The 142236-nt window shown below is 34.4% G+C and overlaps 13 protein-coding genes and 1 pseudogene across 28 annotated transcripts in view; 6 read left to right on the plus strand and 8 right to left on the minus strand.

The window, feature by feature from the left end:
• Positions 1-8270: 8270 nt before the first annotated feature.
• Positions 8271-11209, minus strand: LOC129902064 (double-stranded RNA-binding protein 1-like). Its single transcript, XM_055977091.1, has 3 exons — positions 11113-11209; positions 10184-10443; positions 8271-9315 (listed from the first exon to the last, which is right to left on the minus strand). Exons 1-3 carry the CDS (start codon positions 11135-11137, stop codon positions 8632-8634), a joined length of 969 nt encoding a protein of 322 aa, XP_055833066.1. The 5' UTR covers positions 11138-11209; the 3' UTR covers positions 8271-8631.
• An 86-nt stretch (positions 11210-11295) lies between these two features.
• LOC129902065 (protein SICKLE-like) lies at positions 11296-14725 on the plus strand (annotated as a pseudogene).
• A 783-nt stretch (positions 14726-15508) lies between these two features.
• LOC129902066 (VIN3-like protein 2) lies at positions 15509-20207 on the minus strand. 2 transcript variants are annotated; one of them, XM_055977093.1, is made up of 5 exons: positions 19958-20207; positions 19813-19870; positions 17704-18331; positions 16915-17237; positions 15509-16494 (listed from the first exon to the last, which is right to left on the minus strand). In XM_055977093.1, the coding sequence occupies exons 2-5, from the start codon at positions 19829-19831 to the stop codon at positions 15677-15679; spliced, it is 1788 nt and encodes a 595-aa protein (XP_055833068.1). In that variant the 5' UTR covers positions 19832-19870; positions 19958-20207; the 3' UTR covers positions 15509-15676. The 2 variants fall into 2 exon arrangements, with proteins under 2 accessions (XP_055833068.1, XP_055833067.1); XM_055977092.1 differs by having other exon boundaries at positions 19813-20207.
• A 5933-nt stretch (positions 20208-26140) lies between these two features.
• On the minus strand, positions 26141-38822 carry LOC129902637 (cysteine--tRNA ligase, chloroplastic/mitochondrial). 2 transcript variants are annotated; one of them, XM_055977975.1, is made up of 9 exons: positions 38330-38822; positions 37994-38057; positions 37710-37871; positions 36255-36425; positions 34286-34567; positions 34062-34187; positions 33379-33582; positions 30212-30313; positions 26141-26505 (listed from the first exon to the last, which is right to left on the minus strand). In XM_055977975.1, the coding sequence occupies exons 1-9, from the start codon at positions 38701-38703 to the stop codon at positions 26269-26271; spliced, it is 1722 nt and encodes a 573-aa protein (XP_055833950.1). In that variant the 5' UTR covers positions 38704-38822; the 3' UTR covers positions 26141-26268. The 2 variants fall into 2 exon arrangements, with proteins under 2 accessions (XP_055833950.1, XP_055833951.1); XM_055977976.1 differs by having other exon boundaries at positions 37994-38061; positions 38330-38819.
• Positions 38823-47236: 8414 nt separating this feature from the next.
• Positions 47237-54038, plus strand: LOC129902604 (NADPH--cytochrome P450 reductase). Its single transcript, XM_055977933.1, has 19 exons — positions 47237-47457; positions 47571-47868; positions 49359-49418; positions 49496-49572; positions 49678-49735; positions 49833-49916; positions 49988-50024; positions 50488-50557; positions 50688-50879; positions 50960-51052; positions 51661-51886; positions 51973-52056; positions 52187-52338; positions 52462-52558; positions 52698-52847; positions 52931-53008; positions 53099-53221; positions 53305-53418; positions 53564-54038. Exons 2-19 carry the CDS (start codon positions 47584-47586, stop codon positions 53642-53644), a joined length of 2061 nt encoding a protein of 686 aa, XP_055833908.1. The 5' UTR covers positions 47237-47457; positions 47571-47583; the 3' UTR covers positions 53645-54038.
• Positions 54039-55614: 1576 nt separating this feature from the next.
• LOC129902605 (pentatricopeptide repeat-containing protein At2g27800, mitochondrial-like) lies at positions 55615-63569 on the plus strand. Its single transcript, XM_055977934.1, has 3 exons — positions 55615-57190; positions 58526-58620; positions 63083-63569. The coding sequence occupies exon 1, from the start codon at positions 55834-55836 to the stop codon at positions 57169-57171; it is 1338 nt and encodes a 445-aa protein (XP_055833909.1). The 5' UTR covers positions 55615-55833; the 3' UTR covers positions 57172-57190; positions 58526-58620; positions 63083-63569.
• Positions 63570-66934: 3365 nt separating this feature from the next.
• On the plus strand, positions 66935-72783 carry LOC129904576 (uncharacterized). Its single transcript, XM_055980137.1, has 6 exons — positions 66935-67183; positions 67308-67500; positions 68568-68654; positions 69308-69694; positions 70634-70775; positions 71677-72783. The coding sequence occupies exons 1-6, from the start codon at positions 67113-67115 to the stop codon at positions 72558-72560; spliced, it is 1764 nt and encodes a 587-aa protein (XP_055836112.1). The 5' UTR covers positions 66935-67112; the 3' UTR covers positions 72561-72783.
• Positions 72784-73134: 351 nt separating this feature from the next.
• Positions 73135-79166, minus strand: LOC129904717 (protein NETWORKED 2A-like). Of its 3 annotated transcripts, XM_055980298.1 has the most exons (5): positions 79064-79166; positions 75843-78116; positions 75459-75737; positions 74531-75361; positions 73135-74456 (listed from the first exon to the last, which is right to left on the minus strand). In XM_055980298.1, the coding sequence occupies exons 1-5, from the start codon at positions 79155-79157 to the stop codon at positions 73288-73290; spliced, it is 4647 nt and encodes a 1548-aa protein (XP_055836273.1). In that variant the 5' UTR covers positions 79158-79166; the 3' UTR covers positions 73135-73287. The 3 variants fall into 3 exon arrangements, with proteins under 3 accessions (XP_055836273.1, XP_055836272.1, XP_055836271.1); XM_055980297.1 differs by having other exon boundaries at positions 73135-74447; positions 75459-78116; XM_055980296.1 differs by having other exon boundaries at positions 75459-78116.
• Positions 79167-81133: 1967 nt separating this feature from the next.
• LOC129903014 (uncharacterized) lies at positions 81134-85000 on the minus strand. Of its 4 annotated transcripts, none has more exons than XR_008770183.1 (4): positions 84647-85000; positions 83156-83630; positions 81628-81922; positions 81134-81589 (listed from the first exon to the last, which is right to left on the minus strand). XR_008770183.1 is itself a non-coding variant. In XM_055978491.1 (3 exons), the coding sequence occupies exons 2-3, from the start codon at positions 83616-83618 to the stop codon at positions 81873-81875; spliced, it is 513 nt and encodes a 170-aa protein (XP_055834466.1). In that variant the 5' UTR covers positions 83619-83725; positions 84647-84997; the 3' UTR covers positions 81134-81872. The 4 variants fall into 4 exon arrangements, 1 of the variants encoding a protein (XP_055834466.1); XR_008770182.1 differs by having other exon boundaries at positions 83156-83687; positions 84647-84998; XR_008770181.1 differs by having other exon boundaries at positions 83156-83725; positions 84647-84997.
• A 5075-nt stretch (positions 85001-90075) lies between these two features.
• Positions 90076-95749, minus strand: LOC129903392 (pentatricopeptide repeat-containing protein At2g29760, chloroplastic-like). Of its 7 annotated transcripts, XM_055978937.1 has the most exons (6): positions 93086-95749; positions 92247-92300; positions 91940-92056; positions 91525-91799; positions 91182-91231; positions 90078-91019 (listed from the first exon to the last, which is right to left on the minus strand). In XM_055978937.1, the coding sequence occupies exon 1, from the start codon at positions 95593-95595 to the stop codon at positions 93769-93771; it is 1827 nt and encodes a 608-aa protein (XP_055834912.1). In that variant the 5' UTR covers positions 95596-95749; the 3' UTR covers positions 90078-91019; positions 91182-91231; positions 91525-91799; positions 91940-92056; positions 92247-92300; positions 93086-93768. The 7 variants fall into 7 exon arrangements, with proteins under 7 accessions (XP_055834913.1, XP_055834914.1, XP_055834911.1 ...); XM_055978936.1 differs by having other exon boundaries at positions 90077-91019; positions 91182-91799; XM_055978935.1 differs by having other exon boundaries at positions 90077-90710; positions 90793-91799.
• A 1315-nt stretch (positions 95750-97064) lies between these two features.
• LOC129903984 (argininosuccinate lyase, chloroplastic) lies at positions 97065-101883 on the plus strand. Its single transcript, XM_055979520.1, has 7 exons — positions 97065-97459; positions 97639-97902; positions 98079-98195; positions 99302-99450; positions 100132-100423; positions 100744-100908; positions 101252-101883. Exons 1-7 carry the CDS (start codon positions 97124-97126, stop codon positions 101507-101509), a joined length of 1581 nt encoding a protein of 526 aa, XP_055835495.1. The 5' UTR covers positions 97065-97123; the 3' UTR covers positions 101510-101883.
• Positions 101884-102779: 896 nt separating this feature from the next.
• Positions 102780-116057, minus strand: LOC129903424 (kinesin-like protein KIN-4C). The gene is made up of 28 exons (XM_055978979.1): positions 115881-116057; positions 114838-114984; positions 114419-114565; positions 114104-114256; positions 113758-114008; positions 113467-113642; positions 113156-113280; positions 112720-112756; positions 112515-112606; positions 112326-112442; positions 111545-111658; positions 111372-111452; positions 111096-111282; positions 110820-110920; positions 109758-109856; positions 109559-109672; positions 109306-109422; positions 109141-109221; positions 108605-108676; positions 108414-108536; positions 108136-108221; positions 106944-106994; positions 105155-105382; positions 104899-105064; positions 104254-104349; positions 104032-104127; positions 103512-103946; positions 102780-103347 (listed from the first exon to the last, which is right to left on the minus strand). Exons 2-28 carry the CDS (start codon positions 114964-114966, stop codon positions 103000-103002), a joined length of 3822 nt encoding a protein of 1273 aa, XP_055834954.1. The 5' UTR covers positions 114967-114984; positions 115881-116057; the 3' UTR covers positions 102780-102999.
• Positions 116058-129911: 13854 nt separating this feature from the next.
• On the plus strand, positions 129912-137843 carry LOC129904080 (mechanosensitive ion channel protein 3, chloroplastic-like). 3 transcript variants are annotated; one of them, XM_055979610.1, is made up of 15 exons: positions 129912-130102; positions 130639-130764; positions 130928-131075; positions 131200-131259; positions 132189-132352; positions 132708-132843; positions 132945-133042; positions 133206-133319; positions 133525-133585; positions 134097-134246; positions 134454-134564; positions 134759-134926; positions 135024-135137; positions 136074-136130; positions 136760-137843. In XM_055979610.1, the coding sequence occupies exons 3-15, from the start codon at positions 131007-131009 to the stop codon at positions 137579-137581; spliced, it is 2124 nt and encodes a 707-aa protein (XP_055835585.1). In that variant the 5' UTR covers positions 129912-130102; positions 130639-130764; positions 130928-131006; the 3' UTR covers positions 137582-137843. The 3 variants fall into 3 exon arrangements, with proteins under 3 accessions (XP_055835585.1, XP_055835584.1, XP_055835586.1); XM_055979609.1 differs by lacking the exon at positions 130639-130764; XM_055979611.1 differs by lacking the exon at positions 130639-130764 and having other exon boundaries at positions 129913-130102; positions 132720-132843.
• A 456-nt stretch (positions 137844-138299) lies between these two features.
• The window catches only part of LOC129904082 (O-fucosyltransferase 31), a 4607-nt gene continuing 670 nt past the window's right edge, over positions 138300-142236 (minus strand). Inside the window, exons 2-10 of the mRNA XM_055979612.1 lie at positions 142014-142076; positions 141833-141914; positions 141656-141726; positions 141453-141541; positions 141142-141345; positions 140115-140379; positions 139288-139515; positions 138994-139191; positions 138300-138885 (exon numbers count right to left, since the gene is read on the minus strand). Coding sequence (XP_055835587.1) covers positions 138676-138885; positions 138994-139191; positions 139288-139515; positions 140115-140379; positions 141142-141345; positions 141453-141541; positions 141656-141726; positions 141833-141914; positions 142014-142076 — 1410 coding nt within the window. The 3' untranslated portion in view covers positions 138300-138675. The remainder of the gene's footprint in view (positions 138886-138993; positions 139192-139287; positions 139516-140114; positions 140380-141141; positions 141346-141452; positions 141542-141655; positions 141727-141832; positions 141915-142013; positions 142077-142236) is intronic.

Genomic DNA, 142236 nt, shown 5'->3' on the forward strand with positions numbered 1-142236 from the left:
GTAGGGATCATTATTGTTATACTCAAAAAAGGGAAACTATTTACCATTGGATACCACATTACTTTCATATCCCTTGTTTTTAACTATCTCCCGCATTTGATGCCATGAGAGTATATAATATACTCTGCTGATATCAAACAGTTTCGCTGAAGTGCTATCTCTTCCTTCTTGATACCATTAGAGTATATTATACTCTGATGCTATAAAAAAGAAAATACTTGATAAATTATTTGATAGCTCAAAGTATAATATACTCTGATAGTATCAAAGAGGAACAAGGGAAGGGGCACTGACGTAAATACACGTTTGATACCATGAGAGTATATATATAAGAGACAGTGCTTCATCGAAACTGCTTGATATCATCAAAGTATAATATACTCTGATTAGGGATGTGTATCGGTCTGTTCGGTTCAATTTTAAGTATTATCGGTACGATTTATCGGTACGATTTATCGATTTTCAGTTTTAAAATACGCTAAACCGATAACTAAACCAATAAGATATTTATTATAGATTTTTAGTTTATCGATTTTTGGTCTTTAACGGTTCAATTTTTGGTTTAGCCAATAAGAAAATGCTTTCAAAATATATATACGACTTCTCCAATAATTTTCGAAAATCTTGAACATTACTAAAAAGGAAAAAAGTTTTCTAAGGAAAAAATTCAAATGATCATTAGATCTAACCTCAATTAGGATGAAATAATCTCCTAATTGTTTACCAGAGAAGTCAATTTTTTTTTAAAAAAAATGGGTATGGAGAAGAGGAGAAATCAGAAAAGGGAGAAGAAGAGAAGTAAAAAAAGAAAGAAATCAAACTCACAACACTAACCGTCGCCTAATCGTTGTTGTCGTATTTGCAACTTGCAAACCGTAGCCGTCGTTCTAAGTTATTCAAGTTTTGAGTTTTGACTTTGTGAACCTAAAGTGGCACGCCTAAAAGGTAAATACACTGTGAACTATGAAGTAGTATGAAATGTGAATTGTGTAGGTCACTGATAATATGATATAGTGATTATATATTTCTATTAATATTTTTTGTTTAATATTTGTGTATGAGTAATATTAAAATAGAAAATTATTATAATCTTAATGGGTTATCGGTTTACCCAATAACCCAATATTAAAAATCAATAACAAACCGATAACCCAATAATATTTTTTTATAAAATTATTAAATAATCGTTAACCCAATAAACCAATAGCAATAAATCAATAACACTTTTTCAGTTTGGTTTATCGGTCGGTTCATTTTTTGCACACCTCTATCTCGGATGGTATCAAAGAGAAGCGGTGATGCTGACGTCAGCATGACGTCGTGCATAAAATTAAAAGGGAGAAAGTGGGGTAAGTTGTTAAATACTTTAGGCTATTTTGTGTAGTTTTCCCTTTAATGTATCTTTCCTAGTATTTCTTATTTTTAATTGTCTATATAAATAAAAGAGTTTTGGTCTTAACAAAATATTTTTAGAGTGATAATTAATATTTTACAATATAAAAGTATAATCTTTTAGGAGCTTATTACAAAATATACTACTCTTTCTATTCATTTATCAATATTATTTGTATTGAAATATGCTTATAACGGCATTATTTATGTTACTTGTGTAAATAAATATTAGAGTTTTAATTATTACTCATAAACTTAAATTTTTTATTTTGCTCATTTATTTTATTATAGATCATCATTACATATATACTTAATTACTATTTCTCACTTTTTTTGTTCCAAAAATAATATTTATTTTTTATAGAAATTTTGTTATATAAATTAAAAAATAAAAAATATCATAATTTTAAGAAAATAAAAAAAGAGTGAGATTAGTAATAAAATAGGCATTTAGAAAAGTCAATTAAGATAAAGGGCAAAGATAGTCTATTATTCAAAGTTATGGAAAAATTTTGAACTTTGAAACAAAGTTGGAATATGTAAATGGCTTTTATTGAAATACAATTTTTTCCTTAAATTCTTTAAAATATTGACCAAGCATAAAGTACTGTCCTAATATTTGACAAAAAAAATTAAATTATTATAAAATAAACTAACTTAGCAAATTAAGAAAGAAATAGTAAGAGAAAGAAAGAGAATTGAGAGAATTCTTAGTATCTCTGTGTGCATTCTCTTACTGCAAAATATGGCCATTTTATAGCCAAACAAAGAGAAAAAGTGGTGGGCAACTAGCCCCCTTTTGAGTGGGTCCCACAAAGTGGAGCATCCACTTTCATAACACTCCCCTTTGGATGTCCACGTATATTGTGCCTCATTAAAATTTTTACAAGAAACAATATACATATTTACCTGAACACCCATAGATATTGTGTCTCGTTAAAACCTTACTAGGAAAAAAACCTAGTGAAGGAAAAAGAGTACACACTTCTAGTAATACTCCTTGAGTGCTGCCTCATTAAAATCTTACTAGGAAAACCCAGTGGAACAAAACTTTGGTTAAGAAAAAAAAGAGTATAGCGCGTATTTTACTCTTCTTGATGAAAACTTCATTTGATATTTTGGAGACGACGCCTTCCAATCATATATATTAGTTTCTCAAAAGTTGATGTTGGTAATACCTTTGTGAATAAATCTCCAAGATTATCACTCGAACGAACATATTATACATCAATATCACTATTCTTCTGGAGATCATATGTGAAGAATAATTTTGGTGAAATATGTTTCGTTCTATATCCTTTTATGAAGCCACCTTTTAATTGAGTTATGCAAGCGGCATTATCTTAGAATATAACTGTGCGTACTTTGACATTATTTTTCAGGCCGCATCGTTCTTTGATTAACTGTATCATTGATCTCAACCACACACATTCTCTACTTGCTTCATGAATTGCTATTGTTTCAGCATGATTTGAAGAAGTAGCAACAATAAACTATTTTATAGATCGCCATGATATAGCAGTTCCCTGTTTGTAAATAGATAGCATGTTTGATATCAAGCTTTATGTGGGTCTGATAAATAACTTGCATCTGCATAACCAATAAGGTATGCGCAACCTTTGTTAGTATAAAACAAATTCATATCAATGGTACCATTTAGGTATCGCAAAATCTGATTAATACTATTCCAATGTCTTTGCGTTGGGAATGAACTATACCTTGCCAATAAATTAACAGAAAATATTATATCAGGTCTAGTTGCGTTAGAAAGATACATAAGTGCACCAATAGCACTGAGATATGGTACTTCAAGACTAAGAAGTTCTTCATTCTCTTCTGGAAGTCGAAATGAATCTTTGTCCACTTTAAATGATCGAACATACATTGAAGTACTTAATGGATGTGATTTGTCCATGTAAAATCATTTTATGACTTTCTCAGTGTAGGCAGATTGGTGGACAAAGACCCTGTTTGTTAAATGTTCAATTTGTAGACCCAGACAAAGTTTTGTCTTTCAAGGATCATTCATCTCAAATTCTTTCTTTAGATATTCAATCGCCTTTTGGATCTTTTCAGAGGTTCCAATGAGATTTATGTCATCAACATCGACAGCGAGTATAACAAACTCTAATTCCATTTTCTTAATAAAAACACATGGACAAATGACATCATTTATATAATCTTCATTTATCAAGTACTCACTAAGGCGATTATACCACATACGCCTTGATTGTTTCATAGTATATAATGATCTTTGCAATTTGACTGAGTACATCTTCCGAGACTTAGTACTTGTTTCAGGCAATTTTAATCTTTCTAGAATTTTCATGTAAATTTCATTATCAAGTGAACCATAAAGGTAAGTTATAACTATATCTATTAGATGTATTTCAAGATTTTTATATTCATCTAAACTGATGATATATCGAAAAGTTATTTCATTTATAACAGGTAAATATGTTTCTTCATAGTTGACATCGAGTCTTTGAGAGAATCCTTGTGCAACAAGGCGTGCCTTGTATTTTACAATTTTATTTCTCTTATTTTGTTTTCACACAAAAACCCATTTATAGCCAACTGATTTTACACCTACAAGGGTTTGGACTACTGGTCCAGAAACCTCTCGTTTAGCAAGTGAGTCTAATTCTGATTGAATTGTCTTTTGCCATTTTGACAATCACATCTACGTCGACATTCTTCGACGAATTTAGGCTCAAGACTTTCACTATCTTGCATGAGGTTAAGTGCAACATTATATGCAAAAATATTATCAATCGTAATTTTCAATCGATCTAAATTTATATTATCACCGGTAGAACTTATTGAAAGTTCTTCATCCACTTAAATCTCAGGTTCACTGATTTCTTCAGAAATATCAGGATTACTCAAATCTTGACCTTCTTTAGGATATTTTTTTTGTAGATGGTCCTTTTGGGACATCAATCCGGTTAGGCACATTCACTGCAAGGATATGTGACTTAGTTATCCGTTTTAAATCAGTAAATGCATCTGGCATTTGATTTGCTATTTTTTGTAAGTGGATGATCTTCTGAACCTTCTGCTCACGTGTGCGAATGTGTGGATCAAAATGAGATAGTGATGAAACTTTTTATGCAATTTTTCTTTCGAGTTCCTTTTTCTCTCCCCCCTAATTGCAGAAAAGTTATTTCATCAAACCGACAATCTGCAAATCGAGCAGTAGATAAGTCTTCTGTCAACGGTTTAAGGTAGCGAATTATGAAGGGTGAGTCAAACTCAACATATATGCCCAACCTTTATTGAGGGCCCATCTTTGTACGTTGTGGTGGTGCCAAAGGCACGTATACCGCACAATCAAAAATTTATAGATGGACTATATTTGGCTTACGGCCAAATACTAATTGTGACAAAGAGAATTTATTATAATTTATCGGTCTGAGACATACAAGTGTTGCTGCATGTAAGATAGAATGACCCCAAACAGTAATCGACAATTTTGTTTTCATAAGTAGAGGTCTTTTATCAATTGTAGGTGCTTAATAAATGACTCTGCAAGGCCATTTTGAGTATGAACATGAGCAACATGATATTTAATTTTTATCCAAATTGATAAGCAATAAACATCAAAAGCTTGGAATGTAAATTCTCTAGCATTATCAAGACGAATAACTTTAATTAGATAATCTAAAAATTGCGCCCTTAATCTTATTATTTGTGTGAGCAACTTCACAAACGCCAGGTTGCGAGAGAATAACAGGTACACATGAGACCATTTTGATGATGCATCTATTAGGATCATAAAATATCTAAATAATTCAATAGGTGGATGAATAGGTCCATATATTTTTCCATGTATACGCTCTAAAAGGTCAGGGGATTCGATGCTAGCCTTCAGGGTTGATGGTCTAATAATTAATTTTCCTTGATAACAAGTAACACATGAAAATTCATCATTCGTCAGAATTTTCAAGTTCATTAACGGATGTCCAGTTGAATTTTCAAGAATTCTTCTCATCATTATTGATCCAGGATGACCTATTCAATCATGCCACAATAAAAATATATTTAAATCAGTAAACTTATGGTTTGCGATTAAATGTGCTTCAATGCGCTAATTTTTGCATAATATAAGACAGATGACAAAGTTGGTAATTTTTCAAAATATATTTCTGGCAAGAAACACTCTTGGTTATACCAAGGTATTCAGTATTCATTTCATTTAGTGTCTCAACATGATATCCATTTATGCGGATATCTTTAAAACTTAACAAGTTTCTTTGGGATTTAGAAGAGAACAATGCATCTTCTATAACAATCTTTGTCCCCTAAGGCAGAAATATAGTAGCTCTTCCGGAGCATTCAATCATTTTCAAATTACTAGAAATTGTAGTAACATTTGCTTTTCTTCTAAGCAGGTAGGAAAAATATTTCTCGTCTTTAAAAATTGCATGAGTTGTTCTACTATCAATTACACAAATATCCTCGTAATTGATCATTGATCCAAACAAAATTTGAGGCATATCCATATTTTTTTTCAAAAGAAATAAAGTAAATATTATAATTAAAACATGGCTCATTATACAAATTTTATTTATTTGCATGAATTAGAAAAATATAAACATATGATTTAGTACAAACAAATAAAAAAAAATTATTTAAATATTATCAGGGTTATCAATATTCATATTTCCTTCTAGAAAATTGAAGAAATCAGCTACATCCAGATGTATAGGCTCAATATTATCTTCAGAGAGAAAGTTTATCTCTAGATTATTTTTTGTTCTCTTCAAGGATGCCTGATATAACTGACATTTTGATAACCGACATGTCCGTGACTAGTGCCCATACCTCCACATCTATGAAATACACTTTCTGAATTTTTCTTTGGTATAGCTTCTTGCTTTTCACTCTCTTTTTTATATTGCTGATCATTTCTCGGTGTCAGTCAGGGATCATGATTATAATTTCTTCTTTGACCACGATCAAGACTGGGGCCATAACCTCTTTTTCGTTAGCTATAGTTTGCCTGATTCACTTCAGGGAGTGGCAAAGAACCAATGGGCCGACTATCATGATTTTTCATTAACAGTTCGTTGTGGCATTTAGCAATAAGAAGGTGAAAAAATAATTCAGAATATTTTTTAAAACCATTTTCGCGATATTGCTGCTGCAGGAGCATATTCGCGAGTGGAAATGTGGAGTATGTTTTTTCAAGTTCGTCTTGCTGAGTGATTTCTTCTCCGCATAAATTTAATTGTGCAATAATTCTAAACAAGGTAGAATTATATTCAGTTATATTTTTAAAATCTATTAATCTCAAATTGAGCCAATCATGACGTGCCTGTGGAAGGATGACCAACTTTAGGTGGTCATATATTTCTTTTTGATTCTTCCACAGTTTAAGAGGTTCTTTTAATGTGAGGTACTATAATTTTAACTCCTCGTCAAGATGGTGGAGGAGAAATATCATGGCTTTGACACGATCCTGACTAGATGTCATATTGTCATCTTTGATGGTGTCTGTCAGACCCATCGATTCTATGTGTATTTCGGCATCTAGTGTCCATGATGAGTAGCTTTTTCCAGATATATCAAGAGCAATAAATTCAAATTTAGAGATATTAGACATTTTAAGAAAATAAAATTCAAACCCTTTTGTTACCTTTTAAAAATAGCTCGAAGTGATGGAAGCTCGTGCTGATAATGTGATATAAAACAAACAAACTTAGCAAATTAAGGAAGAAATAGTAAGAGAAAGAGAGAGAATTAAGAGAATTCTTAGTATCTGTGTGTGCATTCTTTCACTGCAAAATATGGCCATTTTATAGCCAAATAAAGAAAAAAAGTGATGGACAACTTGCCCCATTTTGAGTGGGTCCCACAAAGCGAATATCCACTTTCATGACACAAATGATATTTTAAGAGGTAATAGTATTGAGCTTTTTCTCTCAATTTGATGTCTCATGTAAAAAGAAATATTTTTTAATTAAAAATAACCCTTTTCTATCTCTAGAAAATAAGGATAAGATTATGTACACACTTTTCTTTTCAAATTCTACTTATAGGGTTACACTAAATTTGGGGTTACACTAAATTTGTTATTTTTGTTATTGTACAGTTGTATATTAATGTAACAAAAACATATCATTTACTATTTTTTGAAGTACCATTTTTAATATATATATTATATAGAAATTCGAAATTGACTGTTTTCATGGCCAAAACTCTTAGATAGATTTTGAAGTCTCTGACTTTTACAAAAGAAATCTTGTTACAATAATAAAAACATGCCTATATCCAGTGAAACATATCCAATTATTAAAAAAAATACAATAGGGAAGAAACCATATAGAGAATAATGAAGATTAGAGCAATAACCACAATAAATAGAACGATAACCGAAGCAAAGAAAACAATAAGTTAAAAAATAAAATCAAAGATTAAAATTAGTAAACGATGGTGAAGGATGTAGCTTGCCGTACTACAATGTGAAGTATAAATTTATTTTAAAAATTCACTAAAATTGTGATAAAGAGTACATATGAGCCCATAACTTTAAAAACATAATAGGTTCTAAGTTAAGAACCTTAAAAGTTGAACCCATAAAGTTTAAATCCTCAATCCTTCTCTCGCAGAAGGATACTACTAACAAAATCTTGTTAGTTATCACTGTTAATAGTGATGAAACAGTAACTTATGAGTACACAAGGTTTTTGTCCCGGGGACCATGAACTTACTTGGAATGTGGGGTTCAAACAAATGACAACAACAACAACATACCCAGAGAAATCTCACAAGTGGGGTCTGGGGAGAGTAAATATTCGCAGACCTTACCACTACCTCGTTGAGATAGAGAGGCTATTTCCGAGAGACCCTCGACAGCAAATCCAAATCAAATATTGTCATAAAACAGGTTACCTCATCAAATAGCATATCAAATGTTCAAGCAAATGAAGTAAACCAAACAATGTGTAGACTGATTCATGCACCTGTGACTGTGCCAACTACATCACACATTTGGCATGTACTAGTAACTATAAAAGCTATAACACTATGGCGAAAGCACGCCATCAACAATCCTTTCAATCTGGATGTTCAAATGAAAAGATTAACCAACTCGCGAATTTTTTTGAGCGACCTATGTATTCTCTATAATCTAACTGTTCTTGTACCCACCATCTGATATAATAGCTAATCCTGCAAAACAAACATGTTAACATATTTATGCCTCCATGTTTGTACTTCGGTCTTGATCTGCATCTATAGCACGTGAAGGTTGTCGCTCCAAGCAACCGGTGTTACCTCAGAAGTTACCTTCCCAACTCCAATAATGGCATTCCCCTCGGCCGTAACTCCTCCACCACACTGAGAGTTGATTCCAAGATTTGAAGTTCCATAATCAGAATTCCAATTGTTGGATGAAACTAGATCACCCATAGTGCCTGCAAAAAGTGCAGGTCCAGATCCTGTACCTTGAGTCATAACAGCAGCATTTTCATGCATCTCTGGTTTTGCTTGATTTACCATCTGAACTTCCGAGTCACCAATGTTCTTCGTGCATACCTTATTACTAGCATCTGAAACATTCTTCTTCTGCTTTTTCTTGAATTTGGATTTCTTTGGTTTCAGAGCTGCTGCACTCTCCTGGTTGCTGATTGCCAACTCTGTGACCTTCTTCATTGGAACGACAGTGTATGAAGAATAGTTAGGCGCCAAACCATTAGACTGAACAGCCAACAATGCAGTTCGAGCAGCTTTGATCTCTGCTTCCTTCTTTGTTCTAGCTGCCGCTCCAATATATTTCATTCCCCCTACGTCAACAGTACATGAAAATGTTATCATTTTGCTTTCTGAGTCATACCTCTGGCATTCATACTGTGGAATTGCAAAATTCATCTTCTGAGCATACTCTTGCAACAAATTTTTGCACAAGCCTGTTTCATGCTGAAAAATACACCAAACAAAGCAAAATAGAAGGGTTTTATTACTTCCAGAACACGAAAAATTGGAAGTTAATAGCACAACAACCAAGCACAAGTACTAAACTAGTTAAAAATAAAAAAAAAATCAAAGTTTCTTCATAGACCTAACATTACTCTATTATACAAACTTGTAAAAGGAAGCAATTTAACACACTTCAAACTAACATATAAACCCCTAAAGGTAGTTAGAGTGGTTATGCTACAGCATATCTTCATTGCATTGTGGACCTAATTAACACAAACAGGGAAGTCAAACATTAGCTATTTTTAATGGCTGCCCAAACCACAACAACAACAACCTAATTTCAAATCCAGGGGCATGAATGAAAATAAAAAACATTTTGCCATATTTATGCTCTGTGCGATGTCCCTCATCAGCTTCTGCTGCTGCAGGTTATTAGAGGACTTCAAAGACTCAACTGTCATATCTTGCTGGGAGAAGGGGAAAGGAGCTCGGATGACTAAAACGAAGAATAAGGCGTTCCACCACAAAATGGAAGTTTATACATTCACCAAAACACAAAGATCATTAAGAACTGGCCTAGGTAAGTTATTGGCATGAAATGCTGGCCATCATTGTGAAGCCCTCCGCCACCGCAGATTGAAATTCAAACGGGACAAGTTACCCGGAAGATGCAAATTTTTGAGGAAACAGTCGCATAAGAGATTACAATGGCCAAATTTTTCTGAAAAGTAACATATGTATTTGCACAAGCTAGATCTGACACTGTGGCTACCGGTTAGAATACAGGAACAGTTAAGATCATAGTGCATACGAGCGCAGAAGCACAATTATTTTCTCTCGAGTGATGAAGGATAAAGAAAATTACCACTGGCTGAGAAAGGTTTTCCATTGACCCAGAGTTTCCAAGGTTCATGAGTGCAACTTCAGCAGCTGATTGCTCCGCTGCCTTGCGATTGTAAAATCCAGGTAGAGAATCATATCTATCATTGTTTACAATCACCGTTGACGTAAATGTAGGCTCATGAGAAGGGCCTTCCTTGATAGTCTCATAAACAGGGGTAGGAAGTCCAACTTTCTGGGCATACTCTTGCAATCGGCTTTTGAAAACATAACAACTTGACACACCTGTAATATGTTTAATAATAAGTTGCCATCGCCGTTAATAAAACAAGCAATAAGCAATAAAGACGGCTTTAAAGCAGAAAGGTAACAAGTAAAGATAAGAGAATCATTATAAAATTGTTGAAAATCTTTTATAATAATACAGAAGGCATACACATATATGTCTATAAAGCTGAGATTTCAGCGATTGAGACCATCAAATCCCGTAGATCAGACTATGTAAATATTTTGAATTGGAAACTGTCCTTATTTTCTTTTCCTCTCTCTTTTAAAACCCTAACATCTCTGTCTAAAAGCAAATACTTCAGATCTATATAAAAGCATTGTTATATCTCTAAGGAGCAAAAGGGGCGAAAAAGAATGCCCATTACCAGAAGAAAATGCTACTCAATATCCAATAGTGCAAAGCTAGATACCTAGATTCCCAATAGGCTAAAACCTCTATATAAAAAGCAAACAAATACCAAATCACCATATAAATCAATTACTCCTTAGACCTAAATGTATTAGCCAAGATTAACTTCATCTAAAGTTAACAACTCAAGATTTTTTTCCCATAACAGAGGCTTTTCCTTCTTGAATTGCATATCAAACACTGAATTCACTTTATCCTAGTCAAAAGTAAAAAAATTACAGGAAAATACAAGAGATATAAAGGAGAAAAAAACTTACTTTTGATGCTCTGGTTGTTCGCCATTTTGGTATTGTCGCTTATAACAAAGACCAAAGAATAGAGTATAGAAACCCAAGTTTTTATATAAGGAAAAAACCGAACATGGTATTTATTCTATGGGAAAATTTCATAAATATCCATCAGACTTTTGAGCCAAGTGGAAAAAACAAGGTGACAGAAATGTTATTCTCATTATATTTAAGGGTAAAAAAGGAAATTGAATGACAGCTAATATAAAATCCATTTGGATTCTAGGAATTTGAAACTTGTTCTCCTCTTTCCGCTTTCACCTTCAAAATTTCCAACAAGGATCCAACCAAACCCTAAAACCCAAATATACTTCTAGGTATGTATATACATACACTTACTTTCCTTATTCCGTTAAAAATTGAATCTTTGTATGCATATTTACACACCCACCATTCCTATTTGGCTAAAAGTTTGATTTTTTTCTTTTGGAATTTTTTTTGGTTAAGAATAGTCATATTGAATCTTTTTATCTGTTTATACATATATATGTTCATATTTACACACCCACTAGCCCTATTTGGTTAAAATTTGGAGCTTTTGGGATTTGTTTTTGTAATTTTGGTTAAGGAATAGTTCAGATTGAAATTATTTTATCTGTGTATACATGTTCATATTCACACACCACTATCCCTATTTGGCTAATAATTGGATTTTTTTTTTGGATTTTTTGTATTTTTTGGTCATGTAATAGTTCATAATGAGTCTTTTTATCGGTGTATACATATAGATGTGCATATTCACACACCCAGTAGTCCTATTTGGCTAAAAGTTTAAGCTTTTGGGAATTTTTTGTTAAGTGATAGTTTGGATTGGATTCTTGATAAGAACTCAGATATAAAGAATGGAGGAATCAGAAAAGAGTAAGGAGAGGCTGAAAGCAATTCGAGAGGAAGCTGCAGAGGCTGGAGATAACAATGAAGAACAAAATCTTATTGGAGGACCCTTGATCATGGCCTTACCAATCCATTGATTGAATCTCCTTCAGCTTCCTCTGGGAAGGATGAGCCAAGGCCTAGATTTGACTACTACACTGACCCCATGGCAGCTTTCTCTGCCAATAACAAAAAAAACTCTCAGCCCTCAGGTTTCACAACCGTGTAACACGCCTCCATGTTCTTTCTTGAAGTTTATGTTTCTTTTTTCCTTTATATGGCTGCACTTCTGCAAAAGTTATTCATAGATGTTTGGTGTTATATGTTTTACTTTGTGGATTCTTGTGTTTCCTTTGTAAGTACAGGGTGCTTTAGGGGCTATTTATCTTGCTGAACTTAAACTAGATTTTAGGTTAATGAGAGCCATTGAGAGAATATTGGAATGAAACGGCGCGGATGGAGCGGAATGGATGTTAAGGTTTCATATGTCGACCCCAACTAGTTTGGAGTTGATGCATAGTTGTTTTTGTTGTTATTCTAAAGCCATGGAGAGAATCTACATCTTTGAGTTAACTTTTTACCAGTTTGTAACTGTAAAATGTAATGCCTTTTCAAGATCCCAAAGACTCAATTAGGTTCATTTTGGCAAGGTCGATTCTTCATCTAATGCGGGAAGTGAGGCTGAGATGGTTTAGACATGTATAGAGGAGGGGTGCAGATGCCCCGGTTAGGAGGTGAGAGAGGTTGCCATTGTGGGCCTGAGGAGGGGTAGGCCTAAGAAGTACTAGGGTGAGGTGATTAGGTAGGATATGACAAGGTAGGGTAAGGTCTGTGTACTCTCTACCCTCCCCAGACCCACCTATGGGATTACACTGGGTTTGTTGTTGTTAAGTCTTCATCTGATTTTTGGTTCTTTGTTCAGTTGGACCTAATGTGAATGTAAGATTGCCATGAAGATTAAAAGGGACAAAATGGTATGGTGTAGCTTGAACCTAGTGCTCAGGAGGTTGTGCTTGACTGAAAGCATAAGGGAAAGAATACTTGGATGGACATAGTTCAGGATTAGTGTAATTTTGAGGCATATAAGTAGCGGATGGGAAGGTGTGAGACCTTTGCTTCAACAACTCCACCTGCACCCCCGACTTCATTTAGAACTTCAAGAAAATGAGGAGAAAGTTGCTTCACTTTGCAACTTAATCATTTACTAAAAAACAAAAATAACAAAAAGGAAATGGTTAACCAGTTTATTTAGCAACAGTTTCTTGTCAACATAGGGAAAGGGGATCAATGTATATAGTTGTTTTGTGATTATTGATCAGGAGAGTATGTGGCAAAACAAAGCTGATTGCTACGGATGCTACCAAAGGTCTTGACCATGTTCTCATAAGTCATAGCTTTGCTCTCCTTTTTGTATGATATATGGCTTTGTTTGTATAAAATTGAGGGTAGAGTATTTAAAAGAAAAGGAAATTAATTAGATGAGATCAATGTCAGCAATGCTGCTCATTTCAAGTTTGTCCTATCGGTTAAATTTTGAGCTTTTGCCAGGATAGATGAATTTAGTGCAGAAGTTTGTGCAAAAACAAACGGTAGCATGTTAGTATGAAATGTATTCTCTTTTCTAGAATTTGGAGTGGGTTCCTTTAGCTCCTCTCTTGGAGAGAGGCCGGTTTGTCCGAATTGATTCCTGATGCATATTTTAGAGTAAATTATTCTGCAATCTGCATAACTTTTGTAAATGACGAGCATCCAATTAGCATGAAAAATGAGGGATATGAATCTGGAAAATGATGATTTTGAGGCAGCGTCTTAGACAGAAGGTTATATAGTAGGTCTCTGTTTTGGAATGTTTTTGATGTACTAGCTTTGGTTCAACAAATACCATGATGTGGAACAATCACTTCGCTATTTTTTTTGCGTTTATGTAGTATAAATCTAGACCCTTGTATAATCATTTTTTTCAGGACCTGTGAACGCTGGTTCTCCAGCTTATCATGCTCAAGGAAACTATTACTCACCTCAAAGAACATACCGGCCACGAGGAGTCAACGCCATTCCTCTTGGAATCCGTAGGAAAACTAGTCCTTTTGCACACCACCAGGGAACTCCTCCAACACTTTGGATAGCTCTCTTGGCACACCTAACAACTCCGCCTAATTCACTGCTAATTGGTGACATTTCCAGCCATGGTTCTCCTCAAGTTAGCGAAGCTGGTAGCCAATATGGACAAGGTAGCCCCTACCAAGGTTCAGGATTCAGAAGCAAGGCTTACCAAGGTTCAAGAGGAAGCGGGGGTAGATTCAAATTTTACTATCACAAGTCAATGGTGGAAGACCCATGGAAAGCATTGAAGCCGGTTATTTGGAAGCCACGTGGCGATACACAGGACTCTCAGAAATCCTGGCTTCCAAACTCCATTAGTGCAAAAAAGGCTAAACTTGGAGAGACTCCAACTAGATCCACTCCCCAGAAAAGCCTCGCTGAATATCTGGCTGCCGCATTCAATGAAGCAGCTGGCGAAGGCACTGTGAATAATAATGAATCCAACACATGAAGCTTTAGATGCTTGGAGTTTTTAGTTATTTTTATGTCATATACTCCTGTAATTTCTGCAAATAGTAAGTTGAGTTGTAGTCTAATACCAAATTTGTATAGTTTCCTGCTCATTTTAAGTTATCATTGATGTCTAATAAGTTCCAATCCAAGTCAATATTGACTAGCTCTTGATATCCTTGGAGTGAAACAGATTTTATGCACTCAGGTTTGATTTCTTTTTTAGACTGTACAGATATTGGTTCTTGTTGCATTTACCAAAGAAATTATATTGATATTGAAAGAGGATTATGTCTTCAATCAATGTATTTTTAAGTGTTTTTACTTTTTCCTCATTCTCAGAGCGTAGAGCTCTTGTCAATTGACTTAATTTGTGTTTGGTATGGAGGAAAGTTACTTTTTATGGAGAATATTTTTCTAAAATATGTTTCGTGTTTGGTTAGTGAGTGAAATATTTTTTGAAAAAGTATATATATTAACGAGTAGCAACAATACTAGCAAAACTGATAGTGTTTTGAAGAATTTTTCAGTACTAGAGGTTAATAATAATGTCTATATATTAGTTTGAGCAAGTAATAAAGTTCAAAGTAAGAGATAGTTGTAAGGAAAACGACTTGTGGGAGAACCTTTTCAGTAACCAAACACCCAGACAATGATTATTTTTTTTTATATAGAAATCATATTCATGAAAAATAACTTCTGCAACACAGATTTTTTAATTCTTCTTTATCATGTCATATTTGGATCAAAACTCTTATTTTATCTAAATATTTCTCCCCTAGTTATTTTTCTTTTTCTTCTGATAAAGTGATAACATTTCTCCCCTAGTTACTTGTATCCACAAACATTTGGATCATGAAGAAGGTTTACATCTTCTGGAAATGTTATCCTTCAACAACATCAAGGCGTGTTCAGACAAGAAGTTTACTTCAAGATTGAGTTTCATGCACAAAAGAGATTCGCCCCTCTTTTATCTCTAGCGGTTACGGCTACGGATATGATTCACAAGAATAATTTTCAGAGCATAAGATGTCAAAGATTGGTTAGTAGCATCAAATCAACTGTGCAAATTGCATTCCCTAGCTAATTTCAGAAAGTAGATGCTTGTTTAATGCCATAATCTACTGTAGAGTGCATGTAGGTCAACTTTCTGCTCCCTGCATATCTCATCCATGAATGTATCCATGAGTTGCCCTGCCAAACTTGAATGGTCATCGACGAAGGTGTCTATGAAGACTCGAACTACCTTTCTCTCTTGTGTTGTGGCTTTCAAGCTGAACCAAGTCAAGAACTTCACTCTGAAATCTGTTTCTATGAGCCCTTCATGTTCCAACTTTTTGATGATCCCTACAGAGTACTCATAATCACTTTCCTTCACTTGTCCTATGCCATTCAATTGCACTTCCTTTGATCCATTAGTTTGGCAAGGTGTGGCAGGTGCGCTTGAAAGTGGACTAGCTAAAGGAATGTTCCTCTTGGGAAGAGGGGATATAGGAAATGCATTAGCTTGGCTTTCAATGTCATTCAGGGAGCATGGTTTTGGATCATAAGTTGTTAGTTTGTAGTCAGTAGAACTCATTGACTCAGCATGCATCAGTGTACTATCTATAGTTGCATTATCTGAACCTGACTTGTAGCTTGTCTGTACAGCAGGTGTTATCCAATTCACTTCCTGACCCCCCAAAGTCGCTGCCTTGCTGAAGAAAGAAACCTTGCAGAAGTACTGTGTCGAAGGATCAAGACCATCCAGCCTAAATCTCTTCACAGGGCTTAGTGCAATAAAAGTTGCCTCATCTGGATATCTGTTGACTGTGGACTTTCGATACCACAATTTGAAGCCCATAAGTTCGTTCAACATATGATCATTATATTCGAACACAATCGTTACTTTAGATGGAGATTGCTCCTCAAAATGTATCCTGCAAGCTGTCAAGAGTGTTCAATAAAAGCAAAAGATGAAATCAGTACTGCACAGATCTAGTCCAATGCAAAATAAGTAATGCACGCAGAACAAAAAGGTGAAGAAGACCATGATAATATATCAGTTAGGCTTGCATGCCTCCACATTCTAGTGAACATTAAATCTATCTTAAGTTGTGTAGCTGGAATTTCTTGCAAAAACTTCGGTATTATTTGATAAAACTCCACGAAAATATCCCGCAAAATGATAGTCAAAGTTTAAACTTGAACAGAGAAGAAACTATTGCAATGATAAATACAAGACTTGTTTGTCAAACATTACACTATCGTAAACTTGTTTCCTTCCAGGTCTGTGTTTTTCCAGAACGAAACAGTAGTATAGCTATTGACATGCAGATAGTCAATAATAAATTTAAGAATACTCACACATCCGAGTCTCTTCATTTTTCATATGATTAGAGTATTGATTCTGAAACATGGAATCAAAAGTGTCCACTGCAGAGCCACACAGCTTCTGAACTGCAGTGCCGCAAGAAAGCCTATTCACTATCCTGCGATCCATTTTCTCTGATGCCTGAGCAAGAGGCCCTACTTCATTCTTCAACATCTCAGCAGCCGATTCAACAACTTTCAGCAGTCCTTTGTATTTCTCAGTTTTCTCCAGGATTTTATGGCTTAGAGAGATTCTTAAACACAGCACATCAACTCTTCTTGCCTCCTTTGCTGTCATCAATTGTTTTCTCAAGGTTCTAAAGCAACTCGGATCAGGTTAGTTATCTTTAGTGTGTGTGATAATTACCATCGAGTTAAAAAAAACTACCATTAAATTTCTCTGGATTACTAAAAAGATACTCACTGAAAGCAAAAAAAATGACATTTTTCTCTGCTGATGTACACACACAGAAACATCCCCTATCAAACATTTTTTTGGGCAAAAATCATAGCCACTAGCAGATATTACAGACCATAGTTTTTTTAATATATCTCCTCTGTGTTAACAAGGATGTCGTATAAGGTCCATTACTTCCTAAATCAGACTTAGGCACATATATCAAAAAGGAAAGAGCATGCAGATGAGGGGTCAGTAATTGCAAGAATATCATCGTTAGAACTAGACATGGTTAAGTAAAATGAATAACCATGTACAGTCCATTTCTTGGATCTACCTTTCTGTTAAACACACATATGTTACGGGTTAAAGAAAGAGTTAAATACCTCATTAGCCCGTTAACTTTTCCACAAGAAACACAATAAAAATCTCCATCCAATTTTGGATTGATGCAATTCTTCAATATGCCTGATTGTTCATGCTCAAGTGCACATTTTAGATGACATGACAATCCACATGGCTTAGTTTCATCTTGAGAATCGGAATCACAGGTTAACCACAAACTAGGGTCTTTATTATCATCGTACTGATGACAAATGCAGCAAGAACATCTTTTGCAGAAAACGTCATCTCTTTCAAGAGTAGCTCTACATACCAGATTATGGCAGAGTAGGACCTGGGTTTTGCTTTCCATCTCCCAAATAACTTCATCATTCTGAACGGAAGGTTGACATTGATATTCTTGCTTCCGCAGCCGTTTGAAGGCAGGACCAGTATCTGTGTTAGACTTACAGGAAACCAGCTTTAGAAGGTGATCTATCATTTTGAATTTTGTGTAGCCAGAGTATTTTCTCTCTTCGCCCATCTCAGCACATATAATCTCTAGAAGTTCTTTTCTGCTCAACGAACTCAAGATCTTCGGCGAATCTTCAGGGCATTGAGAAATTTCATGTACTAATTGCCTTTTATCTTCCATACTCAATTGGCTAAATTTACAGGGATCGATAACAAGACCTGAAAAGGGATCTCGGTGTCAAATAAATCAAATTTAAGCATCACAATTCAACTTCAAATACCTGTATCTACTGATTTGTTACTAGAACTATCATGTGTTTTAGCACACTGAGATATCCCAATTATTGTGAAAGCAAAACTATACAGATCTAGAATATAAAGGGGCGACTACTAAAAAGAATTTGGTAGTCAAAGCAACTCGAGATTATCAGGTCAAATTAACAGATGTCATGGTGAAAATTGTACCGGCACAACGTTAATCACAAGAACTTATGAAGATGTGTATTTATGAGTTAGCTATTGCGTATTTGTACAAGTGTATATATCAATCAACTACACCTCAACGTCAAACTATTGATTGGAGTGAGAGGTCAAACCCGTGAATTCAAAATCACTCGGAAGCTGTGATACCTATGTGCTAGCAAACTGCACCACAACCCCTCTGCCCATGCATTAACATTATACAAGTATGATATCAACAATTTAAAGGAAGAAACTACCAAACTCCACAGTTACAAAATTCCAAGTCAGAAGTTATTGAAAAAAAAGGAAAGCTCTTTAGACAAAAGTTAGCTATGTGATATCCTATGTCCACAAATCCAATAGCTAATGCATTCTAGCTGTCACTATTCAAGAGAAATTTTCCCTATTTGATAATCTTTATCGTTCATAGGTGATCAAGATAATTGAGTTCTCTCTAGTTCTTTACCAATTACCCTCCTTTCGCCAAGGATGAAACGTTGTTAATGTGATCAATCAACACCTAATTAGATTCATTCTTTCTTTTTCTAATTTGATTTTTTGTATAACCTGCTAATTGAACCAAAAAAAACCATTCACTTATCGACATAATATTGCATCCTTCTATCTGTGGTTGCTGCCAATTCTCCATCACAACGGAACTGCCACATCCTTATATCACTTGCATAGTACTATAGTCTATAGTCAGCCTAAGGATGCTCAAGCTTCTCTTGCATCAGAAATAAGAAAAATGACAGCACATTAAGCATAAAAGGCAGTTCTTTTTTTCTTTAATTACTTAAAACACAGAGAGAAAATTCGTGTACACTTTATCCTCCCCAGACCCAGACCTCACTTGTGTAACTACACCGGATATGTTGATGTTGTTGTTACTTAAAACACAGATAGGACCTTTCGTAGCTGGTTATAAAATATGTAGCGGAGAAATTTGTCTATGAAGAAACAAGTATAGAAATCAAGCTGATCTAAATGTAGTCTAAACCCAACTTACATTGTCAAGAACAAAACTTTAAGGAACTAAATCATATAATAAACAAAACTAACAAGAGTATACCAAGTCCAACTAAAAAAAAATAGGTAAGAGACAAAACCCACAACCAATATAACATTGAAAGAGACAAAACCCACAACCAATATAACATTAGACATGCCCATCACCCATCAGCAGCTCTACACAGTAAATACAATAACCCCATAAAAATAAAAGAAACCCTTAATACCTGATAAGGCAGACTCCATAGCAGAAAAATTTCTACTGCCCTATTGCTTTCTCATTCTCTCAAATCAAACAAAAGAAACAAACCCCATTTAGTATAAAATCATAAACTAACCCAAAATACAACAATGCAGGTAAAAAGACAGCACCTTTATGAGATCAAGAAAATCTCAAAACAAGAACAACATTGTTTACTACTTTTTCTCTGTGTGTGCGTGAAAGAGGCACGTTGTGGGTAGGGAGTTGTTGGGAGGGAGGGGTTGAAGAGTGAAGGGTAAGCATTAAAAAGTTGGATAGGAAAAAGAGGAATAAGAAAAAATAATTATTATAGTATATGTTGTGTAGCCATGGATGTCAGATTATGGAGGTGATTTTCAGAATGTGAAAGCGAATGAGATTAATAAGGGACCCGCCTGTTATTTATTTACCCTATTAACAAACAAAAAGGAAACGGCCACTGCATGGTTTGGCTTCACACGCGCTTCTCACTTCGCTCCTTTGTCGGGATTGAATATCTGAACACGTGATAAATTAATTTTATTAGATATGAATATTTTTTTTATCTCAATTTATTTATTATATTTAGATTTGGTACGAAGTGTAAAAGAATAAAGAAGATTTTTAAATTTTAAATTAAAAATATATAGAATGCATCAAAATATTAACATATTAAACATGTCATGTGAAATATTGAAATCAAAGAGAATCAAAGAGTTGTAAAAAAATAATTAGATTTTTTTTAAATGAATTAAAAAAGAAAATAAAACAAATAAATTAAAACAGAGAATCACTTTCAATTCAACTTCTAAAAAGAAAAAAAGTGCACTTTCGAGTACTTGTGATAAAATTACACTTAAAATATGTCACATTCTTTATTTATAAACATTAACCTCAATTGTAAAACATCAAGCTTGTTCCAATTGATATTGATGTGTATAATTAAATGATATGTGCTATATATGATAGATGCTTAAGAGCAAGTGAAAAAAAATAATCAAAAGTTTAACTAAAAGTATATAATATGGACATTTTATCATGTGTTCAAGTATTATAATTCAAGTGCTTAAATAAATTTACTAAGAAGTTTATGGGTTCGTTGATATTTTAAGCTTCTTTTTTTTTTGTGTAATTGTACATCAAAATAATTGAAGGTAATCAAGGTACAACAACAAATTAAGTGTAATCTCACATATGAAATATGCACAGAAATTTATTCTTATCTTAAAAAGATAATGAGGTTGTTTTCAATAAATCTTTGGCTTAGAGATCAATAAAAAAGAGATAGTAGCAACAAACAGAAATAATATTGTAATTATTTTTGAAAATATATATACAACACCCATTATATACATTTTTTATACCATATATATTAGGGAAAATAACACGCATACCTTAAAAGGGGAAGTATCTACTTTTAAATGTCCAATTACTTTCATACCCTTTTTTATTTTAAAATAACATAAATTTATTTTAAAATCCGCGCACCCTACTTGATACCGATAGGATATCAATATACCGATGCAGTATCACAGAGGATTAAGTTCAATCCTATATGATACCTATCACAAAGAATATATTTACTAATTTAGAGTTTAATAAATAAGATTGTGATTTTAATAATTTTCTCTTAATTATTTTATTTTTATTTCTTAAAAAAAGAGTTCAATCTTGTATGATACAGATAGGGTATCAATATACCAACGGAGTATCACAGAGAATTAAGCTCAATCTTAAATGATACCGATATGGTATCAATATACAGGAGACCCACACGTACGATTTTTAGGGGAATCTGGTCAAAAAACCTACTGGCGCCGATGGAGCATCACAGAGGATTATTTCATAGCACTGATACTGACGTCAGCATCGTCATGCGCAAAATTAAAAGAAAAAAATGGGGTAAGAGGGTAAATAGTTTGGACCATGAGACTATTAACACCTTGTTTGGATGGTTGTTACCTCTTGTATTATGTTGTATTGTTAATCTAAATTCAATGTTTGTTTTGATTGTTACTTAAATTCTATTTTATCGTATCGTTTAAATTCATCGTTAGGTAACGACAAAGACTCATTTTGTGTAACGACTGATTTGGTATGATCGTGTCGTTACCTTAATATTTTTTTATCATTTTATCTTTACTTATTATTTAATAATTATATTTTATCATTTACCTACCTTTTCATAGAAGCTCTACCCCATGCCCTACAATTTCTTTTAGGTTTATCATTCAAATTATATATCAACTTCTTCATATGACCCTTCAACTTCCGACTCCCTTTTCCTTTTGTAACACCATACTCTCTCAAAATCCAATTTTTGAAGGTCATCATTTGACTGCTCATTCAGATATGAATGGTAGATTTATCTCATCATCGATAAAATTTATTGAAAGTTCTTCATTCACTTGAGTCTCGGGTTCACTAATTTCTTCAGAAATACCAACATTACTCAAATCTTGACCTTCTTTAGGAGGTTCTTTTGTAGTATCATCTTTATTATTTCTCATGCATCTGTTTCTAGGATTTTTATCCTTTGAACTCAATGGCCTACCACGCTTTAGACGTGTTTGGGATTCAGAAGCTATAATACTAGTGGATGGTCCTTTTGTGACATCAATCCAGATAGGCACATTTACTGCAGGGATATGTGACTTAGTTATCCGTTTCTAATCAGTAAATGCATCTGGCATTTGATTTGGTATTTTCTGTAAGTGGATGATCTTCTAGACCTCCTGCTCACATATGCAGGTACGTGGATCAAAATGAGATAGTGATGAAACTTTCCACGCAATTTCTCTTTCGGGTTTCTTTTTCTCTCCCCTAGTTGTGGAAAAGTTGTTTCATCAAATCGATAATCTGCAAATCGAGCAGTAAATAAGTCTCATGTCAACGGGTTAAGGTAGCGAATTATGAAGGGTGAGTCAAACCCAACATTTATGCTCAACCTTCGTTGAGGGCCCATCTTTGTACGTTTTGGTAGTGCCAAAGGCACGTATACCGCACAACAAAAAATTCATAGATAGATTATATTTGGCTCATGACCAAATACTAATTATCACGGAGAGTATTTATTATTATTTATCGGTCTGAGACGTACAAGTGTTGCTGCATGTAAGATAGCATGACCCCAAACAGTAATCGACAATTTTGTTTTCATAAGTAGAGGTCTTTTTATCAATTGTAGGTGCTTAATAAATGACTCTTCAAGGCCATTTTGAGTATGAACATGAGCAATAGTATTTTCAATTTTTATCCTAATTGATAAGCAATAATCATCAAAAATTTGAAATATAAATTCTCCAGCATTATCAAGGCGAATAGCTTTAATTAGATAATCTGGGAATTGCGTCTTTAATTTTATTATTTGTGCTAATAACTTCGCAAACGTCAGGTTACGAGAGGACAACAGACACACATGAGACCATCTTGATGATGCATCTATTAAGACCATAAAATATCTAAACAATCCACTAGGTGGATGAATAGGTCCACATATATCCCCATATATACGCTCTAAAAAATCAGGAGATCGATGCCAACCTTCAGGGTTGAAGGTCTGGCAATTAATTTGCCGTGATAACAAGTAGCACATGAAAATTCATCATTCATAAGAATTTTCAGATTCTTTAACGGATGTCCAGTTAAATTTTCAAGAATTCTTCTCATCATTATTGATCCAGGATGACCTATTCGATCATGCCATAGCACAAATGTATTTAGATCCGTGAACTTCTGGTTTACGATCAAATGTGCTTCAATCGCACTAATTTCTGCTGATATCTTCAAAACTTAACAAATTTTTTGGGGATTTAGAAGAGTATAGTGTATCTTTTATAACAAACTTTGTCCCTTTAGGCAGAAATATAGTAGTTCTTTCAGAGCCTTCAATAATTTTTGAATTATCAAAAATTATACTAATATTTGTTTTTCTTCTAAGCAAGTAGGAAAATATTTCTCGTCTTTAAAAATGACATGAGTTGTTCCACTATCAATTACACAAATATCCTCGTGATTGATCATTGATCCAACCAAAATTTGAGGCATATCCATATTTTTTTCAAAAAGAAATAAAGTAAATATTATAATTAATACATAACTCATTATACAAATTTTATTTATTTACATGAATTAAAAAAATACAAACACATGATTTAGTACAAACAAATAAAAAGGAAATTATTTAAATATTATCACGGTTATCAATATTCATATTTCCTTCTAGAAAATTGAAGAAATCAGCTACATCCAGATGCATAGGCTCAATATTATCTTCAAAGATAAAGTTTGTCTCTGGATTATTTTCTGCTCTCTTCAAGAATACCTGATATAACTGAACTAGACGTTTTGATGACCGGCAGGTCCGTGACCAATGCCCCATACCTCCACATCTATGACATACACTTTCAGAATTTTTCTTTGGTATAGCTTCTTGCTTTTCACTCTTCTTTTTATATTGCTGATAATTTTTCGGTGCCAGCCGAGCATCATGATTATAATTTTTTCTTCGACCACGACCATGACCTCTTTCTCGTTGGTTATAGTTTGTCTGATTCACTTCAGGGAGTGACAAAGAACCAATGGGCCGACTATCATGATATTTCATTAATAGTTCGTTGTGGCATTCAGCAATAAGAAGGTGAGAAAGTAATTCAGAATATTTTTTAAAATCATTTTCGTGATATTGTTGCTGCAGGAGCATATTAGCGGGTGAAAATGTAGAGTATATTTTTTTAAGTTTGTCTTGCTCAGTGATTTCTTCTCCGCATAAATTTAACTGTGCTATAATTCTAAACAAGGGAGAATTATATTCAATTATATTTTTAAAATTTATTAATCTCAAATTGAGCCAATCATGACGTGCTTGTGGAAGGATGACCAACTTTAGATGGTCATATCTTTTTTTTTAGATTCTTCCACAGTTTAAAAGGGTCTTTTAATGTGAGGTACTGTAATTTTAACCCCTCGTCAAGATGGTGGCGAAGAAATATCATGGCTTTGATACGGTCTTGACTAGATGCCTTATTGTCATCTTTGATGGTGTCTGTCAGACCCATCGATTTTAGGTGTATTTCGGTATCTAATGCCTATGATGAGTAGCCTTTTTTCCGATATATCAAGAGCAACAAATTCAAGTTTAGAGATATTAGATATTTTAAGAAAATAAAATTCTAACCCTTTTGTTACCTTCTTAAAATAGCTCAAAGTGTTGGAGTCTCATGTTGATAACGTGTTATAAAACAAACTAACTTAGCAAATTAATAAAAGAAAGACAATTGAGAGAATTTTTTATATCTATAACTACATATCAGCAGATATATCTGTAACTACATATCAGCAGTGGCTATATAGCCACTGCAAATGAAGAAAGGTAACAAGTTAGGAAGGATAAAGTTGGGGGACAAATTTTTGTCAAGAGAAAAAATGGAAATGGACATCCACTTGTACAACAATAGTATTATTATTATATATAATTTTAAGCATCAATTCAAGTTGATAAGACAGGAGTATTATTTATGTGTCACCAATGCATTACTTTGGATTTTGTTGGAAAAAGAACTTCATTTATGAATATGGAAATTGTAGTTATTTAATCTAATACTCTAAAATATTTCTATGGTAGAACAATAGGTAGTCTTTCTTTTTTATTTTCTTTTTCCTAAATTTTTTTTGTTTACTTATTTTTCGATTCTACAATCATCAATATTTTCTAACTACGGTTAAGTTAAAATTATGGATGCTCAGACACATGTCATGCATCGATTAATTTAGTGTAAATATACTATGAAGATAAATTCTTACAGTGATAATACTAACATGTTTGGAGTACCAAATGCATGCTTCATTTGGATCTTAAGTATGAAATGGTAGAATTTTTTTTTTAACAAAATATAAATTTGTGGATCAATCTTTGTATTTGAAAAAATGTGAAATCATAATATGAAATTCCCTAATCAGGATTTTTGGAGAATTTAGGATTTCATTTCATAATTTCAACCGCTGATTTCAAATCACGAAACGAAATTACAAATAATACTGGGGAAATCCCCGCCTTAGAAGCCAAAAGGGTAAACATCTCACAGATAATAACTCTAACTCCGTACTCTTAAGTGTATTTTCTGAGATACCAACCATTCATGTAGCTGCTTGCAGGTTAAATTGTACCTAAAACATGAATGAAAAGCCCTAAATTTTCTTCAGGCTTGAAACGACAAAGCAATAGTTTCTCGATGTTTCCAAGACTTGAAGCTTTGCAGCTCGTTCACATATATGAATGATGCTAAAACGAGAAAATTTGAATCAAATAGAGGCCTTCCCATTTTGCACTGCAACTCTAGAAAATTTACTTTGCTTCTCTAAGATGTTACAACCAAACCTTTTCTCAGTTTAGAGTGGAACTAAACATCATTTCCCAAAATTAATATGCACAACATGGCAGGTTATTGCAAATATGTGAGAAATTTCAAGGGGCTGCAACTTGCTCTTCTTCCAACCCAAGAGGAAAAGCTGGTCTCCACGTAGTGCCTTCAGGGCTATCCATCAAAGCAATACCTACAGCAGCCAAATCTTTTCGAATTACATCCGATCTATCATATTCTTTATTTTTTCTTGCTGTATCCCTCTCTGCGATTTTCTGGTGAACTTGATCGTCGGTCAACTTTGCACGCTTCAAAGCTTTTTCCCTTAATTCATGCAAAGCCTACATAGAACAAAAGCATGGCTAAGCTGTGAGATTCCGTACTATGATTATCATCCAGATGCTACAAAAGGTGGAAACACTTGATTGGCAGGAGGCACAAGTACCAGGATAGGATGCAGGAAATGTTTTTTTTTCCTAATTGCTATGACGCAGGGAATGTTGATGCAATCTAGACAATAACACTTTGTGAATGGACTAAATGCATAAATTCTAGCCGCAGAGCTGGAAGCCACCAGATATTGAACAAGTTTGCAACAATCCTCAAGGTGAAAAAAGTGTTGCTTGAAACATGAAATTAAGGACCTGTTACAGACACTTCAGTGTAAACAACAACAACATACCCAGTGTAATCCCACAAGATAGAGTCTGGGGAGGGCAAAGTATACATAGACCTTACCTCTACCTCAGGTAGAGAGGCTGCTTCCGATAGACCCCCCAGTTCCAGAAAAAAAGTCCAAAACAATCCAAAAAACGAAGTAACAAAAGTAAAGAAATAATAGATAGTAACTGAACAATCAACACAATATGAAAGTCAAAGGACAAGACAACAGATAATAACAGAAATAGAAGGACCACAAACTACAGGAACAATACTACAACTACTAGTATGGACGGATAACAAACACACATTACAACCTACAAGCCCTCTACCCTAATTTGTATCCTCCCCAACCTTCTATTTAAGGTCGTGTCCTTGATAAGCTGAAATTGTATCATGTGCTGTCTAATCACTTCTTCCCAATACTTCTTCGTTTACCTCTACCTCTCTTGAATCCTTCCACAGCCAGCGTCTCACACCGCCGCACTGGGGCATCCAAACATTGGCTCTTCAAATGCTCGAACCATCATAGTCTCGTTTCCCGCATTTTGTCTTCTGCCAAAGTCACTCCCACCTTGACCCAGATATCCTCATTTCTAATCTTATCTCTCATAGTATGTCCACACAGTCATCGCAACATTCTCACTGCAACTTTCAACTTCTAAATGTGAGAGTTATAACCACCACTCTATAGAACTTACCTCTAAGCTTCGACGATACATTTTTTATCACATAAGACCACGGAGACAAGCCTCCATCTTGCCCATCCTACACCAATACGGTGTGTGACATCATCATCATCATCATCATCATCACTCTATCCATTACCTTGAATTGGAGTGGCAAAATGTATAAAATCTATGGTTATCCACTCGACTCGGCCCATTTTAAATGGGTTGGGTATCCAATCATTTAAAAGTGGATCAAATATGGATCAACTCATATTATCTATTATAAAATATAAATAACCTATTTATGTCTACCAATTGCATTCCCTAAAGTATGTAAAGATATAGGAACCTCTAAAAAGTCCACTTATTAAGAGTTTATTTGGTATAAAAAAAACTATTTTCAATACTCATGCTTGGTTGGTTTAAATGTTTTGAAAAATATTTTTCAAATGAACTTGTTTTCCTCTAATTTAAGGAAAATGATTTCCCTACATAAAAAGTAAGGAAAATATTTTTCAAAACTTTATTTAAACCTCACTATCTTGAAACGAGACCCAACTTCCAGCCCCACCCAAGATTCAACTACAACCCCGACTCTCGACTACGACCCTAACTTTGCCTCGAACAGGATCCGACTTTTGACCTCAACTACGACCCAACCCAAGATCCAACTCTCGATGCTAATTCGAGAACCAACCCGACTACTTACCCTAACCCGAGATCTAACTCCAGATCCCGACCCTGACCCAATTCTCGAATTTCAACCCCGATCCGATACTACTAAAAAGACAATTAAAATCGACCTCGAAAACCGACCTAAAATCATAGGTTAGAAAAAAAATCAACCATTCTTAGATCATCTTTTAGAGAAATTTATTGACCTTGAGAGGTCGATTTTTTTAAACATAAAAAAATACCGACTTCCGAAGGATGTTTTTTGAAAAAAAGAAAAATATATATTATAAACCGACTTTTGCAATTACCTATTTCTTACAAAATAACAACATTAGGAGGTTTGTTTGCATTTTCCTTATTTTTGGTGCTAAAAAACAACCTTCGCAGGTTGATATTGTTAAAAAGTATTTTTTTAAAAAAAACAAACGATACTGGTCTTTTCGGATCTCTTTTGAGGTTGGTTTTTTAGGTCTGTTTTAAGCAGATTTTTAGTAGTGCGACTCAGGACCACTTATTTTTTCATACGAAAACACACCCTAAAAAAGAGAAATAAAAGAAGAAAAAATACTTGTAATTTGAGAGTACTTATTTGTTTACATAATAAGAAGCAATGGATATCCATATTATCCATTGAGTTACCCATTTTTTATCCATATCAAATATGGGTGGGTCAGATATTTATCTTTTTTCACCTGACTCATTTTCGACCAACCCGTTTGCCATCCTTACCTTAAATTAAAGATCCCAAGTACTTGAAACATCCTCTCTTAGGGATGACTTGGGAATCAAGCCTCGCTTTCACGTCAACCTCAGGTCCAACATCACTGAACTTACACTCCATGTATTCAGTCTTGGTCTTACTCAACCTGAACCCTTTAGACTCTAATGTTTGTCTCCAAACCTGCAACCTGGTGTAAACTTTGCTCCTATGTCTCATCAACCAAAATAATGCCACCAGCGAATAATATACATCATTGCACCTCACCTTTGATATGACGTGACGGTTCATCCATAACCGCCTAACCGGTGCAAAAAGAAACGGACTAAGAGTCAATCCCTAGTGCAACCCTATCATGACTGAGAAGTCCTCTGATTCTCCTCCCACTATCTGCACCCTAATCTTGGCTCCATCGTACATGTCTTCAATCTCCCTAGTGTAAGCCACAAGTAGACCTCTAGCCTTCAAGCATTTCCATAGAACCTCCCTAGGGTCTTTGTCGTATGCCTTCTCTAGATCAATGAACATAAATAACATTAAACAATTCAGTCAACTACTCCAAGTCTGTCATGTTAATGTTCTTTCAGAACTCCACCGAAATCTTGTTTGGCACCTTAGTTCTTTCCCTGCTCATTCTTCAGTATATATCGTGGGTTTAATAAATTCAAAAAAATATGAAGGGAAATAGAGACAATGGCTACAAGAAACAAGAGGTGGGGAAGGATCATCCTCTTCTAGCAAAACTTAGCAATGTGGTTTGAGTACACATTTTCCCTTCAATTCATATACCGCACCATCCCTACCCCCTCGCCCACCCACCCACCTCGACCTCCCATATAATATTGTTGATCTTACAGTCATTCTATAGAAATTGCCTTCACCTTGCTCTGTATCTCCTCCATCAGACCATGTCACATAGCCCTGTTATAGAGCTCCTCTACTTCAGTCATCCTATATTAGATTTGTGCTAGATATTCATTTTAAATACAATTCTCATGTGCAGCTTGGCCTAGAATCCTAGATATCTAGATTGTGTACATTTAGAAACCACAATCCGAACCAATCTTACTTGATCTTCAATTCTTCTGTGGGGTGTAACCTCACTATTCATATTGCCTTCTTACTTTTACTCATCCTATACCCTTATTCTCTAGTTTTCACAATTTCAACTTCTAGTTGACTCTTTTGTTAATTTCATTACTTAGCACAACATCATCTGAAAATAGTATGCACTATAGGCACCACTGGGACCATTAATTTCTAAGGACAAAGTAACATACAAAATGCAATGCTTGAAATCAGACAGCAAATAAAATTTTGCACCTCTGCATAACTGGCTGGCACAAGCCCCAGAACTGCTAGAACATTCCTTATAGTTTTTTCTAAAGCCGCAAGTGACTCTATCCGCAATGCTTGCTTTTTACCCTGCAGGAAAGCCAAACACAGCTGTCAAGGGAACCTTTTCCCAAAGTTTTATGTAACTAGGAGTTAAGAAGAGAAGTAAAGTTATATTCCATATAGTTAATAGAGAATTGGTAGTAAAAGAAACAACGGAGCAAAATGGAAAAATGATTCCTTCCGTTGTCTGGAAATAGTAACATAATCTGAATGATACCTACCATGAGTTACTGGAGTGGAAGATTTCCCCACTTTTACTTTGATTCAGTTATACAATATGTGTAAGGAATCAGAACCTTAAAACTCAGTCAGTATTATCAAAAGCAAAAGAGCGCAATAAAACTCTAGTGTTCGTTGGGGCTTTAAGCGCAAATAAAGTATGCGTTTTATTGAAAAAAGGTGCAACGGGAGAAAAAAAATACAAATATATAGGTTTAGTCCAAGACTAATAATTATAAGCATGCATGGCAAATATCTGAACAAAGAAATTGGAAAAAAACTATGATAAAGTGAAATATCAATTGTTTAGTGCCGCCTCTTCTGAAGAGGCTCATTGGCAAGGAAAAGTATACCTTAGAACCTTGATGACGACACCGAAGCACATATTAAGTGAGACGAAGTGCTCAACACGTTTTGAGCCTCGCTTTAGGGCTTAAGCGTGCCTTTGACAACACTGAAATTCACTATAGTTTTTTCCAAAAATTTCAACACCAGAATCAGTAACAATCTGAAAGAGACAAATATCGGTTCGGTTTATCATTTATCAGTTTGACGATTCTGCTAACTGAAACTGAAGCGTAGTAATTTTGGTTTGGTTCGTTTTATCCAAGATCAGTTCGATTTTTCGGTTTTGAGCTTGTCAGATTAGGCTTCATTTTCAGACCCAAAAACTGGGTACCAGAATATCATTTTGATATCATTGCTTATTCATGCAGGTTTTTTTCTCACTCGTGTTTCATCTTTTTTCGACAGCATTCTCAATTACAGAATGATAAGAAAATCGATGATTCATGTAGTAATTTCTTAAGAAAAACAATGTCAAATATTTTAAGACTTCGTAATTTCTGCAGTTGCTCTGTTCAGCTCAGTATCTTATTCCCTATTCCCTGATTGAATACTTATGTTAGTTTGATTTGTAGTGGTAGAGCATGGTCTTGGTACATGTAAAATAGAATAACAAGATAAACCAAAGCTACCTACCTAGAAATAGACATATTATCTAAATTGACTAATAACTCATCTAATGAACAAGTCCTACGACTGCTACGACACTTGTGAAATCAACCACAGTGCAAGACATCAAAATCAATAATTCTTCCATGGGCAACAATGAAATGAATACATCACAAAATGAATAAACAAGATAACCTTTAAGATACCCAAGCCTTTTAGTATCTTAGTCATTTTATGTATAATCTCTGGACCACCTTAAGGGGCCGTTTGGTTACGTGATAAACACAAAGCTAATACATGAATAACTTTGGTTATTCATGTATTAATTTTATACCATGTTTGGTTTGCAAATAGGGTAAAAGTTATTCACGTATTACTTTTATACAATGTTTGGTTGCATTTTTTGTAATCCTACATAATTAATACTTACATAACTTATGAGGGAATCTATCTATAAGTTATGCAGGATAGAAGGGAGATTTAAGTTATGTGGGTATTAGTTATAAATGTATTAAAATAAATAAATTACACATTTACCCCTTTTTTGTCTTGATTGCTTAATCCTATTCAATACAAATTACATAATTGCTTTTAGTTATTTGTTATTTACTTTATTGTTTTAGCTATTGGTATTTATTTAAATTTTAATGTGTTATTTAGATAGTTATTTATTTTAATGAGTATAATAAATATTAGCTCACTAAACATTTTGAAATTAAGAAATAAGAATTAGCTCACTAATTTTTTTAAACTCTACATAACACCTGCATAACTAAACCCTACATAATTAAAATCTACATAACTCTAACCAGTAACCAAACAGCCCTAAGAACATAAAAAACGACTAACAAAACATTGCACTAAATGGTGAAAGCTAAATGGGTCTTACGGATATCAGTAGGCAAAAGAAAAGATTCCTAAGGTCTAAGGGGCACCAAAGTTTGTTTTCCAGTTAACCAAAAAATTGAATCACGGACTTCAGGGTCCTCAACTTGTAATGCTTCCTCTCATCAACAAATCTTCTTCGTTTGAAAGTAAAAAAGAAGTTGGGCTTATGAATATACTTCATCCATAATAACAAAGAATATTTAGGTAACCTCATATCAGCAATAAGTGTGTATCTACACAATGTCACTACGATGTAAAGCTATTAACCAAATTAAGCCTGACTACAACTTATTATTTTGACTGCAACGTACTGTCTCAAAGAATAAGGTTCTTTGACTAATTATGCAAGAAGATGAAGTTCAGAATAAGTAAATCAACACAAGTATTTTCATGTGGAAAAATCATTGCTCAGGGCAAACAAAACCACGACCTACCTCTCTTAGGATTTCCCCAAAAATCTTCCCTAAACTCGAGCAATTTAAGGTTACAACCGCCCTTGCACACCTAAGGAACTGTTACCACCAGCCCCTACCTCTACCCTCAATAATTCACCCAATTGTTGGCTCTTTCTCCAAACTTCTTCAACGACTCTACCTAGTCAATGAAGTCCTTTACAGCAAAAAACTACACCTACTACAATCAACTAAGAAAGTAATCAAGATCTTGCTTTGGAACCACAAGAATATAATTAATTATACTAGGCCGTTATGCTAATATGCCCGATCTCCCAAAAATTTTTGTTCACTTCCCAAAATAATTTATGTGAGTGAAGTGACTGTATATATGAATAGTCACTTCTTTGATTGAGATTACCTTTAAAAAAAGAAACTGATAAAATTGTTAAACTAATACTTTTCCCACAATAAAGCATGACAGTGAAAACAAAGCATTCGTTACACTACCTGTTGACCGTTTAAAATTTTCAGCAAGGGAGAGTGTTGATTGGCATTTCAGTTGAAGTAAAAATAGCTTTGAGTGTGTATAGACAGGGAAGAGGGTGCTGCTTTGTACTTCAGTTGAAGCAAAAGTACCTTTCGTGTATGCAAGAGATCATTGATCAACTTCAGTGGGTCCGACATTGCTGCCAGTGCAACAGGAGTGTGAAGATCATCTGATATTGAAGATAAAACTTCATCTTGGAATTTATCTATACAATTAGCAGTTTCTGCAGGAATAGAATCCTTCCAGCTTGCCTCATCATGCTGGCTGAAAAGAATTTGACAATCATCTAATGCCTATTACCAAAGACAACACTCAGGTTAATATCTGTTTTATCTGATATAAAGGACAAACTCATTAGCAAACGTTAGAGGAATAACTGCTCTTGGATCATTTAAAATATGAATTTTTGTTTGGTACAGGCAAAATAGGAATTTGAATAAAAATTAAAGACTAATTTAGACAGAAGAGTGTTGTTTCTTAAGAGGGAGTTCTTGAGCTATGACTCCTAATCTCCTTATGACTTCTTCAACATACCAGACAACAATTGACATAAGCAAATTGAAATAGAAGAAGGAAGAAGCATTATTTTTTAGAATAAGGTAATTAATTTTACTAATAATGGAGAAATCTCCTGTACACAAGCAATATATCAAGAAGTAGAGAATCCACAACACAATATGATTCTCCACGAACAACACTCTTCTATACACACTAGAACATCATGGATAATTGTTTATTTACCATACATATTAGAGATTGTGAATCAAAGTACCTGATATATGTAAAAAAGGCGGTCAGATGCACTCTCAATCTGTACAATCGTATAATTGATTGGAGATCTATAATGTGTCCCAATTAAGAAAAGCCTAAGTGCCAATGGGTGATAAAGATCAATCACCTGAAGAAAAACAACACATAGAAACATTAAAAGCTACCGAAAAGAATGGAACAAATATCAATTCTGTAAGTGAAGCACAACTTTCCTCCCCAGTATACCTGCCGAATTGTGAAAAAGTTTCCTAGTGACTTTGACATTTTCTGAGAGTCAATGTTGACAAATCCATTGTGTATCCAATAAGTTATGTTGCTCTTCCTACAAGCAGCACAGCTCTGGGCAATTTCATTTTCATGGTGAGGAAACACGAGATCCATCCCCCCACCATGAATGTCGAAAGAATATCCTAAGTATGCGGCACTCATGGCACTGCACTCAATATGCCATCCAGGTCTTCCTGGACCCCAGGGACTCTCCCAGAAAGGTTCTCCCTCCTTAGCAGTCTGCGTGAGAAAATAGACATCAATAGTAGCAGCGGTCAAGAAAACATCAGCTCAAATCTCCCTGTCAACGGTAACTAAACAACAATTAACTCAGTTGCACATCTTTTCAAAGCTTGATGCATGAAGCCAAACGAAAGCAGTTCATAACAAAATATGCCAGACATTCTACTATTTCATGTTCAGTAGAACTGCCAAACAGCACCTATTTCATATTGAAGTTCTGATATGATTTCTTTCTTTTACTGAGGAGAATTATGGAAGGAGATAAAAGGAAAAGAAGTGACATACAAATTCTATATACAAGGTATTTCATTTTCTTCAATTTCCCCTTAGCTCTTTTGTATTAATTACAGAAATCCTTGAATCTGTCCAGAATTTCTACATCAATTTTGGTCAAAGTACCCAAAATCTGTTGACCAGACCGGGTATGGAGCTCACACTCATGTCATGTCGACACGGTTGCAGCACCAAAAGTGAAGAGTCCGAGCAACTTGGGTGAAGATTTTCATTTAACGGGTTAAATGGGGAATACATCCATTGTGATGGATCTATGACTTTTTATTTATTTATTATTGATAATAATAGAAAGACTAAAGTGAAGAGAAAGAAGCATTTGGTATTTTCACATAATGGATAAATGTTACAACACTTCAAAATCATCAAAACAATGACTATTTTTGCCAAAAAGAAATCGCAGTAGGTAAAAGATGCCCCAACAATGTCTTAGAGTTTCTTTCCATGATTGCACTTGAACTATCCATCTCAAACCTTTTTCATGAAATTTAGTGACCAAACCAAATAGTCCATTCAAATTATCTCAGAGTTGCTCAAGTGTTATCAAAAGCAAAAAGCGCAAAAAAGCTCTAAGGTATGTTGAGGCTTTAAGCACAAATAAAGCGTGGGCTTTAATGAAAAAAGGCGCAAAGGGATAAAAAACCAAATATATATGTATAGTTCAAGACTAATAATTTATAAGCATGAATGAAAAAATATATGAACAAAGAAATTGAAAAATAATTACAATAAAATGAAATATCAATTGTTTAGTGTCGTCTCTTCAGAAGTGGTTTGTTGGCAAGGAATAGTATGTCTTAGAACCTTGATGACGACATTGAAGCGCACATTAAGCAAGGTGAAGCGCTCAACACGTTTTGAGCCTCGCTTCAGGGCTTAAGAGCGCTTTACGCGCACCCTTGATAACACTAAATGGTGCAAGCTGAAGACTTCTCATTTAAGGGGTAAAGAAGGGAATACATCCATTCCGTGATGCTAGTGCCTGAAACACAAGACGAATGAATAGCTGACTTCTTCAAAAGTTTTTTATAACGTAAACATGCTTGTTTGATAATTTTCACTGCAGCAACTTGGAACAAACAAATCCATCTCTAGGATACGCTTCAAAAACCAAGTAATAACAAGAAAAATAAATATCAATCACAAACGAATGTAGTTCAGATGAACTGCATGCCACACGTGAAAAGAAATAATATTTAAACAGTAGAAACACGGTGAATACCCTTCTTTTTTTCGTACTTCTATCGTGGTGTCCTATTTTTTCTGTTATTTGCTTTTTGTTCTTTTGACATGAGGATAAAGTGAATGTGAAAGATATGAATATGTGCTTAAAATCCAACACATGACACAGTCAGTAGTAAGAAACTTTACAAGCATAACTACAAATACTCACTTTCCACAAGGCAAAATCAGCTGGATGCTTCTTCCTCGTGTCTACTGCTACACGTTCTCCTGCCCTATTATCTTCCAATTTTCGGCCAGATAATGTTCCATATTCTGGGAATTTTTCTACAGAAAAGTAGACATCGCCATTGATTCTGTAAGCACAACCATTATCGAGAATCTGTCGCAGAAGACCGCAAAAAAGGTTAAAGCTCGGTAATAGGGAAACAAGAAATAACACTGCGCGGAATCAAACCATGAATATATCAACAGCAGGGGATTGAAGGTAAGTCTAGGGAAGAAACTGATGCATTCACACCCAACCTAGCAAAGGAGTTCAAGAGCTTTTCATCAAGTCGCTACTTCGGAGGCTTGGAGGGAGCTTGTAATGAAGGCTTGAGACTCAAGAACCTACTAAAATAGAAGTACAAGATTCCACTTGGAGGAAGGACTCACTTGCGATGTGAGATGCTAAGCTGGATGCGACCGCAAGTCAGAGATTGCAACTGCAATTCAAGTCGCATTCAGCCTAAAATTTCAGAGCTCACTGTTTTGAGTTGCGGAGATGGATGCAACCACAAGTGGGAGATGCGATGCCGCAAGCGACGTCGCATACTACACGGACAGTCTGTTTTTGCAATTTATTTGAGTACTACTTTAGGCATTTTTGTAATTGTTAGCCTAGACTATAAATTGGTGAGAATATCTCATTCAGAGTAGGATTATTTTTGAGATTGAAGATGAGTGATACTCTTGAGAGAATTGTTGCTAAGGCCTTTGTTGCTAGACAAATGTTAATGGAATTGCTTGCTGGAGGGATCATCCCTCTTGAGGGTTGTCTAAGATAGATTGCTCGTTTGAGTATTTATCCTCTTGAATGTTATCTTATGAATTTTGTGATTGTCATTGGATTCTTAATTGAAGGTTTTGGCTTTAATATAGTCATTGTTGTCTATTAGTTTCTTGCTTTGCTTGTGTCCATCTTCTATCCTTTATTTATTGTTCTTAGTTTTAGGATTTCCTTCCTAGTTTAGATTACATCAGAAACCCAGCTCACAGAATGATAAAACTGAAATTGGCTTTGCGTCTTATGCATCAGTCTTCCACATTAAGATCTAAAGGGAAACACATAATTATGCAGTGCATCCAGTAGATCTAAAGGGGAACAGGAAGAAGATAAAGGTTTGTTAATACAGAATTATGCAGTGCACGATAACTAAGTTTATGTCCAATGTTCACAACATCAAGAAAGAAAAGAACGCATAGAGATAGGGGGGTACATCAAAAGCGCTATTCTATAATTTGTACAGCTGAAATCAGGAAAAAAACTCTACCAAAACAAAATTAAGATTTAACCCCACATAAATAGGGCTTGCCCAACTCCATAAGAGATAAAAACTTTTCCTGACTACCAACCAAGAAAAATCATTGCGGAAAGAAAAGCACAAATAATGAAAGTCAAAACCTGCTGAATCATATCGATTATATGAGGCATGTGATCAGACACGCGAGGTTCCACTGAAGGAGGAAGACAGTGAAGATAAGTCATGTCTTGGTGAAACTCTTCGCAGAAACGTCTGCTTAATTTGATTGGATCCTCGCCCAGCTCATTTGCTCTAGCAATAATCTACGGAATTTGAAAATAGCAGCTTCAGCTGAATAATATAAGCTGTAGCAATGATCTACTGAATTTTCCAGATATAAAATAGCTGAATAATATTAGCTCTTGAAAGAAAAACAGTAACTTGCCTTGTCATCAACATCAGTGAAGTTGCGAACATAATTGACTTCATATCCCAAATAATTTAGGTATCTGCCTAACATTTCATAAAGAAACAAAAGCAAGAGTATCTGATTAGTCACACAAACCAAATTTCCAAATACCCCGAATACATTTAAGAAAATTGATCAATCCTAATCATCTCCCAATTTCATGCAACTTAATTCACAGCAGCACGCACACGTTTGAAATTGTTATTAACAACGTTGAAATTTGACAAGGAGTGGAACTTTGATTTAGATGTTCACTTTATAAATCAAAAATATCAGAAATATGAATGAATATAGAACAAGGAAAGGGGTAACCTGTATAGAACATCAAAGCAAACATAAACGCGAGCATGGCCGATATGGCTGAGATCATATGCCGTTACACCACACACGTACATTCCAACTTTTCCCGGCACTTTTGGTATAAATAGTTCCTTTTGTTTGCTCATTGTATTGTGTAACCATAGTTGTTGCTTCTTCAATTCAGTCTCAGTTCCGTCACCGTCAACGGCGGAGGCGTTACCCACTTTTATATCCACCTTTGACTTTGAATTTCCGATTGTACTCACGCACCTAGCCCTAAGTCGGCTTCTCGAATAGTACCTGAAACTATCGACGGCGGCGACAATGGGCATTTTACGGCTTTGGAAGGGAAGCAACGGTTTGTAGCATTTTAAAAGCGTCGCCATTCAGAGTGGCGGAGGAGGAGGAGCAGGTGGCCGGCGACTTCGACAAAAGCTTTATCTTGTTAATGAGTGTTGCTGCTCTATTCCTATCTGGAGAAAGAGGTTTACACCTTGTTTGGATGGTACCATTTTGTATAACACCGATTTGGCGCGATTATCCTGTTACTTTAATATTTTCTTTCTTATTTTACTTTTATTTTATATTTAATTATTTTATTTTATTTTTATCCTGTAGTTTTATGATAATTTTATTGTGTACCTTACTTTCTTATAAATTTATCATTTAAATTATTAGTGTGTATTTATTCAAATATTATATTCGTCAAAATAATATAGTACAATATGATACAATATAATACGATACATCATGAAGTAATATGTAACAAGGACAAACCCATTGGTTGTCACGCCTCGAGAGGGTACCTTAGACGTGACCGGCACTCGAAGACCATTGTTGATTCCCAAGCGAACCACTTGGTCCAATCACACATCCATTCACTATCAATCAATCAGCAGAAAGTTTAAAATAACGAAATAATTTGGTGGGCAATCTAAATCAACGATCTAACTCAAGAAAGAAAGGCCATGGGCCAACAAATCAAACTTCAATTTTTGTCATTAGAATTAGTTTGACAAGAATAATTCAAAGAAAGAAAATACCCAATCGACCCATCACTATAGTCTATGAAGCCTCTATCACTACTATCTAATTGGTGCCAATGACATGTTCATGGCTACCTCAAATCAGAATGAAAAGGACTAAACTCAACGCAAGAATAACACAAGTGGTGTCCTCGGAATGTAGGGGAAGACTCACCAATAAGCTGAGTGTAAATGGATCCTCAATGGTGCGCCTATTGACGATCTCTTAAACCTGTCTCTGCATCATGAAACGATGCAGGTCCGGATGGACGTCAGTACATGAAATGTACGAGTATGTAATATGGCAGAATGAAACATACCTCAAGAAAGAATAACGTTGGTTCAAATAGCTCGAATCAGAAAGATAAGAGAGATTCAATCAGAGTGTCATAAGTCTAAAGTAAGAATACATTTTTAGAAAAAAAGACAAATCATATATCATACAATCCAATCCAATCATGTACAACACAGTTCGATCAAATCATTTACAATTCGATTCCATCAAATCATGTACAATACAATTCAATCAAATCATATATCATCCGATTCAATCCAATCATATACAATCTGATCCAATCCAATCGCATACCATTCTATTCAACCCAACCACATATCATCTAATCCAATCCGATCCAATCGTACACTATCCAATCACATATCATTTAATTTAATCCATCACATATCACCTAATCCGATCCAATCATACACAATTCATTCGCATATCATCCAGTTCAATCCAATCATATACAATCAACTCAACAATCAAGTCAATGGACTCAACTCAATAAATATGCAAATTAGAACTTAGTAATGTGATATAATCCAACTCAATTATCAACAAGCTCAATCAAACCAATCAAATTATGCACAATCCACTCAATTTGGGAGTTTCTCTAACCGACAACAATTCCACCACCTATAAATAGGTGATGCACAACGAGCCACGTCGTTTCCACGTCCGTCCATACCTTGCCAGGGCATGAACGAATCAACCAATCATGGGTTCCATCGATCAGTCAAGTCCTATCATTTCAGGACAATAAAATGGGAAACATCCGACTTTAACGGTTCAATCCCTTCCTACATTGCGCGGCGTAGTTTATGGGATTCGAGTATGGACTATACTCTTACCCAATTCGGTGCTCGATACTCCTCTCAAGACTTAATATGCACATATCTATCAAGTGAGTAAAATATTCAAAATACTCATTTAGTCTCTTAGGACTTAGTTTCAAATCAACTCATTTAGTCTCATTGGACTATTTTCAAAACTCAATCCATCTGGTCTTATTGGACCTTCTTTCACAATCAACTCATTTCAATCATCAAACTCTTCTCTTTAAATTTAATACTATCTCAATTCAATAAATGTAGAAAATATTATATGCATTTGAAATACAATTTTAACTCCTCATCTCTACCTCAAAATAGACATTTTTATGTGAAAATATCCATCTCGTTTATACTCAAAATACTCATATTTTAAAATAATTAAAAGGCTTCTCAAACTTAACTCATGCTTAAACTCTTTTTAAATCATAGATGAAAATAATCACTCTTTAAACTCAAAATAGTGTATAAATAGTTTATGCAAAAATGTTCACAAATCATTTATTTAAATCTCCTTCTCAAAAGATCATTTATTCTCAAATGTTCATAAGACTCCAATCAAATCAAATTATGCAAATCACATATCACATAATCACATTAGACTTCAATACACTTCATCACTCAACATCCTCATCAACATAACCTCTCCATTCACATCATCATCAAATATCATCATTCACGTCATCATCAAACATCATCATCATCAAACATCTATTCCAAAATCCTTATTTAATTCTATGTTCAATTTACAGATACAAAAGGGCATTCTAACTCTACCAAGATTTCATTTTTTTTATGCCATTCACATTCATAACTATCCCAATTCTCATATAACTCAAAATCGATTTCATCAAACTCATGTAAAAGAATACCTCATTTCACTATGAAAATAGTATTGTTTTTATTATACATAAAAATCATCAATCTCATCCTCAAGATAAATTATGACCAAAAAGAAATCTCATCTTGGGTTCATGTGAATGAATACATGAATCCATACTCTCAACAAAGTCAACTCAAGAACACCATCAATACATATAAATTCATATACAAAGATTCATTTGTAGTCAATAATATGAAAGATAACTATTTAAGAATTTAAGTCATGAAAATCGCCAATCAATTTCTAGTACATAAAAATATTCTAGAGTTTAGAAAAATTTCAAGAAAAATCTTCATAAAAGGTTCAAATCTTTCACCACTTCTACCTAACACATCTATGGGCATATGGAAGAACTCAATCCATATTTTAGGTTAGTCTTACATACCTTAGAGTAGATTTTTGAAGAAACCTTGTTGTTGGGTCTTCAATGGGAAGCTTGAATCCTTGAGCTTTTGAGGGCAAATCTTGTTGGAGATGTTTGGGAAAGAAAACGGGATGAAGATTAGAATTTTTGGGAGGTGAGGAGACTGAAAAAAATAATCCCAAAACGTTCCAAGGTAGGGTATATATGTTTAGGGAAAATGTCCAAGTTGTCCCTCTTCAAAATCTGGAAAACTGGGCAAAAATCTTGCTGGCGCTATAGTGGCGCATCGCGCCACTGCAGCGCCAAGCCAAAATGGGCTTAAAACCCTGAACACCTAATAGTGGCGCGTCGCGCCAAGGACCAAACTACTGAGGCTGTTTTCTGGCGCTATAGTGGCGTCGGACGCCACTGGAGCGCCAAGCCTAAATTTTTCTGCAGTTAGAGTCCAGGCCTGCAGTGCTAGTCTGTAGTAAAAGGGTCATAACTTTTGACTTCGAACTCCAAAAATTGGAATCTTGGTGGAGTTGGAAAGAATACTCAAAGACCTTTAATTTGGTAGGTCGTGGGCCACACAGTTCATTAGACTCTAGGAGATATGCTCGTTTGAAGTTGACCCTTATACTAACTCATCCGAAAACTTAATCGATTGGAATTCTTTGGACTCGGTTTGGTGTAGAGATCCTTCATGACCCCTAAACACATCTAACACACTTCAAATACTTAGGAATTAATCCTAACTCATATATAAAATTACAAGTCCTTCGGTTCGAGTCTACACACACGTGAAGAAATGTTCGAGTCTTTGCGAAAAAAATTCCGGGATGTTACATTGGTAGCCCCTTAAAGTTGGCATCAAGTTTCACTTAAATACCTTAAGTGGACGATGTTCACTTTAGACACCTCATGTAGGGTTTCGCTGTGTCATATTGACAATTTTTGTTGACATAAAAAAGTGAGTATGATACACTCAACAATAGCACGTGAAAGACTTTATCTAGTCATTTTTTATTTTATTTTCTCTTCTTCTTCTCCATTTCTCAACCCACCATATCCCACCATTTTTTCAAGCTTAAACTCCTTCAATGGAGGTCAAATTTTTTATTCTAATCCGTTTTTAAGCTATTTTTTTCTTCTTCATTGTATTACTTTTCTAAATCTACCATCACTTTCCTCCACTTTTTCCGCTGGAAAAATGAATACCAACACCCCTAATGAAAATCCTAAAATGAAAAAAAAAACAGAGAATAAATAGGGGGTTTGGGAGGCGCCGAAAAAGTTTAGGAAGAAAGGAGGAAGGAGGGAGGGGTGGGGTAGTTGTGGTGAGGTTTAGAAATAGGTATTTTTAAAAATTATTTGCGGTTGACTTTTTTTTTTCTCCCTATAATGTATTTTTTAAATATTATTTTGCCCTCAAATGTCATGTGTTCCTTTTTAATTAGTCTTAGTGCCAAAATGACACAACGAGACCCTACATAAGGTGTCTAAAGTAAACATCGCCCAGTTAAGATATCTAAGTAACAACCATCCAAATAGAGCATTAAGGAGGAGGAAGGAGGAGAATAATCGAGATTTTAGGGGTGATTTGAGGGTTTATCGAAGCATTAGGAGGAGAAGAAAAAGGAATGGAGGTTTTACACGGGTTTAGGCTTTAATGAGTTATTTGATGTGAGATATAAGGTGTAATAATTCTTGAATTATTTATTCGTCATTTTTGTCATAGTAATAAAATAAATTATCTCGTATACATAATAAAATATATAACATATTTCGAGATAAGTTATTTCGAAATAACTTGTTTCCAACAAACGATCCCCAAAAAATCATTGGTTCATATCATTCTTCCATTTTTAATCCGAAGGAAAAGAAAACGTCAACAATTGGCCACCTTGAATTTAATAAAACAATGAGAGCCACAATTCTAACATTTTCGAACGACATTAAATAGCTGTAGACACTTACCGGCCTATTTTTATATACTATTTTAGCCTAATAATAGCAGAAATATTGCTACGTTTATAAAACTTAAAATTCATTATTTTTGTTCTCTTTCGATTTATTCATTTAAATTTAAATAAAAATATCAATAACACATTTGGTATAATCTCATAATAAAATTAAAAAAATTATTTAATTAGAAAAAAAAACCTCAAATAATTGATCGGTTCAATTTATTAAGCAAATAACCAAAAAATCTAGATGTGATCAGTGGTGAATCCTCCCGATAAACTAACCGTATCCCAAACATACAAAAATGAATTAAGTAGAATATACTAGAATGCTTAAAAGAATCCAAAAAATATTGAATTCTCTTTCAAATATACAACAAATACTCCAAGAGGGTGGATAAGTTTAAGCTGACAAAAAGAAAAAGACAAGAAACTTTCAACATGCATAGTACGAGAGGGAAGAGAGAAATTAAATTTTGGGATTTGAAAAACCGTTAAAAAAATCACTCCAAATCAATTACATAAATTCAAAAATAATTTCAATTTTTAAATATTTATTTTTACCTTAAAATAAGAATAACTATTTACAAATTCACAATTTTCCAGAATCATTCGGTGCTTTCACTATAATTTCCCTGTGACTTTTTCTTCCCCGCATCAATCAAATTAATTTGTGATGTAAGTTCGCACATGCGTGCATAACTAAATATTTAAAATGAGCATGAATTGTAATGGGATGAATAATTTTTTAAAATTTTTAATTAAAATATTAAATTTAAACTTTTAATATAAAAAAATCTATTATAAACTCTTTTTTTTTATATAAATTTTATACGACATAAATTTAAATTAATTATAATTTTAATATGAATATCGAATACTACGTGAGGGAATTGAGTGACTATACTTTTGACACGTCCAAAATTATTGAATAGCGTAAAGGCACCACACACATACCCTTTTCAACAACACTACATTTTAAGTACGACACGCTTTTATGAAGTCCATATACTTTTTTCTTTTATACAACTTTTAACCAACTAATTATTGCAGCACTTTAAAGTCTAAAATAGAAGAGTTGAATTTTTAATTCATATATAACTTATATTTATATGAATTTAAAATGTAATCAATATTCACATCACTTGTTCCCTTTTTTTAAAACATAATCCTACCAGCATTGTCATGAATATTTATGATATTAATCTCTAATTGTATTTTGATATACCAAATTACCAACTTATTATATGTAATTAGGAATGATAAATGATGGAGTAATGTTTTATTTGAACAGATCAAAATAATTGTGTTGGTAAATTAGTAGGTTGTTCACTCGTTGAAAGGATAATTGGACTGAAATGAATTAAACAATGAGTCATAATTTAATACAATTTAGCTTTTTTTTTTTATAGTTTATTTAATTATGTAACTAATACTTTTTTTTCTTTTACTAAAGCTATGTGTAATACATTAAAAAAATATCTGATATTTTTTTTTCATTTATCAACTTGAACTAAATATCACTTTTATCTTTTAGATGATTGATCTAAACAAATTAAAATAAACCGAATTAATTATTTATCCAAATCTATAATATATTAAAAGCACGAAAGATTTTAGAAATGTTGATTGGAATTTTTGTCATTCATTAAAAGACTTTTCTTTAGACAATATCGTTTTTTAACTATTTTCTCAAATTATTATTTAAATCATCTTTATAATATTTGAAATTGAGGAGTCTCAAATATATGGTAAAAGAAAAATATTTTTAAAAGTTAAAAAGTCCTAAAATATTTGGTATGAATAATATATATGGAAAATCTGTTGTGATTTTCCGCTATCATATTTTTGCTAAAGTGAGAATTCTGTCCTCTGCCGTGTTTGTATACTCAACAAAAAAATTCTGTCCTTTCCCATGTTTGTCAACTTCATCCAAAAAGAATTGAAAATGATATACTCCTAAAATCATTGCAAATTTAGAGCTACAACAATTGATGCGTGTAATAAGATACTTACTAGAAATTTGCTAAATTTCCAAATATACGTAAAAAAAACTTAACTAGTTAACTGGGGCAATTATTAGATGCAATCAAACATACTAATATAACTCAATGGGAAAATTTCATAAATAATATTATTTGCGTAAAATAATGAAATTTTGCTTGATTACAAAAATACGATAATAGTTTAGTTTCAAAATGTAATGAAATACACTATATTTATGCACCCAAATAATAATAAAAATACACTATATTCGTGCACATATTAATAGCAAAATTATCAACATAACTATATTTATGCGGATAATAAATTATCAAATTATCGCTATATTAGATAGATTTTGAAAAACTATAGCTATAAAAAGGAACTAGAGAATTGAATTAAGCTAGCCACATAATTTTCCCTAAATAAAATTTATCTTAAATTTTAATTATAACACGATAGAAAGTAAAGATCCTAACTACTCTGTTTTTATTGTTGAAATCTTTTCCAAAAGTTATTCTTAGAATATTCGTGAAGTCTTTATTAGTGAAAAATCCAATACTAATTACTTTTACTTTGAAAAAAACAACAACTATAATTAATTAGAATGTCATTTGTAACCCCCAACTGCCAACCTCAATTCCAATTTCCACGTATAAAAATAGTATTCTCTATTTAGCGATATTCACGATTTGGATAAAAATCAAAAAATTAAACCAAATTGAATTAATTTTATTTAGATTTGATTTGGCTTGATTTAAAATTTTTAAAAACTGATAGTATTTGGTTTGGTTTTGATTTTGTTCAAAAAAATAAAGAAATAATTGAACAGAACCAACAAATTATATACATATATTTTATATTATACATACATAATATATTATTTTTATAAACAATTTTAAAGATCTTATATATGTTTTCATCAAAATTTATTTTTAATCTATTTTATGAAAGCAAAAATGTCCTAGACGAGAACATTTATTTTATGGTTTTGTGTATATGAGTGTCTATGACAATTTTTTGTGGGACTAGAAATGCCATTGCCTCTTCCTTCTAAGTCAAAATGGTGAATTTTGACGCTTTATTCACAATGAATTTAGTGATCGATTCTGTAATGTCAGTCGTTTTAATTATTTTTTTATTTTGAATGAATTGTTGCCCCTTTTTTCCCCTTTTTGATTGAATCATTCTTTTTTTGGTGTGTATGGTTGATAATCGAATAACCGAAGCAAATTAAATCAAAATTTGATAACAACTAAACCGATAAATGTATATTATATTTGATTTGGTTTGGTCTCGAAAATTTAAAAATTGATTAAGTTGGTTTGATTTTTGTTTTGATCAATAACCAGTCCAAATCGAGCCCTGAATATCTCTATCTCTATTTATCAATTTATGAGACACAATTTTTTTTTATATTTTTAAATTTTGGCAGTAAAATTAATAATTCAAAAGATATATTGAAATTTTTTAATGAAATAACAATTTAGTTGTAGATTGAAATTTTAATTATGACTCATAAATTAGGACGGCTGTAGTATTACTATTTTCACTTTTCCTCTCTCATATATGTATATATATATATATATATAAAGATCTCTTCCTTTTTCCTCGTTCTTTTTCGTTTTTCTCTATTTCGATTTAAGATCATCCAAACGGAGCTTTAACTGGGCCCAAGATAAACTTCTGGTCAAATCTCACACACATTAAACCACCACCATAGCAGCAGCAGCAGCAGCAGACCGGAACCTCATCCTTCCTCCTCCGTCTGGTCCACCGCCTGTATCCGATCAGCCACCGTCCTCCTCCCCCTCCTCCAAAACCGTTCGGTTAACACCGTGTTTGTCTGTTTGGTTGTTTGTGTTTCAAAATCTCAACTACCAGACTGCCAACAACTACTTATCTACTTATATACAACTACTTTTTTTTGTGTGTGTCATAGAGGGGAAGGATTAATGGAGTCGAGTTCGGAGTTGCTGAGATCGATTGAATCGGCATTGGGAGTGACGATGGGAAGCGACACGGTGTTGGTGCTACTTACGACGTCGTTCGCGGTCATTGTTGGGTTAGTAGTGTTCTTCTTGAAGAGATCAAGTGATCGGAGTAAAGAAGTCAAGCCTGTAGTGTTCCCCAAGTCCTTACATGTGGAGCCAGAGGAGGAGACTGAGCTAGAACCTGGAAAAGTTAAGGTCACCGTGTTTTTCGGTACTCAAACTGGCACTGCTGAGGGTTTTGCCAAGGTATATGCCTTTATTCTGGTTTCTCCTTGACCTCTGTTAGATATAATTAGAAAATTTCAGAAGATATATAGTTATGCTTAATTCAATCCACTATCACATATGAGAAATGGGCTAGATCCACTTTAAGCTACGGTATGCAGAGTTACCTGCTCTGTACTGGTGTGCTGGTAGCAGGTGAAGCATTGGAGAGAGCCGAAGTTGGTCCGGACAACATTGTTATTTAAAAAAATACTCACAAAAGAACTGTCATTTAGTATCAAATCCTAGATCCACCTGCTGATTAGGCCATTATATTGATTCTTTGATGTTTCTATGTATAATAGTTCTTGTTTTTTTAACTTGAGAATGAACGGAGTGGATCATGTATAAAATCATTCACATTCAGAATTTTCTTATTGGATTTCAATAGTACAGGAGGTCTAGACTGAGGTTCAATCCGTTCATGCAGAGTAGTCCTGAGTTCTTCTCTAGGGTTGACTTATCCATAGATCTATTTTGTCCTTATTTACATGAGCATCCAGGGAATGATAACCCCGTGTTTTATGTAATCTCAGCTTTTTTGTTGCATTTTGTCTTTTACTGCCATTTTCCAATCATGGTAGAATAACTATGGAGATTCTGGTGGATACTGAGCCTACAGATCGAATTTTCTGTTCTTCCCCCTTTTTTGTTATTGAACTCTTTGGATGGAAATCTCGAGTATATGTAGGGAAATATATAATGGTGGGATCAAGTGGGTGCTCTGAAATATATATTTCAGCTGAACTTCTTGCTAGTGGCGGTTCATATTGCATTTTAGCTTGCTTTTAGGTTTGTTATTCAGTACATATTGGTGGTTTCATGAACATGCATGTAGTTGCATTCAAATTCAGTTATGATTTTATTAATGAGCAAACTTCTACTGCTTAAGTTTGAATTCCTTAATGCATTATGCATAAGCATAACCAGCACAAAGTTACGTAATTAATTCTGACTGACAGTGTCTACCTTAACGTGGTCTCCCTAAAATCTCTGGCTTTTCTGCATGATGAATAAAGCTGGCTATTCAGCTAGGCTTTCCAAAAATCTCCTATTTTCTGCATGCTCACATCAGTCTAAAGACTGGTGGTTTGCGTGTTCTTGATTGATTCATATTGCTTTGCAAATTTGAATTCTCATCCAACTTAAAAGTCAATTTTCAGTCTTCCTGTTTCCGCGGAAGAGTGTAGACGTATGCTTTATTGCTGCCGTGATGACATGGTTGAGTGTTCATTCTATCCAGCACTCGGACGATCAAACCTATCCTCAGATTCCATCAGAAAGTGATTTCATCTCCAAAACTATGACAGAGCATAAGCAGCATAACATTGTGTAACTGACGTGTGGCACTGTCACGTGTCCACTTCAGCTAGGCTTTCCAAAAATCTCATCTTTCCTGCATGCTCAAATTAGTCTAAAGCCAGTGGTCTGCATGTTCTTGATTGATAATTTAGTATCGTATTTCTTGCCAGGCTTTATCAGAGGAGATAAAAGCAAGATATGAGAAGGCAGTTGTGAAAGTTGTGGACATGGTAAGTTGCATATACTGATTTATCCTGAATTTCTTGCTTTGAGTCTTCTTCTCTGATAACACAACTTTCAACCCTAGGATGATTATGCTGCTGATGATGATCTTTACGAGGAGAAACTGAAGAAAGAAACAGTTGCATTTTTCATGGTGGCAACGTAAGAGAGATGTTCATTTGGAGTCTGTCAAGTTTGGTTTTTTATTTGCTTTAACTTAAGCATATAGTTTTTGCGTAGCTTATATTTTTACACCTAATACTTTAGCTATGGGGACGGCGAGCCAACTGATAATGCTGCAAGGTTTTACAAGTGGTTCACTGAGGTAGAATAGTTATGAGCATCATTGTTCTTTACGCATGGTTCTTTCGGAGAAACTTCTTTTCTTTGTGTGGAACATTATATCTGTGTTCTGTATTTAGGAACAAGAACGGGGTGCGTGGCTGCAGAACCTCACCTATGGTGTTTTTGCCCTGGGTAATCGCCAATATGAACACTTTAACAAGGTATTTGCTGGATAGCATTATTGTATTTTCCACATCCTGTTTTGTTATCTGACAAAGATCTTTTGGAACAGATTGGGAAGGTGATAGATGAACAATTGTGTGAACAAGGTGTGTATATGTTGTTTTTTCACTATGGTATATGATCCTACTGTTCTTGTTTCGACGTCCAATACTAAATATTGAGCTACTTGAAAGTTATTGGATGATACTGTCAAGTAAATTATGCCTCCACATTTGGCCCAACTAAACTGCATTGTATAATAATCATTTTCCAACTACCAAGAATTAGTAGTTAAAAATGATTTTGTTTTGCTGGTGTTTCTTGGAGCATCTACCATTTATTTTTTGCTTTTGGGGTTATGTATTCCTGATATGTTTCAATCTTATGCTTCAAGTGAAGGACGAGGTGAGCAGAGACACCTTCAGTTATAGCCAAGACAATTTGTTCTCAGAGGCCCCTGTTAAAAAATTATAATCAGCCTATGCACAATTCACTTTCATACTATTTGTTATCGTGTGATAATCATTGACAAGTTTATACCATAGTTGGACTCACTCTTCAGCATCACAGGTGCAAAACGTCTTGTGCCTGTTGGTCTTGGTGATGATGATCAGTGCATTGAAGATGATTTTGCTGCCTGGTAATTTGTTCATTCCTTTGTTCTATTTGTGTATGTTCTTGGAATCATTCTTTATGCATCTCTGAGATGATATAAAGGGACAAATGGACAATTGTTTATTTTGGTTATTTATCGTGGTTTGTTTACTTAGGCGAGAGCAACTGTGGCCAGAATTGGATCATATACTTAGAGACGAGGATGACGCAAATTCTGCAGCCACTCCATATACAGCTGCAATTTCTGAATATCGTTTGGTTATCCATGATGCCGCTATGAGTCTTGAGGATAAGCATGCAGGCATGGCTAATGGTAATACCACATATGACATCCACCATCCATGCAAGTAAGTGTGTGAACGAGCGTCTATTTTCTATTTCAACTCTTTGGCTGGTTACAGATAGTTCTCCCTTTTTGAACCTGCAGAGTAAATGTTGCTGTTCAGAGAGAGCTTCACACACCTGAGTCTGATCGCTCATGTATACACTTGGAGTTCGATATATCTGGCACTGGGATTTCGTAAGTTTTTTCATTTCTTCTATCTGATTGATGATACTGTGTAACCAAAAATTATAGAAGGTCGAAAGTAGGTGGAGCAGTTGATGATCTTTCTGTCACGTGTTCCATTCTATTTGTAGTGTTCTATCTTATTATCATAACATAGATTCTGAAGATGTTACAATAGGGAAAATTCGTACTTTGATATTCTTTTCATTGTGTGGGAGATGCAATTAAAACTTTCTCGCTGCATGTTGGGACATGCTTTAATCGTAATGGAGAAAGGTCTAAGGGGGAAGTCTGGTGGCTCCCTCTCCTTTAATGGCATGCCATAACAATTAGATCTATCTCTATATATTATTATATTATGCATCATTTTGTAATATAATTCTGTCTTCTGTTAGTGAAGACAAGTTTTTGCATGGTTAGAGTTCAACTGTTTTGTTGTGTGCTATAAGTCTTCTTATCCAGGGATGGTTGTGCTAATCTGTCTCTTTATATATCATTTGTCCTGAACTGTGTGAGCTATTGTATCTGTGCTTCTTTCATCGCATACCTGTGTTCATGATGCCATGATGATTGTGTACTAAGCTTTGTTGTGTAATGCATCAATTTCTTCCAATCCTCAGCTATGAAACAGGAGATCATGTGGGCGTTTATGTTGAAAATTCTGAAGATACTGTTGAGGAAGCTGCGAGATTGCTGGGGCAGTCATTAGACTTGATATTCTCCATTCATACCGACAAGGAGGACGGTACAGCTGGAGGAGGCTCGCTACCCCCACCTTTTCCTGGTCCCTGCACTCTGCGTGCTGCACTTGCTCGTTATGCAGATCTTCTGAATCCTCCGCGGAAGGTTTGTCTTCATTGGAGATTATATTTTACTTCTTTTAACAGTTAATGTTGGCATTGCTTTACTGGAGATTCTGGTGATGTTTTCAGGCTACTTTGGTTGCATTGGCTGCCCATGCAGCTGATCCTAGTGAAGCAGAAAAGCTCAAGTTCTTGGCATCTCCGCAGGGCAAGGTGAAATAGTGTTGATTATGGTGTTCATCTTCTTTCAATTGTTGTCTAGTGACTCACCATTGACAGAAAGTAGAAACCCAAGAGGTTAAATCAGTATCCTAATATGCCCTTGATTTTTGGTTTCATTCAGGATGAGTATTCTCAATGGATTGTTGCTAGTCAAAGAAGTCTCGTTGAAGTAATGGCTGAGTTCCCATCGGCGAAGCCTCCCCTTGGTGTATATTTTGCAGCAGTTGCCCCTCGTTTACAGCCTCGTTACTATTCAATCTCCTCATCTCCTCGGTGTGTAATCTCATCTCAATACTGTGGCAGATAGAGTTTAACAAATCCCCCTAAGACAAGTGCAGTATGCTTAGCCTCAACTTTGGTGAATTAAATTGATGGAACCCTTTTTGTCATCTGTAGATTTGCACCTGCTAGAGTCCATGTAACCTGTGCACTAGTCTATGGTCCAACTCCCACTGGCCGAATTCATAAAGGAGTGTGTTCGACTTGGATGAAGGTAATCAAAGAAGCTTACACATGCATCGTCAATATTCAAGTTCTTATTGAGTTTCCTTACACTTCTAATTAGTTTTGCTCGTTATACAAAAGCTAATAGATTTTGTACTAAGATCTTGATCTCATTCAATCATAAACAGAATGCAGTTCCTTCGGAGAAAAGTCACAATTGCAGCTCTGCTCCCATTTTCATTAGGCCATCCAATTTCAAATTACCAGCCGACCCTTCAATTCCAATTGTCATGGTGGGGCCTGGGACTGGTTTGGCACCATTTAGGGGATTCCTGCAGGTGCAATAGTTGCTTTTTGTTTTTTCAAAAAATTAATATTGCTTGTTCTGGTGCAAGTGCTATAAGACAGGTGTATTTTTCAGGAAAGAGCAGCATTGAAGGAAGATGGTGCTCAACTTGGTCCTGCTTTATTGTTTTTTGGTTGTAGGAATCGTAGAATGGTAGGTTATGACCGATCCATTACGAATTTGTATTTTGAGATGTCTGATAAGTTATACTATCTGGTAGATAATCCTTGATATTTGGTTTAGGACTTTATTTATGAGGAGGAGCTTCAGAGTTTTGTGGATCAAGGTGTAATATCAGAGCTGATTATTGCATTTTCAAGGGAAGGGCCACAGAAAGAGTATGTTCAACATAAAATGACGGAAAAGGTAAGTGTGCTCTGATGAAATAAGACTAAGCCCAATTGTTGTAAAGCTAAGTGATTCTAATGCAACTTATGATGTATGTGCAGGCCTCCCTTGTTTGGAGTTTAATCTCCCAGGAGGGATATCTATATGTATGTGGGGATGCTAAAGGGATGGCCAGAGACGTACATCGTACACTCCATACCATAGTCCAGGAGCAGGTATGTGCTACTTATCCCAAAAGAAAAAATGATAGTGGATGATTTGGTATCTGATTGTACTATATTTAAATTATTGACCTGATAGGCAGAACTTGTATTATTTTTGTTGTATCTGATTTGGTTATTGTGTTTAAATTAAATCCAGGAGAATGCCGACTCATCCAAAGCAGAGGCTATTGTAAAGAAACTCCAAATGGATGGAAGATATCTCAGGGATGTGTGGTGATCATCAAGGCCTTGGTCTATTTATTTGACTTGTAGCAAGCTTGGCAAGGTCCTCTAAGTTGCTTTGAGTTCCAACCGGAAAAGAATCCGGTCAATAGCGAAGGTCTGGATTCACTGCAGCATATAAGTTTTGTTCACTAGGTTGTGCATTGCTCTTCCATTGGAGCAAATATGCATTACCTGATTAAATTTTTACAAGTGATTCAGTATTGATACGAAAACTTCTATATTTAGTTGGCCAAACACTAATCCCAAATCATGTTGAAAGCCGTACCAAAAGGCTTTGTAAGAATAGCTGTACAAATGGAGGGTAGAATAAGTGTGTTGATACACATTTATGTTGCTGTATTTTTTAAATAACACATTCAGATATAATATTCTTGTGTTCTTCATCACTAGTGTTCAGGTATTCCCAGTTTGTGTTTAAACGCATGAAATCCTGCTTTCACACTGGAAATCCGAGTAGACTTATTTCAAGTGACCTTTACACAGACAAGAATCTACGTCTACTTATTTTGGGTTGAAGACATGTCACACACATCAGAATTCATGTTTTTTTCCCCACAAAGCATCGATAGGTGATAGGACATGATTTGAATTGCAGCACTATGAATCTGAATTGAAAATAGTCCATTTATGATCCAATTGGGACTTCTGAAATGGTTTACTAACATCCAAGATCTTTTGGAATAAAAGAAATTCGCAGAGCTGCTATTACATGTTTTGAGACTTCGAGGTTGTCTAAGACGTAGAGACTCCAAAAATCATGTTTTTTGAGGGTGATTTGATTTACAAAAATGGTGTCTTGGAAATGAGCAAGCTTGAATTTTAAAACCCGTTTGTCTTATGAACAAGAGAAAACTTAAAGTTTAGAAGTTTTGCTTCATGGGCAACACTTGTAACTTTTGATCTTGAAAGCTTAGTTTAAAATCTCAAGGCTATCCATTGGTATTATTATAAATAATTTCTTAGCAGTGTAAAATGCGTCAGTGAAAGCATACAAAGGCCACAATTTTAGAAAAAAACGCTTTTATAGTTTGCTTAGGTCATTTGCTAAGAATTATCTACTACCTATACTATTGGCAATAAATACCCATATAAAGGTCGATATAAGAACATGTCATTTGAACACTTGGTTAAAAAAGAATTTAGAAAAAAGTCAGGTGCACCGATCCAAACAATATGTTAGATAAAAAAAAGAACTCCAAATTGACATCTTCTATGTAAAAAAAAGAAGAAACTTCAATCATTAGAGAACAACTTATGATTCTGTATCTTCTTCTAATTATTATTACAAATACACAAATACAAAATATAGTACTTAGATATTCCTACGGAAAAAAAATGTTTTTGGCTACTTAAGAATGTCCAGACCAAAATATTTTTGAAAACAAAGATCGGTTAATTTGCATCAATTTGATTTTTCTTCAAAATTTTATTATCCTTGAAAATATATTTTTTTGATTAAAAACCAAACCAATTTTTTTTAAAGGGTGCTTATTAAAGAGGAAAAAAAATATTAATGTACCTTTATAGCAAGAATGTAATTTTGAATTAGACCGATAAAATTATAAAATCTTTTTTTTTAACTCATTTCGATTCAAATAACTCTTTAACAAATTGATTTGTAATTTATCCATTTAATTAAAAAAAGGGATTTTTACACAAAATAGACCAAAGGAGTAACCTATTTAAGTAAAGTAGACCTAGCCAACTCATTTATCCTAATTGGACCAAAAACTCAAACTATTTATCCTCTTATCCACTTTCTCTATTTTAATTTCGCACGTGACGTTATGCTGACGTCAATCTTTTTGATACCATCAAAGTATATTATATACTCTCATAGTATCAAATGCGAGATAGTTAAAAATAAGGGGTGTGAAAGTAATGGGGTATAACTATAATTATCGATTAAAAAACTACTGCCCAATTTTTATTTTTTAATTCGTCACTCTTCTTCTTGACAATCTTGGGCCACTCACTCTTTCTTTCAGACGACCTGATTTTTGAACCTTAAAAAGAACAAAACTTGAAACCCAGATTGATTTGGGTCATTTAGAAAAGTTACCAAGAATCCGAGAGAATTGAAGCTACATCTATAGACCCAAAATCCCTCTTAACTGGAATTCCAAATAGTAAGCATTTTCTTGATCTATTTTCCTGCTATTCTTTAGTATAATTTTCAGTATGCTGTTTGTTTTTAGGCACCATTTTGCCCATTCCTGGTCAAAATTAACTCTTTTGTGTATTAAAGATCCTAACTTTAGTAAAATTACTTGCTTGAACACTTCATATGTATACCCTTCTAGGTATAGTTCTAGAAATTTGTGTTCTTGGTCTCATATGTACTGCCCATCAAATTCTAGACTACTTTTCTCTCACACCCAATTTGGCATATTAGCTAGAAAACCATCCCTATATGTGTTTCTGCATCAATTGTTGCCTGTCAGTTTCTATTCTTCAAGTGCACCTGGATGGCTAAGAGGACCCCCATCAAGATCTTTAAGGAAAAGGATGAATAGAAGAGCAAGAATTGCAGCAATGCCTGTCCTTGATGAATCCCAATTTGAAAATGCTGTATCTCAGCTTCCACCTAGATTTACCCCTGAAGAACTGAGGGATGTCATGGCTTCACAAAGAGATCCTTTAGTGTGTTTGGAGTTGTTCAATTGGGCGTCGAAACAGCACAGGTTCAGGCATAATGTTTCGACCTACCATGTTGCAGTACAAAGGCTTGGTAAAGCGAATATGTATGAAGAAATGGATGATATTGTTAATCAAGTGCTTGCCATTCCTTCTATTGGGTCTGAAGAACTTTTCAATTCAATGATTTATTATTTCACAGAAGCTAGGAAGTTAACTAGAGCAGTGATGATATATAAGCATATGTTAAACAGTAGGAAATTTGATTGTAGGCCGTCGATTAAAACTTATAATATTCTTTTCGCAGCACTTCTTAGTAGGAGGAATAATTCATATATAAATCACATGTACATGGACGCTATAAGGTCTCTGTTCAAGCAAATGGTTGATAATGGAATTGAACCAGATATCATTTCCTTGAATACTTTGATAAAAGGATATGTGCTTTCGCTTCATGTAAATGATGCCCTTAGGATATTTCACCAAATGGGTGTGGTTTACCAGTGCCAGCCTAACTCATTTTCATATGATTATCTGATCCACGGCTTATGTGCACAAGGACGAACAAAGAACGCTAAGGAAATTTATAATAAGATGAAATGCAAAGGATTGATACCTAGTAGTAAATCATACAACTCGCTAGTGAACTCTTTGTCTCTTGGCGGAGAGGTTGATGAGGCTGTGAAATTCTTGTGGGAGATGAATGGAAACCGAAGAACAATTGACTTCATCACCTTCAGAACAGTAATTGATGAAGTCTGCCGACAAAAGAGTATGCAAGACGCTATTGGCTTGCTGAAGGAGTTTCAAGATAAGGACCTTGTTGATGGTCTTACCCGTAGCAATCTTCTGTGTGAACTTGAAGATGACATTGATAATTAAATGTCAGAAAACATTAAAGGTATTGCTTTACATTCCTTGATTACTTACTTTTGGTGGATCTCTTTGTTGCTTTTCGGGGTGGGTTCACATGTAGGGCTTTACTTTCCATGTCTGATCCTTTTGCTACTAGAATTACAGATGATACTCATTTCTCCTTAGTAAATTCAGAAATGATGGATTCCTCCTTTGAATCGGCGATAATATGCTGCCTGTTACTGTATCTAAAAGCTCTATAACTGTCAGAGTGTAGGCCTGCTTAACTTGGTTTACAGGTAGTCAGATAGCTGGCTGTAACTTCACAAGAAGATAAATTTGGAAGAACTTGGCAAGTACTTTAATGTCCACCTGGTCTAGGATACTCAGATTCCCATTGAATAAACAAATGATTCTAAAACCATTTTGTTTCTCTACATTTGGCTGACTGCTATGGACAAGAGAAGTAATGGATATTATGGGAGTGTACTCTCTTGTTCTCCATGCAAAGTAATAGCATGTCATACTTGCACATTGTTCAAGGGGCATTATCAATTGAATAAGGTTTGTTTAAATTGTGTCCCAGCTGATCAACATTAGTTCACATAGACATTTTTTTTCCTGATCAAGCAAAGATTTTATTCATATGTTCCAGCACCAAGACAGCGCTGAATGTGCAACTGTCAAAATGTTAGAATGAAGCTCAATTTTGTGGCGAGTCTATAAAATCTACCAATTTCCCTTCATCATACATCTCAACAAAATTACACCAAGTAGCCAAGTTACTTAAACATTTAAATTTCAACATCTTGATGGAAATAGCTTTGCCTTTAAAACACCTCAAATTCCTTTCGTTCCAGATAGTCCAAAATACACAACCAGGGATGGTCCTCCATATACGTTTCAGTTTCTTGTTTCCTTTGAAGAACTCCAGCATTACATCAGTTTCAGTAGAGAAATCACAAAACTGGTAGTATCTTTCTATTAGATTGTATACTGTTGCTGCATTGCATGAGAAAAATTGACTTGGTGAAAAGAACACTACTAAAACTACAAACTTCAATTAAGGTAAGTTTCTGTAAGTTGAAACATGAAGGTCTGGCCCTGCAATTATCAAGCACCTCAATGGTCTAAATGACAACTGTTCTAGAATTTATTGAGTTAAAAAAATTCTGTCATGTCATTGATTGGAAAGGAAATAAAATCTCGTGGACATGCTAGAATTTCAAATTGTTGTGAAATATGTGTGTGGATTTGAGCATTCTTTTCTTCTTTTAGTCGTAGGCCTGGGAAGTAGGAGGGAGGGAGTAAACTCACATACCTATATTCTGTTCTAACCAAGCACAGAAAATATGACATTGAGAAATTTCTGATGCTGCAGCTAAGCTAAGAAAATAATCCGACATGGTGGCTTTGGGGAAAAACAGTTTCAGTTGACAAGAGCTGAACCTATGGAGTGCTTGGCTTGAAACATTGGTAGGTACCTTGTCTAATATTGCTCGGCACTACTGTTGCTTCCAAATTTTTTCCTTTTCATCTTCTTGGTAACATGCCGTAGATGAACTATTAAAATATTTTGAAATTTCCTTTTCATGTTGTAGAAAAAGCAGTGAGCTGGTATTCTCAGTCTCTCTCTGGTATTCTCTGTCTTGTTTTATGTATAGTGTTGAAGCTCAATGACATCTACTTATAGAGGAGGCAAATGTTCCTGAAGAAGTGTCATGACCCGAGTGTACACCCCGGCCGAGACACGGTACCTGGAACCACAAGTGATCCCAAGCTAATCCTTGGCATAACATATCAAAGCAGAACCATAAAGGAACTAAGCGGAAGCTGATAAAACATAACTACGTAAGTCTTACAAGAGGACATCAATAGATCCATGAGACAACATTACTAATGTCTGAATAAAGCCTCTACTATTTAGAATGAAAATATAAGTTTGTTGGGACATGGCCCCTAGCTACCTTCAAAAAAAATCTAAAGACTACATAAAAGAAATCTAACTGTTAAACCCATGGAGTCCACAAATGAGGAGGATTCACTAACTGCTGACGGGAAAAGCTGCAACTTTACTAGCCACGAGTCTGAGAACGGTACTAAAATCTACATCATAATAGGACGCAGCGCAGAGAAAAGAATGCGTCAATACGTGGAATATACTGAGTATGTAAGGGAACACTGACATAATCATATTAATTAGCATATGTAGGAACAGTGAAATAGGATTTCCAAAATCGTAAGACATAATAAATGAACCAGAAGGAAAACAGTCGTAGTTCCTGCATAAGTATCAATTAAACCTATGTTTAAAAGCATATGTAAGGATGAGTCTAATTTAATAGCCTTGCATAATCATAGTCATAAAATAGTATACTTAAATGAACCATATAAAGTTAAGAACATATCGTAAAAAGATGCATAAACTGTGGAGTTTCTTATAACCGATATACACCATGTGAGCTCATGACATCCAACAACAAACTCAGTTGGGCGGGCAGGCCTACACCTTGCCATGGTATAGGACCATATCATATCTATGTGGATCCACTAGTGTGTGCCTCTCAGGGCCATATGGAGTTGCCCGACAAAGCGATACACTTAAGTCCTACGTTGGCGCGTAGTTATGAGACTTGGTTTTTTCTAAAACTTGCGTCCTCTTGTACTAAATAGTCCTCCCAAAACAACATATACATATAGTGCTCATAGGTATTAAAATCACGTATCGTTTGAATCATATATGAGGCTAAGCTCGTAAGTCATATCATAAAAACATACATAAAGCTGTAATTTGTGTCATGCTTATTCTCATACTTAATATGCCATAAAGGGTTTGAATGAGCATAAATGAAATCATGCTAAATCAGTATTATGAGGTTTAAAATCAAAGTGAACAATGACAACTTATCTTAGTGGAGAAACTCATAATTATTTCATAAAGAACCCTAGCTTTGATTCTAGCAATATATCGATGTTCTCTGAAGATTTAACACATTTTTAGGCATGAGAGTGGAAGGAATACTCTCATTGAAGCCTTACATACCTTAAATGCTCTAATTGAAACTCTAATGTTGAAGAGGAATCCCAAAAGTTCCTTCTTGAACCTTGAGATGAGTTTTTGTCTTCACTAGATATGGGATGAGGATTTGATGTTAGAATCTAGTTAAGAATTCACGATTAGAGATTTAGAATGTTTAGAAATACTTGAGATACATGGAAGGGACATACCTTGGTGTTGGAGATGGAGGAGAGGAGAGAATTTGAGAGAAAATAAGCCCTCGATCGTCCAAGATGAAGTTTATAGTGACCCACCGACTTAATTAATAGAGCAATTTAAAAATCTAGATCCTCGAAATTGGCTTGGTGCGATGCGGCCACGCTATCAGTTGTGTGGAGCGCACAACCACTTAAAAATATAACGAGGCTACTGGAAAAATGGTCTGGCGCGGTGTGTCCACGCTACCAGGCGCGCGGAGCACCCGGCCAATCTGAAAGTCCTTTAGTAAAACATACATAACTTTTTACTCCAAACTCCAAATAAGGCAAACTTGGTGGCGTTGGAAAGACGACTTACAGACCTTTAATTTGATAGGTCATGGCCACCTAACTCTTTATTTGCTGAGAGATATGGTTATTTGAAGTTGACCCTTATATGAACTCATGCGAAGACTTAGCCGATAGAAATGCTTTGAACTTGGGTTGGTGTTTGAGGTACCTTACGACCCTAAAACACATCTGATACGCTTACTACACTTAGTAAAAGACTTTAACATATATGTACAACTTAGAAATCAATGGGTTCAGGCCTATACACCTACAGAGGATGGTTCAAATTTTGCTTAGAAGTTGCGGGGCGTTACAAGAAGTTTTCCTGAATGTGGACTTTAATGAAACTGTTCTTCATAGGGAAACACCTGAACTTGAAACGTTCATGCTAAGCATTTTATTTAAGTTGGTGAACTCCATGTCCAGTTATATCTACATTCCCAACTTGATCACACCCATTTACTCTGTCACTCCCTCTCGAGACAAAGTTCAATGGTTAGACAATATCGGATGAGAGAATTACTGACTCATGATTTGGTGAATGGTTAACTGGATAATTTAGAGTCGAATATTGATATAAAGTGAAGAACAGTGGAAAGCTGCAAGTTGAACCATTAATGTCTTAAAGGTATGTTTAACTTTCCTGGCTGGCATGGTCGAAAGGATGAAAGGTTTTATCTGCATTTTAATATGAGGTCAATTGAGGCAACAATCCTAAAGTGTGGAAAAGAAGTTGCAAGTTTTACCTAACATTAGGGGTGTAATAATTTACTTTTAAGCATGGTGTATAGTTCACGTTAGCTTGTCATTTTTTTCTCTTTTGCACCTCTACTTGAAGGGTAATATTCTCTTGTAGTAAATTCATCAACTAGCCATCTATCAACAATAACAACATGCCCAGTGTAATCCCACAAGTGACTAGTCACCTATCAAAAAACAAAAAAGTCACTGGAAAGCCTGGTGAGTTGTCTTCTAATTTTCATATGAAATTTCAATCAGGTGATTGCTTATCTGCCATATGAATACTTCTAGTGAATCAGGAGCATTAAAAAAATTTCCTAGTGCAAGTGCAAAGGGGTATGAGAGAAGCTTCAGTATAAAACTTAGGGGATGCACTTCTTGTCCTTGATGATGCCTTTGCTTGTCCTCTCCTTAAAAACAATAATATCAAGTCAGAATCTGAACTGTTATACCTGCCCCCAGGCAAAGGTAGTACTACACGGTATGTGTGGTAAGCGTACTCACAGGTTCCAATCATGCTAAGGAACCAGGTTTGATATTTAAGTGGAAAAGCGAAAGGTGGTGGTGGTGGTGGGGGGAGGCTGGCATTTATCCACCGGTTTTGAAGCTGTAAAACAGCAGATTTCTGTGTTTATAAAGAATCTGAACTCTTATATCTTTTTTACTTGTAACCGAGAAATCTTCGAGGCCTGTAGCGCACAGTTTGAAACCTTGTGGATGATGAAGCCACCCCTTTACCCTGTTATATCTTAAAATGCATCTAAAAGAAGTGCACAATCGATAAGGCAACTGGTGCGAATTCACAATCGGTACATAAGTAAATTGGCACAGAACCTTGAATTAATGTCAGACAGGATTATTAGATACAAGCACTTTACATCAATATTCCGCATTTCTCATCTTTTTTGTTTATTCTGTTTCTGTTCTTTTCTCTGAAACGGAACTTCACTCTTATATGGAAATCATAGAATGAGAAAAAACACCTTTAAATATGTTGGAGCTATTTTGAAATCCTTTTCTTTTAATTATTGAAAAGCGAGAAGAAATTGGTGAATGTTTTTGTAAGGATGATTTAGGTATTGTCATGCTCTGTATAGTTGTGATATGTGTTTATGGCGTAATACATAGATAGACACCTGATCTTAGCCTCAACTGGCAACGAAACACCCCAACTTTGAAAATGCACATCTAGACACCATAACTTGGTTTAAGTTTGCCTCGTAAACATCCCAACCTTGAGAATGCACATCTAGAATGCACTCTCTTAAAGGTGTCTAGATGTGCATTTTTAAAGTTAAGGTGTTTGCGAGACGCACCTATATCAAGTAAAAGTGGCTAGATGGTCACAGTGAAATTTGGGGTTGTTCAACTGCCAGTGGAAGCCAAGTTAAATTGTCTATGTGTTATGCCTTCGTTTATTGATGTTAAATCCTTTGTGATGATGCCTTCCCTGCCTATTCCTTTTTCCATCAATAAACAAATATCACCAGGTACATGCTATGCCCCACCAACCGGATAACTTTGCCCACCGAGGCATAGGCAGATGGTCGAACCTTATTCCTCTTCTTGATGTAAATGATAAAGAAGTAGTGATAGTATTGTTAAATTGTGATCTCTATATATCTCATATGCTCTCTTTGTACTTTTGTAGGCTGCATGAAGTCTAGTTTGTGGCAAAAAAAGAATTCATTTTTCATGGAGAAATGAAACAGCTGCAGGAAAACAACAATTTTTTTCTCATGGAAGATGTATTTGCATCTAATATGGAATGAGGAGCAAGAGTCAAGAGGCAAGATAGAATCCCTTCAAAATCTTTCTCCTCATATGAGATAAATGAGGGCAGCCCAGTGCATTAAACTATCGTCATGCGTGGGAAAACCAATGAAGATGCCTAGCTTTGAACTTGCGACATCTAGTTCAAGAGATGAGGCCCCTGACCAAATGAGCTCTGTAGCTGAAGTATGAGCTAGATTTGTTTAAATACATCAATTGTATACTAGTTTTCCTTCTACTAAAGCTTATAGCTAGTAGCTAACTTATTAGCTTTGCTTGGAAAGTGCACCTTCTTTTATATGGTATGTGTACTCACTTATGGGCAGAAGTCATTTTTATTTTAATTCTTATATCTTAATTTTTAACTTTATATATTGCTTGCTTCAACTAACACTGGCAACATTACTATTAATTACTAAAACTCAAAAGTTTAATCAAAACACACTCCAATTTATTGAGATATTATTAAATTTTAATGTATTTTTTTTTTCTAGAAAATATTTTCCAAGAAAAGTTTCTTTTGTGGAAAATGACTTTCGTCGTACCAAATACATCCTTAAAGTTTAAAACTTTTCTTCTCTTTTATTTATTAAAAGATTTTTGAAATTTGTGATTTAAAATAGATCATAGATATTTATGTGATTATAAGTTATTTAATTAAGAATAAACGGAAAAAAATTAAGGTTGAATTGTTTTTAATTATAGAAAGATAATTTTCTTTTTATGACATACTAAAAAAATACCAAGTAAATTGAGACGAAGGAGTTAACGAATTTGAATTTTGACAATTTCGTTAGATTCAAAAGGTGATTTATTTAGTCGGATTTACTACTAACATTAATGTCAGATTATACGATTTTGCCTTTTCTCAAATTATTACAATCTTTCTCAATAAAGACATTACCCTCCTTCCATTTTTAGCATTTACTTTTTGAATTTTTTTCAATATAATATACTTAAGCATTTGGTAATACAGCACGTGTGTTGTTTCTTGAATTTCTTAATTTGATTTTATTTTTAATCAAGTATAATTTGATTATGGATTATACTTGATTTATAATACAATTTAGAATGGAAAAAGTTTTGTGTTTACGTCAACTCAATGAATACATAGCATTTTATACATGCACCACTATTATTTAATTATAATTAATTAATCAATATTTATTTAGATTCAGTGACGAAGTTACATATACTTGAGAGGTGTCAATTTGACACGACTTTGTCAGAAATTTATATTACATATTAATATTAGTTGACTTCTTCATAAATTTAATTTTTTAATATATTTTGACATCCTTAAAAAAAAATTGACTCTGTTATTACTTAGACCCAATCCCTATTGCTTAAAATTTGAATTATGTCAAATGCATTCACAATTTTGATATTCTTGTATGAATCTTGGTCCATTCCAAGATAAATAACTGCTTATTATATTTAACAAGCTTCAAAGCTCAAAAATGATACTTGATCATAACTCCTAAGTTTTTTTTTAATTTTAAAAAAACACCTTGATTTAAATAAAATGAGAAAAATGGAAATAAATAGTAGTATGGAGCATTCAAATCTAATTTCTAAAGATTGAGAGAATGATCATTTTCATTGTATAATATACATGATAAACGATTATCTGAGATCAAACTCGAGTTTATAAAATATTAACAATTAGTGATACAAAAAAGAATTTGATAACTAATTAAATTAAAAGAAATTATATCATCTTTTTTTTTAATTCTTTCTTCTAAGTCTGTTATCAAGTATATTGAAATATGTTACAAAAGATTCACAAAATAAGACATTGGAACGTACTTGAAATGTCATTGACAGAAAAAGATACGAAAATAGTGAGCATTTATAGAATTAATTAAATAGTTTTGTCAATATTAGCATTTAACAATTAATGAGAAGCATTTTTTTTTTCGGAATCACAAAAAATCTTAGTTAGAATGGGATTTCAACTCAGCATTTTTTGAGTGAGATTTTAAAAAAAGAATTGTTTTTTTGGGAGCACAACACAATTAGAAGTTGTAAACTATAGGCGGGGGATTATTGTTTATCATTGGCCTCTATGATGGAATCAATCAGGAAACCCGAGAGATGGTGATTTATCTTGTCGTTGATATCACGAGTTCAAGACCGCTTATCTTCAACGGTTAACTTTACTATTAAAAGATATTGTTTAAAAATAAAATTACATTCTAAAATTTAGTTTTTTTATGTAAAAAACTTTGCAAACGAAATTAAAAGGCTCAAAAGAGTTCTTGTTGTTGAGGTCAATATTATTCTGACTCAGATAAAATTAAAAGAACGAAAAAATATGTTCATGCTGTTGTAGCCTCAAGTACAATTCTCGCTAGGGCTGTTCACAGTTTTGGTTAAAACCAAAACCAAACCGAATAAAAAAACCGACATTCAGTTTGGTTTGGTTTGGTTTGGTTTTAAATTTGAATAACCGATAATATTTGGTTTGGTTATGGTTATAGAAAAAAATAACCGAATAAATAACCGAACCAAACCGATAATTATATACTTAAAATTTATAATTATTTATATGTATAATATTAGTTTTTCATAAATAATTAAAGATATTTTATACGTTTTAATTATTAATTTAATATTAATATACTTATTTTTAAAGCTCAGCAATCCAAACTCAACTCTCAAACCCAATTATAAATTCTAATAAACACTAAACAGCGGTCTGAGTCCAACAATCCAAGCCCATTAGCCCAATTCTCAAGCCCAATTCTAAATCCTAAATTCTAAATCCTAAATTTCTAATAAGCACTAAGCACTTGAGCAGCATGCAGCAACATAAAGTAAAAGTTAAAACTTTAAAACCCTAGTATCTGTTTTCCTTTTACATTTTTGTTCCTCTCACGTTGGTTTCTCACAAAGTCACAGACTCACAGTCATAGACTAACAGTGAAGGCTCAAGAGCAAACTCAACTCCTCAACCCCAAGTATAAGATTGTCAAATTTTGAGAAGGTTTGTAAGGGGTTTTTCAAATTTTAAATTGATTTTAAGTTGTTGTTTTTTTTTCCGAATGTTTAAGTTGTTTCATTTTCTGTTTTGAACCTCTGTGGGTCGTGAGGAAAAAAGAGCTTCAGAAGAATTTGAAGAATGTAGAGAGAGAATATTTGAATTATCTCGGCTAGTCATAAACCGAATAACCGAATCAAACCGAACCAAACCGACAATAACCAAACCCGTGGTTATTATTTTACTTGGTTTGGTTATGGTTTTAGACATTTAATAACCGATTAAATTGGTTTGGTTATGGTTTTAATCAATAACCGACCCAAACCGAACCATGAACACCCCTAATTCTCGCTATCCTCTCTCTTCTTTTGCATACAACTCGTGATTTTTACTTTATTTTTTTCTTTATCATTTTTTTGAACGTCTTTCAAATTTTATTATCAATAATGTTCTTTAACGTGGGAGAATATTTTAGAACTTTAAACAATTTTAGTAGTTAGTATGAATTAAATGTGTGGACTTTTTATTTATAATATCGTATCGTATCGAATTCTAACACACAACCATAGATATATTTGAAGAATTCAAACTAACATAGATTATAAAAGTACCCAACATGGAATCGTATTAAAATAGGCGATTTCATTATTAACCTTCTTTTTATGGTTTCAAGAAAATCGTATTACCCAAAAATATATGTTCATTTGGTTGAACAAATTCACAATTTCACTTTGACTGGTGCTCTGCTCTCTCTCTCTCTCTATATATATTTTCGTCTCTCTCCGTTATTGCAGCCACCTTGTCCGTTCACTCAAAATACTTCATGGGGTTTTCCTTTTTCTCTCTCTCCTAAAACCCTTTAAAAATCTGTGGAGAAAACTGAAGTGAGGGGTTTTGAGAAGAGAATTTCAAGAATTCAAAGAAAATGGTGGAAAAAAGGAAGTTAAACAAAAGGGTCTTTGTTAGTGAAGATGATATGTCTACTCTCTTACAAAGGTGTCATCTTTTTTCTGTTTCAAGTTGGTTCTTTGTTGTTTTTTCTTCTTTGAGTTTTGTTCTACATTGTATTGTATTGTATTGTTTGTTGAATGTATGCATATTTGTGAAATGGGGTTTGAAGGTATACAACAACGACGATATTGACACTGTTGCAAGAGGTGGCACAAGTTGAAGAATCGAAAATTGATTGGAATGAATTGGTGAAAAAGACCACTACTGGGATTACAAATGCTAGAGAGTATCAGATGGTGTGGCGCCATTTGGCTTATCGTAAAGTATTGCTTGATAAATTGGATGATGATGCTCAGCTTCTGGTTAGCCCCAACTGCTAAAAAATGTTCTTTAATTCTTGTATGATTATGTGTTTGTGATGTTTATGGGGTGGGGGTGGGGTTGCTCTATGATGATTATTCAAACTTGGAAATACTGATATGCTTTTGATGAACTACAGACAGGGCGTTTGATCGGATTATTGCAGTTCGTTTTTTCTTTTTTCATTCAACAAACCCCTAAACAGGCCCATATAGATAAAAATAGATAGTTAGGATTCATATGGTAATACCAATGAGCTTGGGAGTGAGGCGAAGTTGTTGTTGTTGATTTGGTGAACTCCACCTTCCTAACCCCCACCCTGGTGGCCAGAAATGGATTTTCAATATGATTATGCTGGTTTCTCTATAAAAGTAGTCAAGTTTGGAAAATTTCATACATGTTACAGTGAACCGTGAAATATATCTAACAGAGTAGGTTTCTTTTTGCTCCTTTAAGTTTATGATGTGAAGGTGCCCTTTGAGCTTGTGTGTTGTTCAATTTTGAGAGAAGATGGTGAGAGGGGTTGAGATTTGAGAAGAGAATTTTTGCGCTGCTTAGTATTTCTCCCTTTTCTTTAGTGTTGGTTTCCAAATTCTGCATACTGTTAAATGCTTGTTCTTCTTGTGTACTTGTTATTATAGCATGGAAGGCATGCTCTGTTTCCCTTTCTCAAAATTGGGAATGAAATTCCGGGAATCATTAGGTTGATAAATTGGAGGCAACTTTGTGCGAATATTCCTAAGCTTGGGATAATAAATCTGTGAGGCTGTGAGCAGCTTCATTTATCTGATCCTGAAAGGATCTATTTTTACTAATTCAGTATTGTCTACTCCATAAGTGACAGCACAAAATAATTAGCATCTAATCTAGTGTTTACTGTGATCTGTGTTAAAAGGCATTGAATTGACATATATTCTCAAGTACTACACCTTGCTAAGTTGGTAACTGATGTGGTGGTTGATATCCATTATCTGTTGGTCACTGTGATGAATAATCCACCTTAAATTTTCTGAACTGCATTGGGAGTTTTGTTTATTTTGTGATTTTATGTTTCTTTTTTGGATGGCAGGAGGATGATAGTGATCTAGAATATGAATTGGAAGCTTTTCCTCCTGTAAGCAGTGAGGCTTCAGCAGAGGCTGCATCCTTTGTGAAGGTAAGCACAAGAGCTGCCCAGAATGGTGATCTCCTTGACCATTTTTCCTAAATTGTTTTTAAAGTGGCTTCATCGTAAGGTTTTTAGTCAACCTAAGAGCTGGATAGCTTCAATATAACTTGTAATAAATTAGACATTTAATTTCTGCAGCATATTATATGCTTCTAGGTGAAGGTCTAACAGATTTCTGGAATGATGACAGCTAAAATTCTCAAGTCAATGAACTTTGATGGCTTTACATTCACATATCAAGGGTCTCAAATTTAGTCCTTTATATATATGATGAAATACATAAATGGGTTAAGAACCTTAGATATAATTCCCCAGGTTTGGGAAATGCACCTCTTAGATGATAAATACTTTTTGATAAGTTCTTTTTGCATGGTTGAGAAATGGAATTTGTACATGCCTTTCAGGATATTTATGTACTTTCGACATTAGCTACCTCTATTGAGATATTTCCTTCCATTGAACTGTAGTACTTCTGAAAAGAAACATTGCACTTGCTTTTATTTGACTATGCTATGATGCCTTCCTCTACCTTTAAGTGCATACTCCTATTATGACTAGAATTAGTCGCTGGTTTTCAAGGTGACATGTATGCTTCTCTCATTTTTCACCCAGTTAATTTGTGTTGCTTTGGGCTTGCACAGGTATTTATTGCTTCTGGGGCTCTATGTGATTCAAATATGTCAAATGGAGATACAGTTGAGGGTTCATTGACTATACACATACCCAATGGCCAAACATCTGGAACTGTTGCAGCAAACTCACTCCATGGTATTTCAGCTTATGGGACAAAACTTACGGTCCCGGTTACAGTGCAAACGCAGCCACTTCCTTCTGTCACGGTTGCTGAGGGTTTGGACACCAGTGGACCAGCTAGTGCCAACTATCCTCCTCGGCGAAGACGAAAACCTTGGTCTGCAGCAGAGGATATGGAACTCATTGCTGCAGTACAAAAGTTTGGTGAAGGAAACTGGGCAAATATATTGAAAGCGGATTTTAAGGGAGACAGAACCGCTTCACAACTCTCTCAGGTTTATTTTGTATATATTTAATAGTTTATATAGCTGTATAGATGACTCTAGCACAGACTTTGTTCTACATATATAACATGTTACCATTCTCAATTCTTTTAATATATATTCTTCAGTCATATTTACACTGGTTAAGCAACCTCTTTTGATCTTGTCCTCAACGGTAGTCAGTACAAGTATGCACTCTTCTGTATTGCTTGGAAACTTTTCCTTTCTCATTTGCTTTGTTTGATGAAAGTAATTTTGATAGAGTACACATTCAGTCTCTTATTATATTGATAAATCCTCAGCTTGGAGTTAAACGAACTTTAGTTTTTGGGTTATTTGCAGTTGCAATTTACTAAATGAATCTCATCCAAATAATTATGCCTTCTAAGTGCATCAAATTGTAACGACCAGAAAAGATATTTTCCAGTTAAGCTACTAACTAGTCTGTGGTTGAACACTCACTGTTATTCATTATTGCCTATTCCTCTTCGGTAGTAATGAATTTCCTCAAGTGTGTGGAGAAGAGATAGTCGGGAATGATTTTATTGACTATTTTGGTTTAAATGTAAACGTAATGGAGCTAAGTAATTATTGTGAAGTAACGTAGAGACATTTCTCCATGTCATACCCTCATCATTTTAATTAAACTGAATACTGCTTGTTGTATCATGTCCCAAGTCCCCCCTTCCCCCTGGAAAAGATAAGTAGTTACAGGTATACCTTGGAAGTCCACCATTATTTAGTATGATTTGAATGCATGGGGTCTCTCACATTGGGTTCAATTGCTGGTAAAGGAATGAGATCCCGAAGTTTATTTGTGGAACTAGCATGAACTAGATTTTAACTAAGCAGTTAACAGAACTTGTAAACATATTTCTGTCTGAAGTAAGATCTTCTACCATTATCTACCATGTAAATCTAATAAAAGTTAATGAATATATCTTTGTGCAGAGGTGGGCAACTATTAGAAAGCGACATTGGAACATGGTCGGAAATAGCTCACAGCTGTCGGAGGCTCAGCTTGCTGCTCGTCATGCAATGTCCATGGCTTTTGGGGATAATTTAAGAGCAGCGTGTCCAATCAGCCCTTATGGTAATTATTTTAACTGTGTGTCATCCATGTTGTCTATATGTCTGCTCCCACACTATGTGAGGAAAAAGAATCAATCAGGCAATACTGCCTAGATTGAGGCTTTTAGAGGCGTAAGTGTGTCATATGATAAGTTGAATCTTGAATGGCTGGTGTCTTTGACCTTATCTGCTGGTTGTGTGTACATAGTTTAAAATTTCACAGTGATGTTAGCTAAAATATAAGATCCTTTGATATGTTGGTAGGTCGTTCTATTGAAAACCAACGGCTAGGTCTTTCCAGAATGGGGGATATGATCCTAATGGTGTCCACTGTACTTAGTCTATCGAGTTTGTTTACTTCCCCTTCCAATAAATATTGGACAATCAATGTTAGCATTCTCAAAAAAAGGAAAAGGATTGGACAATCCAAATTCCAATTAGTAGTGTCTGCATGCCAAATACCTTTAGAAACAACAGTTATGTGCTCAGTGGAGATTTAGAGCCTGTTTGGATTGGCTTTTGGCTTATGACTTCTAAGCTAAAAGCCATAAGTTAGGATTTCTAACTTACGACGTTTGGCTCCAAAGAGCAATTCTTCTCAAAAGGTGCTGACCATTCTTTCCCACCGGTTTCAGAGCCCTCTTTTCATCTAACTAAAAATATCTTATTTTTGTTATTTTGGTTTTAAAATAAGTTCTTATAAGCACTTTTTAACTTTACCCAAACACTTCAAAATTGCTTAAAAGCTATTTTGTTTAAAAGCACCTAAAATAAGCCAATCCAAACGGGCACTTAGGAATTCAAAATTTTAGTAGCAAATTCTATTTTCCAGCATTATGCCAAGATTCTAATTATGTGTTTGCTAGTTGTTTCATCCATTCATGGAAGCTTTAATTTTAATCTAGGTTGTGGTGTTGTTTCAGCTGGGCCAAATTCAGGCGGTGAACCTAGTAACTCTTCGCATTTTGCTGCTGCTGCTGATATTGCATCAGTTGGTCCACAATCTAAGCATCAGCAAGATTTAGTACCTTCAAAACCTATAACCCCAAAAAATCCATTACCAAAGCCTGCTATTAACCCAAATCCAATGGTCAAAGCTGCTGCTATGGCTGCAAGCGCACGCATTGCTACCCATTCAAGTGCTGCTGCCTCGCTGCAAAAGGCTGCACAGTCTAAAAAAGGCGTCCATATCATGCCTGGAGGAACTCCTGAAGTCAAATCATCTGTGCCAGGTAGCTTTAATGGTTTGCCCAGTAATGTGCATTTCATTCGAACTGGCCTGGTGTCTCGTCCCGCTGGCCCCTCAAATGCCTCACAGTCTGGAATTCAGCAATTGCAGGCTCTAAGATCTGCATCACCTGCAGTTCAACCTAAACCAACGACTGTGCCATCCAGAACAAATACTTCATCTGGGGTTGGCAGTGCCCTTTCATCTTCTCCAACGGCCGTGCTCGAAGTAAAATCAAAAGCAGCCGTTATCCAAGAAAATAAAACTGCTGTTCTGTCTAAGGCAAAGAGTGAGAAAACTGAAGTTATTCGAGCTGCTTCATTGGCGAAGACACCAGAACAGCAGGTCCAAAAAGTTCGAACTTTTGGTTCAGGCAACCTGTTGACAGCGAAAGTTGAAGGTCAAGAACTTGGGGGAGAGAGTAAAACTTCAAGAATTCGAATTCAGGAAAAGCTAATCCCAAGTCAAGTGAGTCCCAGCAATAAGAATGAGAACACTAAAATAGAATTAGCAGTCAAAAACACTGGTGTTCAAGGTCCTGCACCTGTGACATGTAAGAAGATGTTCAAAAAAAGTTGAGGAAGGCGTTTTAGGCGAGACACATTTGGGAACTGAGGATGTGGGAGAGTATAAAATAGCTTCACTGGCTGGACCTGCTCTGTATGTAATTTCTAATTCGTACCAGCTATTTTGTGCTGACTTTTACCCTCAACTTTGTAAATGTATTCTCCTAAAGTCTCTTGTCTATACTTGGGTGACAATTCAAAATTCTTTCATGTGTTCCCTTGTTGAGGGTTGAATATCTCCAGGTGTTGTTATTAGTAAGTAGTTTTGGCATATCTGTTATATGTTACTAAGACACTTGGTTATGGTTAGACTTTGTTTTTGGTGTTTCCAAAACGTTGTGCTAAAAATTCAATGAACCGAGATTGGATCAGGAAAACTGATGTGTGATATTTCTCCGCAATTTAATGAAGATAAGTTTGTACGTTGTCTAAATCTATATATTCAGATTAATTGAAGCACGGTTATTCAATATGTGAAACCAGGTCTTAAAGAAAGAGCTGTGTTGTTTGCAGAAATTGGTGAATCTAAAAAAAAAAGAAGTTGAAAGGAGGAACATGCAATGCTTTAAAGCACGAGAAAATCTGGTATTCTACTCAATAAAAGGCAACACACCTTTTTTCCTTCAATAAATTTTCAACTATTAAGAATTTACTACAAGAGAACTAAAAGGGAAGCAAAAGAGGGAAAAAGAGACATCTATCTGGCTACTGCTGTTAAAAAGGCATCTATCTTGGTGCTGTTATAAATCACTGTACTGTTTCTGCAATGCTGGATTCACACAGGAAAATATGGACGGCCTCTGCCTCTTCAACTTTACTCCAAACAAGAAGGACCTCAGGGGAATTTTGGATCGAGGCCTTGCTGGCTGTTTTTTCAGCCCAAGTTCTTCGTCAAGGTTTGACAGTGTGCTCTGGATCTCATTTTGAAGTTTCCGGATACATTCAATCCCTAATTCGAGTTCACCTGCTAGTTTATTGTTCTCCTGCCTCATGTTTAAAATCTCACCTTGAAACTTTGCTGCTTGATAGGCATTCAGCACTGGTTCATTCTCTTTAGACCTTGACAATCGTGTTATCACATCGAGAATATTAGATAGAGATGATAACCTGTTCTGTAAGTCATCTTTCAGCACTGCATTATGGTCCAACCACAATGTCAACTCAGTATGTATCTCTCTTAGATGCCTATAGATTGGGCGGATGCCTGATAGTAGCGACCGTGGTTGACCTGTATCTTGCTTGCGCTCTTCCCTCACTTTATTCAATTCATCTTGTAAATCCTGAACTGAAGTTTGAAACTTATGTAGTTGATGAAATGAGGTGCTAAATCTGAGCCACAACTCTATGTTTTCCTCCAGCAAATCATCAATGTCCATCCGTACTTTCTCTTCAACAGTGGTGAAGGACTGTGCTTCATCGACATCAGTAACTTTGATATCTCCGCCATCCTCCCCAATATCTGAGATCCTTCTGTCTTCTGGTGCAGTTGATTCCAGTTTCATGTCAGCAGCTTGCAAGGTTGCTTCCTTTGGCATTTCATTGAAATTTATTGTTTCAATGTCTTTTGACTGAAGCGAGTTCAATCTATGCTGTAAGGATAGAATCTGTGCATCCTTCAAGGCATTAGCATTCTTTAGAACTTTCATCTGCACAACATATTGAAAGTGGCTCGCTCTCCTTTTCTTCTCCGCATCATTGAGCTTCATCTTCACACCCTTGAAATTTCTAAGAACTGATGTATACTCCTCAAGTAGTATCTTCTCTCTGTCATCATCCAGGCTGTTTAGAAACAGCTCTCTCCAGTTTGGTTGGTCATCCTCTATTCCAGATTCATGTTGCTCGGTGTAGAGCTCATTGTGAATTGTCCTGAACACTCGCCTCCTTGAATCTTCGCCATTCCCTACAACGACTGCCCATTAGCTGAATTAATTTACAAGTTGACAAAGAGAGATAGTATCCTCTTAAAGCTTAAGAGTGGAGTACCTTGATCTGGGAGCTCATCCTTTTGTAGGTCATCTCTCTTATAATCACTCAAGACAGATGGAAGATTATCTAAAATACTTTCCCATTCTTCTAGCTCATCATCTGGGACAGGTTTTGGAATATCTTTCACTTGGACCCTTGCTGAATGCGTTTCAAGTTGGTTATGCCAATTGGATTGTTGAAAGTTGCCATCTTGTTTTGCTTGAATGAAATTGTGAGAGAATTCATTGTTTTGCTCCCCTGACTCGATTTTATTCTTGAAATCCATCTTTGCTGGAAGATCATCTGATTGCTTGCTGCCATTCATTTCGGAGAAGTTTCCTGTTGCAGATCCAACTGCTATATTGAGATGATGATCATCACCTACCTTCTTTCTACCTTTGTCGTTCATAGTAATTGAGATTCCTGAGCTGCTACTGGATGCTCTTATATCTTCACTTTGGTCTAATTTTTCTGGAGTGGACTTCTGAGGAGTGCTTCCTTGATCTTTTACCTCGATATTTTTCAGGTAATTCTGTGAATTGGAAGGATCATAATCCAGTTTCTCAAGTTGTATCTTTGTGTCTTCAAGGAAAATTGAATCATGATGAGGAGGATTCATTGTGTGAACATCTTCGTTGGATCCCCTTTCTAAAGTGCCATCTAGAGTTGCTCCAGATGGAATTACCTGCAATAGATCATTGGAAAAACTTCTTCCCTCTTTGCTTGTGAAAGCAGCAAACTTGTCTGCAAAGTTTATTCTTCTTACTTGCTGTCCATCTCTGACATCTTTTGAGATAGATGAGTCGCAGGATGAACTCATAGACCGACTTTCATGTGGAGCAACCTTCACTGTATAGTTTGTAAAGTCAGAAATGTAAAAAAAGCACCTTTAAATTTGACAGAAATTAGATAATCACCAGTAATACATGAAATATCTATGATTTACCAGCTAGCTCCTCCGTTCTCTCTTCTTTGATAGCTGAGGAATCATCTGAAATATGTGTGTGTTCACTTTCATGAAATGCCTTCTCCATCTTGGCGTTAGAAGCATCCCTTATAGGAACATTTGTAGGGAGATCATATTGGTAATCCGGTTGGTTGGATTTCTGAAAATTTTCTTCTTTACCTTCTGCGGGAATGTGCAAACGACCACTCTTCTCTGCAATATCTTTTGTGTCTGCTTGCTCTTCCATTCTCATATCTCTTCTGATGTCAGATTCATTGTCTGAAACATGTAGATAACTTTCATCAGACCTCATTTTCATCGAATTTTGGGAACAATACATTATATGAGTCTGGTAGTGGGTTTTGTAAAACTTTTCTTCTTTACCTTCAACAATGTGTAAATAATCGCTCTTGTCTGCAGCATCTTTTGTCCTGGCTTGCTCTTCCTTCCTCACGTATGTTTTTGTGGCCAAGTCATCATTTGAAGTATGAAAGCTTTCACTTTCATCAGATCCTCTCTCCATATTTACATCTGGAGAATCCCTTGGTAGAGCTTCTTGTAAAAATTCATTCAGATGATTCTGATGGTTGGTTTTGTAGAGCTTTTCTTCTTTATCTTCGACAGAACTAGGGAAAATGTCCCTTCTGTCTGCAAGATCATTTGCGCCCTTTTGCTCGACAGTTTTTTTGGTAGGTGATCCATGATCTGTAACATGCACTTGTTGACTTTTGTCAAACCCTTTCTCTAACTTAACATCTTCCACATCCTTCACAAGACCAATTTTGGTTGAGTCGTCATGGTCATTCTGAAGGTCAGATATGGGAAGCTTTTCAGCTTCAACTTTGAAGGGAATGAGGTTATCCCACATATATTGTTTCTTTGCTTCCTCTCCCATTCTGATATCCGTTGAGATCATTGCATCATAACCAGGAGATCTGATGCATTCATTTACTTCGGTATCCACTTTCTGATTGACAGCTGCAGAACCGGGAAAATCACTTCTGTTTGCACTATCATTTGCTCCTCTTAGCTCGACATTTCCATCATTTTTTGTGGATCGACCTTTGGAGATACCTGGAACGTTTGATCCAGGTATGATTGCTTCATGAACCTGAAACTGCCTGGCCTTATCAACACCTGAAACACCCTGGCAAGCTTCTAAAGAACCATCCATCTTTCCATCTCTAGTATCATTGTTCGACCGGTCAACTTCAAGACAATCCTCCTGTCCTTGCAAGCCTTCTTTCTTCAAACATTCCTTACTGGTAACATCGTTGGAGCTACCTAGAACATTTTCTCCAGGCATGATTGCTCCATGGGCTTGAAACTGATTTGCCTTATCGACTCCTGAAACATTGATTACTTTATTGGATAGGAAAGTATCTTTGACGTCTTTATCTTGCCTATTGTTGTGCAATTTATCAGAGAGATCATCAAAACTAAAACTTTCATTGACATTCTGAACCCTGAGAAGTTCTTCCTCCAGTTGTCTTATCCTCTTGCTCATGCTCTCTGAATACTCAACCAAAGTCCCCTTCTCCTCTTCCGCTTTGGTCAGATGTGAATGAAGTTCATTTGTCTCTGCTCTTAATCTATTTACGTAAGCATTCTGGGAAGAGAAAGCAGTTTCCAAGTTTATGACTTTATCTACAAGTTCATCAACCTTCTCTGCCAGATCAGACATGGAACTGGTAGAACTAGCTTCCAGCTCCTTATGCACTTTCTCTTCATTATGCTTCTCTCTTTCAGAAGTTTCCACTTGTCGGTTCAGCAACTTCAATTCCGAGTCTGGATTGGAAGACTTATTTACTTCAGAGAGGACTTGTGGATGTGGCAGGCGACTGACAAACTTTCCCTTTAGAGTCTCAAATTTTCCAAGGACCTCTAAAATCTTTCGATGCTCAACTATGACATCTTCCACTGAATGCTTCTGTTTTTCCTGCAACCGAGCCAAGGTCTCTTGGCATGAGTTCAGAGCTGTGGCTGTCATCAATGACCGAGCTTCATCATCCTCTATCATTGTGCCAATGCCAAACTCATCTTGCAAGCTGCTAACTTTTGATTGCAACTCAGTGACCCGTTCTTCAATTTCCCAGTACTTTGCTAGCCCATTATCATATGAGCTCTTGATGAACTCTTTCTCAGTCTGAAGTGCCAGAATATCCTTCTGAAGCTTATCGATTTCCTGGAGTGCCTCGGATTTTTTCAAACCTGATCTTGGACGAGCTGCAGCAATTGCATCATCAACATTGAACTTTATTAGTCCTTTCTTTGACATTAACCTTGATGGTTTGGCATTTCGTTTGGCAAAGGAAGGAACTTTTGGGAAACTTAACTTTGGGGCTGCTGGTGAGCTTTTGGAAGGCTCATTTGATTCCTTAGGAGGTCCTAATTCTGCAAGAAATTGTTCTCCATCTTCATCTTCCATCGCGAGTTGAACTCTCTCAGGGTAGACAGTTGCAATGGTTCGATTAGCAGTCTGAAGATCTTTGGATAAATGATCAAATCTCTCTGCCAAAGCTCTGTAACTCCGGAAAAAATCTTCCACGAAGTTCAAGAGCTCAGGCCTCCTCCTGTAATACATCTCTGCCCGCTTTGCAAAGGATTCCCCATCCTCGTCTATGATTTTGAGTACGTATTCAACCTTCTCCTCCATATCTGCAATTAACAGGCATAATCTTTTCACTTTGTTTATTTCTCTTCTGTTTAAGTAAAGCATCATACATGTATGAGAACACTTTATTTTTAGTTAGATAAAAAGAGGGCTCTGAAACCGGTGGGAAAGAATGGTCAGCACCTTTTGAGAAGAATTAGCATTCTCTTTTTGATAATCAAGAAATCCTCAAGGGCTAATGATGCACGGTTTGAAACTCAGTCGATAATGGTCCGCCCCTCTACTTAAGAATTTACAAGATAACAAAAGAAACAAATAAATGTCATCTGTGTTTTATACTGATATAGTGATCCAAGAAAAATCCTTTGACATCATTCTTTTTTCTACTTCCAATGCCTTTTAAGACAAATACTCTCTCCGTTTTAATTTGTTTGTCTTACTTTCCTTTTTAATCTATTTCAAAAAGAATGTTTTTTTCAATTTTGCATGACATGTTTAAGACCATAAGATTAAAGGACAATTTGGCACATTCTACTTCTTTACTTTCTTAAACTACGCACCAAGTCAAAATCAGACGAACAAATTGAAACAGAGGGAGTAGTATAATAATCTAAATGATGACTTAGCTGAGAAATCAAACTCAAGGCCTTGTCCATCTCTATATTTGTTAATGAGTTTAAGTTGTGCACACTAAACTACATATATTATGTGCTATCCGGAAAATAACCTACTATAACGAGTTAAATTCATTCTTTACATTGTTGGTGTATATCACATAAACCCTTTGTTAATATTAACCTCAATTAGGAAGCTGCTATAACAATTCTATATAACTACAAACATTTGCATTATGCCTATACAGTAAAAAAAAAAACTAGTACTAGTTCAACATTCTGTTATTTTCTTGATAAAAGAAATGTTTGTTATTCTCTCTTAAAAGATTGCATCATAAACATGATATAAATAGATATTATACTAATAAAGAACTGACCTTGGAGATTTTCATCCAGCCATTTTGACTGTTTTGTTCTAATATGGCTAGCCCACCACCAAGAATATGCATTTCTTGCTGCTCTATGCAACATTTCTCTTCTTTTTTTTCCCCCTTAGTATGAAACTACTTGTTTTTCTTCATTGAACATAAGTTGTTGATAATAACACACTGATTGTGATGAGATCCACCATAGAAAAGGGGGAAAAGACTATATGATTATTAAGAAACAAAAAAGAATTCAGGAGAATGTGCATGATGTTGAGCAAAAATGTATGGGGAACATACTAGGTCAATGAAAGGTGTTGGATCTATTTTTAGAAATAAGCATAAGTGTAGGAACCCCATTAACTAACTAACCAATTGCAACTCCAAAAAATGAAAATAAAAAAATTAAAAATTTCTGGATCTGCCAGATTGGTTTAACATTATGGCTTGCATGTCCTTCCCTCTTTCTTTTTTCTTTAGTATTCTTTTTAAGGTGAGGGATGTATATATGGTTTGACTTTCTCCTTATTATTATTCTCTTTTGTCACCATTACTATATACCTTTGATTTTCTTTTAATTGAGGATCAAACCTTTTAATTTACTATATTAATTTGGATATAGGTTTCTTAATTTTTGAAAATATAATTTACATAAAAAGTGTAATATAAGTTATAATTTTTAATTATGAAAGTAGTTTAAAAGATGTGATAAAAAGAAGTGGTTGACTCTCAAATAGTAATAATGTGATATATTAGAATAGAATGGAAAGAATATTACATTTGTTTCTTCTGTTTTTTTTCGTTTGTCCTTGTCAAGTTTTGTCATTTTCTACCTATTACTTGATTGAAAAAAATCATCTAGCATTTTATTTTTATGGCAATTTTGAACGTTGATCTTTATTGTTTTCACTCACTTCATTAACTATTAGGCTATTTCCTTTTGAAGAACTCTGGCGCTATCAAGGGTTACTATAGCTCAAAAGGTATGACTTTTTTTTATGAGTATTACTATTTGTTGCCCCATTTGCTTTGTAGCTTGCTTTTTAGCTATCACTTTTTTCTTGCAATTTTGCTTTAAAAAAAATTGAGTCGATGGTCTACCAAAAACAACCTCTCTACCCACACAAAGGTAGGAATAAGGTTTACATATATCCTACACTTTCTAGATCATATTTGTGAGATTGCAATGAGTATGTTGTTGAATTGGGAGTTTCCTCCATTCTTTCTCTTCAGAAATATGAAAAATGGAAGTATCCTTTCCCTACCTATTTTTGTATTCATTTTTCCTCCCTTCCCTTTTTGAGTACTAGTTTCAAGTAGCTGCTCCATTTTCTGTCATGTTCCTTCATTTCTTTTTTAAAAAGAAGGGGCAGTCCGGTGCAGTTAAGCTCCCGCTATGCGCAGGGTCCAGGGAAGAGCCTGACCACAAGGATCAATTGTACGCAGCCTTACCTTGCATTTCTGCCAGAGGCTGTTTCCAAGGCTTGAACCCGTGACCTCCTGGTCACATGACAACAACTTTATCAATTACTCCAAGGCTCTCCTTCTTCCTTCATTTCTCTTATTTACCTAATAATAGCAAGAAGAAGAGGGGATTAAGATCCACGATATCAAATTTATCATTCAAAAAAATCAAGTCTTAATGGACAAAATTACCCGATACTTGTGATGTGATGGTGGAAAGCAATAGGTATCATGTGCAATTAGTCGAGATGCGAATAAACTAACTCGGACACCACAATTATATAAAAAAAATGAACATGACATACTTGAGCTTCAAAATAATCAAATACTATCCAAAGCTTTTTAACAAAGAAGAAGACGTAAGTTAGTTCTGCCAACTCTTAGCTAAACTTCTCAAAAAAATGTTCATTTTTAGAGAATATATAGTTACTTAAACAAATTTTGGTCATGTCCATGTTCTTTTAGCTTCTAAACATATTGTCTTGAAAATAAAGTTTCTTTTCATTTCCTTTCAACCATTTCCATCTTATACCTTCAAACCAATCAATGCATATAAGGTTCACAGTATCAGCATAGCCTTCAGCAACAGAAGTATTGGACAACAGAGAGATATGAAGGGAGCAGGGAAGAAAAATATCACCATTAAACAGCAGAGGCATATTATTGCAACAAATGCTATCAGAGGTTTACAACTATTTACAGTACTTATAAAGGTTATCAAACTTCACACGACGTATTTATAACTAGATGAACATATTTACATATTCACAGATATTTACATCAAGGAATGATAAAAGCATAACACACACCCATGCCCTTTTTTTACTCTCTTCTTAAGAATTTGTGTCCTCCATCATCCTTTTTTTCCCATCTCCTTCTAGTCACTTTGCATTGAAATCTTATACCAATGTTCAAGAAGAAGCATGCAAGCAGAGGTCACATCTTCGGAGCCAACTCTGGAGATCAGATACCAGAATATCATTGAAATACCAAAAGGGAGGTTCCTCTTTCTTCGTGTTTTTGTATTTTTTAATTTTTTGAGATGCATCAGGTGGATTGGAAGAAGCAGCATACCTCTATCTTCTGCTGTTTCTTCTCCTAGAATATCATACCTCTATCTTCTGCTGTTTCTTCTCCTAGAATATTAATATCCTTCAAACCCACTCCTCTTTCTACAAATAAATTATTTCCAGACTTTTTTTTTTCCGTCTTAGGATCATATCTTTATATTTCTACAGAGTTCATATCTAAGCTTGTAATGAGTAACAAAACAGCTCAAGTTTGATCCACTGCAACAAAGAATCAGGAGAAGCAGCAGAAAACAAATTTTGAACAGCACCATAAGCGCTGCTGGATTTCAGTGATTCCTCAGAGATGAGACCCAATGCTCCATATACTTCTTATTCTCTGCAAGTAAAATCCAAAATCAAGAAGCCCAAGAAGTACAAAACTAAAAACTGTGACGAAAAGGGAAAGCTGAAAATAATTTACTCTTCATAGATCTTTTTTTTTGGTCCCTTTATCGAATTCAATGCATTATTGATAACTTTATGTTCAATCAGATACAATAAGCAACAACAGCATACCCATTGTGATCCCACAACTGGGGTCTGGGAAGGGTGCAATGTACACAGACTTTTCCCCTACCTTGTGAGAGGTAGAGAGGTAGAGAGGTTGTTTCCGATATTTATGTTCCATAGAAACTAAAAAGTTAAAAGGAAAAGTTTTTAAAATTAGAGTACATGTAATAGCTAAAGAAGAATGTTGTAGAAAATATTAGGTCTCTCTGATAACAGCAAAGTTAAAAAGCAGGAAGACTTAAATTGAACTGATTATATGTTTGAAGCAAGATTACAACTTTTTGATCAAATGAAACTAGCAAAAGTGAAACCATTTCAATTTTCAAAAGCCTTTCCAGCTAAACCGAATACTCATTTGTAAACACAGTAAGGCAACTGAAATGTTCATTAACTTAGTTGCTTTAGAAGCATTGCCAAATTCCTCTCTCGGTGTCAAGAAGCAATTGTATCATCATTCATACTCTATCAATTCAGGTTTGGAATTTATAAAGGCTTTGATCAATGAGGTCCCTAAGGTATCAACCTAGTGGCAAAGTGTCATGTTTTGGAATTCTAGCCTTGTGACGTCTACTACTCACTTGGGCCATCCATACTCTGTTATTAACTGCTACAACTAATACTAGTACCTTGCCTCAGCCCTAATGGCCTAACCTCATGTTACGTATGTTAAAGCTAAATCAGGAACCAGTAAGGCCTTGATTCATATAGAGAAGACTAATGGTTATATCCTCATCATCCACTTAGTTATAATGAGTGTAACTGGGAAAGGACCTTTTCAATGACTAGAGCCTATTGTGAGTCGGGTATTTTGCAAAAGCAGCAAATCTGTATGAACATCAACACTTACGTTTCCCTTAGAATACCTTAATGGCCTAATTTGCCAGCAATATGTGATTAATCCAAATAAAGCCTTTTCTAATAGAAGGTCTTCAACAGTAACGGGTTTAATAATCTTTGAAAAGCATTGGTCAAGATTCAAGTTTTCGTTCCATCCAAGAGATACAAACAATATTAGAAATCATATTCAAATAACAAGAACATAACAGCAAGAGACTCTTACCAGTAGCATATATATCCTTCAAGTTTCCGATGGCTTGCAGAAACTTATCTTGTGCATTTTCTTCCACATTTGCACAACCGTAGCCATAGCAAGGAACAAGTACAGCAAAGCTATCATCTAAATCATCATCACTATGGAATCCAGGTCCATGAGGCTCCAACCATCCAACTGACCAATCTGAATCATCAGACTCAGACCCTGAAACACATCCACCATCTGATGGCACAATAACAATATCATATTCCCTGTCAATCTTTCGTTCCTCACGACTCTGCCATTTTCGCTTAACCCTTCTTGATGAGGAAGCCATGTCCCTCCTGCGGTCAAGAGGAAACTTCAAAGTATCTGATTCCCACAATACCGAATCAGGTGATGAATTTAAAGAAGAGCCATTGGAAATTTTGGGTTCTTGATGCTTTCCACTCCAAAGCAACCATGACAAGGGGGTAAATGTCAAGGCCATATCTTTCTATATCTGGGAATTTATCCAATGCAGGCACCGGCCACAGAGTCAGACAAATGTATCAAGATTCTGGAACCTCAATGAAAAACTAAATGAATGATTTGTTCCTATTCCAAGAAAGATAAGGTAAGAAAATGAACACAATGAAATTGATGGCAAACAAACATTAGGACAGGCATGTTATGCTTAAGCCAATATCAAGAAAAGAGATTCTTCATAGTTATTTATTATTAATACTAATACACAAGAGTCCAGAAACCTTGAATCTCAATTTCTATTATAATAAAGCCATGGAACCCCAAAGAAAGACGGATTTTCTTCCATTGAATCTGGCCTATAATGTTGTCATTATTCAGGTAGGTAAGACATCAACAAGTTTTCTAATGTATAAAACAAATAATATGCCACATAATTCAAATTCTTCTCCTTTTTGTCTTCTGCATTTTTATTAGCAATTAACCCAGTCAAGTTTTCAAAGCATGTTCAAGTTCAACTTGAACCAAAGGCAAAAAAATTGACAGCTAATGAAAACACCACAAAAATAGGTCACAATAGAATAGAACAACAAACATTTGACCCTGAAAAATAGCTGAATTTAACACCTGACATTTCAAGAAATAAAAATAAAAATTCCAATTAAATCAGTTCAACTAAACCCCAGAAGCAAAACAACAACTTTTCAATTTTACCTCCTCATAAATTAACAGAAAAATAAAGTCTTTTTTTTTCCAAAATTAATCTAATTTTAAGATAACTACAACAAAAAGTTACCAACTTTTTGAGATTTCCAGCTTGGGTGTCTTATAAAGAACCTTAAAAACTTTACTTCTCCATCAAACTTGGAACATTTTAACAAAAGATTCAGTCACAGAAGAACAAGAAACCCCCCCCCCCAACTTTTTGAGATTTCCAGCTTGGGTTCCATCAAACTTGGAACATTTTAATAAAAGATTCAGTTACAGAGGAATCAAGAAAACCCCATAAAAAGGAACCCAAATGGAAATACTTCAAGCCAATGTATAATATACCTTGGAAACTCAAAAACATCAAGAATTCAAACCCTACTTCTTCTTTTTTGCTCTTTAATCTGAAAGAAAAAACATCAAAAGTTGGAGGGATAAGAGATTTTTGTAAGGCGGTTTTCAATAATTCAACCACCGAGCCAGGAAAAAATGATTTTAAAAACAACTATAAATAAAAACAGCTATAAAACATAAGAGTTGAGCAGAGATTTTATCTTCTGCTTTGAAGGTTACGTGAAATGGTGGATTCTGAATTTCTATTGGCTTGTAAAGATGGTTAAGAGGGTTGACATGGAATTTTTGGAAAATTTGGGTGTTGTTTGCATATGATTGGTGATTCTCTTTTACATGTTTTTTTAAAAAATATTACTCCTCAGAAGAGGTTTTTAAGAGAAAATAGTCAAATAACTCCTTAATTTATATTTGAATTTTCAATTACACACTTGAATTTTGTGGGTTCTATCGTCCTCCTAAAAAAATTTAAATTGAAATTGTTATACCCTTAAAAAGTCACACCCACATTTATGTTGATCAGTGAAATGCACACGCTTGACAGGTGAAAATTTTATTTAAAACTTTTTTTTTAGTTTTTTTCCTTTTTGATTTATCATTATAAAAACATTGTTGAAGATCAAAAGATCGAAATTTGTAGATTTGTGTCTTGGATCTTCATATTTGAATCTTGTTGATTATAATATTGGTTGCTAGTTGTTTGAAGCTAAAAACACTGAGTTAATTGAGTTCATAGCTGAATTTTTTGATTCTGAAGAACGTCGGAACTCCATGAAAATCGACAAGCTTCCATATAATTTTTTTGTATCTATATTTTTGAATTGGGAGTAGCTGATTTCGTTGATGGTTTGAATAATTTTGTGTGGCTGAAAATTGAAGCTCAAGTTTGAATTCGTGAAGCACAATCAAAATCACCATTAAAGTTAATTCAAAAGCTTGAGTTTTAATTTCGACTTGCCACAAACAATCTATGTTTTGAGTGGATAATATATCAAAATAATCAAAACGTTGAGAAAAGTTTATATCTAAAATTTGGGGTGATTTGAAGAAGAGTTAAGGCGGTTTTGCATCAAATTTTTATTGCAATTGTTCTAAAGAAGATGAAGAACTAGGTTGTATTTTAGTTTTGATGGAAAATTATCAATTGCTAAATCAGTTGAAGAATATTATTTGAAGCTGAAATTAAGTTTATCCTCTAATTGATTGTTTGAAACCTGAAGAAAGATTTATAAAACGCTATTAACGAAACTCGAGCTTCAACCAGAGAGAAATCAAATCACAACCTTGTTAGTGATTACTAGAGTTTCCGTGGGTCTATTGGAAATTGAATATAGGATTAGAAAATTTTCTTGTATTAAAAGTTTAATGAAGAAAATCAATTAGGTATCATTGTATTAAGCTTATTCAAGCTTAAATTTATTTTTAATTGAAAGATTTTGGGTCCATAGTTATTGATCGTAGAGAATGGGGTGGAATTATTATTTATGATTTGTGGTGTATAAATTAACATAGTAATTAATGACAATGATTTCAAAATAATGAGTTGTGAAAAAATTTGATGGCTGCCATTGATGATCTACTTCTAATTGTTATGAAGAAGAAAATAAATTAAAAGTAGAAACAAATACGAAAAATAGGGGAAAAACTTGAAAATTATATTTAAAATAAAGTTTTAATATTTGTTTTTGAGTTTCACTCTCTCAAAGAGAGTGTAATGCACTTACTTTGCCACCTAAGCATCTAGGAAAATAATAATTTTAGTTTTAAAACTTTAGAGGGTTTATAGGACCCCCGTGAAATTCAAATGTGTAGTTGAGAATTCAAAATATAAGCTAGGGGGCATTTGGCTATTTTTTCGTTTTTTAACGATTTTACTCTATCATAACATCACTCGTAAGTGAGGTATTTGTAATTTTCAAGAACATTAACTTTTTAGGATAAAATGGGAAAACAAAATTAATTTGTCTTGAATTTTTAAATTGAAAAATAATAGTACTATTTTAAAAAATTACGACAAATAATTTGAGATAGATGGAGTAGTAGTTTACTACTCATCTTTGTCTCAACTTATACCGTATTACCTCCATTACAATTTGTTTGTCTTATTTTTCTTTTAGTCCATTTATGTATCTTTTCTTTGCTGGCAATTCTTTAGTTTTAATTTTTTACATGACATGTTTAAGAACATAAGATTAAAAACTATACTCCCTCTGTCCAACAATAGTTGTTCACTATTGACTTAGCCTAAATATTAAAAAGCAGTAAATGATATGAGTAATTTTACCAAATCACCCTTATTAAATACAAATCATCTGAACATTGAAAAATGAATGATATGTAATAGCAAAGGTAAAACTAACAAATCATGATAAATTATTCATTGATTTTATAAATTGAATAAGTATTGTTGGACATCCCAAAATAGTATAGTGAACAAGTAAAAATAGACGGAGAAAGTATTTTATTACATTGTATTATCTTTAGTTTGAAATTAGAAGATTCAAAGGTCTTTATTTTTCAAAATTTTGTATCAAATCAAAATCAGATAAATAAATTAAAACGAAAAGAATAATTTCTGCCACATATATTGATTTTTTTCTATTTTTTTTCCAACTGCCACCTGTTTGCAAATATTCTTTTTTTTGTTCACCAGTAAGAGATATTTACACGTTACTAACCGACAATTTGACATCTAATCCTCTAACTAATATGATTAGGAGGAATATTAATAATTATGTGATGGCAACATCAAGATTTTGATTTGAGATGTTATTTCTGGATGAAATTTTAGAGATAATCAAGGTTAGTGAATATTGGGATATTAAATACGTATATATATAACATATGTTTGTATCGAACATTTATAATTTTTTAAAGTTTATTCTTTATCTTTTGATAATAATAAATTAATCGACTCTCGACAAACTTGACCATCTCTTATGTTAATTGTATGTATATATAAGAGTAGTAATTTACTCTAATTATGATAATGACTATGTTAATCACTAATTTATTCTTGGCCTAAAAAGAATCAGCCTTGCTTGTTTAAGAAAGTTTTGGTTGGTAGACGCTCCAAGAGGTTTTCTTCTTCTTTTTTTTTTTTTTTTCCTAAAGGCTTGTTTGGAAAGCCATAATGGAATTGAGATTTGACGTAATTGGTGCAATTATACTATTTTGATATATTTGATAGGCCAAGTAATTACTTGGCATAAGAGGAATTGAGTGTAATTGAGGGAGAGTAATTACACTCCTCAATTCCTTGGGAAGGATAAAGAATTGTTGTAATTACACCATGTAATTACATGACATTTTTTAAATACTATCTTTTTAAATATATTTTTTATTTGAAATATTAAAAGACATTTTTTTTTGTCTAGACATTTTCACTTCTAACAACGACACAACAACATACCCTATATTAGGGATGTGCAAAAATCGAACCAAAAAAAATGTTATTGGTTTATTACTATTGGGTTATTGGATTGACGGTTATTTAATGATTTTATAAAAAAATAATTATTAAATTATCGGTTCGGTATTGATTTTATAATATTGGGTTATTGGAGAAACCGATAACCCATTAAGACTATAATAGTTTACTAATTTATTTTTTAGTTTTTTACTCATACACAAATATCAAACAAAAAATATTAATATAAATATATAATAAGTTATTCACTATATAATACTATTTAGTATTCACCCTTTAGATTTAGGTTCAATGGCAAATGTTTGCAAGTTGCAATGATAGCGACTTCAGGATTCGTATGTTTGTTTTAAAAGTTTTTTTTATTGGTTAAATCAAAAATCGAACCGTTAAAGACCAAATCGATAACAAATATCTTATTGGTTTGGTTATCGATTTAACGTATTTAGAAATCAAAAAGCGATAAACTGAACTATTAATACTTAAAATCGAACTGAACCGACCGATACACACCCCTACCCTATACTTCTTTAAGATTTCTTTCTTGATTCATTTTTTTATTTTTATATTTCGATGTCTTGATAAATTATTTATGCTTTTGATCTTTGTATTTTCTCATGTTAGCTTCTAAGATTAAAACAAATATGAGAATTAAAAATTTTCTCACGCTTAAGGCTGTCTGAAAAATGACAAAGCTAAGGCAAGTAAGATTTGAAGTTACGAAGCTGGCATGATAAGTTCAATAATATTCTTGGCACAATAAATTTCATTTATTTTGTTTGTCATTATAGCTAGGAAAAAAGTTTTGTATTCATTAATTAATTTAAGTAATAATATTATTTATTTAAAATTTGATTTTTAAAATTTAACGTAGTCTAAGAAGGTTCATTACTTATAAATTGAATAGGAGAAAACGGATCGAATAAATCGGATTTTTTTTCTGCTATTCATGGTTGACGTAATGGGGCACGTGGCAGTTTCTGGTTCGACTAGGACAAAAACACCACAAATTGGTCTGATATGGATTGTGACTTGTCCTTTTCTTAGTCTTTTGCATGTGTGTGGCATTAATTCATGATTCCATTTCATGCCATATATTTTAAAAAATCTTCGTATTAATCATTTAATTTTAAAATAAAAGAGAGTTCTAGAAGTGATGTATATACCTCTTTGATATTGTATGTTATTATTTATATAGACAGTTGACAATTTTTTTTTATTAATTACTATATTATTACGTGTCAATATAAGTATTGATGAAGGGTGTGTTTGCCACATCAATGCTTGGATAAATAATTGTCCCAAAGAACATTTAGATATGACTTGGGTACATACAATGACATCGAATTCAGACCCACACCTTTTAATACGAACTTGAACCTTTGTCTCGAGACACGACCTTGATCTCAATCTCGACATGACCCTGACCTAACCTTAACCAAGGACCCAACAACCAACTAGGCACAACCCAAACCCAACACCCATTCATAACCTGATCTCATATCTAAATCAAAGACCTGACCTCGAGCCATGACCCAACCTTGATATGAGTTGGGGTTAGGATTTAGGAGTCGGGTCTAGGCCGGGACTCGAGTCCGGAGAGAGTTGGTTCCAAATCAAAGTATGTCTCAGGTCAGATAGATTAAAATTTTTTAGCTTACACAGATAAATTTTGAAACTTAAAGATTGAGAACTTGAAACTTATGAATACAAAATACTTTTAAGAGTAAATTTCATGAAAGGTCACTCAAGTAGTCATTTTCCTCTATCTTGTTACACAAAAATTACTATTTAAAGATATATCTTTTAAGATTTTTACAAAAATGGTGGTTCACCAATAGTTCAATCAATTCAGTGTTACCAATACCATTGTAGTCCACTATTACTATCAATTACTATAATTAGTTGTCGCCACCACTAGCCATCGTTACAATTATCGTAATTACTATAATTAGTTGTCGCCACCACTAGCCATCGTTACAATTATTGTCACCGACAACCATTAATTGGATTTTGGTGCATTTGATTTTGCCGGTAAAATTACTAAAGAAAGAAAAGCTTGATTTACAAGAATACACATTATTTGTGCAGAAGGAACTTAAATATATTATCACCACAGGCTATACAACACCAAGAAAGGTGTGTTGTTTTAAGGAATTGTGACAGAGTATAAACAAAAGAGCTTGCAGCCTAAGTCTGGCCAGTAACTAAAAAAGACAGCTAGGGGATTGCTTTCCATGGTATTTCCAAATTCCAATGTCAGATAGAGGCTTTCTTTTTGTTTCACCCTCATCCTTTTGACTGCATTGGCTTTTCAGTAACTGCATTCTGAAGTAACATTGCGCCTTGAGAAGCTAGCGTTTGGCTACTCTCAGCTTCGTCAGTTACCAATGTGTTTCCCTCATCACCTACAACATCTAATGAGGGAAACTGGTTCTTGGTAGAACTCTCTTTGTTGCTGCACTTTATAAGGTCACAACCACATGATACCCCCACAAGAACCACTACAGCCCGGCATTCACATCTGTTTGTCTTGCATGGAGATTTTTTACTGCACGAACAAATACATACTAAACCATAATCAGTGTCGAATTTGTCTCTGCCACTGTAGATTAAGAAACTCCAATTCCCCTGCAGAAAGGGTGGAACATGTTAGCCACCACAAATACAAGTAGACTCAAAATTGATATGTTATAGAGAGTCCAGGGTATACGCCTTTTGCTTCAAGTCATAATCATGCCTGTCAATGCTTCTTAGCACATTAGAGACAGCTGTCTGTCCTTCCAATGGGGTGTTCTAAACACCAATTTCTGCAAGCAATTAAAGGGCAGTCCGGTGGACTAAGCTTCCGCTATGCGCAGGGTCCGGGGAAGGGCCTGACCACAAGGGTCTATTGTACCCAGCCTTACCTTGCATTTCTGCCAGAGATTGTTTTCATTTCTACAAGCAATTCAAACAAGAAATAATTTAAAGCAGGAAAAGGAAAGATTTTGTTTCCAAGTTTGCCAATTGAGAAGGTGGAGGTCATATCAAAAGCAGAAAACAGCTCATCAGTAATGCAGCACTTTCACCAAACATAGCCTAGAGGACCTCAGGCATTACCTTAGATCCAGATGCTTTGAGATGGAAACATAGCAAGGATGGTATATTCTCTGTCAAAAGGAAAAACAGTATAAAAATTGAACAAAACAGACACCAGCAAAGCTTATGGAGAAATGTAAGGAAAAACATAGTACCAACCAAGATTAAATGTTTTACTTGGTTGGTGGCCAGAGTGCATGCTTGACACAAGAAGTTTTGAAGAAAAAGGGACAGATTATTATTTCCTAATATTAACTATGTGGGAAAGCCAAAGAGACCAGCAGTCACCCTTTTTAGCACTGCATATTCTCTGCATAGCTATGGCATTTTTTTTTTACTCTACCAGACACAAACTGGACCATACCTAAGCATACTGCAGATTTTTTGAGTTGTTGGATTAGAAGAGGAAGCAAGAACCAGAAGAGATGGTGGAGAACCACATTGCATCTGGTGGACTGTGTGGAGGGAGAAGAATAGCAAAAGCTTGCTTTGAAGACCGGTCCAATTCCGTTCAGATAGTAAAATGGAATTGTATAATATCTTTATAGAGGAGATGGAACTTGTAGATTTGTTAGGATCTCTGCAAGTATTTTCTTTCCTGTTTACTCTCTTGTTTTTGATGGTCTCCAGCATTAATACCTGGAAAGGGAAGCCAGAATTTTTAATGTAGATCAATCAATCCCGCCCTGTTCAGAGGAATACGACATTACCAGTTTCCAGAAAAAGAAAGAAATGTTCTTTTACATTTGGAAGTGTCTGATATATATAATAATTAGCACCTTTTCTGTCTTAATTCTGTGGATTTCATCTTGAAAATGTTTCTCTGCATCATCACTCTTCTGTTTCTGTCTCAAAAGCTGAGATTGAGCATCCAGTTTCTTCTTCAACACAGCAACCTGCAGATGCAATGCATTATGAGGCAGTTTTCATTATATAGTTTATGTTTTTTCCCTACTAGTAGCTGGAAGAGGGTTGAGATGAAGAGGTAACGTCTTGACTGATTGGTGCACATATTTTAAAAGCTTACATGTGTTCTGGAAGATTTAATTTCTAAAGATAGTCTTGCTTCATCGTTTGAGCACTTACGTCAGAATTTGATGAGATCTTAGGAAGGCTGCGCTGAAGAGATTCAATTTCTTTCTGCATCAGAATGTAAAGTCAATAGTAAGAAAAGGACAAATCGTGAATAAATGTTCAATCCAATCTCTAGCAGAATAAAGCAGTTTGCAAGATAGATACAACGGATGTAACAGAAAATAGAGTTTGGGGACCAATAAATATCAGCAAAAACCAAGCTCCTCAAAAAAGTTTACTGATTGTCAAAATTTCCAATTACAGTTTCAAAACCACATTTTCTTATAAGCAGACAGTCAATAAATCATGAAAATTACAGTAAATAACAAAAATTCTACCTCCATGCATCAAAAACAATGACAAATTTATACTCTTGAATACAATTATAAATATGGATAACATTCAATTGGATATTCAATTTCGGAAAAAAGGAAGCCACTGTGAAGATTGAGATGAGGAATGAAGCAGAAAGTCAAGTCGGAGGCCATACATCCTAAAACAGATTACCATTGAAGAAAATAATAATTTTCCATCTAGGACTCCAAACTCCCCATCCCCCCATTTTCCTACTGTACAGTAGCCAAAACACCAAAGACACAAAAACAAACCAAATTCTACCTCCATCCGTGCATCTTTATAAGCACAATTTCAACTCATAAAGCAATCAGCAATTCACACAAAAAAGCTAAATTGGCGATTCAATCTCCAGCAAAACAAAGCCGCTCAAAAAAATTCAATCTTCCAGTTAAAGCTTCACATTTTCCTTATACGCTCTTCAAATTACAAAAATTACAACAAAATCAAATTCTACCACCATGCATCTACAACAAACAGCAAAAAATAAAACTTACCTAGTTAATACAACCAGTAATTTGGACAAAACTTTACGATCAGAGATTCAAACTATGGTCAACAGAAGCCAGTCGGAAGATCGAGATGATGAATTTTACAATCATCTACATTCTCCCCACCCAAGTTAATATTCCATAGATAACCATCAAATTTACCCAATCTTCAGAAGCACAGTTGGAGAGCTTAGGACAATTATGTTGTGTTTGGAAAGGATGACTTGATCTCAAGAAGGAATCTATTGAATTTCTCCCAATTGTTTGGACATAGCTGTGATGATTTACTTCATAGCCAAGGTCTCTGGCTCAAAAGTCCAGCATGACCAAGCTCCAAAAGCATTCTTCAATTGACTGTAACAGATAATAGTACTCTAATGCTTAAAAACAAGACTGGACCCCTTTGGCCATAAATTATTCACTTTTTCCAAAATAATTTTTCACTTTATTTGGAAATCAGTGTTCAGCCATGAAAATACCAAATCCAACTTGAAGTTTGGTCTGTTTTCAAACTCACTTTTCACTTTTGAAGTTGTATTTAGGCAAACTCATACATGAACATTATTCCAAATATTCTTTGCAAAAAAGTATAACCAAACACAACTCTATCTTCAACTCAAACTCCATAAATTCTAAATAAAGTTAAAAAGATTTGGAATCTATGGCCAAACTCCTACTAAAGCTGCTTGCTAATACTTCAGTTGAACATATTCACGGGGTGAAACTCTTGAGAAGTTTGAAATCCTTGACCCAGACAAAAACGTGTGAATCCGTCTATTTATCTCAACTGAACTTTTGCCAGGAATCTTTTCCACTTCCAATTCTTCCAACAAAAATTTCAACCTAGCTACATCGTCCCACCTTCCGGCTTCAGCATAGATATTTTTCATGAGTATGTAGAAAGGAACTGTCTGGGGATAGAAATCAAATAGTCGATCTGCTACATATTCTGCCATCTCAAGATTGCCATGAATTCTGCAAGCACCAAGCAAAGCTCCCCAAACATTCACATCAGGCTCAATAGGCATGTTCTCTATAAATTCATAAGCCTCAAGAAGTTGGCCTGATCTTCCTAGAAGATCCACCATACAAGCACATTGCTCCACCCCTGGCATTATCGAGTATTCCATTCTCATGCTCTCAAAGTGCCTCCTCCCTTCCTCTACAAGACCTGAATGTCGACAAGCTGTCAATACAGAAGTGAAGGTGAAGCTATTAGGTTGGATTCCTTCTTCTTTCATCCTTGAGAAGAACTCAAGAGCATCTCTCCCATGACCATGTGAAGCACAAGCCCCTATAATTGATGACCAGGAAACCACGCTTCTATTCGGCAACCTGTCAAAAACATCTTTAGCTGATTCTATACTCCCACATTTTGCATACATATCGATAAGTGCATTTGTGATTGGAACATTGCATTCCAAACCTTTGCTTTTGACAAGCTCATGAATCCATTTTCCAGTATCAAGTGCCCCCAACCTGGCACAAGCTGAAATAACAGTAACTACTGTAATATAATCGAACTCTACACCTTGATCTAGCATTTTATGAAATAGCTTTATTGGGGAGGAACCAACATCATTTTGCTCATAAGCAGCAATTATTGCATTCCATGAAACCACACTATGCTCCTTCATTTGATCAAACAAAGACCAAGCGACATCAACGAGTCCACACTTCCCATAGAATGCAATCAAAGCATTGACGAGTGAAACATCTGTTTCCACCCCTAACTTAATACTATATCCATGAATCAACATTCCCAAATCCAAACACTGCAACCGCGCACAGGCAGGAAGCACACTCACCAAAGTAATAGCATTAGGTAGAGTACCCGAATTGACCATTTTGAGAAAAATTCCCAATCCCTTCTCAGGAATTCCATTTTGCACATACCCTGCAATCATAGCAGTCCAAGAAACTATATTCCTCACTCTCATTTGATCAAACACCAACTCCGAATCCAAAGTCTCCCCGCTCTGTGCATACAGAGTAATCAAAGAACTCTGTACAAACACATCAGATTCAAATCCATGTTTAATTATGTTACAATGTAGTTCCCTACCTTCCCTCAAAGCTGACAGAACAGAGCAAGAGCGAAGTACGGAAGGGAATGTATAGTTATCAGGTAAAATTCCCCGTAAATGCATATCTTTGTAAAGAAGTATGGATTCTTGACAAGGACCCAGATTGGAATAACCCCGAATCAAGGTGTTCCAAGCAAAGACATCTCTTTGAGGCATTTGATCGAACAGCTTTCGTGCATAGTCCATTGTGGGCGATAACGAACCAGCCAAAGATACAATCTTGGTGCATATTAGGAGGTTATTGTGGTAACCAGTTGTCAAGACCAGAGTTTGTAACTGTTTGAGGGCTTGGAGGGAATGACATGAGCTTAAAAGATAGCTGAAATGGAGGAATGGCTGGTCGGCAATGGCAGAAATATGCAAGTCAAATGGTAGGGAGAAGATGGGCTCAAACTTCCTGAGTAATTTCCTTAACGAATTGGCTGACATGAAAGGAAGAAAATTGACATAATTGTGAAAAAATCCAGCTTTCGCTCAACTTGGAGTCGGAAGAGAAACAAGTTTGTTTATCTTCTGTTGAGCATGTCCTAAGATAAGTACTATAGTTTGTTTTGGGCTCTATTTTTTTTCCAAAAAGTTGATTCTCACCCATGTGTTATATTTTTAAAGGCATAAGTAAGTATGACTTATATCAATCAAGGTAAAATGTTTGGTTCAGATCTCATAAGTTATGTCATGAGTTATCGTTCCACTTCTTAAATTTTTGGTAGAAATACAAAACGTAATCATAACGAAGAAGTTGAGAGACCTAATAAGAAAGGTAAGCCTGAAGTCTCACGAAAGTTTGATTTCAAGTCGGCTCAATCGCGAAGAATCAAGAGATCTTTGTTTGTGTTGACTTGGATTTGAGGTGACGAAATAAGGCTGCTAGAAGCGATGAGCAATTGCGGTCGAAGCTTAACTCTAACTAATGGGCTAGCAATAAACTTTGTCTACAGGAAAGTGCCTACCAAGCGCGAAGGTAAAAGGCCTTCGCCACTTGAGTCATATGCAAGGAACTTGTACATAATCTATGTGAGCGAGGTAAAAGTTCAATTTCAAATTATATAAGCTATATTATAACGATCGGGCGGGATAAAGTCAAAGAGAGAAGATGGGGCCTCTTCCACATACGAGAAAGAAAGACGATGAAGAAAGATATAACTTATTCCTGCCTAATTTATATCAAGCGAGGCAAAAATTCTCTAAACTTTTGCCTAATAAATTAGATACTACACAAGTTATGCTGAACAAATCTTTTATGCAATGATGCTTTTATTTTCTTAATTCTAATTTCCTAATTTATCCTCCTAAATAATTGGGAATTAAGAAGATTAGGTGCAATTCATTTAAAAAAAAGAGAAAATTATGTGATATGACAAACCTTACTACTATATTACGTATTTAGGGTATAGTTTAAAAATAATTACGGCTCATAGCAAATATAGCTATCTATTTACTCGGTACGACAAATCTCGCTTGTCAGATATACAAATATATATGTATATCAGTTATCATAATACAATTTTTCTAACAAATATACATATACAATTAGACAGATATACATATACAATTCGCTTTTCTCCTCCCTCTCTCGATCTCGCTCGCCTCTCTCCTACTCTCTCTTAATCTCACTTGCCAGATATACAAATATATATATATATATATATATATATATATATATATATATCAGTGTTTGTATATTTCGGTATATAAATAATTAGTGATATAACATTTGTATAATTCGCTACAATATTTATATAATGACAAATTTTATGTTTGTCATTATAAGTGATTAGAAAAATTATATACATATGAAATAATTATGCTTAAAAAATTTGTCATATTTGAAAATTTTCAAAAAACGAAAGATGAGATGCAAGTGAAAACAAATGTATATACTTTAAGGTGCAAAATGCAAATTACTCATACATATAGATTTTACCCTTAATCTTCATTGTCTTCAAGTTCGCCGTCAATGGAGTCACTGTTAGTTTCTTCTTCTTGCTCTATGACAACGTCCCCCATTTTCTCTCCATCCAAACACGCCCTTATTCGTAAACCCCCAAACCTCTCCCTCAACTCTAATGCTCGCTTAGCATTGCTCATCTGTGCAGCTCAGCATATAAACTCACCATCATCCTCTATGGAGGCGCCGTCGCCGGAAAAGGAGGTTAAGTTATGGGGTGGACGTTTCGAGGAGAGTGTCACCGATGCCGTTGAGAAGTTCACTGAGTCCATTTCGTTTGATAAAGCTCTCTATAAACAGGATATCATGGGTAGCAAAGCTCATGCCTCAATGCTCGCTAAACAGGTTAATATATACGTTTTCCATTTCTGGGTACTGCCAAAATTGGTTCTTTTCGTAAAGGGGTTTTCTGGGTACTAGTTTTTTCCTATGGTTATAAAGGAGCAGGGGCTAAATTGTGTTATTTTATTTCAATGAGGAAAAAAGGGTTTTCCAATGTATTTGAATTTGCAATAATGTTGCAGGGATTGATGAGTGATAGTGATAGAGATACTATCATAAAAGGTCTTGAAGAGATAGAGAAACAAATTGAGGCAGGTCAATTTGTATGGAGGACAGATAGAGAGGATGTGCATATGAACATTGAAGCAGCTCTTACTGATTTGGTTGGTGAACCTGCTAAAAAGCTTCATACTGCCCGGAGTAGAAACGATCAAGTTGCAACTGACTTTCGTTTGTGGTGCCGTGATGCTATTGACGGAATCATTTCACGCATTAAGAATCTTCAGGTCATTTGCTTTTTGTTATGTGTTATTATCATTTGGAGGTTCAGCAAACATGATTTTATAGTCTTTTGTTTTTCATATTATGGGAAGAAATTGTGAATTGGGAGCAAAATTGATCAATTTGTGTGTTGCTTAGAGGTTATTATGCACTCATGTGTTTATTGCAACATAACCTGCAGATTGCACTGGTTGAACTAGCTCTCCAGAATGAGGGTCTTATTGTTCCTGGATACACTCATCTGCAAAGGGCCCAACCTGTTCTGTTGCAACACCTTCTCTTAGCATATGTTGAACAGGTTAGTAGAATTTGGATGACTTCATTGATAATGTTCTACACTTAACATATCATTATTTATTTTGTAATGGTGTGTCTAGTCAGCTCACACACACCTGGACTATTCTACCGGGTACCTGCTACCTCCTTCCAACACTCAATACATCATTTTATTATAATTTGAAGCCTGAGGAAGTGAAGATCACTTGAAACACTTGTTTATGCATCAAAAGAGATGGAAAAATAAGGTATTTCTTATGACAAGTGGAGCCTCAAACAATAACACAACAACAACAACAACCCAGTGAAATCCCACAACGTGGGGTCTGGGGAGGGTAGAGTGTACGCAGACCTTACTCCTACCAAGGTAGGACGGCTGTTTCCGAGAGACCCTCGGCTCAAAAAAGGCATAAAAGGGGGTTAGATAAGGTTAAGAAATTCAAAGCGCTATAGGAAAATAAATAACGAAGGCATCACAGATAACACAAGCTTTTTGTAAATCCCTTTTCCTTGAAATTCAACGTCTTCTTATCTCACCGACTTCTAGTACGTTTAATTAGTTAAAACTTGTCCATTTAAATCATCTTACTAATGGGGTATTAGATCTTTCAAGAGAAAACATTTGCAACAACTATTCCAGATAGAGTATTTTCTCATACTTGTCTGTTGAACGACTCTTTGCTCTATTCTCAAGTGCTCCTGTAACTTGCTTGTTGCATTTAGATCCTCAATATAATTGCACACTATAACTTCTTTTTTGAGAGAGTTTTTTTTTGTTTTGTTTAAATTGCACACTATAATTTCTGTGCAAGGAGTATCTGGTTTTCTCTTGATGTGCATATTGTTTCGGCCATTGCTTTTGTTGTTTCCTTTTTCGTTCTTCCTTCTACCTTTTTCCATTCATTTGTTTGTTTATTTATTTGAATATTTAGAAAGAATTTTGCTTTCTCACTTGTTTCTGCACTCGCTTAATCTTTTTATCATTTTATCATCTAGTAACCATGTTCTTTGTTATGGATCCCAACGTGTCCCTTTTTCTACTAGTTCAATGGCTTCATTGAGCTGTGCTGGAGCTTAAGAATATTAAACCGATATGTTGCTGACGACAGAAGAATAATTTCTTTGCAGCTTGAGCGTGATGCTGGTCGCTTATTAGATTGTAGAGCAAGGGTGAATTTCTGCCCTCTAGGTGCATGTGCATTAGCTGGCACTGGTCTTCCCATTGATAGGTTTATGACTTCAGATGCATTGGGATTCACTGCCCCCATGAGGAACAGGTATTAATGTATGATTTATTTCATCTAATTATATGTTTAATACCAATGGAACTTGCAACCGTTGTTGAACTTCTACTTATAGTTACAGATGTCAACCGTTGTTGAACTTCTACTTATAGTTACAGATGTACTGTGTTTTCGTTTTCCTTACTTTTCTCTGGAAAGAGTTGTGAGGTGAAGGTGTATTGTGCTGCTACTTTTTTTTAGAGAATCAAGATATAACTGGTAGAAACCTTTTTTTTTTGGGTGATTATCCAACTTCTGTATTAATCACCATGAAGAGAATTACAAAACCATAGCGTAGCCCAACTTATAGAAACCTATTGCCACCAAATTTGGCCCTGATAAGCTTAAGTCTCAAGCTAAGTGACGTCAATAAACTAATGATTGATCAAAAAACCTAGTGTGTTCCCTTAAGATTATTTGGAAGAAGAATACTATTTTGCTACTAGTTTCACTTTTTTATTTGGAAGAAGAGACCCTTAATGTTACAGTCTTTTCTCATGCTTCTGTTGTAATCATTTGCATTTATCCTCTGATATCCTGTGTCGTTGGACTTAGTTTAGTAGACTCGACATAGTACTAGCACTTTCTGTGTGGTTAATCTGCATTTGCATTAGATTCTTTCTGGCAATTACATATGGCCTTCTCAATCATGGTGACAATGTTTATGTGCAATAGCATTGATGCAGTTTCAGATCGAGATTTTGTGCTGGAGTTACTTTCTGTTAATTCCATCACTGCTGTTCATCTCTCTCGCCTGGGTGAAGAATGGGTATTGTGGGCATCTGAAGAATTTGGCTTCTTGACCCCTAGTGATAAAGTTTCCACTGGAAGCAGTATAATGCCCCAAAAGAAGAATCCAGATCCAATGGAGCTTGTTCGTGGAAAATCTGCTAGAGTCATAGGGGACTTAGTTTCACTTCTTGTGTTGTGCAAGGGACTTCCTCATGCTTACAACCGCGATTTGCAGGTTAAAAATACTTTCCTGGAAGGCTTATAACTCAACAGTAGTCTAAATGCTCTTAAAAAAGATTCTTTATCAGTTAATCCACTTCCTTCTTGGGAAGTTCCTGTTATACCACGTCTTCCCTCTGCACACACATATATACATTCTCATTATTTGCTTAACAGCAAGGCTACCATCCAATTAGCTCTGTTATGTTTTCCTGCTTCGCCATCTTAATAAACATTTTCTGTCTCTGCATTATTTGCTTCACCAACCTAATCAACTTTTTCTGTCTCTGAATTATTTTAACTCTTATATATTTTACCTCTTCTATTATTAAATAGGAAGATAAGGAGCCTGTATTTGACAGTGTCAAGGCAATAGTTGGGATGCTCGAAGTCTCAGCAGAGTTTGCGCAGAATGTTTCCTTTAACCGAGAGAGGATACAAAAGGCTCTACCAGCTGGTCATCTTGATGCCACTACACTCGCTGATTACCTTGTGAAAAAGGCAAGTGATTTCATCTTTTAAAACTGGAAACTACATCTACAAATGAGAAATGTAAAGGAAATAGATTTTGTGCTGAAGTTACATTCAGCCTATGACATAACCTCTAGAAATTGCACATCAACCTAACCCTGCATTTTCCAACTAAGAGTATCCTTGACATTTTATTCCCCTCGCGACTTTACAAATTAGCACACATGTCTGGGTTGACTAATAAACTTGTAACTCAGTAGAACCCCTTGGTTCATTTCATGTTTGTTGCACAAGTGATCACTTTAAGAACAAAATCCTTCTAATTAGCTCTTATATGTCTTAATAATGATGAAACTGTGATATTTTCTTGCAGGGAATTCCTTTCAGAACTTCTCATGACATAGTTGGGAGGTCTGTCGCTTTATGTGTTTCCAGAAACTGCGAGCTTCAAGACCTTAGCCTTGATGAGTTGAACAGTCTAAATCCGATATTTGACAATGATGTCTACGAATATCTAGGTGTTGAAAATTCAATAAAAAGATTCAGGTCATATGGCTCTACAGGTTCAGAATGTGTTGCTGATCAGCTTGATTACTGGATTGATAAGCTTAGTATCAGCAGAGAGAGGTAATTCTCTATACAGTAGAAAATTCTATGGCTCGTGTAAGAATTTGGAGAGGCAGGCTTCAGTGGAAGAGGGATTATTTTGCCTAGCTTTTTTTCCCCTAACAGAATTTTATATAATAAATAGTTGTATTCATGTAATCACTTTCACTCGAAGTACTAGTAATTGAGAGCAGTCCATGAGGCAAGACGTTTTATGCAACACGGAATGAGGCATAAGCCTTGAAACGTAGGACCAAGTCCCATGGATCTAGGGGTGTATATCTCATGTATATTTCAATTTTATTAATTTTATTGTTAAGAAAATAAGCAAAAAGTAAAATATTCAAAACTTTTGTAAATAAATCACCAATAATATAGAAAAAAATATTATAATTATTATTTGAGAAAGATAACAACACAAAAAAAAAACGATAATAACTGAGATAATTTTTAATATGAAATTATTATCCATTTCATTATTGATCTCCACATTTATCAGTTCTTCGTCCCACCTTTTTTTTTTTATATATATTTCAAAAGAGAAGAATAAAAAGTGTAAGAGCAATGATAGATCAATGGATAAAGTTGCTTTAGAACATAGCACTATGGATTTCCTATTCTATCAATTTCATACAAAAAATTATTTAGGCAATGTCATTTTTTATAAGAGTTGTTTTCTTTGGTTATATATGTTAGGAAAAGTCACTGCAACTTAAAACATGATTTATAGCAAAAGTATTTTTAAAATAATTAAAATCAAATTTCGCCAGTGATACATTTTAACAACGCTCTAGACTTATGCCTCAAATTCTAATGCGTTCATTTATGGGTTGGAGCGATTTTGATATGCCTTTCTCGCAACTCGCCTGGGACTCTCGTTTACCTTTGAAAACACTGATCGAGCAATCAAGAAGTTGATATTTTTGTGGTGAGTTGACAACCCAAGTAGAATTATGTTCTGATATAGTATAAATTATTGAAACTCAACTTGAGATCACTATTAAAATGCTCTTGAATGTTATTTTGGGTTTCCATTTTCTGTGCAATACTTCACCACCATGACTATTTTTTTTATCAGATAACAAGGAGTCAAAAATTGAAAAAATTTAGTAGTCTAGTTGGTTGCCTGAATTTACACATTCTTCGCGAGAAGTCAATTAATCTCAGCAGAATTTAGCATGTCACCAGAGAAATTTCCCAAGGCACATATGTACCAACGTTGATTTTCCAGAACTTGTATGTTATTGCACATAGAGTAAAGCTCAAATGAAATACCATCTTGAGCTTCTATGCACTGAAAAACAATCAATTTCACTTAAATATTGGAAAAAGTTTGAAGAATTACAACAGAGATGCTCTTCAGATTAGAGCCTCCAGTATCCTAATACATAGATCAGGACCTATGATCAATTAAGGCACCTCTTTTTCAGGTTAGGAAAAGACTAGCCATACAGAAATCAAGTGGCAGAACCTCTATACATACAATTTGAATTAAACAAATAGAAATCATGCTCCTCAATTTTCCTTCTCGTCCAATGCCTTAGACTGCCGTAGAGGACTCTTGGGAGCTGGAGGTGTTGTCTGGGCAACAACTGAATCATTAGTCTCGGAGTTCCTTTCTCTTAAGGTGTTATTCCCATTTGTTAATGCAGAACGCATGGCTCTGGGTAATTTTAATGCAGAAGCATTAATCTCACCAACATGGTTTTCTGTTTTCACTGATGCATCAGCATTGCCAGGTTGAGATGTTTTTATTGGGGCATCTGCATTACTTGCTTGAGTCGTAGGAGCAGTAGGAACAAGTTGAATAACAGATTTCCTCCATTGCTTCCGCTGAGTAGGTTTTGGCGCATTTGATTTCGCCTGTAAAATTACAAATTCACATTAGTTGTGCACAAGGAATTTGAATAGATCAGCACACACAGGCTATACAACACCAAGAGGTGTGTGTTGTTTCAAGGAATTGTGACAGAAGAGCTTGTAGCCCAGGTCAGGGGGGGAAAAAAGATAGCTATGGGGTTGCTTACCCTGGTATTTCCAATGTCAGAAAGAGGCTTTCGTTTTGTTTCACCCTCATCCTTCGACTGTATGGGCTTTTCAGAAAGCGCACTCTGAAGTAACATTGCTCCTTGAGAAGCCAGTGTTTGACTACTCTCAGCTTCATCAGTTCCCAATGTGTTTCCCTTATCACCTACAACATCTAATGAGGGCAACTGGTTCTTGGTAGAAGTCTCTCTGTTGCTGCACTTTATAGGGTCACAACCACATAATACCCCACAAGAACCACCCACAGCCCGGCATTCACATCTGGTTGTCTTGCATAAAGATTTTTTACTGCACGAACAGCATACTAAATCATAATCAGTGTCAGTTTTGTCTTGGTAAGAACAATCTGAATCAGATGTATCCATATCTTCTTCTAGCTTCCATCCACCACTGTAGATTAAGGAACTCCGGTTCCCCTGCAGAAGGGCTGGCACATGTTAGCAAACCCTAATACAAGTACACCCAAAATTGTTAAGTTATTCAAGGGCCCAAGGTAAATGCCTTTTGCCTCAGGTCATAATCATGCCCGTCAATGCTGCTTAGCTCATTAGAGACAGAGTTGTCTGTCCTTCCAGCGGGGTGTTCTAAAGCCAATTTCTGTAAGCAATTCAAACAATAAAACAATTTAAAGCAGGAAAATGAAAGATTTTGTTTCCAAGTTTTGCTACAACCCCATACAAGTACACCCAAAATTGTTAAGTTATTCACGGGTCCAAGGTATACCTTTTGCCTTAGGTCATCATCATGCCCGTCAATGCTGCTTAGCTCATTAGAGACAGAACTGTCTGTCCTTCCAACGGGATGTTCTAAAGCCAATTTCTGTAAGCAATTCAAACAATAAAAAAAATTTAAAGCAGGAAAATGAAAGATTTTGTTTCCAAGTTTTGCTACAACCCCATTTGAGAAGGTAAAGATCATATCAATAGCAAATAACAGCTCATCAGTAATGCAGCACACTCTCTATACTTTCATGTAGACTATCAACATGCACATCAAGTAGAATTACAAATTATATTCACTTCCACCAACTCCCCGACATGAAAGGAAGATAAAATTATGACAATTCATATTATGCACTATGCATTTGTAAAGCGTTGTTTTATTGGTATCCCATAGGTACAGCCATCACAAAAATCCTGCTCGAACACATTCTCCGTTTTAACTATTTCACATCCATCAGAAGAAACCTTGACAGCATTACACTTGCCTTGGTAAAAGATTTAAACAATTAATAACTCTCAACACTTAAAGTGAAGAAAGTGTGTCGATTTGAAAAATAACTTGGTTTCTTCTCTTCATTAACGAATGCAAGTTAGCAAGAAGCTACTCAATCAGTATTCTACTAATTCATTCAAAAGTCGTACTGACCATCAACTTCTCCTGCTGAATCAGTTCACTGTTTTGCAACTCTAGCTGTCTCAATTCATTCTTTTGCAACTCTAGCTGTCTGACCAAATTTACGACTTTTTCCTTCAACTCCCTGATTTCAGCATCCTTCTCTCTGCATTCAACTTCCCTATCCCTCAGCTGGCATCTACAGGAAACCAGAACCAAGACAACAGTTACAATTTATTTCAGGAAAGTTTGCGTGCAGCAGATCCTTGTACGTTTTAAAGTCATTTACCTAGAAGATGATGCAAGGTTAAATAAAAAGTTCATAATATTTTTTGCATCAGCAAGAGACCGGACTTGGTTCCATCTGCCCCTACCACTAAAGGTACGTTCACGCTCTTCTGCTTCCGATAACTGTGATGCCATGGAGACAAGTGTGCTAGATGAGGTGGCAAGCATGTTTTCAAGTGCAAATATCCTGGAATTTCTTGCACCCGGAGACATTTTCTGGGGGCAGTCACTGCAAAAGCAAATTATACAGAAGTATCATATCATCATCATTTATCATATATATATATATATGTGCCCTTCACTATTTTTTTTAATTAAAAATTCTTTTACTAACTTTAAAATTAAATCGACAATGACAATTAAACTAGACTAAATACATGGTTACATGTTACAAACTTATCATTTTTCACTTTTTAATGACTTTAACTGTTAAACCTTTTAGCTTCTTCCATTAAACACATTTATTCACAACATTTCTGTACATAATTTCTCCCTTTATAAATTGGATATAATATGTTGGTTCACTTCATTTTGTGTTTCATCATCTTCTAGTTTTTATGTAAGTTTTTGTTTATTGGTCCTTTTTTTGTTATTAATGTATTGCTTTATTTAGCTTTTTTCATTTAGTATGATATGATGACATGTGTATTTTATATTTTTCCACGTTAATTGATTTGATATTACAAATATTTTCTCTTTAACTCTTATTCTTTATTTCAAATTTTATAAATTTTCTTATCATATTTTTTTCAAGTTTCTATGATTCTGATAAATTAATATAACATGTAATGTTGGATATAAATTTTAATTGCACTATCTAATTATTCATGTTTATGCATTCTAATTGAACTTTTTGTCAAACAAAAATGGTACAACCTCTACAAATGATATTTTATTATACAACATCCTCTTAGTCTATGTCGATATCTAATATCTATACTATTCTTAGTAAGAACCTTTAATGCTAAAAAATGAATTATCAAAATGTCAATCAAAAGTTGAATGTATTTTTTACTTTTTAAACTAAATTTATTCATTGAGAGATTGCAATGCATTTAAGTAATTTAAATAAAGCTCTTTAAACACAATAAAATAATTTGAATGCTAGAAAGACATAATTGAATCAACTAAAAGTTTGTTGATGCTTAAATTAGTTCCATAAAGTTTCAACATACAAAAATGTAAAAATCACTCACAATAAATAGATAATTACCCTTTAAATACATACTAAAAATTGGTAATACTTGAACTTTCAAGAGAGACTTTTCAGATTTCTAGGTCAATTTTAAATTTAATTTGTTGGCTATAAATACTACTCCCTCCAAGTCAATTTAGTATTCAAACTGAATGATAATCATGTAACAAATTATCTATTTAGTATAAAGGAAATATTACCTCATATATTTATATATTGTATTAAAATTTTTATCTTAAAATACTGAACTTCATTAAATTAGCCTTTAATTGTGAGTAATTTATTGTAGTAACGTTTTCAAATGAAAATCTTTTTATATTATCATGCATTTTTTCCATCTTCTAAAGCTTACATTTATAGTACTTTATTACTCATTAATATATATTTTTAAAATTTTTCACAGTTGAAATAAATGTGGAGCTACCTTATTATCAACAAGCGTTAGGTTTATATAAATTTTATACAGTAGTAAGGGCCAATCGTGTGACGCACGTTTCTAAAACTAGTTTTTAAGTTAATAAGAATAAAAGCAATATGAAATGCACTATGCAGAAAGAATACACTTCACAAAACTTATTGACAACAAAAGTTTTACCTCAAGGTTTTCAGCTTCAACTCAGCAACCTCATTGGCCATTTTTGCTCTCCTGTAGTTCAAAATGTCACAAATTATGGAAGAAACAAAAATTGCCCCTGCAAGCTCTGCTTTTTGATTTATTTTATTTTATTTATTTAATAAGGAGCACGGCTATCTATGATATCCGAGCTACATAACAAATATTGAAAAATTAACACTAATAGAAATATGAAAGCGTGTGAGAAACTGGCCGTTTATCAACATGAAACATACACAAAAACATGAAATATTCAAAGATCATAGGCTATAAATGAGCCTTCACCGCCTGCACCCATCTTGGCACATTAAGTCTTGATACAGTTTCCAAATGGAGAGAGTAAATGACTGAACAATCTTGCACTAACAAGAAGGAGCTAAGGTTCATATCTGTAGATTTGTAAAGTGGAGGATTTGGTAAGAAGAGAATCTTGTCCATCTAGTTGCCAGTGGACAGAAGGAATACGGGCTGTACAATTCCTATTCTTCTCATTTCTCCCAACCGAAGTGAGAGATTTGTCTTGGTATTATTTATGTATTATGGATCTTAAGAATCCTTAGTCCCTACCCTAAACCAGTCGCATTATGTTAGCTCTTAACACCCTAATCATGTCAACTTTACTGCCAAGTTTATTGATCACTAGAGGCGTCTCAAATGACCAACTCCTGATGCTACACAATAACAAAAATGTGTTCCATCACTTCTAATGTCTTATCCCACCACCTTAGCACTCTGTTATGCACATATATTAGACATAAGTCATTCTGTCACCTAATTGCACATTCCTACAACAGTTGACTTGAACTATAGTATAGGTCGGATGTTTCTCTGAACAGTAAGTACGAATCAGAAATCTTGAGGCCAGGACTCAAAAGTCTCAAACGGATTGGTGTGGTCCAACATTGAATTTGTTTGGAAACTACCAAGGTGGTATTTATTCAATCAAATATTTTACGATAACCCAAACTAATTGACTTTTTCTGGAAAGGAAGGAATGAAGGGAAGAAGTCTAGTTCATTGATATTGCCAAAAAGAATGTATGCATGTAAGTGCAAAAGACTGAAAATAGTAGATGCATACAATCTGGACAGAAAGGCTACAACCGAAAAACTTTCAAGTGCTAAATAGAAAACATTGGCAAGTTCATCCAATCATAATGAATTGAAAAACTTACTCTTGCATCTGGCGCTCATATTCTGACCGCACTTCATGGACCCGGACAGTAACTTCTAGTTCATGTTCAATTGCTTGCATCAATGCCTGTATGCAAAACAGATAATTAGCTGGGTGCGAAAATTTATGTTCCCAAAGGTCTTGATGATATATTCTACGACCAAGAAGAATGGTCTTGTAATCTCTCTGTTGAAGGAAGTTTACAGGTAAACTACAAAAGACAAACATCTTTTATGATGAAAAACAAATGCAAAAATAACCCCTTCTTGGCTCTGATACCTGGAATCCTGCAGCACTAGTACTTCCGGAGCCTGCAATATCACGTGATGTTTTTCGAGACTCTAACAACTCCTTAAGTCGTTTAGTGGCCATAGAAGCTTCTTCAGTTTTCCGCTGCAACACCTGTATACCATTTAAGGTAAGCCACGTGACACTTTAAAACCAGAATGATTAACAAACTATTTCTTTACCATCTTTTGCCTCTGGTTCAGTGCCAAGAGCTTATGCATCTCATATTCATTTCTTCTTCCCTCCTTCTTAAGCTGTTGAGAAAACGCATGACGCATACAGTTAGTCACAAAAAGAATAAACTTCTCAGTAATAAAAGGAAGTTTGACCTCTGGATACTAGATACTAAGAGATATATATCCTCTTTGATAATCAAGAAAATGAACAAACATTGTCATTTAAAAAAGAAAAAAAGAAGAAGACAAAAACAGGCAAAGTCAAATGAAAAAAGTCATTGAAAAGTCAAATAGAAAAAGTCATTGAACGTTAATAATTAAAAGACAAATACGCTTATAAGATGATTTTGAATAAAATAGGGGTACTAGACCTATAAAACATAAGCGAGACTCGGTGCGCGGTAGCACAGAGAGAGAGAGAGAGTGTGTGTATCCTGAATTTTCATGGGAAGCTAGAAAATTTAGGATCCCAACTAAACATGAATGCAAGTTTTTTTTACATAAGACTGTGAATTAAGACTCAAAAATTAAATTAACAATACCTGAAGAACCTCCTTTTCCCTTGAAGCTTTCCACAACCTGAACTGCTCAGATTCTTGTTTTATCTTTTGTTGTAATTGAACCTAGATACAGAAAAATGAATCAACTGCATGAAAATAATTTTTCTTTTACGATCAAAAGTGCCTGACATATATAATAATTAGTACCTTCTGTGTCTTAATTCTGTGGATTTCATCCTGAAGACGTTTTGCTGCATCATCGCTCTTCTGTTTTTGTCTCAAAAGCTGAGATTGAGCATCCTGTTTCTTCTTCAACACAGCAACCTGTAGATGCAATGAATTATATGAGGCAATGTTTTCATTGTATAGTTTATGCTTTTTCCTTACAGGTGACTGGGGGAGGATTGAGTTAAAGAGGATAATGTCTTGACTGATTGCTGCACATATTTTAAAAGCCTACCTGTGATTCCAGAAGATTTAATTTCTGAAGATAATCTTCCTTCAATTTTTGAGCACTTTCATCAGAATTTGATGAAATGTTAGAAAGGTTGCGGTGGAGGGATTCTATTTCTTTCTGCATCAGAGTGTAAAATCAATAATAAGAAAAGGACAAATCATGAATAAACCTTCAGTGTCAGCAAATAGAGCATATTAGTTACCTGCAGAGCTTTCTTTTCCAGTTCCAGTTCATGGACCTTTTTCTCATAATGTTGCTTTAAAACTGAGGTATCAACTGTCGCAAACCTCTTCATTTCAGCCTTTAGTAGATGAGACAAGAAGTTAGGAGAGAAAAGTGAAAAGAAGATCAAGCAGCAATAACTAGTTGTGAATACATTTTTTGGAAATTGTTGTTCACACTGTAACCCAACTTTAGAGGCCGTTTGAATTGGCTTATAAGCTGTTTTCAGCTTTTTTTGAGTGTTTGGCTGGCCAACTTAAAGTCATTTTGTGCTTAAAATAAGCCCCAATAAATAGTTGGGTTTATTTGGATGAACTTATTTTAAGCAGTTTATAAGTTGAAAACAGCTTATAAGTCAAAAAAAAAAAGTTGGCCTGCACCTATTTTTTTTTAAAACTTATAAGCAGTTTTCAACTTATAAGCTGCTTAAAAATAAGTCAATCCAAACAGGCTATAAATCCAAGAGTTATTAAAGGACCAAAAACTAGTAAATGCATAAACCAATCTCTGCTTTCTTGTCTTTGTTCCCTCTTAAATGCTGTCTAATGCTTTAAACAGAAGTACGAAGGCGTCTAGTCCTTCACCCTTTCCTTAAAGGTAACACCTATTTCAATGATAATAAGAAAGACCAGCTTCATCATGATGTTATCAGATTGGGCAATTCGACAACATATTCAGGCACAGTAGGTCGTCAGTCAAAGCCTCAAAGGCACATATAGAATGTAATCAAATAGCCTTTCTCATTTAAGAGAACATATCTATTTCACTAACTCATCAAAATAAAAATACTACTCAGGTGACTTTCAAGGTTCTGTCAGAACAGCTAAGGTCATTAAGAGATCTGTCCGGTCTACACCCTTTAAAGTGGGTCTCCCTCTCAAGTCCCAGAAGTCTCCCAAAGTTATAAGCTTAGGCAGCTTGATTCTCTTGCAATAACTTAAATAAGGAGCCACCAATATAAGAGAAGAATTTTGTTTCTGCTTCCTAACTAAATTTCCATAAACTACTTTTCTAAAACAGCATCAGAATTTCCGAAAATTACCTCCTTCTGTTCGAGTTTTTTGTCCAACTCCTTAAGCTCCATATCCAATTTTTCTTGAAGAGAAGAATGTTCAAGCTCTTTCTCCTCCACTTCAGCCTCACCTTTACAGAGCAAGTTTGCATCAGATTAGTTCCCTGATAGGACTAGGACAAAGGGATTACTACTGGAATCAAACAAGATAAAGATATGATAAAAGGGACAACCCAGAACTCCCACTAAACAGCAGCTATATCAAATGTTTATATGCCTATCATGCATTATTTAATAATGTCTTACCATTTGTATCGACACTTTTGATGTCAGAATCCTCTGAACATGAACCCTTTGATAGAAGCTCACCATAGTCTAACCCAAGATAATCAACAGGTTCACCATGCTTTGAATTACTGGAACTTTGTGAGTGAAGCAACTCTGCTTCTAGTTCTTGAATTTTGCTTACATACTTTTTCACCAAACCCAAATCCTATGAGAAAGGGATATCCAGAACCAGATTAGAAATTCTGCTAATATACTAAGAATGTGAAATAAGTATCAGTAGTAATTGAGTCAAACCTGATCAGAGTTGTCTATCTCACTCCAAGGGCTACCATTTTTAGAAGATTCAATCTTCAAGATTAGTCTATCCCTTTCAACCTGTCATATCAGATCCTTAAAGAGATTTCCAGCGTCGAGTCATTTTACAATTAATTTTTTTAAAAAAAATTGCTAACAATATGTAGGCAAACCTGGGCATCAATAGCACTTTGTGTTAATTGTTCGCAGCGAATCCGGCGTTCTTTTACCTCCTTCTGTAGCTCTGCATTGCTTGCTTCTAGCAAAGAAATCTTGCTCTTAAGAATCTGCCCAACAAACATGGAAACTAAAACAATCAAAGGATAGTACTGATGTGTCAAAAATATCTTGTCAAGCAAATTCATCCAGGCTCCTTATCATGTTCCAGGATTTCACGGGTTGGTACAGATAGATAGTAATGTAGCCCCTCAAGAATAGTACTACTTGTCTCCAATATGCATAGATAGTTCTAGAAATGCTAGAAATTCCAGTCCTCTAGGTGTGTTCGGTATGAAGGAAAATGTTTTCTTGGAAAATGCTTTCTAGGAAAATAAGTGGGTCTTTCTAGGAAAATAAGTGGGTTTCTTATTTATTTTCTTGTGTTCAATACATAAGCAAGAAACAACAACAACAACAACATACCCAGTGAAATCCCACAAGTGGGGTCTGGAGAGGGTAAGAAAGGTGGGTGTGGGAGGTAGTGGTGGTGGGGACGGGGGCTATTGGGGTGGAGCTGAAAATGAGGTGTGTTGGAGGGCTGGGAGGACACAATCAATGTAGAATGCCACTTGTGAAACTTGTTTTCCTACTTTCACTATAGAAGTCATTTTCCTCATTTGTAAGGAACTTGTTTTCCTAGGAAAAATGTTTTCCAAATTTTTTGACAAAACGAAAATCAGAAAATATTTTCCACCATAACGAACACACCCTTAATCACTAAGAGAATATGTTTACCTGGAGTTCTTCAAATGGTGCACCAGAATCTCCACGAACATAAAGAAGCTCGGCTTGCAACTGCTCAATTTGACTCCTCATTCTTTGCATTTGGGCTGCCATTGGGTCGCGGTTGACCTGTGAAAAAGAAATAGGTTCAGACACAAAAATGAAACAAGCGTTGATCTTGTTAAGCAAATTTGAACTTACGATAGCTTTGTTCTGAATGTTGCGAGCACGATTTGCATACTTCAAAGTATTTAGGGTCTCCTCTGCATTGGTGTCAGCAGGACTGACACAAGCTGCATTCATTTAAGTATAGTAAGAACGACAGTACTTGTAGTAACAGAAATACAGTGCCAATCTTGTAAAGTAAACTAATGCAACTTTACTGCTGTTAATAGTAAATAGATACCAATCATAACTGTCTTGCTGTTTCCTCCAAGTGAGTCCTGAAACAAATGTATGCACAAATTATTTAACAGAAGATTTACTTTCAATTACTAGCAATTATTTAATATCGATTGCTCCTGTTTTGAGCAGAATTTCCGTACACAAGTGTCAGAGTTAGAATTCTTGTGCTAGTTTTCTTTCATTTGGTTTCTCTTCAGAATAAAACTTGCATAGTTAGTTCTATATGCAAATCTAAAATTGATTTGGGTCTTCAAATGGACAAGCAGATTGAAGAGTTAATTACTGACTTATGGCATCCAACGTGATTCAGCTTAGTGTATATTACATTATATTATTACATTACAAAAGGCATTGCAGAAAGCAACTACAGCTGATTGCATTGTTTAATATTTAAGAAGTCAAAAGCAGAAACCAGTGAATGCTACAGAAGTCCATGCCTGTAAGAGACGTGTTAACTTGCTATCTCTGTATGGGATGTGGGCACCTTCTTTCCGCTTCTTGTCATCACCAAGGGCACTGATTACATTGCCAAGAGCAAGCAATCCCTTGTTGATATGAATGCCTACACCAGAATGCTCAAACGATGAATACTGGATATGCATATTTTACGTTTAGTAGCTAGGAGTAGGAGAGATTATCCATCTAGTCAGTGATGTCTTAACGCAAATGGTAGTGTTACAAAATAAATACATAGTACAGACATAAATACATAGTACAGTCATTTTTCCAAAAATATAATTGTTATTACCCTCTCGTAAACGCATTTCATCAGCTCCAGTTCGCTTCGCTCGCTCTGAACCAGCAAGGTCAACCAAATGAAGCTTGGCACATAATATGTCATCACCGTCATCATTCGTTGATCCACTTGAGCAATTGGATGATTTCTTTTGTTCCAATGATATGGTAAAAATGGCATGTGACCGACTGTTGACATAAACAGAAAATAGGTAACTCCACAACTAGAACCAGAATTTGTTATAATAGAAACTTCGTAAGGTCCACTCAAAATAAACGAAGTCATTCATAAGGTGATGTATACCTTGACTGACTATTCATCTTTGTGCTTCCAGTGGCTCGTGCCACTGATCCTCTCAACAGGAAGCACGCCATCTCTTCTTTTGTCCTTACTTCTGCCTCTGTGACACCTGCCAGAGTAATTCCTCCGTGAACCGTTTCCCTTATTTGAATGGGAACCCTAGCAGGGCCTCCTGTAGGCTTTGCTGCCCCATCAGTTTTGCAAAAGGCTATTGCATTTTGATCCAACAAATCAAACACTTCTTCCTTAAAAATCTGCAAGAATAAAAAATTGACAGATAAACACAGCATATCATTTTTACCTTGCAAGGACATATATTGAATGAAACACCAGAGTTCTCTTTCCATACCTCAATGAAGGATACCCTGATCAGAAATTCTGTTGATTCCTTCATTGCCTCTGCTCTTGAGAATATAGTATTCATAACCATTGGGATCACTCCACCAGTTTGCTCTTCACCATTATAATTAGTGCCCATTGTATATGTTTTCCCAGAGCCCGTCTTCAACACACACATTATTGCAATGTATATAGTTAGTCTCTTATGTCAAAACGGTACATTCAATTCAAGGACATAAACAAGATCAAATAGAGTTATGTAAGAACAGGAAAAAACTCAAGTAAATTAGACCTAGAAAAATGAGCAAAAATACTGGCACCTTACCTGACCATAAGCAAGCACGGTCCCATTGTAGCCTTGGAACAACGCATCCACAAGAGGCGCAACACATTCATCAAATATACGCAAGGAAGCATAGCCCCCACTCCCAAATACATAATCAAATGTGAAGACATGTGATCCAATTTGCACCTGTTTGTGGTCAAGACATCAACAAAAGCCAAATCAGTGTAGAGATCATGTGTCTGTTGTAATTAAATATGATAGCTGAACATCATTAATCCACAACACTGCACAATAAAATTTAATAATAATTCAACACTGAACTACTAAAACTTTTGCAAATGCAACAAGTGCAATTATTTATAATCAAAAATGCTCGCCATAACAAATGACAACTAAAAACATAAAATTTGTACGATACAAAAGGAATTCCCCAGCTAAAATTAATAAAGTAAAAGCACCTGTGGTTCACCGGGAACTACTGTGACACAATCAGTGCACCCAATGAGAAGCTCAGAAGTAACTAGCGGTCTAATGTTCACAGCAACTCTCACGCATTGTGACGTGTCCTTGGCCTCAGATGTCTCCATTGAAACTCAATGTCAATCCTAGAAACCCAATCTTAAATCAGACGACAGAATGAATAGCAGCAAAACAAACGCTCCTCAAAGAATCACCAATTGAAACAGTCAAAGGTTCCGGTTGGGGTTATCAAACCACATTTTCCGTCTATGCTCAAGTCAGCTAAGTTTACAAAAAATAACCAAGATTCTACCGCCATGCATCTAGACAAATAACAAATTTGAACTTGTGAATACAACCAATAATGAGCAGAAATGTTCAATCCAAACTCTAGCAGAATGAAGCAGTTTACAAGATAGATATAAGGAATGAAACAGAAAATACAGTTTAGAGACCACCTAATAAATATCAGCCAAAACCAAGCTCCTCAAAAAATAAAAATACTGACTGTAACAGTAGAAATTTCCAATTAAGGTTTCAAAACCACATTTCCTTATCAAAATTACAATAAAAAAACAAAAATTCTACCTCAATGCATCAAAACAATGACAAATTTAATCTAAAAATATAAATATCATTCAATTTGGATATTCAATCTAGGACAAAAGGAAGCCATTGTGATGATTGATATGAGGAAATGAAGCAGACAGCCAAGTTCGTAGGCCACACATCCCTCATTTCCCCAGCTAGGGCTCCAAACACCTCATCCACCATTTTCCTACTATACAGTCACCAAATAAACAAAAACAAACCAACTTCTATGCTAAACACAATTTCAACTCATAAATCCAATCAGCAATTAGCACAAAAAAAGGCTAAATTCCAGATTCAAATCTCCAACAAAAATGAAGCCGCTCAGAAAATTGAATATTCCAGTTTAAGCTCCACACAAACCACATTTCCTTATATACAACAAAAATAACCAAATCCTACCTCCATACATCCATACAAACAGCAAAAACAAAAAAAAAATAAAACTTACCTAGTGAATTTGTACAGAACTTTTCGATCAGAGATTCGATCTCCGGGGAATCGGAAGACGGAGATGGTGAATTTGTACCTGCGATGAGAGATTTGAGATGCCCGTTAGGTGGTGTAGGGGTTAAGGAGGGGGGTGGGTAGGGAGAGGGAGTAGAAGGGGGCGGTATGCTGTTTCAAAAAAAAAAGTCCAACGGGAAGTGTCGTTTAAATTGAATTTGGAGAAGAGATAGCGCTTTAGGTCCGAATTCAAATTTGTTCAGTTTGTCACGTGCCGTACGTGTCAGTCGCGCGAGTGTTTTCCACCCGTTTGACAATTATTTGAGTTTTGTAGTTAGTTATAAGGTTGATTATGACAAATTAACACAAATATATACTTATTAATGTTAATCTAAAGTGAAATATCACCAACATGAATTGTGGCGTAGTGGTAGGATTGTTTTATTCTTAATCAGAGATCTCAAATTCAAGTTTTTGATATGAAAAAAATCATATTGAGAGCGTCACTCTCAAATGGATCCAGTATGCCAATGCGAACTCCAAACATCGGATTACTCTAATTTTGTGTTGCAAAAAGTAATTAAAAGCAAACAAATGAAGTTGAAGATCAAATATAAAATATTAGATATATGAAATGATTCATGATTTTTATGACGCGTATACATATATTAAATCATGTAAACTAGTTTATCTCACACAAAATCAAGTGGTCAGAATATATGTAATAGATTAGTAAACGCTATCGTTAGACCACGACAATATAGTATAATAATACTTTTAGAACAATATAGCTTTGAAAAATTATTAGTGATATGTTTATTAACATCTAGACGGGAAAACATAATTAAAGATGTTATCAGTAATTAAAATGAACAAATAAAAATTAAAGATGAATAAAACACATTACACATTATTGACATCTAATTTTGCCCAATTCATAACTACTTTTCGGATTGCTATCTTAACAAATAGACATTTTTCAAAATTATTTTTTTATTAAATAAATAAATTTATATTTAGTTTTACCCAATAAATTATATATTTTGACATTCATAATTTATAATATTTTTGTTATTTATTAATATTGTAACTATTATCTTTATTAAAGATATTTTATATCTTTTAATTATTAATTTAATTTTGATCTACTAATTTTTAAGGCACATGTCTTAAAAGAATATGTCCAAGTCCAACAATCCAAGCCCAACACTAAATTTTAATAAGTCGTAAGCACTAAGTAGCATATGTCCAAGTCCAACAATTCAAGCTCAACTTTTGATTATATTATGGATTCTCTAGTTAGTTTAGTTTAAATATGTAATTTTTTCATTTTAATTGACAAAGTTGTTTGTATTTTGGAATCTCTGTTTGACTTGTTCTTTTAAATCTAAACTGCGTTGCAAGTTTGATCCACCTGATTTGCCATCAGCATGTGTTTCCCTCAATATGCAACAATGTTCGCCCTTGTGGATCGTGAGAAAAAAAAGAGATTCATAAGAAATTTGAAGAATGTAGAGAGAGAATATTTGAATTGTCCCGGCTAGTCATAAATCGAATAACCGAACCAAACCGACAATAGCCAAATTGGTGATTATTATTTTACTTGATTTGGTTATGATTTTAGACATTTAAAAACCGATTAAATTGGTTTGGTTATGGTTTTAATCTATAACCGATCCAAACCGAACCATGAACACCCCTAGCCAGCGTGGCTCTTCAAGTCTCTCCACCGGCGTGACAACCTCGTCACCATCTCCTTCGCTGCTGCTGCTACTCCTCACTGTCCAGCAGCCCCCCATGTTTCCTCCCTCTCTTCTCCAGCGAGCTCCAGCGACAAAGATGAGACGCCGCCAAGACAAAAGGTCAGATCGTATAGTTAAAAGACGGATCTTTATAGATCCGTCGAGGTATGCTTATCTACTATGTCAAATATTGTTCTTTGTTAGTTAATCATGGGATTTTACTGTTGTTTTGATTTAATATTTGTTCATCTACACTGTTGGTTGTTACATATCTTTATATTTCTCTTCAAAGAATTATTAATTTTGAAAGCTACTTATTAAAGTATGCTTATATTGTGGTTTATGTTTTTATTTATGTTTATGTCCTCAACTTAATCACATGTATAATATGTGGTCTTATAGTAACGCTATTATCAATTTTCAGATTTGGGATTTCTAAGTTTGTTCAATCCCTTATAGCTTAATATTTCATATTTTGTTATATGTGAGGGATGTTGCTACTGCGATATGTCGAGTAATTGTAGTATGAAATTGATCATTCATCTAGTCCTGCATATTTCATGATCTTAATTGATTCTGCCACTTTTTTTTGAATTAGATCAACTAGTGTGTCTAGCACAATTATATTAAATTTAATTTATTAATTGACTTCTTGATTCCAAAAATAATTATGGCATGAGATAATTTTCTTTGATCATTTTTTCTTTTCATAGTATGAATAATTGATATTGATATTTGTTATTGTTTAAATTTGAACAACTCTAACCCTAATTTCTTTGGATCCTCAATTATTTCTGTTACATTATTATTTTCTTTACAATTATTGATAGTAGGTCCCCTTGGCATAATCTTTTTGACTTGAGAGACATCTTTTGAATAAATTTGGATCAAATCTTTAAAAAAGCAGATGTTGTCGGATTTTGTTGACAAAACTTTGAAAATCCTGCTATCATTTTTGAAAATTAATGGCCCTCTCACTAACTTATTTGGCGGAGGTTTGAATTAAAAATCTGGCCAGTTGTCTTTGTTGATTTTACTGTCTTTTATTGTCCATTGATTTATCAATATAAAGGAGATAGAGACAGAGAGAAAAAAAAAGAAAAAAATACATAGGAAGAAGAAAGTAAAGAAAAAGAAGAAAGAAGAAAACATTTTTACTTTTCATTCTTAATACGTCAAAAAAAATGTTTTCTTGCATACTTCTAATAGTTGTTTTTAGTTCTTGGCATCGCTATTCAGATTTTTATTTGCGTATTCCTCCTAATCGAAATATCCAGGTTAGTCCCAACTTTTCTTTACATGTATGAATCTATTATTTTTGTATGCTTATCTTTACTTGTTTGCTTTATTGTAATAAAATATATAATCATGTTATACTTCCATATTATTTGTATGTTGCTTGTATTTTCTTTATGGTTTAGCAGGGTATGGAGTTCAAAGTTCAAGACATGAAGAGTTCATTTGGAACAGGATTCAGATAGCTTTAGTTCTTGTTTTATCATTTTTATTTATTTATTATTAATTTTTAATTATTTTGGCTTGTAATTTTTTTTTTCATATAGTAATAATGAATATTTGGAGATTGTCTAAAGGGGAGAAAAAATCTACGTGCTACTTGTATTTATTTTATTTTGACATAATTTTATGTGTGTGTGCGCTAGATAAATATGCCAAAAGGACTTAGTCAATTTTAATTATTAAAGTTATACTTTTATCGATGCTTCGATTTAATATGTTTGTCACATATTTTAAGATAAACCTATTGTTTGAATATCGGTAAACTTGATGCATTCTAATTAATCTTCTAATTCTAATATTGTTACTTATTAATGTGCATTAAATAACCTGCCCAGCTCTCATATATTTTGTTCAAACTACCGTTTACTCAGTTATTAAATATCATGCACATACGGCTTTGATAAATAATCTTAAGCATATTAATTGAAACTACATATACATGACTTGTTTAATATTTTTAGCATGTTAATTATACAGAAATCATGTCTAGAATTTAATAAATATTTAGTAGGCCACTTTAATAAATACAATGTCAATAGGTTTGTTAATAAATATTTTATTACATTATGTCATATAGAAATTATGCCTATAGGATTTAACAATATTTCAAGTATATAGAAACCATGCTTATAAGATTTTCATCGGAAATGTTCTATAGAAATCATGTCTATATGATTTAATGAATATTTTAAGTAATTATAATTATCTTTGAATTTTAGCATATTATCAGGATGTAATGAATATTTTCAGAAGATTGATTTAGGTAGAAATCACGTCTAGGTTAAGATTAACCTCCCTAATTAATCATGCCTAATATTGGTGACAAATAGTGTGATCAATCTAGAAGTCAAGCCCATAGGGCGTGATAAATAATTCTCATCATGATGTTATATATAGAAACCATGTCTATAAGATTCTATTAAATATTTATCATGTTATTTTATTTTTGAAATCATGTCTACATTTTAATAAATTTTCAGCATATCATTTCGTTCAGAAACCATGCCCCATAGTATTACAACAATTTTTAGTATATGATTAATTAGAAAATCTATCCATAGAACTTTATACATATTTTCAGTCAGTAACTAAAATTGTCAAGCATGTCTTCTTTTATTACAATCATTGTAGTAAATAAAATCGTCCTCGTGTGTCTAAATAATGAAATTTTCCTATATGTTATTCAAGTTTTTATATTACATACGCACATACGGTAATCTTTATGATCCTTCACAACTTATTTGTGTTTTCAAGCATACTGATTAATTGATCCAGAGGCTCAGTTGAGATTCTATGTGCTAATTGCTCGTCCTATCTGTTTTGTTTGACGATGTATCTAATTAGGATGCTTGTATTTTCTTCAGTCTAGAAACTATCCTAATAGTACGTTCAATGTCTCTTGGACATTAAGTTGAGCATTAGACACTTTTTAGGCCATTAGTTTTTATTATTTCTTTTAGATAGCTTTATGATTATAATGATAAATAAACTTAGGAGGGGTAAGGGTAGATAGGTCATTCGGAAATGATTAAAGTCGATCTGAGCAGAAAAATGACAAAACACTATATTTTTGTCTTCCGATTAATAAGTCGGCGTTGATCCAAAGAATATGAGTACATAAATATTTTATCCCGTCTACTTTTAAATATTTTCGTCTGTATATATTTGGGGTAGTTTAATATTTTTAAAAAAACGAAATGATTCCTTTTAAACATCACTAATTTCTATTATTTCGTTTGTCCTTACTCTTATTTAATTAGCTGATGATATTTATTTATCCTGTACTAATTCTAACATTAACTGTTTAGTTTAACTTAATCAAATCCCTTGAAGAGAAACCATTTTTTATGATCGTTTGTTTCATTTAAATGATTTATTTAAAGTATCCCTCCTTTATTTAATCATTTTCATACCAAGTCTATTTCTCTTATAAATTATCCTAAATATTTTAAAATTTATATTCCTTTCAAATTGTTTAATGCTTCGATTATTGTTAAACACATTTTCCCAAAGTTAGTCAAATAATTTTCAAATCGTCGAACAACCGCATGTTAGCGGCTATTTTAAAGTGCTAAAACCTTTTTAAAATAGTAATATGAACCTCGTACCTTTTTCTCTGGATTTTTAAGACTTAAATCTGTTAGGGTCTTTTAAATTAAGTTTTCTTAATTTCTTTAAAAAATTAAGTGACGATTCTTCTTTTTACTAAAATTAATTTTAAACCGTCTATTTCCGACATAACACGTGTAACATGATTCAAAGATCAATTTGATTTTGACATGTATGCAACATTCGATCATGTCAATTAATTTATCTACGAACATCAAGCCGATAAAACATAATTTATAACATTATTAATACTTTTTATATCATTATAGATCTAGAATATAATAATAATATGATCATTAATAACTAAACGGAAGAATGTAATTTCCTAAATAATGCAAGGTAAAGGCTAACCCCAAATATACAAATTTAAACCACGGAATCAAAGTAATTAAATAGGAATGAAAAAGTTGTAATCATACTTACTTTAGCTAGAAACTTTCTGTTTTGTTACTATAGGGTTCTTCTACTTTGTTCTTTTTTGTTTAATTAATAAGTTATTTTGAAATATTTTGCCTCACGGGTTATTATGACCATGTCCTTTGGCCATTGGAAATTTGTATGCGTAAGATTTTTCAGTAGCTTTATTTTAAATTTTAACCTCGGAAGAAAATGAATAGAGTAAAAGAAAAATTCTTGTGGGTCGTCAAGAGATTTTTATTTGATATTGGATAAGATTTTTTAATATCAAGTTATGGTGATCATCATAATAACTTTTTGTTTAAAAATTTAAACAACACGATTTTGCTTAAAAATTGATTCAAACTAATTTCAAATGACTCCAAATTGACTTTGTAATGTCAGTTTCAGTTATTAAATTCAACCTTAAATCTTCAAAAATTGATAAGCTTATTTTAAAAAAAATTTCAACAAGATTAATAAAACTTAATAGTGTTCTTTAATCAAAATCAATTCAAAACAATCATAGATGAACTGGAAACTTTCATTTTAAAATGGGCTTTAAAAGTCATAGCCCAATCATCAAACTAACGGGTTTGATGGAATTGATTTTACATATCGAACATATTTCAAGTTTTAATCATATAAAAAAATCATTTTAAATTTTAATGAAGTAAAAATTTCATGGGACACTTTATATTTTGGTCGCCTTATTTAACTTGTATCCTGTTTATACTTTATTTTGCACGAATGTCAATTGTTTATTTTTTCCGCTTCTTCTGCTTGCATGCAGATCCACGTATTTAAAAATTTAGCCATTTTTAATATGTGCTTCGATCATAAACATACATGAAAAAAAATTAAAAAGGTGCTAAATGATTTTGTGAGATTTGTTGTTGTTTTGACAAATTGATAATTGAAGTTTGTTTTTTATGATATATGAAATTTATAATTTAAATTTGAGTTTATTTAGAGTAGTTTTATATGTTGGGTCTATCATGCAAGACAGCGGGGAGATTGACGATGATGTCACACATCGTATTGGGGCAGGGTGGATGAAATGGAGGCTCGCTTCCGGAGTGCTATGCGACAAGAAGGTGTCACCGCAACTTAAGGGCAAGTTCTACAAAGTGGTGGTTAGACCGGCTATGTTGTATGGGGCAGAGTGTTGGCCAGTTAAGATCTCTCACATTCAAAAGATGAAAGTTGCCGAGATGAGAATGTTGAGATGGATGTGTGGTCACACCAGGAGCGACAGGATTAGAAATGAGGCTATTCGGGACAAGGTAGGAGTGGCCTCGGTAGAAGACAAGATGCGGGAAATGCGACTGAGATGGTTTGGACATGTGAAGAGGAGAGACACAGATGACCCAGTGAGGAGGTGTGAGAGGTTGGCCATGGATGGTTACAGAAGAGGTAGGGGTAGGCCGAAGAAGTATTGGGGAGAGGTGATTAGACAGGACATGGCTCAGTTACAGTTTACCGAGAACATGACCTTAGATAGGAGGGTGTGGAGGACTCACATTAGGGTAGAAGGCTAGTACATAGTCTCGTTATTCTTCCCTATTCGTAGGCGCATTAGCACATTACAATTCCTTGTGCTCTCATTTCTGCTATTTCTGTTACTATTTATTACTTTATGTACTTTTGATTACTCTATTTTATCTGTGACGCTGTCATTATTTATTTTCCTATAGCGCCTTGAATTTCTTAACCTTATCTGACGCCCTTTTTATGCCTTTTTTGAGCCGAGGGTCTCTTGGAAACAGCCGTCCTGTCTTGGTAGGAGTAAGGTCTGCGTACACTCTACCCTCCCCAGACCCCACGTTGTGGGATTTCACTGGATTGTTGTTGTTGTTATGTGTTGAATTATTAAAATTCAATGAACCCCAAAAAGGGCAAATTAAACCAAATGTACGTTGGGTTCTTACAAAAAAATAGCTTACTTAATGGTCATTCGGCACTTTTCCTTGCAAAATTTGGTCATTCGGCACTTTTCCTTGCAAAATTTGGCCCGTTTCATCTTCTTCTTCATGCTTCTTCTTCTTGCTGTTGATTCTATTGCTACTTCTTCATCTTCTTGTTTCAGCTTCTTCTTTTTTTCCTGCTGCTTCTTCTATTTTTTTTAAAAAAATTATAATTAAAATTCGACGTAGCATAAACATGAATCGTTTCGAGCGAATTATATATCAAAAAACTCAAAATATTGACATGATTTCATATCTAAAATTTTGGACTGTTTAGAGATGATTTTGAGTTGATCGAGATTGAATAGTTAAGATATACTTCATGTATAATCAATGTATACTTTGTGTATAGTTAAGCTTTATTTAGTTTTTTTAGTGTATCATAATGTATAGTCAGTGTATAACTCAAGTATAGATAAATGAAGTTGTATAGTCAGTGTATACTTTCTATGACTTTTGGTCAGCTATAATGTATAGTCAATGTATACTTCCTATGATTTGAGCTATTTTTTATGTAAATAAAACATGACTATATTTATTGTATATATTTGAAACTAACTCAATAAAAAAAGGGCAAAACAAAGTCAAACACATATGTCTGAAACTTAAACCAATTTTTACACGCAGATCATTCTTGAATTTCCAACCTTAGTCGCGTACGTCTAAATTATTCCCAAAGCGGGTAATATATATATATATATATATATATATATAAGGAAAGATTACACAAATTTCTTACATTCTATCCTTATTTTTTTTCAAATTATAAAAAATTCTTAGATTTGGTGAAATCTGAATACATCCCAAAACGTTGATGCATCCGACTGATACATCGCATAAAGTGATTTATCCGACGTCCCGCATACATAACATAAAGTGATGTATCCAATTGATATATCGCGTAAAGTGATGTATCTGACGTTCCGATACATCACGTAAAATAATGTATCCAATCGATATATCGCGTAAAGTGATGTATCTGAGAATATGAGAGAGTAGAGATTTTTGTATTTTTTTCAAATGGTAAAAATTTTTAGAAAATATGATAAAATGAATTGTGTATTTAGGTAGTTCTTCCTATATATAGAAAATACAAAGTGAACAAAAGTTAAATGACGACTCCAAAAATGGCTATTCTTGCACTTCGCTTCTTAACATTCTAATCAATGCCCCTAATTCATGCAAAAACTTGTTCTAATTTCTAATTTCTCATAAGCATTAACTTATGACTATATTTACTTGAAGGGAAAAAAACAAAGAAACAAGGCAATTTGGACCGCTAGTTTGGCCTTATATAACAGAGGGTATGGAAACTATGACCACTTGTTTGAAATTTGATTGGTAAACTAGCAGCAGCCTTGGTCCTTGTGTTTCCATTTGTCCCTCTTCAAACCCATATATAGTTATCAACACCAAAAGTAGCTATAACCAAAATAACATAAATTGGTTATTTTTCAAATATGTAATAAAATATGACCATATAGAGAGAGAGTTACAAGGTCCAAAACATCCGTAAACTATCTCACTTCATTAAATTTCGTATCTGAATTATTAAGAGTGTGAATTTTCTATCTGAACTAACACATTTAGACGTTGACTAGACCAAATAGCGTCTAAAATGCTTCTAGACATGTTTGTCCATAAAATCTACGTCTAACTAGCATATATAACGGCTCTATTTGCTAACACATTAATTTTTAATATATTTTTAATTGACTTTTTAAAAATTCTAAACTCTCCCTTTTTAAGTCGGAGATATCGTTGTCATGGCAAAGACGAGACCACGGCTAAGAAGGTGGAGAAGAAAATGGTGGATGTCACGATTTTAATAAATTAATTTATACGGTGATTTTTTAACATTTAACCTAATATTAATTTGTTTAAATTTGTTACGGTGGAATTATTTTTCTATGTAGAGTATATACCACGTGGTAATTTCTTTTTTTTTTTTAAAAAAAGAGAGAGTGTACATACATTACTAGATATTAGTCGATGTGTGTTTCACTAACTATTGGTTGATAGTTCGGATAGGAAACTGGGGTTGTTTGGTAGATGGATAAGAAACAAGTTATCAATGTATTAATTTCAGTATAACTTATACGACGTTTGTTAGGTAGATAGAAAATAAATTATTTACGTATAAAATTAATACTCTCCTCCATTTCAAAAAGAATTATCTACTTTCTTCTTTAGTTTATTTCAAAAAAAAATGACTCATTTTCTTTTTTGGCAACACTTTAATTTCAGTTTTTGACGTGATATGTTTAAGGCCACAAGATTAAAGAGAGATTTTGGTACATTTGACATAATTTTAATTTAGGACCACAAGATTGAAAAATCTTTTTTATTTTTTTAAACTTCATGTCAAGTCAAACTAGGTCATTATTTTTTAAACGGAGGGGGTACGATGTTTGGTTGACAATTCAACAATCTACATAACTAATACGTGTATAAGTTATGGAAAATATATGTATTATTTTACGCAAGATAAAAGCTGGAATAACTATACATGTACAACTAATACATGAATAACTAAATCCTGTATAACTAATATTTACATAAAATAATATATTGATGTACTCATAACTAATCCCTATATTACTAATACATGCATAATTCTAACCAGCTACCAAACGATCCCTAGATAATTTAAATATAATACTCAAAAAATTGAAATAATTTACGTGTGGGTTTATACCTTTAACTCTCTATGTATATATGTCCAAATGACATGCAAAAGTTATGAGAAAATTAGACAATTGCAAGACATGACAAGTCTACAAAATTGATGTCCAAGTTCCGCCAGCTACCAAACGATCCCTAAATAATTCAAATATAATACTCAAAAAATTGAAATAGTTTACGTGTGGGTTTATACCTTTAATTCTCTATGTATATATGTCCAAATGACATGCAAAAGTTATGAGAAAATTAGACAATTGCAAGACATGACAAGTCTACAAAATTGATGTCCAAGTTCCGCCAAAATCCAATGGTTTCATGCCTTAACGTCTCAAATCACATGTGATAAAGGATCTCATCTTTATACAGACCAAAAAAATATCTCATCGCCCACCCCACCCACAGAGGCATAGTCAGAATTTTGAGAAGATTGGTATACTATAATGAAAGTTGGATCTAAAATATAAATTTGATGGTTTGACATTTAAGATCTTATCACTAAAAATTGATTAAAATTTAAAATCATAGCTCCAAAACTAATTCTTATTTATTTCAACTAGTAATTGTTTTATATATATATATATATATATATGTATATTCTATGTCGAAGGTATTGAGATCAGTTGAACCCATTGATTGTATGTTATATCATCTAGTACTACTAGTTTTAATATACACATTTGGTTTAATTATAAACAAATTTTACAGTGCCAAAAAACAGTAATTACCAATGTGACAAAATTGAAAATTTTGAACGATTAAAGCAAAATAAAAAAATATTAGTTAAAATGCAAAAAGTACTATCAATAACTACTTAGAGAGGTGTTACCTGATTTTAGAAAGAAAAATAAAACAAGATAGCTATAAGATTCAAATTTTTAACCTCATTTAGAGAGAGGTGCACCCAATCTTACATTATATGATACTTAGAGTGTGGATTCGCATATTTATATTTAAATATTTTAAAAAAAATGTAACACTACTGTGTATGATCACGAGAGAGGAGCATGGGTTCACGTGAACCCGGTAACCCCCTCTACATACACCCTTACCCATCCACCCCCAAAGATAAAATTACCTTCTAATTAATTTCCTAATTCTTATATTATTTGAGTAGATAATGATAAATTTTGTTTTCCAATTGCGTAAATAGTGAATATAGACAAAATTTATAATTTGTTTGGCCAAATATGCTTTTGAATTTGGCTTTTCAATTGGGAAAAAACATTTTAGTTAATTAAGAACAATAATTTGTGCTTGATCAAGATTTTAAAAATGTTTCTGAAGAAAAAAAAATTCATAAGTATATTTGATTTTTAAGGATAAGAATAAGATTATCAACAATCAATATATAATAATAAAGGAGGAACATAGACTAGGTGATGTGACACCTCTCTATGACCTCCATTCTTATTTATCTATTTTTTCCTTTTTTGACATTTTTTTCATTTCTTCAATTATTTTATTTTGTAAAATCATCTCCTTAACTCATAGGAGTAGTTCTTTAATAAATAAATTTTACTCTTAATTAATATTAATAATAACTTTCAAGCTTTTCATATTCATAACTTTCAATTATTTAATATACAAATTTGTAACACCTTAAAATCATATTAGTAAAAATTTATTTTGAGGTATATTCACCTCTTACTATAATTGCCTTCTTTATTCGAGTTTTAATATATATTCACGTATTCTTCCACCTTCAATTTTTATAATTCTTAATTAACTTTATTGATGTGGAAATAATGTGTTAAAAATGAAAGACAAATTTATTTGTTTATTTTATTTTTTATAATTAAAAAAATATTTATTCAATTCATCAACTTTTCACCTCCCACTATAGTTACCTTCTTTATTAGAGATTTTAATATATATTCATGAATTGTTCCACCTTCAATCTTTATAATTCTTAATTAATTTTATTAATATGGAGTAATAATGCGTTAAAAGATGGGAGATTGAAAGACAAAAATTAACCTATATATATATATATATATATATATATCTTTCACTACCAAACTATTGTATACATGAATCACCATTTTAGTTTTAGTTGTGCTTAGGAAATGCTCCAACATAATTTTCAATGCATTTTCTTTAATAGTAGCAATTTATCTAATAAGATCCTATACTGATGAATATTTATCTTGATTATACTTACTTATATGTGTTCTATTCTTAGTAAAATTTCTTTATAGCCTTAGATTTCTCTTCTTATTGATTGAAAATTTTATATTTTTGCATTTCATTATTATTTATTGCTCAACATTTGCTAAATTTGAATGATTCATGGTATGTCATCTATATAATTCCTTTATAGGCTAAGATTTCTCATCTTATTAGTTGAAAACTTTATATTTCTTCATTTCATTATTATTTCTTGCTCAACATTTGCTAAAATTTAATGATTCATGCTACACCATCGATATCGAGAAGCTTGATACATACAACAGATTACTTCTAAGGTGATTTTATACACTCAATTTTTAAATTCATAAAAACAAATCCTGCTCCTATTTTATTTCAAATTCTTTTATAATGTATAATTTTCTTATATTAAATTTTGTTCAAGAATATAATTAGTGATTGATACCGTGTAACTTTGAAAACTATTTTGAAGTTTATGACAGACAAAAGTTAATTTCATAACAAGAAATTAAAAACAATATAATACTTTTCTATAACAAACATTCGTAATTTTTTTCTTATTTTCTACTGATATTTTCACTATTATTTTCATTTAATTACTTTAAAGAATCAAAAGGACACTACTAAAATTTATTACCACATATCTCTTACTCTCTCATTTTATATAAAGTTGAAGGTAGACAATCTGACACTTCTCTATGATCAGTATTTTTATTTATCTTCGTTCTTATTTTTTTGGTCTTTTCTTTCTATTTCTTCCATTTACTTATTTTGTTAAAAATAATTATGCCATTTTTAATATTCATAACTAACACATAAATGTTAGAATTAAAAGAGCAATAAATAATTGTTTAAGAGGAAAAACAAGTCTCGGCTCTAAAGCTTCTAACCAAAATAGAATTTGTCTCTTTATTTATAAAAAATAATTCTAAATTATTGTTATACCACGCGAAGCACGGACAAATTTTCTAGTCATGTATAATAAATCAATTATACAATTTTCTTTTTCAAAATTTGCACATAAAAATACATTTTAAAATAATATTTTTTTCATAATAAACTGATTTCGACCCTTTTTAGAAATGGCTCCTAAGGTCGTTGGGTTATTGAATAATGTTAGGTATTAACTAAATAGTAAATACACTGATACAATATTAATTGTTGAATTTTACTCATTCTATCCCATTTTAATTATTATGATAAGATTTTGCACAATTTTTTAAGAAAATATTAATTAAGAACATTATTTAACTGATATATCCTTTATTAATTTTATTAATATTTATCTCTTAATTATTTAAATTGATAACTATTTTAATATAATTATTTTTAATATAAAATAAAAAAAATACCATAATTAATCTCTGACTTTCTATATTATTAATATATGGATAATTCCAACGACCTCAAATTATTGATTTTCGCATACTTTTCAAAATAAATGAATTTTAAAAACTCGGAATAGTCTTTTTTGTTCCACGTAAGAAGTTGGAGAATTATCCAAAACAGATATTCCCTTTCAGTTGTTCACGCAACTGTAGCCGTCGGTGTTTCCGTGTCGCTCATCATCTTCCTCTACCAATTCCATCTGATTTTAGCTGCTTTTCAAGTAAAGTAGCTTCAGTTTCTGAGATAATATCACCGATTTTATTGGTTTTAAGGTTCGTAATTAGCTTAATTATCGATTAATTCGAGTGTTATTGATGGTTCATTTTTGTTGTTATTGTGAAATGTAAGGGTTTTAAGGTTCGTAATTAGCTGAATTATCGATTAATTCGAGGGTTGATGGTTCATTTTTTTGTTGTTGTTGTGAAAAGTTTTTTTTTTTGAAGTTCGATGTTTGAGTTTTTTGAAGATGTAGGAGCTTGTTTTGGAAAGGAGAAGATCTTTGTGAGTGTGTGTGTGTGTGTGTGTGTGGTGTAGCAGTAGCAATGTCGTTATTTTAACATTCTGTTTAGATTTTTCTCGCGTGTTATGTATTAACTTGTAATTGTGCTTGATGTGGAGTGGCGAGGCTTAGTCCCGTTGTTCTGATCCAAATTGTTAGGATAGAGGAGACATGTTGGAGTGAATTCTTCAACAACATGTGCAGTGTAATCTCACAAAGTAGGGTCTGGGGAGAGTAGGAGGTAGAGAAATTGTTTCTAATAGATCATCAGCTCAAAGTCTTACTTTAGATATTTCTGTGATCAAACAGCTTGTGCAATCGATAGATCAGAGTGCTAGTTGGGTGTGGACTACCACTGCACTTGTTAATCCTTTGTGACAATGAGTGGAGACTTTAGTGTGTATAATGTCAAAAAGAGTTTCAGCTATCTTTAAGGTAATGGGTGTGCAAGACGAAGACACTATTGCAAATCTATCTCTGTGTTGGATAACTAGGACCTCATAAATCAGTTAAAGGGGAGATTTTCTTTTTGCTTACTGCTGGGTAGGCTGCGTCATGCTTAATTTGATATTGGTTCTGCACTGTTTTCTTTTTGTAGGCTCTGAAGATAAAGGTTCTTCCCATATGCACTTTAACATTGTGACTTTTGGGTGTCATTTCTTTAAGCATATTAGACAATGGCAGCTGCTGTCTCATTGGTGCTGCCCCGTGAATTCCCAATACACGGGAAATGTGGATTAAGCAAGGTACAATAAAATTTACACATTTGATATTTACTTTTACTATATCAATTGAGTCAATGATGTCTTCAACTTTTTACTGATAAAATAAGGACGTCCTAAGTTCTTAATATTTTTTGTTTGTTTGTAGGGCACAATGAGCAGGAGCCAGACAGATTCTTGCAGCATATTTCTGCCATCACATTCTACGGTGTGCTTTGCGTTGGATTATAATCACCACAGCTCCCCTTAATTTTCATCCTCTTCATTTCCTTTGTTCATGCATGCTAGCTTTTTGATGACTCATTTTGCTGTCATTATGTTGTTAAATATACGTGGTTCAATATTTCAGTCTATGTATAACATGGACTTTTCAATTATTTAAATTTTTTGTTGATCTTATGCTATAAGCAGTTGATTCATTTACTTCATTGCATTGCTTAAGCATCATGAAATTGACTCAAGAAAGCTAAGCTTTATGTACTTGACATGATTTTGAATAGTTCCATTAATAAGTTGAGTTTGACAGACACACTTGGCTTAACTTGAATATGCTCAGCTTGGGTTGCTTGTCTAAATATTGAGCTGGTCTTGAGCTCAAATTCATGTTTGTTTGCTAGATGAATTTACTTATTTTGGCTTGTGATCAAATCGTAAAGGTTGGTAATGTGCCTTTATTGTCACGCAAGTGTATTTACACATTTGTAAAGTTCTTTTCGGTAAGTAAGTGTATTTGCAGATAAGTAAATTGAGACTGGTTCTAGCTGGAATTGTAGTGTATTGAGCTAATTCGAGCTAGAGCCTGAGTTCTTTTGAACTCAGTATGCTCAAGCTGATATTGTTATAACAATTGAGCTAGTTTATTCACTAATCTATTGTTATAACAATTGAGCTAGCTTATTCACTAATCAACTCAACTCAGCTTGTTTATAGCTCTACTTACTAGAATAATATTAATATTTATGATATATTTTTATATTATTCTTGGAAGTTTTGAAAGTTGAATGAGATTAGAGGAGCATTTGCTGCTATTATTCTACAAAACTCTATCTTAAGCTATGTTATAAGTCGTGGTTGTAGACTCATTTCTAATTTATACTGCCTCATTGACACTTGGTATGTGGTGTACTGCATCTTCAGCGGCAGGATCGTTGGAGCATCTATCTTCTGAATACTGTACGCAGGCCTTTGTTTTCCCATCCTTCACCGACTAGATGTAATGAATTACTATGCCGCTCCTTTTTAAAGCCAGGTGGAGGATATGAGTGTCAAGTTCTGGAAACAGCAACACTAATATGGAAAAGGTATATGATTCTATATTTATTATCTCTTATTCAAGTTGCATGGACATTTAGATCTTGGAGTTCTTAATAACTGATCTTGTCATCCGATATGTCAACTCCTATCACCAATGAAGTTCCTAGTAATTGACTAGAATCTCTTTATCAATGAGGATAAGTTCTTTTTTCTCACAAATCACAACCCATTCCCCAGCCTTATAATTTAACTTGATCTTGATTTTCTGCCAAATTAAATGTCCACACTAATACTTGAAAGTGGAATCATCACTCCTGATTAAAGCAACCCCACCTACTTTATTTATACTTCATCCATGACCCAATATTGATTTGATCAAAGTGGTACCTATTCAATTATTAGTTTATTTTGCAGGTCATTAAGTACTATACATCTAAGCCCACTTGTGCTTCAGCTGGTTCTGGCCATTGGTGTTCTTGGTTTTGCTGCATGGGGTCTCACTCCACTGATGCGCTTTGGAAGAATGCTTTTCCTTCATGTACTGGCTTCTCTGGACTATCTTTCTTGCTGGCTTGCTGCAAGTTGTCTACATCATTAACTGTTCCCAAATTAAAGTTTTGTCTGAAAATTTTCTTGCAGGAAAGTGATAGCAATTGGAAACAAAGTAGCTGGCATTATGTTACAGCCTCCTATCTTAAACCTGTGCTTTTATGGTCTGGAGCAATACTTATATGCAGGTTAAATTGCAGTGCAATTTAAACAAAGTTGAAATAAAGTTAGATATATACCTTGTGGTCGGGCCCTTCCCCGGACCCTGCGCATAGCGGGAGCTTTAGTGCACCGGGCTGCCCTTTATATACCTTATAAAGCGCTCATGCTGCTGGTATTGAACTTTTGCAGAGCAATAGATCCACTGATTCTACCTACAGTTGCTAGCCAGGCAGTCAAGCAAAGATTTCTTAATTTTGTACGATCATTATCGACAGTGATGGCACTTGCCTACTGTTTATCTAGGTGATATGTTTGCTTTCAAAATCTTGCTACATTTGATTTTCGGTTGCAGTATCAACCGTGGGTTGGCGATTTTATTTATTAGCTCTTAGTCATAATGATGACACTTACCATCATACTCTTGTTTTTTTCCCAATATCTTAATAATGTAATGCTGATTAGTTTCTCTTCTTTTAAGCGAAGTAGATCTTTATTATCCTTTTTGCAGCTTGATTCAGCAAACACAAAAATTCCTCGTGGAGACAAAAGACCCAGCTGATGCAAGAAATGTATGTCTGGGAATTATACGTTTACTCCAATTTGTTGAAGCGTGCAAATTTTAAAACCACGATAAAAGCGCAAATGCTTACGATGAAACTCGATATAGATATTTAAACATCACCTAAAGCTAATGCTAAAGAAGGCAACTGAACAACTGGAAACGTTTTACTTATTTGTCAAAAGCTTGTCGATAGCTGTTGGTTGATTCCCCTTTCCGCAAGACCATATTCTTTTTCCAAAGAAGTTCTGTTCTTGGCTAACTGATTTGGATCTAACTCCAGATCAGAGGCTTATGTTAGTTTGGCAGCAGCATACACTAGTCTGTAATATTTTATTACACCTTTCCCGTCCATATTTAAGTAATCTAAAACTATCGCACCAATTAAACTCTAAGGATTAAAGTTGCCTTAAAAGAAACATATGCAGCATAATTTTCTTTTATGTACCTTTTACTATCATTCATTGTTGCCTTCTTTGATTTAAGTCTCATTCTTCAAATATGCGTCTTGCTCTTTGCAGATGGGGTTCGAATTTGCAGGGAAAGCTGTATATACTGCAGTATGGGTTGCAGCCGTTTCGTTGTTCATGGAATTGCTTGGTTTTTCTACACAGAAGTGGCTGACAGCTGGGGGTCTTGGGACAGTATTGCTCACTCTTGCTGGTCGTGAGGTAATCTGAGCATTTATTTTGAATTCCTAGGTGCTGCAATATCAGGTCTTATACTTTTTCTCCATCTTATTTTGAACATTCTCACTATTGGTTGGTTTGATATCACTTCTGCTTTTCACATTTCCCCCCCTTTTCTGGGTAGAATTCTCTTGTACCACTTGCATTAGACTGACTTATTTTTTTTAAAACTCTCTGTTGCTTGTTCAGATACTTACAAACTTCCTCTCGAGCATAATGATCCATGCAACAAGGCCCTTTATTCTAAATGACTGGATACAGACTAAGATACAGGGCTATGATGTATCTGGCACAGTGGAGGTAACTATTTGGTTCTGCCACTAATTAGATGATAAGAAACATAATAAACAATTCCTATAACAAGAAGTGTTTCATGCTTGATATGCAAGGATTTGCATAAAGCTGTGGTTGGGTAACAACACCTATTTGTATAAGCTGAATAGAAAGCTAAATTATGGGATTGAGCTGTTGCATGACTACTTCTTGTTGTTTAGCACGTAGGTTGGTGGTCACCAACAGTCATAAGAGGTGATGATCGTGAAGCAATTCATATACCAAATCACAAATTTTCAGTGAATATCGTCAGGAATCTTACTCAGAAGACTCATTGGCGGATCAAGACTCACCTTGCCATCAGCCACTTGGATGTGAATAAGATCAATGTCAGTAAATCCAATTTTCAAGTTAGATAAGATCCAATCCTCCTATTTTTAATAAATAGTTCTGTTGGCTGATGCGAATTTATGACTCCATGTATAGAACATTGTTGCGGATATGCGGAAGGTTTTGTCGAAACATCCTCTAGTAGAACAGCAACGACTACATAGGCGAGTTTTTCTGGATAACATTGATCCAGAGAATCAGGCTCTTAAGGTAGGTGGTACCTCTTTAGCTATCTCGTTCAGTGCCTGAAATACAGTGGTAATCTGCTTTGACAGCTGTTCTGTATTGCAACTAGTTGTGGTCTTGATATTGTTTTCACGAGTTATAAGCTTGACCAATAATACCATCAGAAGTTCGCCGAATAATCTATTTTGCATCTTGTTAGGTTTATAAAGATTCTATAGAAGCATAAAGATGTAGGATTAGTCATGAGTGTTTATCTATATGATTTCATTCCTTAATTGGTTTTGATAAAATGTTTGCCTGTTTTGCCTTCTTTGCTTCACTTGAGCCGAGGGTCTATCAGAAACAATCTCTCTACCTTCACAAGGTAGGGGTAGGGCTGCGTACCCCCCTCCCCCAGGCCCACTTGTGGGATTGCACTGGTATGTTGTTGTTGTTTGTTGTTTTGCCCACTTTCTTTACCCCCTCCCTTCTAGCTAAATTTTAAGAAGGCTAGCTGCTTCTTATCCCCTTGTTTGATTTCTTTCATCTCTATCTGAGCCGTTCTCACCTATTTGAAGAAATGTGTGAACTCGGTAGAGACTGATGAGGGTTGAAGGACCTTTCTCTCAATTATGCTTTTTGAGACTCCATTCTCCCCCTGAATAAGTGAATCCTCGTTATCCAGGGTGAAGATGCATATAAAGAGTAAAGATAGAAGCCCCTTTAACTCTGACTAACACTTGACATGGGTTAGCTGTCAAAATGTGCAGAGCCTAGTGCTAGTAGTGGGAACTTCTAGCCGCATCTTAGCTACTGGTTCACTTTATTTCTTGTGCAAGTGTGTCCACTTGTCTTCTGTACTAATTGTACATGTTATCTAATCTTCACAATTTTTGTTTTACATATTGTGCAGTAGAAGTCTAAGGTACTGATTCCTTTTTAATAGTGACTCAACTTTTTTACTCATTGCATGTGAAACAGATATTGATTTCTTGCTTTGTGAAGACACCTCGTTTTGAAGAGTACCTCCGAGTGAAGGTACGTGTTTTATCCTTCTTTCAATGAAGCAGTCCTAAGTCTGACTTTGTAAATAAGTATCACGTCTTTGCTTAAAGTACTTCTAGTTAACCAGTCACCACAAATTAATCAATTTATACTTGGTCATGTATAAGCTTTTTCACTTAGTGCCCTGGTTTTAGATAGTGGACGTTCTATATGCTTTATGCATGCACTGTCCCTTCTGCCCTCTGTTCGTCTGTTCCTCATGCTCGTCTTACCTTTGCCAAAACTGTTTTCATGTAAACTTCCGTGGGACTAGTTTGTTATATTGTGATGCCAAAGTCGATTCTCAGAAGGAGTAATAAATAAAGCTTCAATAAATATGAAAAATATGAAATTGATATTTTGATACCAACATTCAGAAGTAATACAAAATGTCAATAATCATCTTTAGTACCCGTAGCTATTTGGTTCAAACTATAGTGCAGTATCTTCCAACTGTAACTCCAAACTGCAGGTATACATAGATCCAATCTGCTTCTAGCTTGAGGCCTTTTCTTTTATATCAATCTGTGGTGTGTGTTTGTGGCAGTTGAGGTCCTAAGGTCTTATCAGGAAAATAGTAACTTCCTGCTAACGATTCTCACTGTCCAACTTTCGGTTTGCAGGAAGTTATATTGCTGGATCTCCTTCGAGTAATCAGCCATCATCGTGCTCGACTTGCTACACCTATTCGTACAGTGCAGAAAACATCTCGCGAGACTGATGTGGATGATGTACCATTTGTTGATTCCGTTTTTTCTCGTAACCGGCCTAACCGCCAAGTCCTCCTTATAGAGCCTTCTTATAAGATCAGTAGTGACGATAAAACCAAAGCTTCTGCTCGTTCAGTACAATCTGATGAAGAAAAAGACCAAAAGGTTGAAACACCAAGTACATCACGGGCCGCTGATGACACAAATGGCAAACCATCAACTCTTACTGAGAAGGAAGTCGTTAAGGCCTCATCAGCATCAAATGCTAATGGTGATTCCAAAGCACCAACGTCGCCATCAGATGGAAAATCACTAAAACAAGGATCTACCAGTTCAGTTAAAAGCAACTCTGAGAAAAACCAAGTTGCTTCGGTTGCTGGAGACCCACTGGGGTTGACATCAGATACATCCATTGAGAAGACAAATTTGGCAACTTCTGCTTCAAAGGCACAACAAGATGCTGAAAGATCAATCTCATCACCTTCAGTGGGAAGGCCCATGTTAGAAGATAACATTGTTCTTGGTGTTGCACTGGAAGGGTCAAAACTAACACTTCCAATTGAGGAAGAAACGACTCCGCCTTCTCCCTCTTCAACATTTTTTGACTCAGAATCAAAAGAGTTAGCTGCCTGCCGGAATGGGAATAGCTCGACCAACTCAAACAAAGATAAGACGGACGATAAGATACCAGGAGCTCCAAGTGCATCAGATGACCAAAAAGAACGCGAAAGGTGATTATTCGAAGGTTCAACAATGTGCAATAATGCGCTAAGGCTATTTTTTAGAGCTTGCATTGTGCACTGATAAATTTTCTCATGAAATTCCACTATTTATAGTTGTGGAGCAGTAGTTGGCTTGTATTTAGCAATTAATAATGATCAATGAAAGGCATAATGCTACTAACTATTAGCTTCAAATGAATAAATTTAAGAAGCTAATTCTCTTCTCTGGAATATTAATTATTATAAAGAGTTTTTTAAGACGACTGTGCATTATATTTACAATGCCATCAGATATCCTAGCAGACTAGACATATTTTGAGTAATACTCCCTTTATTCCATATTAACTGAATTTTTAGAGTTTTTTTCATTGTTCAAAATAATTTAATTGTTCAAAGTTCAAAAGAAATATTTGAAACTTTTTTCATGTTTACCCTTTTCATTAATGAAATTTTGTAATTTCCTAGAAGTAAACTACACTATTTACAAAATTATACTTCAATAAAAGACTACTTTGTATTTATGATTTTACATGTAATTATCTTTATGATGCTGATTAAACAAACGGTTAATAGAGGAAAATAAGGTTCAAATTTTATCTTTGAATGTTTGAAAATAAGGTTCAAATTTTGTCTTTGAATGTTTTTCTTAATATGTGTGCATTACCTTAAAAATTCAAGTAATATGAAATAGAGGGGTAACTAGTTTGTCTTGAAAAGCACGAGATACGATAGATATTGAATAAAATAGTAAGTACTAATATCAGAACTGCAGCTGCTAAACTGGCTACAAAAAAGTTTTTGCTGGGGCCATATGGACTGTTGAACCAATGTTTTCTTGCACAATGGCTGAGGAATCTAGTTCATCTTTAATCCTTGGACAACAGTTTATCCAGCTCTTTCTGAGGATCATGTACAGAGAGTTTAAGACTATTTCTTTTCCAACTCTCTGGTAGCCATAATAGCAAAGATATGAGGGAAGATTAGGGTGCTATATTCTGAACAAGGTCAACTAAAGATCCTACTTTGCTGCAGTTAATACAAAAATATAACAAATTTACACGAAAATATCACGTTTGATCAAATTACAACCTCCAATGTGGTGTCAAGTTAAGCTTTACACATACAATCAGGAGCAGGGTAAGTATATATCGACTGCTTTTCCTTGCGTATCCGCATTTGTCCTTGTCTATTCTTGTGACCCTGCTGTACTGCCTGCTGAAATTCGGACCACTCCATAGTCTTGTTCAGGAAAAGCTTGCCTAACAATGTCATGTTTGGTCTAATAGTCTTAAGATTCTTGTATGCTCGATGCCCCAACTGAGAGTTGACGAATGCCGCCCCATGTCAGTTTTCAAAGTATAATCAAGACTAAAGCAGACTAGAATACAATAATTAATCGGATATTCTGATATAGAATTTAATTACCAGTGCATTGTGCATATTGCCGGGAGAGGCAGAAATGAATATATCACTCTGCATGCTCACGTAATAATCCACAGCTGCTAATAAAGAAGCTTTTCCTTCTACTTCAGATAGCTCCTGAGAAGAAGCAAGGCTTTTCTTGTCCTCCATATATGGAAACAACTGACGAAGAGCTGATATCCTTGCTTCTCCACCGTAAACCTGATGAGAATAAAGTCCAGAGAGTACTTGAGCTGTTGTTGACAATGAAACACATCATTCTTTGTAAGAAATAAGTAATATCATAGTTAAAGACACCTTGTGGGAAGCAAGATATAGGCGTGTGCTGTTGTTAAATCCCAAGGCTGACAAAAGGAGTCCTATCTCTTCCGGAGTTAATGGACAACGCCCTTGGCCTCTTAACTCTTCATCTGTGAACTGGGAGTTAAGCACTCTCCCTTGCCAAAGTACTTGGCGATATTTTGCAAGAGCAAGTTTCTCAGCTTTGCCGCCACCAAAATCACAAGCTGAGTGAGCAGCCATATCCTGTTTAAAAGATGTTTTCCAGGCAATTAATACCCACATGCATTAAATGACAAATCCTTGTTTTGCACAAAGGCCATTTCATTTGTTTCCATTAATGAACAGGGATGGATCAAAATCGAAGGTATCCAAGTGAATTCTAGTGACCGAGACCGGCTTTAACTTTCTTAACTTGGAGACATTTATAGGCCTAGTTACCCAAAGTTGGCTGACAGATAACTATTGTAGATCGCCTTTAATTTACTGAACCTTCATATAATAGTGTCTTTTAACTAACATAGACATGAAAATTTGACATAAAACTCACTGATACAGTACTATGCCCTCATAGTTGTACCAAAAAATCGCATAGCACACTCCACTTCAACAGTCTATGATTGTAAGAATGGAACTGAGTCAGCAAGGTAGAAGATAATCATTTACTGAACCTTCATATAATAGTGTCTTTTAACTAACATAGACATGAGAATTTGACATAAAACTCACTGATACAGTACTATGCCCTCATAGTTGTACCAAAAAATCGCATAACACACTCCACTTCAACAGAGTCTATGATTGTAAGAATGGAACTGAGTCAGCAAGGTAGAAGATAATCATACTTTATCAAAGCGAAGATGCAATACAACATACTTTCCAGCTCCTGCTCTGTCCTTTTCCTTATAGTGGAAGTGTATAGCGCTTGATGCATTATCCAAACTAGGAGGGCTACGCAGACGACTGACAAGTGCATCGCCTAACGTTCTGACATGGGGAACAAAAACTAGCGCGTGAAAGTTGACCTTACAGCGCAGATGCTGGATGTCTGAAGGTTGGTTATCAAAAGCCAAACGGTGAGAGAATGGAGCTATAGCTACGATCCCATAGCTGGAAGAAAGAAGCAAATTAGTCATGTTGTTAGTTCAAGCTTTATCATACAAAGAGAACTTCATACTATGTTTCAATTATTGAGAGCCGAGTGTCCCAGTTTAATCAAGCCTACAAAAATGCATCTGGTAATGACCATTGTGTAACATGTTGGCTGGCAAAACTGAAAATCTATGAACACGGGCAATGACTGTTTTTATGTGATGATCTAATATTGCTTTGTTGATGCAAATTACCGATATTTCCATTATTTTCTTCTTCTTTTCTTTTTTACCTTCTCATTGCCCAAGGGGGTGGGATGAGATTGTTAATGTCGATCACAGTTTCCCAGAGACCAAGTAAATGTCGAGTTCATTTTGATTAATTGATTCCACATCTTTGAGAGGATTTGATAGTTTCAGGCAACTCACAAATTGTGTATATCTGACCATACAAAAAATTTACAAATGCATCTATTTTAGTGCTATTACTAAAAAAACAATTGAACTGTGAATGACACTTTAACTGAGAGAATATGATATCTATTGAAAATGATCATAAGAATACTTCAATGTTAAATTGATAGTTGCAACTCATTTAACATGGAAGCAACACATATAAAGAAATGAATGAATGTCAAATCACTTGCATCAAATATAACCATCATGCCTAGCGAAAAACATAAGTTTTCAGAAGTAGGACATATTTCAAGTGCAATGACATGAATACTTGGTCAGTTATTCAGTGTATATCTCAAAAAAGACGTTTAAATTTCAGTAGTACCTCTGCATTAAAGGAAGAACATTCTCCAGGTACCATGAAGCAGAAGCATGTACAGGAGCTGTCTTAATTCTAGTAGCACGTATGCCTGTTGCATAGTATTCTCTGGTACTCCAGGAGTAGTCACTGGGAAGCTCTTTAACTATAGAAACATCACCACTCAAGACACTGATAAAACGATCAACATCAAATATATCTGCAAAGGAACTGTGAAAAGCACTTCACATAAGAGGTATCAATCCAGAAAAAGGTACTTCACAAAAAACTTAAAAAGTACGTAGAGAATGGATGCAGCAATGGCTGACACTAAATACCTCGAATCCTGCCAAACTGGATTCACTTCAAGATACGGAATTACAAGTGTTGCATTTAAAATTTTGGCAACAGCTACTGCATCACAGATCTATCATGGGAGCAAGTAATCAATTATAAATCATTCATGGGACTAAAGTTCCCCGAAAGTAATATACATCAAGAATCTGCAAACCAAACAATATCATAACTGAAAATTACATACCCCCATTCTCTGTTGGTTCAGTCCTCCATCCAAAAACACCTGTATGTACCCCTGGGACTTCCTACCCAATGCTACACAACATATGCAATTGAAGAGTGGTCAGAACACAGAATTTACTAATCAGAATCCCCTTCATAATGCAGCGGCAAGATACAATAGCATGGGTGCGACACTCACATTGACTATCTTGCTTATCAGCGCAGGCTTCCCATCCCTGGTTAGGCAAGGGCGACCAGAGTTCTGCTTCATGAGCTTTGGACTGGAAGGTACTAAATTAATAAACGATTTGAATATATGGTCTCAAAAATTCCATAACAATCTCACAGCTAAAAACAATTCAAGTGGCAACTCTACTCACTGTATGTTGTTGCAAAGCCCTGTTTAGTAAATGCGAGTGCATAGGCCTTGGAGCATTCCATTCCTGCAAATTGAAGGAGTAAACTAATAAAAGAACTGAATTTTTCTAAAAGCTTGAGCAGGAACTGTGTTAAAAAAGAAGTCAGGGTGCACGTGAATCATGAACACCTGGAAATCCATATGAGGTTAAAAAATTTACATGGCTAAGCTGGCCACGACTGACA

The sequence above is a fragment of the Solanum dulcamara genome, chromosome 9, assembly GCF_947179165.1.
Source record: "Solanum dulcamara chromosome 9, daSolDulc1.2, whole genome shotgun sequence".
Lineage (NCBI taxonomy): Eukaryota > Viridiplantae > Streptophyta > Magnoliopsida > Solanales > Solanaceae > Solanum > Solanum dulcamara.

Coding starts and splice junctions, on each gene's coding strand:
- LOC129903984 (XM_055979520.1), top strand. CDS start 97,124: ATGGAGTCACTGTTAGTTTCTTCTTCTTGCTCTATGACAACGTCCCCC. Junction 98,196..99,301: donor TCTTAGCATATGTTGAACAG/GTTAGTAGAATT, acceptor ATTTCTTTGCAG/CTTGAGCGTGATGCTGGTCG. Junction 99,451..100,131: donor ACTGCCCCCATGAGGAACAG/GTATTAATGTAT, acceptor TATGTGCAATAG/CATTGATGCAGTTTCAGATC.
- LOC129902605 (XM_055977934.1), top strand. CDS start 55,834: ATGCTGTTTGTTTTTAGGCACCATTTTGCCCATTCCTGGTCAAAATTA.
- LOC129903014 (XM_055978491.1), bottom strand. CDS start 83,618: ATGGCCTTGACATTTACCCCCTTGTCATGGTTGCTTTGGAGTGGAAAG. Junction 81,923..83,155: donor GAAGGATATATATGCTACTG/GTAAGAGTCTCT, acceptor TTTTACTTGCAG/AGAATAAGAAGTATATGGAG.
- LOC129904080 (XM_055979610.1), top strand. CDS start 131,007: ATGGCAGCTGCTGTCTCATTGGTGCTGCCCCGTGAATTCCCAATACAC. Junction 131,260..132,188: donor TTCTGCCATCACATTCTACG/GTGTGCTTTGCG, acceptor CTGCATCTTCAG/CGGCAGGATCGTTGGAGCAT. Junction 134,565..134,758: donor ATGTATCTGGCACAGTGGAG/GTAACTATTTGG, acceptor CTTGTTGTTTAG/CACGTAGGTTGGTGGTCACC.
- LOC129902066 (XM_055977093.1), bottom strand. Junction 17,238..17,703: donor AAAGTTAACGGGCTAATGAG/GTATTTAACTCT, acceptor GAGTTGCTTTAG/AACCTTGAGAAAACAATTGA. Junction 16,495..16,914: donor AAATGAAGAGACTCGGATGT/GTGAGTATTCTT, acceptor CACTCTTGACAG/CTTGCAGGATACATTTTGAG.
- LOC129902604 (XM_055977933.1), top strand. CDS start 47,584: ATGGAGTCGAGTTCGGAGTTGCTGAGATCGATTGAATCGGCATTGGGA. Junction 50,880..50,959: donor GACATCCACCATCCATGCAA/GTAAGTGTGTGA, acceptor TTGAACCTGCAG/AGTAAATGTTGCTGTTCAGA. Junction 51,887..51,972: donor TTCTGAATCCTCCGCGGAAG/GTTTGTCTTCAT, acceptor TGATGTTTTCAG/GCTACTTTGGTTGCATTGGC.
- LOC129902064 (XM_055977091.1), bottom strand. CDS start 11,137: ATGGCGAACAACCAGAGCATCAAAA. Junction 10,444..11,112: donor GAACAACCAGAGCATCAAAA/GTAAGTTTTTTT, acceptor AACATATTACAG/GTGTGTCAAGTTGTTATGTT. Junction 9,316..10,183: donor AAAACCTTTCTCAGCCAGTG/GTAATTTTCTTT, acceptor TGTATTTTTCAG/CATGAAACAGGCTTGTGCAA.
- LOC129902637 (XM_055977975.1), bottom strand. CDS start 38,703: ATGGCGACGCTTTTAAAATGCTACAAACCGTTGCTTCCCTTCCAAAGC. Junction 37,872..37,993: donor TCACTGATGTTGATGACAAG/GCAAGTTACTGT, acceptor CAAATTCCGTAG/ATTATTGCTAGAGCAAATGA. Junction 36,426..37,709: donor TAATCGATATGATTCAGCAG/GTTTTGACTTTC, acceptor CTTCTGCGACAG/ATTCTCGATAATGGTTGTGC.
- LOC129903424 (XM_055978979.1), bottom strand. CDS start 114,966: ATGGAGACATCTGAGGCCAAGGACACGTCACAATGCGTGAGAGTTGCT. Junction 111,453..111,544: donor AAAGTGCTATTGATGCCCAG/GTTTGCCTACAT, acceptor CTGATATGACAG/GTTGAAAGGGATAGACTAAT. Junction 109,857..110,819: donor AAAAACTCGAACAGAAGGAG/GTAATTTTCGGA, acceptor CATCTACTAAAG/GCTGAAATGAAGAGGTTTGC.
- LOC129904576 (XM_055980137.1), top strand. CDS start 67,113: ATGGTGGAAAAAAGGAAGTTAAACAAAAGGGTCTTTGTTAGTGAAGAT. Junction 67,501..68,567: donor ATGATGATGCTCAGCTTCTG/GTTAGCCCCAAC, acceptor TTTGGATGGCAG/GAGGATGATAGTGATCTAGA. Junction 69,695..70,633: donor CCGCTTCACAACTCTCTCAG/GTTTATTTTGTA, acceptor ATCTTTGTGCAG/AGGTGGGCAACTATTAGAAA.
- LOC129904717 (XM_055980296.1), bottom strand. CDS start 79,157: ATGTTGCATAGAGCAGCAAGAAATGCATATTCTTGGTGGTGGGCTAGC. Junction 78,117..79,063: donor GCTGGATGAAAATCTCCAAG/GTCAGTTCTTTA, acceptor TGTTAATTGCAG/ATATGGAGGAGAAGGTTGAA. Junction 75,362..75,458: donor GAGAACGGAGGAGCTAGCTG/GTAAATCATAGA, acceptor CAAACTATACAG/TGAAGGTTGCTCCACATGAA.
- LOC129903392 (XM_055978938.1), bottom strand. CDS start 95,595: ATGTCAGCCAATTCGTTAAGGAAATTACTCAGGAAGTTTGAGCCCATC.